This window comes from Myodes glareolus, chromosome 13 (genome assembly GCF_982192425.1).
Source record: "Myodes glareolus chromosome 13, mMyoGla1.1, whole genome shotgun sequence".
Lineage (NCBI taxonomy): Eukaryota > Metazoa > Chordata > Mammalia > Rodentia > Cricetidae > Myodes > Myodes glareolus.
The window spans coordinates 8651731-8770893 of record NC_142038.1 but is presented as its reverse complement, the minus strand read 5'-3'; the positions used below and the strand labels follow the sequence as shown (position 1 = coordinate 8770893).

The window sequence follows — 119163 nt, the reverse complement described above, 5'->3', positions numbered from 1 at the left end:
AGCCCAGGGTGGTCTTGAACTCAGAGATCCATCTGACTCTGTCTGCCAAATCCTGGGATTAAAGGTGTGTGTCACCATTGCCTGAACTCTAGTGGCTTTAGCTTTGCCTCTGGTCTTCAGGCAAGATTTATTTATCAAAATACAAATAATATACAACTACAGCCACCTATTAAATGACCCCGTTATAAAAAACATCAGTAACTAAGACAGTCACAGAGACAGTACCTTAGTGGTTGCTATAGTGTGAGGAGGGGGACGGGGAAGAAGGAAGGGAGGAAGCTGCTTCATAGCAAAGGGTTCCTTCTTGAGGAACCAATTTCCTGACCTTGAACTGCAGTAATGGCTGCACAATTTGTGTAAATACTAAAAACCATTGGATTACTTATTTGAGTGAATTTCACAGTATGTGAATTATATAACAATGGATGAGTTTAAATAATAAATTTTAAAAGTATGGATGGTCTGCCTTTTAGGTCTGGGGTGGTTTGAATAAAAATGGCCCCCATAGGCTCATGTATTTGAATGCTTACTCCACCAAAGAGTGGAACTTTTTAAAAGGATTAGGAGACATGGCCTTTTTGGAGGAAGTGTGTCACTGGAAGGTCAGGCCCACTCTCCCCACCCCCAGTCTCCCTTTGAAGTCTCAGTTATGTTCAAGCCACGTCCACTGAGACAGACCGTTTTCTGTTGCCTTTGGGTCAAGATGTAGAACTCTCAGCTCCTTCTCTAGCACCATGTCCGCCTGCATGCTGCCTTACTTCCTGCCATGACAATAATGGAGTAAACCTCTGAACTGTAAGTCAGCCACTTCAATTAAGTTTTTCCTTTGTAAGAGAGGCCACAGTTATGGTATCTCTTCACAGCAATAGAAACCCTAACTAAGACAAGTAGGAAGGGGTATGAGAGCTGGCCCTGCATGGCCCCCAGTCATCCTATGCAGCCTGAGTTAGCTTGTGCAGCAGCAGCAGCAGCAGCAGTAGCAGCAGCAGCAGCAGCAACTGACTTCCCTTTGCAGACAGGTGTAAGGAAAGCTGGGAACCTAGAGTCTAATTCAGGGTATTCTATCAGAAGTGCACTATAGATTCAAAGCCTGGGACTCACTAAAGCCACTTTAAGGAGCAAAAGGAAATCTTTCTGGAGAGACAGGACCAAGGCTTTGGCAAGGCTGGCTTCACCTGGCTGGCCTGGCTTCAGTCTATGGCAGCCCAGCTCAGAGGGTCTTCCAGTTACTTTAAGGACATGGGACTGTTTTTCAATGGTGTCCTCACTCCCTTGGGCCTTTTCAGTCCATAGAATCACGGTGTTTCTGACATCCCTTGCCAGCATAGCCAGCATCAGGCAGGGCAACAGAGAACTGGTAGACACCATGGAGCCAGATTCAGTTCAGTCTAAGCAGTAAGAGCCTCGGTGTGGCTCTAATGGATGCACACATCCTCCACACATTTCGCTTTTCACATTGCCGACAACGTAAGCATAGCAAGCAGCAAGCAGAGCCTGGACCACAGAAGCTAGGACCAGACAGGGAGACTAGCAGAGGCTATCCTCACTAGCGAGGACTCTCAGGAGGTTCCCATGTTTGGCCAACCCTCATTGGATATTTCAGCTGTGTCCAGACTAGCCAGAGCAGAGCCAAGTGGCGTCTAGATAAAGCATAGTCCTGTAGGCTATTAAGACAAAGACCTCCCTGGCCCCCCAGACCCTACCAGAGACTCAGGAGGTCAGGTAGAAATAAGCCTGGTGGTGGGGGGCCGTCCATGATCCCTCTCTCATCTGAAAGTGGTGCACACAGTAGTCACAAGCAGACAGAACCAACTCTGGGACCATGGAATATTTCAGAGGAACATTCCGGAAGTGGAACCATTTCAGAGAGTCCTTGATGTGTTTGGGATGGGATGGAGACAGTTTTGGGGGGTCAAGATCAAGATGCGGGGTTAAAGCAATGCATCTTAGGAAGCTTTCAACCTCCTTTCCCCCATCACCGTAGAGCCACATGAAGAGCCACACACAGAGCCACACACAGAGAGCCACGCAGAGCCACGCAGAGCCACATGCAGAGCCCTGCTTATGGACACAGAGAGGAGCCTCTTTGTACTGGGCCGGATCAGAAGCTGGAACAATGTGGTGGGACTTACAGGTAGGAGAGGAGACTATCAGCCTGTTCCTCACCTTTGCGTCTCAGGTTCTACCTCTCTCCACAGCTCTCCGTCTGCTTCTCCGTCTCTTCCACGTCTCCACCTCAAGCTTGATCATTACAGCGGCAACCACCTGGCATGGCTCTGGACTGGGGTTCTGACTGTTCTTCCACCCAGTCCCACCTGTCATTCCTCAAAAAATCTTGCTTTCCCACATGCTTGGTTCAGGACAAATGCTGTACCGGTGGAGAAGGGAGGACTCGCAATGGACTCGCCATGGCAAACGAGAGGCACCCAGGACTAACCTGCTCTGTGATACAGAGCTGAGGACACTTCATAAGCTGGCACATCTAGAGGGTCTCACATTCTACTTCTGGACAGTCACTTACCCAGTAATAACAAAAAGAGGCTTCTGTCTGTAGCCTATCAACACCGGGCCCTCACTGAGACTCCCCTCTGCTACCCTGCTATTGCCCCAAGCCAGGGAAATCCTGCGGTTCTCAAGAAAATAGCCCAAGACTGGAGTTCCTATTCATGCTATCAAAGATGCAGACCACTGAGCAGAAGAATAAAGTGGATCTAATTCTAAATTAGAAAACACATTTCATCTGGGTAGGTGAGTGCTTCACAGTACAACCGAGGCTGGGAGGAAGCTGGGGGAGGGGCGGCTGCTGGCCAGTGCAGCTGCTGTCCTGCCCTCTGGACCTCAGCAATGAAAGGTTTTGGTCCTAGGGCCTTGTGGTAAGCTGGCAACTGCCTATGGGCAGTTGGAAGTTCATTTGCGCCCATGCATAGTACCCCTGTTGCTGGCATGTTCAAGGGACTCTCATGCAACCTTAAAATGTTTTTGGTTAACTCTTCAAGAATTTTATACCATATAATCTGATCACTTCGTTTTCCTCCCTAACTCCTACCAGATCCTCTCCCGCCTTCCCACCCACCCAATTTCAGGTTTTCTCTCTCTGTTCTCTCAAATGAAAAGAAAGAAAGGAGGGAGGGAGGGAGGGAGGGAGGGAAGAAGGGAGAGAGGGGAGGAGGCAGGAAAGAAGGAAGGAACTTATGGAGTCCAGTTCATGGGAATGTGATCAGTATACCAGCAACACTCCATCGACAGAAACTGATTTTTCCGCACCCAGCAGCTGCCAAATGGCAAGAACTCCTCAGCAAGGGGTAGGACATTGTGTCCACTTCCCCTTTCTATTCTGGGGTTTGTCTGGCTTGGGTTTACGAAGGTCTTATGTGTGCTGTCATGGTATCTGGGTTCATATGTGCTTTTGACCTCCAGGGTCTGGAAAATACAGTTTCCTTGAAGTCATTCGCCATATCTAGTTCTTATCATCTTTCCAGCCCCTCTTCCACATCCATTCCCGAGCCTGGGGAAGAGGGGTGTGATGTAGACGGCACATTTGGGGCCAAACATGCCAGGTTCCCTTATTCTCTGCATGTTGGCGAGTTGTCGAGGTTCTGTGTTAATTGGCGTCTACTGCGAGAAGTTTCTCTAATGAGTATTGAGGAATGTGTTGACTTGTGGTTATAGCAATATGTCATTAGGAATCATTTTATACTGTGTTCTCTTAGCAGAATGTTCTGTGCTGAAAGTTCTCAACATTCCTAACGCTGTGACCCTTTAATACAGCTCCTCATGTTGGGGTGACCACCAACCGTAAAATTTTCATTGCTACTTCATAACTGCAATCTTGCTACTGTTAGGAATTGTAATGTACATATCTGTGTTTTCCAATGCTTTTAGGTGACCCCTGTGAAAGGGTCATTTGGCCTCTAAAGGGGCTGCGACCACAGGTTGAGAGCCACTGTAAATTTAGCAGAATAATAATAGTAGGTTTTCCCCTAGGGCTCATGACCTATCTAGTCTTAGACTCTTGGCCTCATTAATAGTGCTGGGTATGGAGTGGGCCTTAAATCCAATCAAAAAGTGGTTGGTACCGTGTCAACACATTATTATGAAAATATCGCTGGGCCGTGGTGGCGCACACCTTTAATCCCAGCACTTGGGAGGGAGGCAGAGGCAGGTGGATCTCTGTGAGTTCAAGGCCAGCCTGGTCTACAGAGCTAGTTCTACAACAGCTAGGTAGGGCTGTTACACAGAGAAACCCTGTCTCTAAAACCAAGAAAACCAAAAAAAGGAAAAAAAAATATTATACATTCTCAAAGATTGGAACTTTTGCAGGATCTCACAGACAAGTTAATAATATACCCTAAAGTCTCTTAAAGATTTAAGACTGCTAGTCTCCTTCATACTCAGTTTAATCTGCTATCTTTATTTGTTTGTTTTCAAGACAGGGTTTTGCTGTAGCTTTGGAGCCTGTCCTGGAACTAGCTCTTGTAGACCAGGCTGGCCTAGAACTCACAGAGCTCCACCTGCCTCTGCCTCCTGAATGCTGGGATTAAAGGCATGCACCACCACCTCCCAGCTAATCTGCTGTCTTAATTAGGGTTTCTGTGGCTGTGAAGAGACACCATGACCGCAGCAACTCTTATAAAGGAAAGCATTTAATATGGGCTGTCTTACAGTTCACAGGTTTAGTCCATTATGATCACGGCAGGAAGTATGTTGGTATACAGCAGACATGTGCTGGAGAGGTAGCTGAGAGTTCCACAGCTGGATCTGCAGTTGGAAGGGACTGTGGCATACTGGCCAGGCTTGAGCTTCAGAGATCTCAAAGCCCACCTCCTGGTGACACACTCCCCGCCCCCCAACAAGGCCACACCTATTCCAGCAAAGTCTTATTTCTTAATGGTGCCACTCCCTATGAGCCTCGGGGGAGCATTGTATTCAAATCACCACAGCTGCCTTAAGTGAACACCAAACTCACTTCCTTGGATTTCTCATGTAATCATGTGATCCTTTGTTTTCAAGACAGGGTCTCATTATGTAGCTCAGGTATCCTGGACCTCACTCTCTAGACCAAGAGGGCTTCAAAGTCACAGAGATCCATCTGCCTCTGCCTCCTCAAGTGCTGGGATTAAAGGTATGTGCCACAACACCCAGCTTTAACCTTAAATTATGTCCTTCATGTCCTACCACGTCCTTCACTCAGAATAATGCTTGTGTGTATATATGTGTGCTGTAGTAATAAAGGCTGAAACAGCAATATGTTGAAAGCAACCTAATATGATAAATATCCATAAATGTTGGAAACAGCATACAGAGAGTTTGTTATCTGGGTCAGTTGGAGTCAGTAAACCCTTGTTAAGGATTTCTAATAACTGGGCTAGAGAGTTGGCTCACTGGTTAAGAGCACTGATTGCCCTTCCAGAGGACTCAGGTTAAATTCCAGCGCCTACATGGTGGCTCACAACTGCCTGTAACTCAGGGTGATGCACATACATGGTTCAGAGACATACACACAGGAAAGTTTTTTTTTAATTTTATGCACCCCACACCCATAAAAATAGCAAAACTAAAAAATATTTCTGTGAACTGTCTCTCATTCTTTTCACATGTAATTCTTTCCATGCATTAAATACAGAGCGAAAGCCTTTGTTACAGAGACAGAGACATAGAGAGATTCACAAAACAGCATTCCTTCCAGCCCAGATTCGGATTCATGTAACTGCAGACAGGACAGAGATGGAAGACATGGGAAGAGAAGCAGAGAACTCAGATCTGGGCTTGCTCCTGGTCAAAGGCCTCCAGAGGGAAGTGCCCTAGTGCAACACTGGAGGGACTCTCTTAGGCAAACATTTCAGACTGGTTTTGCGGGGTTACAACCCTTTTCTCTCCTTTGCTAAAAACTGTTACATGCCTAAAGCTAGCCCCCAGGGTCTGTTGCCTTATTTGGCTACCGATTTATTCCTGAGACTGAACATCAAGGTCCAATAATCAAAATCCACTATTTGGCTAATATGTCCAATCAGGATTTACCAACTCACCCAAGCACAGACTCCCCCTTTCCCATTAAGAATTCACTCTTGAAGAAACACCCGCTTTTGCTTCTTTTGCTCTCTTGCTTTTTGTTCAGTTCGGCCTTCAAGGCTGCGTTTTGAGCTCTCTCTCTCTCTCTCTCTCTCTCTCTCTCTCTCTCTCTCTCTCTCTCTCTCCTCCATCTTTGGCCTTCTTGTCCTTAAGTCCCGTCTCTCCTGTGAAGACTCATGTGATTGTACTTAATTGGTCCCTGGATAGTTCCCATTCTGAGTGGGCCCAGTTCAAGATGTTTAACACAATGACACCTGCAAAAGCAAGATCCCCACTCCCCACATACGATAGCTTGCTCAACTGTCAGAAATTAGGGCGAACTATGTCTGGAGGCCATTCTTCAGCCTTGCATAGCTCTGTTGGCTTCTTTGGGATCGCGGGGACTCAGGTGCTAGTGGAGCCCCTGGGAAGAAGGGGATGTCCTTGCATTGTTACTCTAGACCAAGGGCGCCACATCCAAATATGTTAAAAAGCATCGACACCACTCCAGATGGTAGCTTGCCTTACCAGAGACCACCATGGTGTGCAGTACTGGACCAGAATGCAAGATGTGTGCACCTATTTGTGCTCCTGGTGGCGCCTCTGGCATAGGCTGAGCAGTAAAGTCCCCATTTGTGTGCCTACAGGCCCTGGAATATTCAGGACAAGCAAGGTGACCATACGTGACCCCTTAAAGCACCAACATCGTCAAGAGAGTCAGGAGAGGCGAGGGAATTCCTGAGACTTTGGAGCCTGGAGGTGGGGTGTGGGCACGTCCTAAATGGGAACGCCTACTTCCCCTTCACCCAGTCCTGCCAGGGCTTCCTTCTGTTTATTCATCCCCCTCCTGTTCCTTCCTGGTGTTGAGCATTAAGTGTGTTGATTCAGGAAGTGGTTTGGGGGGGCTGTAGGCTCCTCCGGAGGGAAAGCACTTCCTGTGTTTTCTAGGCCCCTGGACAATCAGGTTTCTTTGGAATTGATCTTAGGGGAGTCTTATGATTTCCCACAAAACGAAACAGTCTTATGATTTCCCTGGGAAACAGGGCCAACTCTGGTGAAAAGAGGGGTAATACCTGGTGAGATAGGTGGGGGTCAGTGTGTTCCGGGGGCGGGGCGGGGCCGGGCAGGGTCTGCCCTGCTCATGTTGTCCCTCTCATGCAGAAGGACGCCTGGCAGACTTTGATATGTTTCCTATTGTTTCCTGTCACCTTCTCATCTGCCACCTCATCGCATTGATCCCTACTGACAGGCAGAGCAACGGGTTCTTCTGGTTCAATTTGCCCAGCCTACCAGGATCCGGCTGATGTCAGAGGTGTATTTGGAAATTCTAATGCTCTTTTCCTATAAGTGAGGACCTGCAGCAGGACTGACCTCATACATGGAGGCTCAGCTATTGTAGCGTGCTGACGCCAGCCCTGTAGTCACCTGGGGTAGTCAGTGAGTAGCTCCAAGCTCCGATCTTGGGTAAGGGTTGCCACCCCCGATAGGCTTGTTCAGAAGCTTTCAAAGACCCCTGGAATCCAGGAGAGGATGGCGTTCTAGGCCTGAACTGGCCACTGTGACAGCTCTCTTTTTCAACACCCAGTATCTCATTCTCAGCTGCTAGTGGCTCAGGATTACATCTACACTGTAATGTAGCCCAGAGCGCGGCGTTAGCTGGAGACGGGTTCACGTGGTCATTTGGCCTGAAAGAGCCTCCCTGTAGATTTTTCCTAATCTGGGACACACAGCAGAACAGAGCTGAGTGCCCGCAGCCTCTAGGGGCTCACCCCGCAGTGCGCGCTTTAGGACCCAGTGGGGTAGCCGCGGGATCCTGGAGTGGGCGTGATCTCCATTGTGACGTCACGGGGCGGGGCTTCTTCTGGCTGGGACTGAGGGACAGAAGGACTGTCCGGCGCGGCGTGGCTGGTAAGGGTCGTGGATTTGCTTCACTTTGGTTGCTCTTCGCTGTCGGGCGGAGCCTCCCTGGGGAACCTGAGGACTCGGGGTCCAGGTCGCTACGCTTCCCTCTGGGCCACGCGTCCACCCCTCCCCCCACTAGCTGAACCCATTTTGGGGCGGTGTCACCCCCTCGGCTAATCGCTCTGGGACGGTGTACCTCTTCCTTCCCCTAACCCGGCGGGGTGCACTCCTAGTGTCCGGGAGGCCGGCAGAGGGCCAGGCGCGCTTCTCCATCTCCTCAGCTTTCCTGGGCGCCGGACGGGTCCTGGCTGTGCCGGGAACCCCCGCGGCGCGCCCCTGGGAGCCTGGGCTTCCGAAGCTGTGAGTGCGGAGCGCTGCGCCCCCAGGCTCTGCCTAGACTTCCAGGTCCGGCACAGGTGCGTCTTGCTTGGTCCAGCTCCTGTCAGTGCTTTATCCTTGTTCCCCCTTTCAGGTCGGGATGGTGGCTGACTGCGCAGGATAGTGGCGGCCATGTGGAGGTGACAGTCAGCTTGTGGACTCAGGGAGCGCAAAGGAGCTTGGACCAGGTGGACGTCGCTGACTGACAGCGCGGTCTCGGTGCTGGCGATGGAAGCGGAAGGCTTGGGTTGGCTTCTGGTCCCGCTGCACCAACTGGTTTCCTGGGTGGCCGCTGGGGCCATGGTCTTCGGAGGGGTGGTGCCATACATCCCCCAGTACAGGGACATCCGGAGGACTCAGAACGCTGACGGTTTCTCCACTCACGTATGCCTGGTGTTATTGGTGGCCAATATTTTACGGATACTCTTCTGGTAAGTTCAGGACTTTCCTTCCTGGGAGCGCTGCTGGAGAGATGGCTTTGTTCTTGGGGTTTCAAGTGGCAGCGAGTGGAGCTGTCTTCCCGAAAGACCTCTAAAAGAACAGGCGCTTATTCTTCGATGGTGGTTGAGTAGGTTGAGCGTCATTTCCAGGAAGACTGGCAGGGCTGGAGCAGAGAGTCAAATACAATCTCCAAGTCTGCCCTTTTATTTAATGCGAGCTTTACCTTTGTCTGATACACCCTGGGGACTTTCTCTGCCTGGATCCCCGCCTTTCCTTTCTTAAGTGTGGAGTGGGGTGGCAGGTTGAGAAAAAAAATAAAGGAATGTAAAGCGAGTTGGTAATGGGACTCCTCTCTGGGCTTGTCTTCTTGTCTTCTGCTGTCCTTTCTCCCTAACCTGTTTTTTTCTTTTTCTTTTTTCTTTTTTCTTTCTTTCTCTTCCTTCCTTCCTTCCTTCCTTCCTTCCTTCCTTCCTTCCTTCCTTCCTTTCTTTCTTTCTTTTTGTTTTTCAAGACAGGGTTTCTCTGTAGCTTTGGAGCCTGTCCTGGAACTAGCTCTTGTAGACCAGGCTGGCCTTGAACTCACAAAGATCCTCCTGCCTCTGCCTCCTGAGTGCTGGGATTAAAGGCGTGCACCGCCCGGCTCTTTTTCCGTTTTTTTGAGACAGGGTTTCTTTGTAGCTTTGGAGCCTGTCTGGAACTAGCCTCCAGCTCACAGAGATCTTCCAGCCTCTGCCTCTCAAGTGCTGGGATTAAAGACCTATGTGGCTGCTATGGGGCTCCTGGCCTGTGTTTTTATTGCTGTTTGTTTATTTTTAGTGACAGTGTTTCCTGACTGTCCTGGAACTTGCTCTGTAGTCCAGGCTGACCTCGAACTCACAGAGATCCACCTGCTTTTGCCTCCTGAGTGCTGGCCTCAAAAGCGTGTGCCACCACCACCCAGCTTCTCCTTGTCCTAACTGTTTCACGTAGGAAGTCAGTCCTTCCCCATAATACTAAGGTGGAGTCTGTTTCTTTAGCCCTTCTTGGGCCACCTTCCTCTCTTTTTCATTTTCATTCTGCTGAGGAAGTTGAGATTAATTTTAACAATTGTTGAAACCGTACGTATTTGAGGTTTTTGCTGTTGTTTTAAGACAGGGTTTCACTATGTAGCTCTGGCTGTCCTGGAGTTCACTTTGTAGACTAAGTTGGCGTCAAACACAGATCCTCCTGCCTCTGCCTCCTGAGTTCTGGGATGAAAGGCATAGCCCACCATACATACTTGAAAAGATGAATTTTTAGAGGAAATTAAAAAGAAGGTTCTCTCTCCATGCTAAATATCTGTAGTTTTCTTTCTGGTCTATTCCAAGTCCTCTGTATACATAGGAAGGCTTTGCAGTTCTCATGAAGGCAGTTGCCTACAGAAGCCAGAGAGAAGAGATCCAGGTCGAGAAGGGAGCTAGGGAGAAGGGAGCTAGGGAGAAGGGATCCAGGGAGAAGGGGGACGGAGAGAAGGGGGATAGAGAGAAGGGATCCAGAGAGTTAGTGGCAGAGTTCTTTGCATTTGACCTTTCTGTGTACTGTTGGAAATGGCCTGAGTTTTTACTAACTATAAAATCAGTTAAAACCAGTCACACTAGGTCAGGAGGAAAGCTCCGAGTGAAAGAACTTGCTGCCCATCCTGAGTTCAGTCTCCTCCACACGGTGGAAGGAGGATCAGCTCCTGCTAGTTGCCCTCTGACCTCCACACATGCAGAAATCCATGTAGTAACTCTACATGAAACAAAAGCACGCCCACTGTTTACAGTTTAGTGAGCTTTGTCAAGGGTGTCCACCCTGGATTTTATGAGTAGAGAGTTCGCTCTGCACTTCTGCATTCTGTCCCAGCGCCGGGCTCCCTGTGTCCCAAGAGTGGGTTCTTAGCCTGGGTCTGTGAGTCATAGTGAGCTGATAGAAGTGGAGTGAGTTGGTCACTGGGGTCACCTTGCTGTTTGTTTTTGGGCCAGGTGACTTTCAAGGAAAGGGTCATTGAATTCTCACTTTCGTTTTTTTTTAAAAAGCTGGGCAATTGCATTTCAAGGATTTCTTCTTCTTGCTTTCCCCTGAGAGGAGGGTAGAGGTCCCCAGCTTGGCTGCCTCCGTGACTGCCTGCAGTGAAGGAAGTAGCCCTAATTAAATCTAAGGTTGACTGGAAGCAGATCGTTTGGTGTAACCATGCGCATACTCTTCTTGGTGGTTGTGTGTGCAGGGCGGAGCCTTGTTTTCAGGCAGGCTGCCCAGTGTAGTCTAGCCTCACTGTTTAGCGTATGCAGGGACAGGACATTCACTTTTTGGCTTGAAGGAACAAATTTTCTCCAAGTACTGCCTGAGGTTTGACTACTGATCTGGTTTGGGGCCATCAGAAGTGAGGCTGTTTTCCTTGTGTGCCATAGAGGAGAGGGACACTGGGACTGGTCCCCCTGCCTTTGTGCTGGGGTCTCTGGGAAGACCTCAAATGCTTTCCATCATGAGGGCTCAGTTGCCTTTTTTGGAGGCCAAGCCTTGTTCACACATGACCTCTTTAGTAGAATCTGTATCCCAGGATGTCCTGGGCCACTCAGGGCTCCTGTAGGTCCTGTGCACAGCACCTCAGTTTCCCAGAACATTCTAGAGGACTGTGAAGAAGGGAGGAACTGAGGGTCCTGGCACTCCTGACTGTTTCCACCTGGGAAGTATCTTTCCAGGCTCTCACAGAATGAAATCCAGAAGTCTGGTCAGTGTCTGGGACACTGCTACCCATCTGTAGCTACACTGATGCTTTGAGGTGATGTGGGGGCTCTCCTGTGCTTCTCCAAAGAGCTTTCTGTAGCTCCAGACTTGGGGTCCCTCTCAAGGTTTCGCAGCTCAGCATCCTCTCAGATGCCACACAGCCAAAGGCTGCAGTGTCTATGCTTCAGTGGGAGCAATGCTGGAGCATGCACCCCCTTCTTGATTACACAGTCCCCCACCCTGAGTAGAGAGCAGGTCCGGGATGTCAGCAGACTCCAGATGAGATTGGAGCCCTCCAAACTATGAAAGAGTTAGAACCTTTAGCCGTTTTCCAACACTAACTGGGACCCAGCCCTCAGAACTCACTGGAGGATGGCTGCCTGGTTTTTTGGTTTGTGTTTGTTTGTTTAGGTTGGACAGTCCTTCAGACTTGAGTTAACTGTGTGAACCCAGGATCTCTGGAACTTGTGAAACTCTCAAGCCTTTATTTCTTAGAATCCTCGTCATGTTATGGAACTCACCTTTCGCAGACTGTTCTCTAGGAAACGGGAGTTACAGGATTTTACATTTTTTGATGTTAGATGTTGGGGCCAAGTGATCCCTTTATCTCAAGTCTGCAGACCAAGACAGGGACTAGAAGTAGAGAAGGACCAGAACGGGGCTGCAGGACCGGTGCCCAGGTTCCACTTGAGCAAAGTTCGCCCGCCACTCATCCTGGTCGATCTGAGGATGGTGGTGCTGAGTCTCCACCACTGCTGGCAGCAGGTCCTGGCTGTGAGCCTGAAACCCTTAGGGGCGGTAACATTCTGCTACTAAGGCGATAAGTTTCCTTTGATATGGAGGGAGTAGCTGTAGAGATATCTAATCTCCTTCGCAGGAGTTTTTCTTGTCACTTTGGGGCTTGGAGAAGTTGTCCATAGAACCAGTTACTGGATTTCTCCAACCTCGTGCCCCCGACTCCAGCACATGCCTCCCCATGATGAGTACCAGCTTTCCTCCCTCTGAGAGAGGGTGAACTCACCATCCCGGGCTGTGTGATGGCAGTCACCCCTTGCCCACAGGTGGGTTAGCAGGAGGGGAGCAGTGCTCTTAGATACCCTCAGGAGGAGACGGTTGGCATTAATTTGGTAAGGAATGGCACCTTTCTATATCTTTGAAAATCGATGATGTTAAAATTTTCCTATTTATTTTGCTTCTTATGCCTTTCAGAGTTGTGCTATTTGCGAGTCTGTGCCCTGCTTCAGCTCTCTTCCCATAAATAAGGCCAGTCAGAGCCTCAGCTCTGCTCGCTGGCACCCTGTTAAGTGGTGCCCTCATTTCCTGTGACCACCAAGCTCATTGGAATTGACTTTGATGTGGCACGTGGAAGCCTTAAACCTTGACCTTTTCCTCTGGAGTTTTTCTACTAGCAGGTGTCAATTTGGGAAGCTGTGCCTTCAGCCTCTTGTGGCCCCGAAGTGACACCTTCCCATGTAATATCCCCATATAACCATCTTTGTGGGCAAATTGCCAGCTAGATAGCCAGTGAGGAAGAGTACTTCCTAGAGCAGCTAAGGCTTGGTTCTGTCTCCCAGTAGCTCCGAGGTTATGGTTCACAGTTTTCAAATAAGATACCAAGGCTCTGAGATGGTGGTCATAGATGCCCAGATCTGGGGACAGTGCGGTAACCACAGGACCCTGGATCATACCTAAGAACAGAGCTGGTCTGCCTGGGCCAGCTCCACTTCCATTCTGGACCCAGGTTGTCCCTTTTCTTTGTCTTCCTGCCAGCTCCCTAAGCTCTCCTGACCTCAGGCAGCTGCTTAATCTGTGGGTCTTCTGAACTCCCAGGGGACATTTGGGCCTTGAGGCCTACATAGAGGATTGTTCCGGACTCGGAAGATACAGTCTTGGCTTGCTACCCCACAGGAAACTGAGACATACCCCATTGCCGAGGGAAGCCTCCCTACAGCATGCCCTCCCTCGTGGAAAACTTTACTGCTGACTCTGCTTACCTGGGGCGCAGCACACCCCACAGGGGGATGTTCACAGGATGTCCAGAGCTCTTGGAAGGCCCTCAAATTGGCTAGGATTGTCTCTGACCGAACTGCTTGTAGGCACAACTTTCAGGAACTAAAGGTAGCTGTCGGGTCAGTTAAAGGATTTGTGTGCTGTACATGATGGGACAGCTTTTCCTCATGAAATGCGCATTCCTGGCCACGAAGTTTTTGAGATACAGGCAAGGTTGTCTCCCTGTCTCCAGCTGATCTTTTTACAAATTACTGTCACCGCAGAGTTTTGTGAGATGCTTTTATTTTATAAATTATTAATTTATTGTCAGACTTGGCCTGGAACTTGCTTCATAGTCCAAGCTAGCCATGACCTTATGGTCCTCTGGCTTCAGTCTATCGGAGTGTACCATACACCCGGTTTGGTTTTCGTTTGTGGATTAATTTTTAGCAAGTTCCTGGCATCATGGCAGCTGCACAGATGATGTGATAGGCTGTGTCCCCGAGCAGGCGTGGTGCTGACTATGAATCAGCAGGACCATTTCCCCGTGTCCCTCCTGTATGGGTCAGGAGCTACCTTAACAAGATCTGGAGGTCAGTCCTGTCCCAGGAGACCAGTGTCTTGAGGGGCAGGACGGGGAAGAGAAAGGCTGGCACTGTTGCTAGGTCCCACAGTTTTCAGGAGATGGAGTTTTTGGGCTGCTGTGTAGAATCTCTTAAATTGCATGCACTAACCACCAATTAAGGTCTTGGAAATCACTTTCTAGCTAAGCAAACTCCGAGGCTAATGCTAGCCTGCGTTTGTACTGTACAGTGGTGGGGTTAGGCTGGGGTGGGACCTGCCTGTGGAGATGACCTGTTGGGGCTTGTCTCTGCGTCACAGCCTGGTGGAATTCTGCTCTGCCAAGGGTGTGATCCCCCAGACCTTGATGGTTGCTGAATGGCAGTTCTGCCTTCCCAAGCTGATAGCCCAGTCGATGATAAACTATTCAACCCTAGTGGAAGCCACTGGAGTGGCTGGGGGAGGGTAACTTCCTTCCTGAGGTGGAGGAAGGATCTTTGGCGGGGGGTATCCCTGGCTGCCTTCTCTTAGTGGAGGATGTATGTGGAAATTTGAACCAGGCTACATGTCTTCACAGACGTTTCCTCTCTAGGCAGCAAGCAGAGCTACTGTGGTCTGGAAATAGTCTTGCCTGGTTAAGATTAGATTTTGACAGGAGGGTAGGTATGTAGGGTCCCCTCATACCAATATATGTCCCTATGTGGGTGACTGAGACTAAGTCACAGAGTCCATGAAGGGGAGACGTCGCTTTGGAAAAGCCTCTTTTGGGGATGGTGTTCCAGGTCCCCTGCCGAGTCTGTCCTGGGTCCCTTGGTCCTTCCCCTTTCTAGCCAGTTCCACACAGACCCTGGAAGGGGAGGCAGCTGGTGCTAGGGCTGTGATACGCACAGACTCTCCCCTGCCCTCCTTTCCAGTGTGCAGCTCAGGTTCTGGCGGAGGAAGGGCTGTGGAAGTGCCGGCAGGGCCGGTGCCGGCTCCCCTCCTGATGCGGGCTCTCCCTCCCCAGGTTCGGAAGGCACTTCGAGTCCCCGCTCCTGTGGCAGAGCATAGTGATGATCCTCACCATGCTGCTGATGCTGAAGCTCTGCACCGAGGTCCGGGTGGCCAACGAGTTGAACATTAAACGCCGTTCCTTTGCAGGTGGGTGATAACGTCTCCTAGAAAGTCTTGCTTAGGCAGCAGACAAAACTTAGCTCTTGTGAAACAAAAAGAAAAAGAAAGAAAGAGAGAGAGAGAGAGAGAGAGAGAGAGAGAGAGAGAGAGAGAGAGGAAGAAAGAAAGAAAAAGAAAGAAAGAAAGAAAAAGACACTTCAGTAAGATCTAGGTAGCTTTTATTTCCCTAAATGACGATTGGCTGTAATTGATAGCAGTATTTTTCCATACTGTAAAAGACTAAACATTTCACAGTTTGAAACAATTAAGATAAGATTTTCTTTCTTGGAATCGGGTGAGGTTTTAACTCCTCTTCTGGCACTTGTGTTCACATCCTGACTGCGTGCTGTCACGGAGGAACCGGAGAAGGCAGAGTCATGTCTGTGTGCAGGTGCCCGGTGAAGGAAGCCCCATCAGTATGCCCGTTAGCCTTGCCTCACACGCACAGGCACCCACTGAAGGTAGAATACACCCAGGGTCTGTGTGTTCTGTGGTCTTAGGACCTGGGCAAGAGCCATCCCCTGCTAAGCACATGACACTCCTTGATGTTGGGCAGCTAAGAAAGCACAAAATACTCGCTGTTTTTATCTTTTCCTTCCCAAAAGCTCTGATCTGGCACTGGATAGTCAGTGTAGGCTGGCAGGCATCACAAGAAGACTTAAATCCTGCTTCCTATTCTAATTCTATTTACTTTTATTTGCGTGGGTGTTTTGCCTGCATGCATGCATGACGCTGTCAGAGATCTTGTAGTTATAGACAGGTGTTAACTGTCATGTGGGTGCTGGGAATTGAACCCACGGCCTCTGAAAGAGTAGTCAGTACTCTTAACCACTGAGCCATCTTCCCAGCCCCTTCTTCCTAGTTCTAATTCTCCTCTACCTCCTCCTTTCTTGTTTTCCTTGTTTTGAGCCTAATTATCTCTCCATAACTCAGGCTGGCCTTAAACTCTCAATCCTCCTGCCTCAGTGCTAGGATTATAGGCACATCTCATCATACCCAGCAAAAGCCTTCCTTTATCTTTCCACTAGTGAGCTAGCACAGCTCTCTCTTGTCTGAAAGAGAGTATGTTCATCTTGCTTATAGAAATCTTTGGTTCAGTGTTTAGTTTGGGAGCTGCTGTGGTGTAGGCCCATATTTCTATGTGGTATGGCAGCCAGGCTCTCAAGCCATAGTTCTCACCTGAGGTAGCCTTCCAGACAGGCTGTTGCTACCTCAACAAAGGGTCAGGATGTTGTTATGCTCTCTTTTGTAATTTGGAGGATGCCTGGGATAGAGATGCTAATTCAGGCCTATGTGACTGAGCTAGCATACAGGGCAGGAAGAGAGGAAGACTTGACAAAATGGGCATAGAAAGGTGTGGCCAAAGGTGTAGACTGACTAAAGCCATTCACCTGGTTACCTAGGAAACAGAATGCTAATGAATTTCCTCCTCAGTTTGTGTTTTTGGTATAAAGGCTGTTTGGAGAATAAACGAGAGGAATTTTCAGGATGTGAACTCAGGATTCCATGGGGGACCACTGAGAATCTCCCTCCCGATAAAGCCATGTGAGTTGTGTCTTTATTCCCACGCCTCTGTGTGGTCCAGAGAGAGTTTATGTTGGGGCTAGCGCTGGACCCCGACATGATGGCACTCAACATTGGGCCTCTTTATTTTTATTTCTGGTCATTATTTTCCCCCATTAACAGGATTCTTCTGTGTTTCTGTTCCCACCTGGTTTTAGTAAAACAGGTGATGCCATCTCTGTCTTTGTAGAAAGTGGCCACACTTGGTTTTGGGGGAGAAGCCTATAAGGTTGATAGCTCACGTCCATCTTCTGGTATATTCTCATCTAGTCTTCCCATTGAGAGAATCCTTTATCTCCCCGGAGTATCTATTTCCCATCCTCCTGGTGTGATTTTTGTTAGCACGACACCAGTACTGGTGTTGATAGTATTAAGAATTCTATCTCGAGAGAAAACAGGATATCATGTAAGAGCTGAAGCTTCGCGGCTCGACACCCTGGCTTGCTTCCTAGAAGCTTGACCTGCCTGCCCTACTTCTCTGTGCTCCAAGCTTCCATATAGCTAGATCTGAGCCCCTCTGAGCCTCAGCATCCACTTGAAACAGATGCCATCGTGGCTGCAGGATGGTGGGTCCCTAGTCATGCTTACACATGGGAATGCTAAATGCCTAAGTTGTACGCAGGATGCCAAAGACTTGCTATATGTTTGCACTGCTTCTGGGCTGTAAACACAAGAACAGGTTTGTGGCTTTGATTGCCATGTGGTTTGGCTCTGATTGTGACCCATGTCAGATGCTAGCTACAGAAGGCTCGTGTGGCTTTTGTTTACTCAGAACCACATTCTACTTGTCCCTTCACCTCGGGTGACTGTGGTGAGTGCAGGGAGCTCTAAGAGCATACCAGGGTTGGGAGTGTCAAGCACGATCTAGACGGTGAAGTGTGTGGGCAGTAGAGTCCCAGAAGGCCTCGTGTGTGCTGTTCTGTGTGTGTATAAGGCAATATTTGCATTTTGGTAACTAGGATTGAATTAAAATAGTGGACCACAGTTTTCAGGGCTAGGTCTGAAATATGCATTTTTATCAGGGACCCATTATGGGCATAATATTGACCTCAAGGATGTCTCCCTAACTTAGGAAGGGCCTTTGTGGATGTGATTAATATTGGGGATTATGAGGAGGAACATTATTCTGGGTCTCCTTTGTAGTTAATCTAATTTGAAGGACTAGAACAGGACCCACCTCATGAATTTGTGGGTCACAGGACCTCAGACCTCTCGACCTCTGCAGAGGACAGTGGAGCTTCTGTTGTTATTATTGCTGTTATTTGTAGTGAGGAGCTGCGGGCAGGCCTGCTTTTCATCCCGCCTGGCTCCTGCATGGCTAGCTTAGCCCCGGAAATAACAACACACAAATTGTATTCATTTAAACACTGCCTGGCCCATTATCTGTAGAGAGTTAGTTACTGGCTAACTCTCACATCTTGATTAACCCATTTCTAATAATCTGTGTAGCAGTTATTATTATTATTTTTTGAGATAGGATCTTGGCTATCCTAGGACTTTCCATGTAGACCAGGCTGACCTCAAACTCACAAGAGATTCTCCTGCCTCTGTCTCCCGAGTGCTGGAACTGAAGCCTGCGCCACCACACTCGGCCGGAGAATTCTTGATGTTTATGCCTTTAGCACCTTATGTTTTGAGTCCAATTCATATTTACAGGGCTCCTGTCTGCTTTGCTTAGGTTGCTGGGCTTCGCATGTTCCTGAGTGTAGTTCTCATGAACCGTGGGGGTCCATTTCCTGCCATTTCTAGGAAGAGGAGGAGGAGAGTGGCGCATGATAAAGCGCAGACATGCACTCTGGTGCCAGCCCCTAGCCTCCCAGTCCTGCAGCTGCCGAGGCCCTGCAGGAGGTACCTCTCTTTCCGGCCAGCAGCTGACTTTACACAGAAGGCTGGTGCCTCCTAATGAGCCTGTGAGCACCATCCCAAGTATAAATATGGCTTGGAGCACTGTGAGCCTCATGAGGCACAGTTCAGGCAAACTGTCTGTGAAAATAACTTATGAAGGGCTTGTAAGAAGGCACTTGTCATCAAGTCTGACTGCCCAAGTTTGATCCTTGGGACCTATATGGTAGAAAGAGAGAAATGACATCTGTATGTTTTTCTCTGAATTCCATATGTATGCCATGCCATGCATGTGCACATACATGTTCGCAGATACATAAATGTTAAAAAGTTGAGAAAAACCAATTAGTATAAACTTGTTTGTGTTATGTGTATGTGTACACGTATGCTACAGGTGCACACCATACAAAGGTCAGAGGAGGACTTTGGGTGTTGTCTTAGGGTTGCTATTGCTGTGACGAAACACTAAGACTGTCTGAGTTAGGGTTTTTATTGCTGGGAAGAGACATCGTCACCTTGGCATCTCCAGGAGGCTCTATGGTGGGTCCTTCAGTAGGTATCCATACCCGTTTATGCTTCTCTGCCTTTTTTGCCATAGAAAAGAATTTTAAAGGTAACTGGATTCAGAGGTTACCTTTCTGGGTTTTGAGGACACACTGTTGTCAGGGCTGTTGGCACCTGAGAGGATCCTTTATCCTTGAGGGCTGCACAGTGTTGGTTCTGTGGCTAGAGCACCTCTGGCCAGAGGTTCCACATCCAATCACTGAGCTGCTAGGGTTGACTGTGGAGGAAATGGAGGTCTCCATGAGTTTTTGCAGCTGACTTTGGAGAAGCTGCAGTGATGCCTTTGCCATCATGCTGATATGAATTCAAACCTGGCTGGTGGCATGGTAGGTTCTGTTTGGCTGCTTTTGTTATATTTGCTGGTGCCCAGTGGTTCTGGCCGGTGGGGGTGCCTGGGTCAAGGACTAGGTCTCCGGACCCTTGCTCCCTCTCTGCAGGACGCTCTGCGTCATCTCTGCTCTAGGCTACACTGGGTCACGTCTTCGCAGAGCTCTGGCTCTGGATATCGCTGGCACAGGCCATGGCTGTCATCTGGCTTTTTCAGTGGGTCGAGGTGGGAGGTGTTTTTTGGAGGAGTCCCTCATTATTGCACAAATTCTTCCTGCTGAGCCCTTGTGGCGAAACCAGCTCAGCTTCAGACCGGGCTCCACTCTTCCACCACCTGTGTCCCAACCATGTTTCTTAGGAACCCAACGCATTCTGAGATGTGGGCCATAGCCCATGCTGCTTTCATAAGTGAGAAGAATGATGCCAGCAATGTGGTTGCTGGAACAGTGGGTGGATTGGGGTGTTATACACTCGGGGTTCACTGATGTTCCGGCAGAGATGAGCCTCGGAGTCACCATGAGCGGTGCCTTCAACCAGATGTTCCACCAGCTGGATATGTGTGTCCATTTGAGTGACTTGGTTTCTAACTTACTTCTATTTGTTTTTTAATTTAAAATTTGTTTTTTATAGTGTATTTTTTCATTTTGAATTTCTCTAAGTAGTTATTTGATAAAATTGTGCCTCAAAGTCAGATAGTTAAATGTATCTGTCTCAACTCCAGTGCTCAGAGTTCCTCCAGGTTGGGACTTTATAGGGTAGATGGGCAGGTTCATTTATGGGCTAACCTTTCTTTTATTGTGATGGAATGTTCTAAATTGGTGGTCACGGTGGCTGCCCCTCTGTGAGTGTGGAAGAGCCTTTGAGTTGTAAAGCTTTCTAGGGAGATCTTTATGGAGTGCTGTGTGAGAGGATCGCCTTTGCCAGGGCTTCTCTGCTGCTGCTGGGAGTCACGGGAGGAACTTCCGCCTTGAGCCTGCAGCCCACCCCAGTCTACGCTTGGCTCTTGACTCGCCTTGGTTTTATCACCAGAGCTGCCCTCTCCATCCATCCCACCTGCAGCCATTGTCCACAGCCTGCCACACACATGCCAGTCCAGGTGGTCCTGCTGTGCACACCTGCCTTCCTGAGTCTGGGACGTGGGGTGCACCTACATCAGCTGAGTGCTTGCTTCTTAAGACCTCCCGCGTGAGCCCTAGGCCTCATCTTCAGGTTACCCTAAAACTGAAGCAGCGCAAGAAGAACCTGGGCTGTGTCTTTGTTGCAGACTGGCCTTGGAAGTCACATAGCATCTGAGGACTGGAAGGGATGCATGCGCGTGTGTGTACACACACACAAACATACATACACAGACATACACACATATAAACACACATACACACATATAAACACACATACACATAAACACACACGCACATAAACACACACAGAGACACACACACATAAACACACACACAGACATACACACAAACACACACACTCACTCACTCACTCAAGGGTAAGACACAAGCTACACTTCCTGATGGGCATCCAGCCATTTCTGGGGATCCCGACCCCGAGTGCCAGCAGCAATGGAACAGATCTGTAGAGATGCATGATGGTTGCAAGTGCTTCGTGCTTTCCTCAGCAGTTTTCAAGTCTAAGCTTGCTTGTTTGGCTCTGAAAACAGGAGGCCAGAGGAGCTTCAGGTGCCTAGGGGCATCACATGTCCTGCACGGCTCAGTCTCGGGCCACCATTGGGCCTTTGCTCTGTCCATTGGTGCCCGAATGTTCCAGCATGTTCTCTTTCTCTCATTCTACATTTGTGGGTCTTGAGCTTTAAAAGAGGCACCAGTAAAATTGGCTTGACTCCTAGCTGGGTGCCAGACGGCTACACTTTGTGTGGTGCCTGTGGTCTGAAAACCACATATTTGGTGACAGGTTAGCAGCCACCTCCTCGGGGAGAGGTCATCCACTGTCGGCTTACAGTTGTTTACTTCCACAGTGTGCTGACAGGGCACAGCCTGTGACCTCACCTCTGTTTCAGCCATTTAAACCCCAGAAAGCGAGAGTCTGCCAGCTGCCCGAGGTGCCCTGGCATGGAAGGCTCTGGGCTGTTGACCTGGTGCAGTGCCAGCAGGGAGGTTAAAGCATAACTATTGATTGCCCCTGACGTACTGTGACCTGTTCTAGGTGAGATGTCTGCCCAGGAAGGCTGAGTTTCTTTGTCATGATGTTGCTGAACCATGCCTGCCACATTCCCCGTGAAATTGGCTGCCCTTTGGTGGTGGATCTATTGCTCTGTGTGCTCTAAAATAGCTGTACCACGTGACCTGTAAGAGCATTTCAGCCCCAGATTAACTGTTCTCAATCCCAGGCTGCCTGAGCTTCTAGGGATGTGAGAACTGGGGCCTGTCCCTTGGCTGTAGAAACGAAGTGAGAACTTGCTGGCTTAGATGTTGGTGGGTGTTTCCACCTCTTTCTCCCCCCCCCCCCCACCTCATTCTCCCGTGCACTGCTGGAGGGTCTTATCAAGAGAGGGTAGATTGGAGAACAGTTCAGAAAGTCGACTTTTGAACGCACAGAAATGAAAACCTCTTTTCTGCCTTGGTGTTTTTGTTGTTTTGTTGTTTGTTTGTTTGTAAAGAAATGTGACGTCGCCAGGAAATACCCACTTCCCAGTGTTAAAAACAGTCTGTTTTTGTCTCCTTTCTTTCTGTTTTGTTTCTCTCTCTTTTTAAATGTAGCCACAGACAGTAAGGATGAAGAACTCAAAGTCCCCCCCAGGCGGCCCTACCTGGGTATGTACTACGAGCCTCTCGCTTCATTTCACCTCCGCTGCCTGTCCCTCTGTCAACACTTCTCCCTGCACTTACCTGTGACCTCACAAGCTGCTTCTCCAAGCATGTTCACGCATGATACACTTAAGCCCACAACTCCGCTGCTCTCAGCCTGGAATATTTAGAACCTGCCGGTTTCAAGGGAGGGGTGGACCAAAAGGAAAGAAGAATGGATGCAGAAAATTCAAGATTGGAAGCTTTAAGTTTATTACGAGCTAATTCTTTTCGATGATGTGCAAAGGGAATTGACATCACTGTTCCCTCTTGAATTGTTCATTGCTACTCTGTAGCGATCACAAGGGTTTTTCTAGTGATCCGTGCTGCAGCCTCCCTGGACTGTTGGTTCTGGACCAGTTTCTGGACTTCTTGAGATTGTCCACATAAAAGGGCCACGTCATCTGCAAGAAGGGTCCCGCCTTCCCTGATCACCCCGGCTGGATGGATATGAGAGAAGACATATGTGTTCCACTCTTGGTTCCACTGACGACATCTGTCTTTCCTCATTTAGGGTCACTTTGTCTTTTCACAGTTGCTTTTAATGACTGAAGGGAGCGCTTGTTATTGTAAGCAGAAGGGGTTTGTTCTGCTGCTGTGGATGGCACTGGCTAGGCACTGTGCTGTGTCTGTGGAGTTTTGCCTTTTATTCATTTTTATGGTGACTGACTTCTGTGTGTTGAGCTATGTTGCATTTGATTACAGTGTCTAGTTACCTCTTAACTGCTGGATGCCTTTGTTAATACTATGCTGAGGATTTTTTTTTATATCTATATTCCTGGAAAGTTTTTGGTCTGGAGTCCTTCTCTTGCCATGGCTTTGGTTTTAGTATATCCTAAATATAGGCTAGAATTATTCTGAATACTGGATAACAAAGTAAGTGTTTGTGAAGGATTGGGCTAATTCTTCTTTAAAATTTTGGTACAGTTACCTGTTAAGGCTGGTAAGAGTGTCAGCTCCACCTATTGTTCTAAGTCCTTCTAGATCTTCTGTTGCTTTCGTCACCCATCATGGTTCATTAGTACTATGGCTTGGTTTCAGATTCATCTCAACAGACTTCTCCAGCTGTGGGCATATCGTTTTTCTGTTCTCTTTCTCTCTTTCTCTTTCTTTCTTTCTTTCTTTCTTTCTTTCTTTCTTTCTTTCTTTCTTTCTTTCTTTCAACAAGGTTTCTCTGTGTAGCTTTGGCTGTCCTGTAACTCACTGTGTAGACCAGGCTGGCCCTGAACTCAAAGAGATCCGCCTGCCTCTGCCTCCTAAGTGCTAGGATTAAAGGTATGCACCACCACCGCCCAGCAAGGGCATATTGTTTTTCTTGGTACTCTTTTGTAATTTTTTTTACTCCCCTGAACATTTGGTACTGGTCCTTCTTTTATTCCCAACTCTGGTGACTTGAATCCCATCTCCACCCTTTGTTTTTATTACTCTATTTGCAGGAATGTCAATTTTATTGATTTTTCAAGGAACCAACTTTTGGTTTTTATTGGTTTTTCTTTATCTAGTTTACTTAATTCCACTCTGACTCGCCCACTTTGGTTGTTTGTTTCCCACCTGGTTTTGCCACAGTTTCTTAACATGAAGGATTATTGATTTTAGGTTTTTTCCCCACTGTACTTTGAAACATCTGTGTTCACAGCCATAAAGCCCCTCTGATGGTGGACTGGCCTCCTGTGTGTTTTGGTCGGTTGTACTTTTTCCTCTCTGAAAGTGTTTTCTCATTTTCTTCAGTCCATTTACTATTGAAGAATGCATCCCAACCTTCAGGTTTGTGAACCCCTCATATCTCTGCTGGTTTCTAGGATCACCTGCTGTAACTATAGAGAATGCGTTCAAATATTCTGAGGGGAAGCTTCGTTCCAGGCCCCTCCTCTGGTGTTCCCCCTCTGGAAGATGGTCTTTGTTGGCATAAGAGAGGATTTGCTGTTGAGGGGAGGAGGGTGTCTGTTGAGTCATGGTTCACAGTGATACTGTGGTCTTCTCTTTCCTCCTTATTCAATCTGCCCAATTGTATCCATTTTGAAAGTTGGCACTGGAACTTCCCAATGTCTGTTAGTTGTGTTTCTCCCCTTTCATTTCTGACAGTTGTTGCTTTCTTGATTTTGGGATAGTTGTTAGGGCCATATGTAGTGTGTCATCCTGCTAGGCTGACCTTTCTTGTCCGTGCAAAATGTCTCCTATGATATGGTTTTGTTTTAAAGTCTCCCTTCCTGCTCAGGGTTGAACCCAGGGCCCCATGCAGGGTAGGCACCACCACCGAGGTCCCCACCGCCCCAGCCTTCTTTTTCTCTGGAGACTGGGTTCGCTCAGTTGCCTAGGCCGAACTGACCCTGCAGTCCAAGCAGGCCTTGAAGTCCCAAGTAGCCGAGTCTCTGGCTCACCGTTCTGGTTTAAGCCTTATTCTAATATTAGCATAGCCTCTGTGGGTCACCTGTGGTTGTGCTTTGAACAGTAGGCAGATGGCAGGTTCAAGGGCATCCTGAGCTAGTAGCAAGAGCTTGTCTCAAAACAAAATAAAAAAACAAAACAAAACCAAACAAAAAACTAGGACCAGTGAGACGGTGAGGTCGGCTTTAGGTGACTGCTGTTGAACATGGAGACCTGCGATGTGTCCTTGGACCCCTGCCATGTGGCGGAAGGAAAGCACCAGCTCTCACACGCTGACCTTTGATCCTCGTGTGCACACCATTGCACTCACACACATAGATAAATGCACACTAAAAATCAAACCGATTCCTGTCCTATTGTCTGCTTAGTGTTTAATTAATGTTTTAATTTATGTCTGTCATTCTTTTTGCCTTTTGTGCATCCTTTTTTTAACTCTAAGATATTTTTTTTGTAGATAATTGACTAATAGTGTGGTATTTGATTCCTTTAGTGATTTTTTAAACTATAGATTGATAGCTTTTTTTTTTCCAGTAGTTTCTATGAGGCTTACAATACAGATTTTTGCTTGTCAGAATCCTTTTAATTTGTCCTAACTTCATTTTTGGGGGGAGATAATGGAAAATCCTGCCAAATTCCTCCCTCCGTCTTTTGCTGGTGTGAGGACTGTGTTTGCGATTTGTTTATGGGTGTTACAAATGCAAGCATGTGTCTTCTAATTGTTACTATGTATAGATTTTTCTCCTTTCAAAGATGACGGGGGTAGGGGGGGAGTTAGTTACTCTGTCTCGCTTCCTTACAAGTTTTAGCAAACCTCCCTTCTGTCTGTGGGTTTGAGTTACTACCTCAAACATTGCTTTCCTCCTGTGCTGTTTTGGAAACTATCATAGAAGGCATTTTAAGACATCCCCAATAGTACTATAACATACTGGTTTTCGGCAGTTCCTTTGTAATCCGGTTAAGACAAGAAAGGCGTGCATGTGTGTACTTGTATTCTTGTAGTTTTGTTTAATCTTCTTTTTGTGTGTGGAGGGAATGTTTTTTCTGAAACAAATTTTCCAGTGCCTCCTACCCTTCCCCCAGTGCCAGAATCACACGTGGGACCCGCTCACTTGTGCCTTTCATTTTCTTTATGTACACATTCCAGTTTTGTCCTGTGGGTTTCTTTACGTGACCTCTGATGTCACTTGATTTCCATGCGGAAAGCAACAGTTTCCCCAGTTCTTGTTTGTCTGGGGACTTTGCTTTCTCCTTCAGTAAAGAGCTGTCTTGGAGCTGATTCCTGGCTGATGGTTGTTTTCCTCTTCAGCACTTTGAACACCATTCCTCTGCTTTCAGAATTCCATTGTGTCTGGTGAGAGGAGTGAGTGGCTCATCTTACTAGGGGGTTCCCTGTAAGTGACATCATTTTTCTCCTGCTGCTTTCAAGGTGTTGTCTCTCTCTCTCTGACATTCAGCCATGGTTGGTGAGGAACCTGTGTTTTGTACTAGAAGGTAATGGGGCTCCTTGGGCGGGCAGGTCTGTGTGGAGCCTGTGGTCACACTCTCCGAGTCCTTTTCATGTTCCTTTCCTCTCTTCTTCCCGTCAGGATGCTCACTGTACCTGTGCCGCTGCACTCGGCCTTGTCTGTGTTTCTCATGGGCACCGTTACTTTCCTTCTTCAGGCAGCACGGTGTCCATAGGATTATCTTGAGGTTCACTGGTCCTTCTGTTAGCGCAGGTCTCTTGTTGAGCCCAGATAATGAGTCTTATTTCAGACGCCGCCTGACTCCAGCTGCTCCTGGTTCTCAGTGATTGCTCTCCTTCAGAAAGGCTCTTCCATCGGGTGAGATGATAGCCGGTGCCTCTCTTAGTTCTTTATATCTAGTCTTTGGTTTCCTTTAGTTCTACATATGGTCGCTATTCTACATATACTTGCTATTCTAAAGTTTTTGTTTGTTTTGTTTGTTGTTTTTTGGTTTTTGGGTTTTGTTTTTTTTTACCTGCTTAGTCTAATCTCTCTTCATAAATAATGTTTCTTGTCCTTTTGTTGTTGTTTCCCCTCCATAGGGACGACATCTCCCTGTTTGAATACTGGACATTTAAGGTTACGATTGTGACAGCCATTCTCAGAACGCTGATTCTGGGTTGCTGAGTCGTCCTTGCCAGTCCCTTGTCTGTCGTGGGCGAGGGCAGTGCTGGGGAGGGTCCGGACCACCAGTCTGGTCTGGAAGGCCACGAAGGCCATTTCAGCTGTCCTGGAGCCCTCAGGGCAGGCCAGACCCTTGGTCAGAAAACCATCTGAGTCAGAGCTTCCCAGGTCAGGACCAGAGAGAGGAAGTTCAAACAGGCAGAAACCAGAGCCCAGCACAGGTTTACCAAGGTCAAGAGCAAATCAGGGATCCGCTCTTGCGGGTATACTCCTGGGGGGTACGATAACAGAGTCACAGCAATTTATTTGGGCTCTTTTGTCCGCAGGACACTGAGACCTGTTGATGTCAACATTCTGGGAAGTTGTGGAGAGACAGCCTTGTGTTTGGGAAATAACAATTTCAAATGGCTCAAGGGAAAAATAAGAATTCTAGTCCAAATTTAACTTGACGATGTCCAAATAAATAAATAAAATAAAAACAAAAAGCTCCAAGCCTAACCAGCCTGCTTGAGATTTATGCACAACCTTTTTTCTGTCACTAATGCTCACAGGAACTCTGACTGACAGGCAGAGCCCCTAGTCCCAGGGCCAAGCCTGCACGAGATTCCAGGGCATGGGGCCTCACTTAGAGAGATGACAAGAGCCACGTGGCACAAGCCTGTCACAGGCCAGCCGCACCAGGTTTCACTCCACCCAAATTCAGGTCAAATCCATCAAGAGATTTTAAAGATAACAACAGCAAGACCTCCTACAACATGTGTGTGTGCTTTGTGGGGAGGGGGTTTGTGAGGTGGCTCTGCCCTTGTGCTCCTGAGCCTGATTCTGTCTCTGTCTGATGTGGGGTTAGTGAAGATCTTTTCCCATTCTGTAGGCTGTCATTTTGTCTTGTTGACAAAGCTTTACAGATGCTTTTCAGTTTCAGGAGGTCCCATTTATTAATTGTTTCTCTCAGTGTCTGTGCTGCTGGGGTTCTATTTAGGAAGTGGTTCCTTGTGCCAGTGCATTCAAGTGTACTTCCCACTTTCTCTTCTATAAGGTTCAGTGTGGCTGGCTTTAAGTTGAGGTTTGATCCATTTGGACTTGAGTTTTGTACATGGTGATAGATATGGATCTATTTTCATTCTTCCACGTGTTGATATCCAGTTATGCCAGCACCACTTGTTAAATATGCTTTCTTTTTTTCCATTTGATATTTTTTTGCTTCTTTGTCAAAAAATCAGGTGTTCGAAGATGTGTGGATTGATATCTGGGTCTTCTATTCGGTTTCAGGCTTGAATATTTGGTGGGGGCTCAGAGAACCCAGGCCCTGCCTGCCAGCATCCCAGACACTGCTGCTCCCTGGAGGCCGTGTCTTGTTCTCACTTTGCTCCTATGGGAACGGGAAGGCTTTGCCTGAAGTGGCGCAGATAAGCCACACGAGGGTGCTGGCGGTCTGCCGTAAGAAGGGCCATGGGTTGTAAACAGCAAGTGTCAAAACTGCCTGTGTAACTGTGCTGTTCTTGGTGTGTGTGGCAAGGTGGCATCCACCACTGCCCTAGCGATGGGCCCTTGAGGGCAAACAACAGCAACAACAAAAGCATCCTGGCCTGCTTTTGGTTTCTTTCTGCTCTCTGCACTGTGGTGGACCCAGCGTTTTTCCCTGTCACAGAAGTGTGGGGGCTACCCTGGATTCAGGTTCTGCTAGCTGGGTTCAGGACGACTTGACTTGTCCTTAGACTTGAGGGTGCTGCATTTTCTTCCACGTGCTTCTTGGCCGCTTTCTGTCCATTCCTTTTCCCCATTTTTTATTGGGTTGTCCATCCATTTGCACATCATGGATTCAGGATGACACTGGGGCTTTCAGCAAAGCTTCTTTTAGGTTTTTGAAGTCTAAGTGTCCTGCAGCGCTCTTTACTGTCTGTCTTCACTGGGTGCTGTGTCTCCTCTGTCATCTCCATGTCTTCTCACAGCCTCTCACGAAACAGCTGTCCTGGGATTCATCCCTTGTCCCTTATCCCTTGCTACCTGCTGTTGAAGGGCTACCCCTGGCTTCCAGGTCCCTGATCATCACATGCCGTATGTGATGATGTTGCATTAGGCCAATGACTTCTTTCTGCTACTCTGTTGGGGATCTGTTTACCTCCGACGGCCAGTGAGCTCTCCCTGCAGGTGCTGGAACACACAGGCAGGCAATGCAGCCTGGACACCCTCCCCTCCCCGTAGTTCAGGGCAGCTCTGCTTGCACCTGCTGCTCCAGAGCAGGCTCCTTTCAGGATTGGGCTTCTCATCTGAGGGCCCAGTGTCTGCTGCCCCTGAGGCCATCATCAGGATACATTGGAGCTGTGAGCGAGTCCAGGCCGACTTGGCATCAAGAAGGCTCTAGAATGGAGATAAACTAGAGCCAAGCATAGTCCATGGGTCACCAGCACTTGAGTCTTAACTGTACATGGCGTGTGGTGACATTCCCATTTCCCCTCGCACGGCTGTAGCCCTGTAGTGAGCCCTGAGTCAAGCTTTCATTGATGTGTTGATGGCACTTCTAGCCTGTTGCTGAGGCTGGGGAGGGGGACTCCAGAGACCCCAAACCCAGAAAGGCAGGTCTTTATTGTGGAGTTTCTCCTGGGCTCAGGCTCCAGTGAGACTTGTAACCTTGGACAGGGTGGTTCCTTAACATCTCTGAGCCTGGTAAGTGGGGTGGGTATGGGGCCACATTACCTCCAAGCTAGATAGTATGTGACACATTCAAATGCCATTTGGTGCAGGTAACCTGGTCAGTGTGTGCTTTCTTGGGGTTTCTCTAGATTACTCTTTTTTGGCCTGGTCTACCCCCAAAACCAAAAAAGACCTTCCCGGGTCGTATTAGAAATGGCCTTTTTTCATGTGTTGAGTTTGAGTAATTGGGAGGAAGTTAGCCATCGCGCTGCGGCACACTCACACGAGCGCGCACACACACACACACGTGCACACACACACACTTTAATGTGTGCCACACCAGCACAGGCTGTTTCCCTGTAGCAGAGGGAGATGGTGACCTGCTGATTCACCCACGCAGTTCAGATGCAGACTGCAGAAATGCTGATGCAGGGCAGGCCGGGTCTCTGAAAACCCCGGGGCTGCAACTTTGCTGTGGTCTACAAGATACAATCAGTTCAGCTTTCCCTTGCAAACAGGGACACCAGGTCGGTCATCTGCTAGCTGTTTTCCTTGTATTCAGTGGGCTGGGGTTCAGTGCTAGAGCACTTGCTTAGAATTGTTGAGGTCCCCAGGACTGAAAGCAAAACAATGACAAAAATAGAAAAGAAAAAATAATCCCAACCTCTCCATAAAAACAGCCATATGTAGCAAGAACTTAGTGCCCCAGCATCTCTTGGCCCCACCCACCTACACCTGCTGGATGTACCTGTCTTGGACTTGCCGTCTAAGAAGTAGATCAGATGTAGCCATGCCACACTCCCTCTTCTGGGAGGTTTTCCCTTCTCATCTGAAGCCTCCCTGAAGCCATCACGGTCTCCAGGGCCCCAAATATTCATCTGCTGTACTGTCATTTAGTCCATTTGTGTGACTTCTTGTGACTATTCCACAGAATCTATCACCAAGCAAGAAGGGATATTGCCGTGGCCACCAAGTATGTAGTACTTGTGTGATGTGCATTGACTGGATGCCTCCCGTGGGCTAAAAACACCATAAGACTCGTAGGCTGATGCATTAAGTCTCGGGGGTGGATGCATTAACCCTTAGAACAGTCCTGGGAGGTGGGTGCATTAACCCTTAGAACAATCCTGGGAGGTGGGTGCATTAACCCTTAGAACAGTCTGGGGAGTTGGGTGCATTAACCCTTAGAACAGTCTGGGGAGTTGGGTGCATTAACCCTTAGAACAGTCCCGGAAGGTGGGTGGGTGCATTAACCCTTAGAAGAGTCCCGGGAGGTGGGTGCATTACCCTGAGTGGATGGAGACACGTGGTTAACCAAAGTTATAGAGGGCAAAGCTGTAGTTCTAATCCAGGAATCAGATTCCAGAGGCTGTGGTGCAATGTACAATGCTCCTTCCTAGAACTTTTGGGATTAAGTTAAAGGGCTTTAGTAGCCTCTCTGTTGACTTAACGTTGGTACCAATAGTCTCTGGACTCTTGTTGGAATGCTCTCGTCCCCCCACACTGACCTCAGCCTGCTTGAGTCTCCTCTCCATGCTGACTTTGACTTGCTCTTGTCTCTTCTCACACTGAATTTGAGCTATTAACATCTCGCCCACCGGCTTTGACCCACTCAATTCTCCTCCCACGGTTTGTGTTTTTTTCTCCACACTAACCTTGGATTGCTTCAACCCATTCATGTCTCCTCACTATGACTTGATGTGTCACGAGGTTCAACTCCCCACACTGATTTGACCTGCCCATGCCTTGGTATTTCTCTCCCCATAAGCTTCAGCTGGCTCACCCAACTGAGGCATCTATCTCTCTCTCTCCCACCCCCAGACTTTGACCCTCACCATTTCTGGCACTGGAGCAGCTTTGCAGACTACGTGCAGTGTGTCCTGGCCTTCACAGGCGTGGCAGGCTATGTCACCTACCTGTCCATCGACTCGGCTTTGTTTGTGGAGACACTGGGCTTCCTGGCTGTGCTGACCGAGGCCATGCTGGGTGTGCCACAGCTGTATCGAAACTACCGCCACCGCTCCACGGAGGGCATGAGGTAGGGGTTTTCCTGAGGAGGTTCCGACAGCACTCCCTGGGGCCATTGAGCACTGGCAGCATGATGGAATCACCCTGCTTAAGCACACTGGGCCTTTGACTCTTGTCTGAGGAGATATGCTTAGATGGGCTGGGGGAGGGGAGCAGAGGCCCTCCTCTGTGGAGGCCAGGGCCCATCAGAAGCTGCAGATCAGCCCCAGGACGAGGGATGGAGGAGTATGGTACCTATACAACTAGCTATGGCAGGGCAGGTGACCTTACCAAAGGTGTCCCAGCTATGGCTTTTTCACAGTGGGACTTGCCACTGTCCACCAAAGATACAGTGTCTGGAGAAGCGGGGCGGGGTGGGGGATAAAGTTGTGCTGTCAGGATCATATCTGGAGACATCTGTGTAGCACAGGACAGTCATCATAGAGCACTGGAAAGTCGTGAAGAAAATGGCATCTACTGAGCACAGATCAATGGGTGAGCTGGAGGGAAGAACCCAGCCATGTATTTAATTTGGCACCATCCCTGAGGAACCCATGAACTTCACACTGAGACCCTTTAACTTCTCAGAGATCCCATCCACTTCTGAGACTCCATCCTACTCCTATCTGAGACCTGTCCCCTTCTCACCAAGGTCACCCCACCTCTTGTGGAGGACCCTCAGAGGCCCCCTTTCTCTGAGGGTTCTTTGCGCTCTTGTACATAGTGGTGGCACTTGGATGTCAGAAGAATCATAGCCTCCTGTCTTGTTGAGAAAACCAAATCCTGGAAAGAAGGGACAGTGCCAAGGCTTGGGGTCATGCCAGACGCCAGATATTGGATTTCAGTAGCTCTCTGACGTTCTTTTTATTGGGATGCAGGATTGCAAGTCTGAGGCTTGTGTGCATGCGTGGAGTGTAGGTCCATGCGTGAGGTGTACGTTCAGGTATAGAGGGCAGCGCAGTGCGGTTCAGGGCGAGGGACGTTAGTGCCAGTAAAGCTCCAATATGATACCCACACGAGCAGGCAGAGTTAGGGTGACAGTTGTGACCACAGTGGATCAAGTTTCCCAAGTGAGGATGGATGGAGCCCTGAATGGAGTCTGGATGATTTTTTACATCTGGTGAGGCCGAAGCCACGAGGATTCCAAAGCTCTGGTTTGGGGCTGGTAAATGTACAGGTAGAACTCCAGCTCGGAGTCCTTGGTAATTCAGAGCATGGAGGAAAGACACGGATGACTTCTGGAGACCACTGGCTTGCTGCTGTTTCAAAACATGAGTGCCAGGTGACCCTTACTCAGCTGAGAGCAGAGGTGTTTTAGAGAAGGTGTCCTGGGGCCGAGGAGGAGCCAGTGTTTGGAGATATGGGGCTCGCTGCTAATGTGTCCTCTAGGGCAGGGTGCTAGCTGCCTTGGGGCAGGGTCACAGAGGCATTTTCCAGCCAAGCTTCAATTTCTGCAGGGGTGGATGCTATTATTAGGATTGCCCCAGGAATCCTCCAGATGGAGGGCTGGACTACCCCAAATCAGGTTCCCCATGTCCTCACCTTCTCCAGATGGAGGGCTGGACTGACTACCCAAGATCAGGTCCCTCCCATGTCCTTACCTCTAGATGGAGTGCTGAACTACCCAAGATCTTGAGGTTGTGACTCTTGAAACCACAGGAAGTGCAGTTTCAAATAAATTTGATGGGGTGTGGGTGCTTCTTGATTGAACTGTTGTTTAATACATGTGCACACATGTAAACACTTAAACACACCTGGAAACTAGAGGCTGACGACAGGTGGTTTTATCACTTTCCTCTAAGGAACCGTGTACCCCATTGCACCATCATGTATGTGTACATACACAGCCCCACAGGCACATATACAGAGTTCCCACCTTGGAGCTACTGCTCAAGATAAATTTGAGTAATTTCCCTCTTGAAGAACATTAGCTGGCTGTGGAGCTGGAGCCAGAGATGAATGATGGTACATTTGGAATGACTTTACTAATTAATGCAGCGAACCCCTACAAGGCTGATCCTGGGGGTATTTGCATTCTCCTTCCTCCAGGTTTTTACTAGATTTGAAGACTGTTCCCTAACAAGTAATTACTGGAGAACAGGGGTGGGTGTGAAAGATAAGAGGGAGCCAAGCATTCGGCAGCCTTCAGTGGCTGTTCCTGTTCCAAGGAAGGAGTAGCTGGGGAAGGCACCGGGAGTGCGGAATGGGGAGGGAGAGGCATTGCAGACTCTGAAGAATCCAGCAGGGAGGTGCTCAGAGGCAGGGCTCACATGAGTGAGGCTGGGAGGCCATGTGAGAACGGGATGAGAAGGAGGCGGGCAGATTTAGATCATGGGCAGTTAAAAAGGAGGCTGAGGGACAGGTCCCTGGACTGTGCCACCAGTCCACTCTGCAGGATCCAGCTGGGACTCTGGGCTCTCTTGCTATAGTGAGATGCTCCCAGAAACTGGGTTTTGCTTAACCATTCCCACAGATCTAGCCTTGGTCCCCTGAGCAGGCCCCTTGAGTTTATATAGCCTTTTGGGAAAGTCAGCTTGCTTCTTCTGGGCCATGTCCTTGTCACTACCAGACCTCTGTGATCAGCCTGAGCTGCCTGCTCATTCTGACAGACTGTAAGAAGTACTGCTCCCTATTGCCCACAGCAGGAAGACCAGGTACACACACTGGAGCATGCCATGCATATATCACAAATCACTTGCTTGCAGAGTACCTTCTGGTGCATGTCAGTGCAGGCATGGGCTCTGGTAGCCAGCACCGTGTTCTAATTTTGGAACAGTCTCACCATAAAGGCTGAGCAACTCGAACTCATTAGCAGCCATGCCCACCCGACCCAGACTCCTCCACACCACTTACCCGTGTCCTGTCTTTCCTGATTGGCCTGTTCTGGTCATAACACCTGTAGAAGCACATGGCGTGTGGCCGCTGTGTCTAGCCTGAGCTTCATTCCTGTCCATGACTTCATTTTGTGGATGGACTAGATGTCTGTCTTCAGTTGGCGGACACTATGACTCATGCTCTCCTGACTTACAGGTTTTCCTGCGTACATACTATGTTTCCCTTCATCGAGAAAGCGTGGAGGCATAGAATGGGTCCCGTGATGGCTTGGTGTGTGATCATCTGTGGAACCGCCGGCCTGTTTTCCAGAGAGGCACATTTTCATAGTCTGCCAGCTGTGTGGGGAGAGTGGCGGACTGATCCCTCATAGGCCTTCTGGTTTGTTCTTTATTCCCAGCATCCTTGTGGGTGTAAAGGGCTTGGCTTGCGATTGTAAAGGGTTTGGTTTGCCTTTCATTGACAAATGATGGTGAACATCTTGTAGCCCTGGCTATGTCTCTGAAGAAGTCTCTCTGGCATCCCTACCCATTTTAAAATGTGTATTTGTAGTATTTTATTACTGAACTGTAAGAGTTAAAACATTCGATGGTATTAGAATCATATCACATATATAATTTATAAATATTTCTCTTATATCCCACTCAGGCTTATGTGCCTACTTTCTCAGTGTGGTCTATTGTGATGCCTAAGTTTCAACTCTAGGGGATGAGAGTGGCTTAGTTGGTAGAGTGCTTTGCCAAGCATGCTCCGGAGGTTTGATCCTCAGTGCCACACAAGCTAGGCATGGGGTACACACCTATAAACCCAGCATTAGGAGGCAGAGGAAAGAGGATTATTATGAATTCAAGGTCATCCCCAGCTATGTTAGGATTGTAAGGCCAGTCTGGGAGACTTAAGACCCTGTCAGCTTTGATCGAGTGTGTTTGCGTTTTCTTTTATTGCTCTTGCTTTTGGTGTCTCATCTAAGAGAACTTTGTCTGACCCAGGGTTACAAATACCTCCAAGGGGACATGAGTTGGGTAGGTGTCAGTCCTGGGGGAGCTTTTGTAGGCGGTGGCGGTGGTGGTGGTGGCGGCTTAGTCCTGGACAGAGGTCAGCATGGTCAGCATGTCAGTGGGCTGACTCTGGGAGGCAAGGCGAGCAGGTGCAACAGTTGGTTTTACTGTCCTGGGTGCCAAAGAGAGGCACCCCTGTCGGCTGCCCAGGGCAAAGATGAGGTGAGGAGGTATTTTAAGAGCAGTGATCTGGCAGCCTGGTTCGGAAGAAAAATGCTGGAGCCAGGAATGAGGTAATGGGAGCCTAGATTAAAACAGTGCGGGAGGACAGACGGGTCGGGCCAAGAGGCCCATTGGAGAGAGAGCAGTCAGCACTGGGCAGAGAGGGAGCGAAGAGGGAGCGGGAGCCATGTCTAGGCCTCATGATCTTGATCTCCCTCCCTCCACTCCCTGATCTTGAAGTAGAAAATCCAGGCCTCTGGGATGACTGCTCCACACCCACGCTGGCTCTTCTGCAAGGCTCTCTGCCTGGGAAAGCAGATATCCTGTACCCTGGGTAGCTTTTGGCTAGACCCCCAGTCAGCTGTTTCTTCCATCCAAGGATGAGAGATGGACTTCTTGGGATGTGCTATATCTTTATCCCCATCCCCTCCCCACCCCACCGCCATTTTCCCAGACTGCCTTGGGCTTTTTCTCTCTTCCTTTCCCACCTTCCCCGCTTTGAGACAGGATCTCTCTATGCAGTCCTAGAACTTGTTATGTGGACTAGTCTGGCCTTGAACTCACAGAGACCCTCTTGCCTCGGCCTCCTAAGTACTGGAATTAAAGGCATACACACCCCATCATGCCTGGCCTGTTCAATACTGGATCCCCCTGCCTTGGTCTCTTGAGTGCTGGGATTTCAGGGGCAGGGCTCACTCTTTGCACAAAAAGATTACCACTGAAGTAAAGGATTGGGGAACTCCTGTGTGGAGAAAAGCTAGTGTCCATTGCCCTAGAGCAAACAAAGAACTAACAGTCCTAGGAAATTGACTGTGAATCTGCCCTGTGTACAGTGGCCCCGTAGCTTCTCCTGTGTAGACCGTGGTCTCCTTTCTCCCTGCTACTCTCTGAGCCATTCAGAGCATGTCAAAACCTCAACATGATTAGATTCCTGTCTCAGGACCAGAATGCTGCTGGCGTCAGCAGCCAGCTATCTTTCCTGGAGGGTAGAGAACATCCGAAGGAAGGATCCAGGGGGCTAAGAATATCCCTGTCCCCGGGCAGTGCCATGCTCCAGCAATTACCTCATGTCTCCACTTGGTGTTACAGACACAGCTATGCACTTGGGGCTGATGGGCTCTTAACAGTGAGGGCAGCTGGGCAGGTGGCCTGGGCAGGGACAGGTGGTCTGGGGCTAAGGGCTACAGCTGTGTATCCTGTGCTGAGACCTGTCTTGGCTGAACTTTGGAGTCGAGCCCAAGGGATCCCAACCTACTTAGTATGTAACATTGGGCAAAATTATTTGAGCACCATCTTTCTTTCTTTTTTTAAAAATATTTATTTATTTATTTATTATGTAGACAATATTCTGTCTGTGTGTATGCCTGCACGCCAGGAGAGGAGACCCCATTACAGATGGTTGTGAGCCACCATGTGGTTGCTGGGAATTGAACTCAGGACCTTTGGAAGAGTAGGCAATGCTCTTAACCTCTGAGCCATCTCTCCAGCCCCTGAGCACCATCTTTCTGTGTCTAACTGGGTCATACAGGTCACCTTTGCATGTTTGGTCCCAGCTCATGCTCACCATGCATCTGTGACTCTGAGGAGCAGGTTGGCCACCTTTGCTGCAGGCTCTTCTTAATCGATGTTGGTTTGCACAAGACTGCATGCGCCACAGCTGGTTCCGATTTCTTTCTAGGCCATGACTTGTCCCTTGTACAGCCCAGTCTACTGTCTGACCAGGGCTTTGTGCCATTGACTATAAGACTGGACCCTGAGAGTTTAGCACCTGCTTTCTTCTTGGGATACATGGCTGTCCAGGCGTTTCCTGCGGGCCTGGACAGGAGTGACCATCCCAGAAGCCTCTGGAAGTTTGGCATGTCTGTCTGTTGTAGGGGGTCCTGGCCTCTGTTTGATGCTGCCTGCCTAAGCAGGGAAGTGACCCCAAGCTCCCCATGTTCTGTTCCTCTCTTGAGGGACTGCAGCTGAGGTGTGAGAGTCTTGTTGCATGGCCCAGATTTCATTCCCACCACTTGCTTCTATTACCCTGGGTATTCTGAACCCAACAGTTTGGCTTCACCCAGTTTTTAAAAGTAACTTATCTATTTTGATTTTATGAGCATTGGGTGATGTTCTTGCTTACATGTATGTCTGTGTGAGAGTATCAAATCGCCTAGAATTGCAGTTAAAATAAGCTGCCATGTGGGTGCTGGGCATTGAACCTAGAAGAGAAGCCATTGTTCTTAACTGCTGAGCCATTGCTCCAGCCCCTGGCTTTACCTGTTGTTAAAATGAGAACTGGAAACCTTGACTACCATAGAAGATCCTATGGAAGTTGTCTCCTATTCATTTGGAGTTGGAGGATTATGAGGGACCTTGCCACTTGTCTGAGAGGTGAAATCTGGGGTTCCTGACCATGTCATACAGACTGACTTCATCCACCTGCAACCTCAGACTTGTCCAACCACATGCGAAATATTAGCCAATAGTAACCTTCATATAGCCCTACGTTACCATACCTACTCATCAGGGGTCCTTTGTCTGGATTCTGTATGTCTGTGGTGTCTTCTCATAATTTGGTTTTCCAGTAATACTGTGCGTTTATTTGCTTTGAGACAAAGTCTTGTAGCTGAGGCTTATCTTGAACTCCTAATCCATCTGCCCCCACCATTCAAGTGCCACCACACCTGGGTATGCTGCTCCCTTTGTTTTGGGGCAGCTGAGCTACAGCACTGGGATTGGCGTAAAGAGATAGCCATTTCAGGAAGGAGTAAGCTGGTGTCCCCGAGAGGACAGGAAGCTGGCATATTACAGAGCGGTGGCCAATGAAAGTGGTTGTGTCTAGCTTGTGGGATGTCTTCTCTGCATAGTGTATTAGGGGACTTGCAGCTGTAAGCGCCAACCAGCTGTTTGCCTGGGGGCATCAGCTGCAGCCTGCACACTTGGACTGCCTGTGGTTTAAGTTAGTGCCACAGGTCCAGCTGCCAGGGAGGTTGGACCTGTTTGCACCTATTCCACAGCAAAACAGTTATATCTGTGTTACCTAATGCCACGGGAAGACAAAGGATGCGTGGGGCAATAGTCAGTGGTCGTTTCTGTTTCTCTAATGGAAGAGTCTCTTGAGAGGACAGCCACCTTATACTTTGTGTCCTGCCTCTGCCTTCACCATCCCCCTCCCACATCCGTAGCACCCTGTGTGGAAACCTACTGGGCCAGGCTAAAGACCCCTGAGGTCCTGGCCTCCCTGGGTACCAGCCTTTATTGCTCTCTGTGATTAGGCCATTCTGAAGGCCTGGCCAGAGCCATGGTCTGATCCACGGGTCGGAACACCCATGTCCTCGTGTGAGGTAGAGTGTCCTCTCTCTCTCTGGGACCAGGGAAGGGTGCAAGGTGGTAGGGTGGACAGGCTTGGGTCAGGGGATCCCACCTCCTTCTGTGGTTCCCATTTCTTAACGTGCCCTAATCCTTTGGGTCACACAGCTGACCTCTGTATATGTCCCTGTTCTTGGGTCAACGCTGACTGCCCCTTTGTACTCTTCCAGCCTGAAGATGGTGCTCATGTGGACGAGCGGTGACACCTTCAAGACAGCCTACTTCTTGCTCAACGGCGCACCTCTGCAGTTCTCAGTCTGTGGTCTACTACAGGTCATGGTGGACCTGGCTATCCTGGGGCAGGCCTATGCCTTTGCTCACCATCCCCAGAAGCCCGCCCCCCATGCAGTACACCCTGCCAGTGCCAAGGCTCTCTGAGGCATCTAAGGAAGGACAAGGACACGCGACCTATCAGCCGTGGGTGCTGACTGCCAACCTATGCTTCCGCATTAGGGAGGCTGGCCCTGTGCACTCCACAGATGAACAGGCCAGGTGTGGGCAGAGATGTGAAGTTGAGTGCTTGTCCCCATAGTCTTCAGGTGGGGGGCTCAGGGACAGTGGAGCTCTGTGATGTTTTCAAGGTGATGGAAAAGTCTTTCCCTACCTCCTTCAGACAAACACTGGCCTGACGCTGAAAGAGGTTCATGCAGCTGAGCAAGATGGCAGGCACAGCAACCCGCCAAGTCCCTTCCCCTCAGCGAGCCTCGTCTCCTAGCAGAGCTTGTGGCGCGCTAGACAGTGTGCGGTCATAGCTGCTGGTGGCTTGTCTGTCCTCAAGCCCTGTTCTGCCCTTGTGTACCACGGGTGTGTCTGCTGCACCCTGTAGAGATGGAAGCCACTGGCCTGACACTGGTCACTGTATTTTGCCCCTCTCTCTGCTCACCATGAGATCATGTATGCTTGGCAGCCCCGTGCTGACCTGGCTGGCTCCTGGGTCCAGAATGTTCTAGATGCTTCTGCGTAACAGTTTCTTCTCTTCTGCTGGGCAGAAAGAAGGGCTTTTTGTGCACACAGTGATGCCATCCACAGTCAGCACAATAGCTCTGATGGTCGTGGTGGCTCACCAGATGGCTGAAGAGGCCACACTGTGCCACCTTCAAGCTTCCCTCAGATAGTCTAAGTGTGTGAGCAAGATTCTTGCTTACTCTCTGGTTTGTAAGATGTTTATTTTTAAAAAAAAAAATGAAGGGAGATGTCTGTAGTGGTAATTGCCTCCAAAGTAAATGCCTTCGGTTGCAGGCCCAGCTGCCGAATGAATATGCTCCATGTGGTGTCTCGTCTAAGTCAATAAATTGCATGTGGGTCTGGTAGGGAGGATGGAATCGCAGCAGGTGCACAAGGCGGGGAGGGGGTTGTGAGATGTAGGGTGCTGGATGGTGGTACCAATTTGTGTAGAAGGGTGACAGGCACTAATTTGGGGTTTGGGTGCTGGTACAGGGTTACATTGGATTGAAGGGCTCATGTGGCCCTTAGGAACCTTGGTCCATGCCTGAGTGGATGAGGGCATCTGTCTGGCATTTAAGGATGTGGACTTGAAATGGACTCACATTGCCCTCCATGAAGTGACAGAGGGTTCCAGGTAACCCAGAGATGTACAGTCATGACTGGGATTATGCTTTTCCAAGCTGTGGAAGTAGAGACCACTCTGGACCAACTGTTTAACAGTGAGGAAAGAGAAGCTCGGGAGTGAGGCACTGCCCGGGCTTGCTTCTGTTCTCTTGCCTGGCGGGGTGCTGGTAGACTTTGGGGTCATTGCCTGCATGACTGAGGCTGCACCTCACCACATTTCAGAGCACACAAACCCAGCTGGCTCTTGGGGTGTGAGAAAGACCTGCTTTCTGCAGCCCCATCATTGCTATGGTTGTGGTCACTGTAAGGATCACAGGCACCAAGGATGCAGCCAGTGCACCGTGGTGCCTTACTAAATATTTCCATATGGACTGCACCTATGTCCCAAGAGCACTGGTTGGAATCTGGGGAATACGTGTTCCCTGAAACCAAACAGGAAGCTGAGGCCACAGCATGCCCAGCCCTCTATCCTTCTGGGAAGTTTTTCAGGAGGTGGAGGAATCTGCCTGGGTCTCTAGGCAGAGAATCCCAGAGCAGGTGGTTTGCTAGCTCAGAAGGAATGTGTCCTTCCCTTCCCACCATTCTCAACAGAGCTGGCTGTTACCCCACACCATATGGTAATTCAAGGTGGCTTCTAATGCCCCTGGTTGAGAGTACTGTTGGATACTGGCCAGAACGACAATGGATCCCATGCTCATTCCTCATGACTTCCCTAACTTCCAGGGGACTGCAACCTGAAGTTTACTTTTGGGGGGTCTTCATGGAGGAATTCAGTGTACCTGTGTAGCAGAAGTCCATACTGCCCCTGGAGAAGAGAGCCACCTTGAATGCCAGCCTGGTACAGAAGGTTTCCTTCTGGCTAGATCTCTGTCTGCTGGTACCAAAATCCCTGTTGGGACCTAAGCAAGCCCAAAGCCATTGCTACAGGAAGGGCAGTTCACCTTGGAAGCCCCAGACCCGCCTCCAGTGTGTGTTCAAGGTCTACCCACATTGCTACACGTGCTAGGGAGGCAGGCCTGAGCCCAGGGTCCACTGGGTAGCTTCTAGCTCTACCCCCTCTTTGAGGAAGCTCTGGCCCTTCCACTCCCTGCATTTCCCAAGTTGCTTCAAAGGTATCTTTAAAAACCCTGTTGGCTTTGGCCTTGGTAGATGTGGGGTCCATTAGCAAGAAGAGGGCTCTGTTCTGTAGAGGGCTGCAACCACAGACTCAGCAAACCCCATGCTAGGCTCCAGGTTTCAGCCAGGCTTGGCCAGCCCCATCCTGAGCAGCTGTTTTCTCCATCTGAAAGCTGAGCATCCCTTTTGTCTCAAGGAGATTGTCCAAAGATTCCAGAGAAGCAGGAGAAGGTTGCCTTGGGTGGGTCACGGGCCTCCATCTCTTGCTTGGCCCTGGAGTGTTGCTGCTGGCAAGACCAAGTTACCAGTTTGCTTCCCAGGCCTCTTATCTCTCATACCCAGTGCCTTGACAGGTGAAGCCCATTTGTGTGCAGGTCTGCCACCCCATGCCACCCCTACCACACATCATAGGAAACCAACCTGCCCCCCCCTTTCTAGCTCTAGGAACCCCAGGCTCAGTGTGGACCCCACAGAACATAAATGATACCCAACTGAGAGGAACTCAGCTTACTGCTGTGGGGGGGGGGGGCTGACAACTTTTTATTTGGTTGCAGTAGATTCTTGCAAAGCCAGTGGTACAAGGACCCCAAAGGGGCCTGTACTGAGCTCATATAGGGGCCTTGCTGAAAGTTACTTACTATGCAGTAGGCAGTGAATGACCTGAAGACAGAGGATCTTCCCTCCTGATGGAGGAGGTCTATCTCAGGTATGGTGTGTGTGGGGGTAGGGGGTGTCAGTGAACATCTGATCCGCCTGCCTCCACTTCCCAAGTGTTGTGATTACAGGCATGTGCCACCACCTGCAGGCTTGTTGGAAAGAGCGAAGCAAGATCCATTTTCCTCGCCTCCACGGAGCAGAGAAAGGCCATGCTTCCCTGGCCTATCAGTGTCCCAGCAAGAGCCTCCTAGGGGTGTCCTCACCATCTCCTCGAACTGCCCCTGTACCCCACTAGACCTGTCACCCGGGTTTTTGCTCTCACTTGAGGGAAACATCCCAATAGAAGAGAACATCCCCTGGAGACAGATAGCCTTCCCACAGGCTAGCTGGGATGGCAGGGAAGGGGTTAAAAGGCCACTCTGCAAACCTTGAGCAACTTGATCACCTGATTGAGATGGTGTGGAGGAACAGAGCATGGTCAATGCTGAGGTTTCTCCTCTCTCTGCCAAAGAGCAGTTAGGCAGAACTGGGGGCTAAGTACCTCGTCAAACCTCTGCCCCATCGCTTGGCAGGTGATGTGGACATGGGCTGTGTCAGGTGTCCTTTACATGGGATAGTGCCCACTGAGGGTCCCAAGGTAGATGTCACCCTCTATTCCCTGGGGGCTGCCCTAGATTAGGAGCCAGTGGGTAGGGGGCAAAAGTTAGAGTGGCTGGCATTTGCTTCAGGCTTGGAATTTCTGGGACTCAATTATTTTTAATTAGCCATAGAAAATTTAAAACTGGAGGGAAAATAAAAAGCAGAGAAAGACCAGGCTGCTATATCCTCCAGGCTACGCGAAGCTCGGGGTTGCTTGGGGTGCCAGGCTGGCTGCAACGACATGCCAGACCAAGTTTGAGACTCCTGGATCATCAGGCCCTTGGTGTCTCCGAGGCTTTGGATTCCCTTCCCCGCCCAAGCTCTCAAGCAGAGCACTCGGTTCAGGGTCCCCTCCGGCTTGGGGAGCTCCCTGCTGTGCCTGCGCTCTCGGGGTCCTGCGAGTTGTCCTCGGTGGCGCTGGCCGAACGCGTGCTGTCGTCGCGTGTGCTGTCCTCATGCAGGACCGGCTCAGGGCTGGCCGCGCGCTGTTGCTGCTCCTTGAGCTCCGAGTAGGAGCGCGAGAAGGTGTGGAAGATGGAGGTGACCGGGAAGGCCATGAGTAGAATGCCGCTGAGGATGCTGCTCAGCGCCACCACCTGGCCGGGAAGGCTGCGCGGCACCATGTCTCCATAGCCCACGGTGGTCATGGAGATGACGGCCCACCAGTAGCTGGCGGGGACGCTGGAGAAGTCGCGGCGAGCGCCCAGCTCGCGCTCGGCCAGGTGCACGAGCGGCGCGAAGAGCGCCATGGCCACGCAGAGGAAGAGCAGCAGCAGTCCGAACTCGCGCGCGCACCGGCGCACGGTGAGGCCCAGCGAGCGCAGTCCCAGCGAGTGGCGCGCCAGGCGCATCACGTAGAGCACGCGCAGCGCCCGCAGCAGCCGCAGCACCAGCCCCGCGCGCTCCAGCATCTTGCTGCCCGTGGGCCCTGCCGCCAGCCCCGCGAGCAGCGACACGTAGAAGGGCAGGATGGCCAGGATGTCGATGATAGCAAGCGGAGTCCGCAGGAAGGCGCACTTGCTCTCAGCCTGCAGGGAGCGCAGCAGAAACTCGAAGGAGAACCAGGCCACGCACACCGTCTCCAGCACGAACAGGTTGCGGCACTTCGCGGAGCACTCGCCCTATGGAGGAGAGGGACACCCGGTTGGTGGACAGGTGGTGGCTACAAGGAAGTCAGTCAGGGACGCGGGATGTCACATAGATGCCGTGCCAGTGACATGTGGGAGTGGGAGATACAGAATTTGGCTGAAAAGGCCCAATCCCTCCTCCTCTTTTGAAGATTTATTTGACATCATTTCCGTACGTGGGTAATGAGCAGGGTGAGTCCGGGAAACTGGAAAGGCAGTTAAAACCTGGAACCGCTGACCTCTGAGCACTTCTGATTTGATCGATGAGATTCTACAAAAAGCGCTTTGGCATGAATAACCTAACGTTCCACTTTTGGACAACTGGGCAAAGGAGAGGAAAAGGAATCCCAGTGCACCGAAAGAGGTAATAGAAATTAGAACGGGAACGCCAAAACAGGGCAGCGCTGAGAAGTCGGTTCTTGGAAAGATCGAAATCGATACATTTCATACAACAAGAACAGGAAATGCAGGGCGGGACACTGCTACTACCACCAAGGAGGAAAAAGACAGAGGAATAAAGTGTCTGCGAGGTGGGCAATTTAGATGCAATGGGCGAATTCTAAAATGGCGAAACAAAAACGAGCATGGGAAGAAAAGAGGATCTGGATACACCTAGAGCAAGCCTGGAGACAGATTAATTCAGCAGTCTGCCCACACAGAAATCAGGGGTTCAGACGGCCCATACACAGCGTTCTCTAGCGTTCCAAGTGTTAAACATCAAGTCTTTACCATCCACCACAAGAGTGGAGGAAGCACTTCCGAGTTCATTCTGTTGACCTCGCCACAAAACCCAGACAGCGTGAGCTTAAGACACCTACAGAAACTTAATGGTAAACAAGACCAGGAATGTTGGTACACAGCTCTAACCTCAACACTTGGGAGACAAGAGGCAGGAGGATCGGGAGTTCAAGGCCATCCTCAACTATACATCGACCTTGAGGCCCGAGTAGGCCACATGAGACCATCTCAGAAACAAAAATGAGAACAACAATAAATGCTTGAAGTGATAACAAACAGAACCCAGCAGCGGACAGAGGACTTAGAAACCATGTCGGAAGGAGGGCCTTTGAGATGGCTCAGCAGGTAAACGCATTCGTCACCAAGACTGATGACATGAATTTGATTCCTAAGACCCACATGGTGGAAGGAGAGAACCAGTTTCTGAAAGTGAACCTTCACCTGTGGGTCATGGCACACACATGCCACCCCTCCAATAAATAGATACATTTACTAAGAAAAAGGTACAATGGAGAAAGATTTTTGCTAAGGAAGCAAGGTTGACTTAGCACCTGAAACTGATTAATATAATTCGTAATAATAACATCATTAAAAAGAAAGATTAGACCCAGGTGATAGTGGCACACACCTCTAATCCCAGCACTCGGGAGGCAGAGGCAGGCAGATCTCTGTGTTCGAAGTCAGCCAGGGCAACACAGAGAAACCCTATTTCACCCCCCTCACCCCTTCCAAGTAAGACCAGATAATCAGGTCTGCCCTTGGTTCTCTGAGCAAAGGAGTTCTGAAGATTCAAGCTAGGATAGTCAGACATAAATAAGTTAAAAATAAAAATAAATCCAGTTTGGAAAGGAAGAAATGACATAACTTTGTGTACAGAAAAGCCCAGAGAATCCACTAAAATAAATGAACACATTAAAGCTGAAACAGTAATTCAGTAATATTGAAGGATATGAGATAAATATACAAAAGTCAATTTTATCTATACAAACTTTCAACAAATAACCTGAAAATGAAAAATTTTAAATTTTATTCACAATACCATGAAAGAAAGTATACCTGTAGCGCGCGCACACACACCCACACACACACCCACACACACACCCACACACACACACACACACACTTGGTGCCATTAGTTCTGAAGGACAGTCCACACAGAAAGAGTTTGACGGTAACAGGTCAGTGAGAATATGGAGGAACTGGAACTCTCATACACTGCCGATGGAGTACAGACTGGTCCAGTCACTCTGGAGAACATTCTGGCAGCTCCTCCGATGAGCAGTTACCATCAGACTCCACAGTTCCATGTGTGGGTCTCTGCTGGTAAAGAATGTCTCCAGAGAACTCATACAGGACTTCACACCAGGAGGCAAAATAACCAAAATGTGATTCTATGGGCTGTGGAATAATCCTTTTGTACACTGTGAAGATTTGTCACTGTGGTTGGTTTAATAAAGACACTGACTGACCAATAGCTGAACAGGATAAAGTTAGGCAGGAGCCAAACTGAGAGTGATGGGAAGAAGAAAGGCAGAGTGGGTCAGACGCCAGGAGATGAAGAGAAGGCAGGACGTGTAGAAAATGAGGTAACAAGCCATGGCCCACGTGGCAAAGCACAAATAGAAATATGGGTTAATTTAAATATAAGAGTTAGCTGGTAACAAGCCTGAACTATGGGTCGAGCATTTGCAATTAAGTCTCTGCATCAGTTACTTGGGAGTGGCTTTTGGGACAGAAACTTCTGCCTACATCTATGAATGAAGAAAAAAGAAAATGTCAGTTCATATGATGAACTATTCTGAATCACCAATGGACACCAGTGTAAGTGAACCCTGGAAATGTGACGTGAGAAAAGCCAGGAACAAAAGACATACTTGATGGTTCAATTCGTATTAAAAGTTCAATTAATGAAGTCTACAGAAAAGTGGACTAGTGGCCGCCAGGGGTTGGGGTTGAGGAGCCATGGTTTGGGGGACATGGGGTTTGGGTGATACGAGGTTTGGGGGACACAGGGCTTCATTTATGGTGATGGACTACTTCTGAAAACCATGGAATAGAAGATACTTCAAATGTGTTAAATATACAGTAGGTGAATTGTACCTCAATATTCTTACTAGAAATAATCTCTAGGCAAACCTCAGTGTATGTGGCTAGCTGGGCTACAGAAAAGAAGCAAATGGCTACAGGCAGAGGTAGAACTGCATTTGTCAAACAGCCCAGAAGATGGTTATCTTCTGGGAAATGGGGAAGACCTAGTTGGCCACACAGCCTCAAGGCTGCCATATTTTACCTGATCGTTTCTCACCCTACCACAGCCACCTTCGGCCCACAGGCTGTCCCGGCTCAGAGCATTAGATTCTGTGCAATAGAATCTGTCACCAGGTCACCTCCGCTGTGGGGGAAATATCCACAGAGATGTTCGCCCCACGTAGGCTCTTGGTTTCAATTCCTACAAGCAGCCTCTGGGTCTGTGTGAGCATCTGGTGTCTGAGGTCCAGTGGACAGAGTGGTAAGGCCTGCCGCCTTCTGTCTCGAGTGAAACCTCCACTCAGAAGGGGTCTGAGGCTTCAGTGGTCACCAGCAATGACTTGTAGGTGTACAGACAATGATGACACCTGTACACAGTGGGACATGGGTGGGCGAGACACTCAGGGATGTGCAGGCCATCTTGTGTATGCAGGGTGGGACTCTGAACGATCACTACTCTGAGAGGAATGCAGAGTGCTGGCATTCAAATTTCTCTGCTTAACTCTGCAAATCCTAGCTAGCCACACGTACCTGGCGATCTGTGTCTAAGGGTACTGTGTGCAGAGTCCTTTGCCTTGTCTGCTCCTGCATTCGTGGGCTGCTGGGACCCTCACCTTGACCTACAGATTAACCTGTATTGACCTGCATCCTGCTGTGTGACTGGAGAGGCCTTCCCTGGGCTCTCATTTCTGCTAATGCGGAGAGCAGTGGAGGCTGCACTCAGGCTGGGGAAAGAGTGCTGGCCCCGGGCCACAGTCTTACCCACTGCTGCCTGCTGCTGCCAAAGTCCCTACTCCCAGACATAGAACAAGAGAGTCTAGCCTCAGCCTTGGTCAAGGAAACTCTGATGCACACTTCAGAAAGGACACTGGATGTTTACAGAGGTGGTCTGTTCATCTTTGTCTCAGTGTCCCCATCCCTGTGTTGCTTGGGTAGTTTTGACCAGGTCCCACACATGGAATCTGAATTTGGCAGTTTGACCTCAAGGACATTACCCTAAAGGCATGGCTGCTGTCACAAAGTGGGAACAAAGAAACCCTGTGTCCCCTGGTGGGTTGAGAACCACAAAACAGGGAGCACCAGGGCCCAGAACATATCCACTATTGGCCTGTATGGGAGGGTATGGGAGAAAGACCCAGATGCTGCCCCCCAGGGACCCAGCGCAACCTCCCTGGCTAGAAATTACTGGGTAGAGCCAAGGATGGTGGTATCTTCAAGCCCGAGGTTAGTGTAATGGAGCAGTTTCTGGAACTTTCAACCTAGAAGGCAGAGCCTGATTCATCATGGCAAGACGTATCTGCCCTACTTGGCCAAAACCAGGGCAGGAATAAGGATGCACTCATCCTCGATTGCCCCTGGAGAGCTTCTCCGTGAAATTTTATTTGACATCTGCAAGTACTTTTCCTCATTGGAGCTCTGATTATTCTGCAAGCTGTACGGTCCCTGTGCAGTGTTAAGATGGGAAGGCCTGAGGGTTGGAAGGAGTCCCCACACAGTCAAGAGTCCCTGGAGCAGCACACAGGCACAGTGTCCAGGCGGAGGCAGTGTTAAGATGGGAAGGCCTGAGGGTTGGAAGGAGTCCCCACACAGTCAAGAGTCCCTGGAGCAGCACACAGGCACAGTGTCCAGGCGGAGGCAGCATGGGTAGCTCTGTGACCAGGACTTGCAACACTCCAGACTGCCCAGGAGCTGCAGCCGTGTCCAGCTTTCGTGAAGCAAATATAGCAATACAGGAAGTTCCAGATTTTAGATTCCTCTTTCTCTGGACCAACAGTGGCCAATAGGCTACAGTCCTACCCTTGCTCTATCTCCGGAACCCTCTTCTTCCCTTCAGAGGCTAGCTCCTTTCCAGGGAGACCAGGACAGAGGTCTGCATAAAGAAGCCAGGTCCTAGGCTAAGGAGCCTAGAAGTTTCTCGCTAACGATGAATCTGAAAATGACGGAAAGCTGTTTGCTCTGGTAAGCATAGGTGGCCACATCTGGAAGGGTGAGCATAGATGTGTCTATTTTTAGGGCCTATTCATTTGCACACCAGGAAGAGACTCTTAGGGGACCAGGAAAGGGGTCTTAGAAGACCTGTGAGGATCCTGAGGGACTAGAGAGGCCTTGGAGCATGTGGTTATGTTGGGGAACCAGAAAGTAGGTCCTGCGGTACAGGAGATAATCGGGGGGATCAGGAAAAGGATCCTGGGAAACAGGAGGGAGTCTTGGGGTGAGGGGTTCTGAAAGACTAGGAATAGCGTCCTGGGGAACAGGAGGGTGTTCCTGGGGGACTGGGAGGAGTTTCTTGTCCCCTGAAGAGGAGCAGGAAGAAGCAATAGTCGGACTCGGGGGCTTGTGTAGAGGAGACGGGGTTGGGGTGATAAGACCGGTGGCCATCTGGGTGCAGCTCCAGCCCCACAGGTCACACCTGCTCCTCACTCAGCCACTCAGCTGGGGGTGGGGCTTCCCCCAGTTGCAACCTGGCACAGCAGAACTCTCACAACACCTTACCCTCCGGGGCAAACCAGGGGCCACTGGCTAGCCAGTGCAATCAATGTGTGGGCCATATAGTAATAACTATGTGGTGTCTCCTCTCCTTTTCTCTGCCTGGCTTGTCTGCTCAGACTCTGGAAGCACTAACTGTGTTTGACTATTTGGTCCCATGACTAAACTCCCTCTCCCGGAAAATGCGCTGTGGGCTTTTCCCTACGACAACTTCTTAGTTACTTGTGACTCAGGAAACCAAGGTCAGCTGCCTCCCAGGGAAGCGGCTCAGTGAACTGGAAAGTCAGAGACTGGACACCCATGAGAACATGGGAGGCAAAAGCCTACTCAGGTCTCATTTCCCTCTGCAGGTAAGAAACCTGGAGCTGAATTCAGGTTTGGTGCATTTCACTAAGCCTCACATGTGGAATCATTCACAAACACCAAAAACAACAGAAACAACTCCCTCCCAAAACCTCAACCACTTAAAAAACTAAACCTGCTGGGAAAGGCCCGGGTTCATACACTAGGGCTTCTCTAGGGTTGCTGGATGTGAGATGTAGCCTCACAGGACAGACACATTCCTTGTTCGTTAGACATTTCTGAGCTGTTCCTTTAGTCTACCCATTCTCTATTATGCAAGGGTCAGCTGGGCCTGAGGTTAAGGTTTTAGAGTCTGGGTGGTCCTGCTGAGGTCTAGAATGCCAGACAAAATATACAGCGGCAAAAACTCTGCTCAGGTAAATTTCACATGTGGTCAAACACTGTCCACTTTGATCTGGACATTCCCTTTGGGGATTAGACTCTTAGGGAACATTAGAAATGGGTCCAGTGTGCATAAGGAGAATCCCACACGTCAGAGTGCAATTCTGTGAACTGAGACAGTACACCAAGGCGCCTTCCAGGAGGACGTTTGTAAGGTCCCACCCAACGCAGACTTCTCAGGGCCGGTCATTCCTCCCAGGCATGCTGACGCTGCCTGCTCCAGGTAAACTGACTGATCCCTTTATATGATGGTGCCAGTGGATAACCACTGCCCATATGTGAATGTGCATCTGCAAACAAAGCTGGCGTGATTAGTAATGAGTCAGTCTCTGTGGGCATTTGCTTTCTTTTGGGTGAGTCCCTCGGATAGATGGCTGGATCAGATCATGTCAGGGTCAGAGCACACTACTACAGTCATGCCCCTGCCTCTACGTGGAGGGCCGGGGACTCCAGCGCTCTGCAGCCGCGTGAGCACTTGCTCCTGATTGCTGTTTCCAATCGCAGTCCACCTACACACCTCATTCTCTCTCCCTCTCTTTGCCCTTACACACTGTGTGAGCTCACGAACCGTTTAGTTTGTTTAGCCCTGGTAGCTGGCGGAGCCCAGCCTCTTCTCGGGTGTTGTCGTCTGTATGTCTTCTCTGCTGAAATCTTTTGTTCCCTTTAAGATGGGTTTTCTTACAGCCGAGTTTGCACAGGCTCGTTATGTAGTCTAATTGCAAGTCTTTTGTCAGGTCTGTGATTTACAAACATTTCCCCCAGCCCAAGCGCTGCCTTTTCATTCCCTTAGCAGTCTTTCACAGGCAGAGTGTTTAACTTGAATGAAATGCAATTTACCAATTTTCCTTCTGTAGAAAGGCTTTTGATACAGGATCTGAAGGCTCCAATCCAGACGAGCAAAGACTGCCTGTGGTTCTCCTGTAGAAGTTCCACATTTTACATTTTATGTTTATAGCTATGGTCCATTTTGAGCTGAATTAAAAAAAAAATAAGGCAAGAGTCTGGAGAGATGGTCCAGTGGTTAAATGGCTCAGGGCTCTTCCAGAGGACCCAGGTTCAGTTCCTAGAGTACATATACCGGCTCACAACCATTTGTAACTCCAATCCCAGGGCTCTGATGCCCTCTTCTGATCTTGGGCACTGCAAGCACATGATTCACAGACACAGGCAAAACACCCACACGCATACAAATAAAAACCAAAAATCCGGTTGACCTTTTGCTTGCCTGTCTGCAGGTCTTACCGCTCACAGTGTCACAGAGTCTAACTGCGGCTTCGTAGTAAATCTTGAAGTTAAGAGGTATGACTCCTCTGCCCTTAAAACGGCTCCTCTCGGGTTGGAGATGGCTCCGCCATTAAAGGCTAAGCTCAAAACAAACAAACAAAAAATGGTTCCTCTATTTTCCCACAAATATTTCATGGATCAGCTTGCTGATATTTACAAAAAACAGGCTTGAATGTGAGTTTACAGACCCTAGCACTCAGCTGGGGTGAATCCCATAGTGCCTGATCTCCCAGTTTACGGCAAGCATGTACCTCTGTCCACTTTGGTAATGGATGTCTCTCATCAGTGGTGTGCTTTTATCTATCTATCTGTCTGTCTGTCTGTCTGTCTGTCTGTCTGTCTGTCTATCTATCTATCTATCTATCTATCATCTATCTATCATCTATCTATCTCTATCTATCTATCTATCTATCTATCTATCTATCTATCTATCTATCTATCATCTATCTCTTGATAGAATCTCACAAATCCCAGGTTGGCCTAGAACTCTTAACTTTCCTGCCATTACCTTTCAAGTGTTAGAACTATCAGTATGTGCATAAACCCGGCTGTCTTGTAACTTTGGGCACACGCACCTCAACAGGCTCCTAGTTCCCTGCCAGGTCTGTTGATGTTTAGTGCAGCGCTGAATAGTACTTCAAAAAACAGTTTCTATTTGTTCATTGCTGGGTTGTGGTCGTACAGCTGGGTTTTATCTATGGAGTCCGGTGCTGGTCCTGACCCAGTCACTTGTTCTACAGACTTTCTGTGGATTTCTCGGCTCTCAGATCACAAGTTCTCCATTTTCTTGCTTCAATGCTCAAAGGAGAGTATCTAGCAGATCATAGCCTGGGAAGGAGAGAGAAGGTGAGCACCCCATCCTTCATGTTTACTTGTCCCTGTAAGGATTGGAAATTACCCAGAAGACTGAACTGGCTAAGCCAGGCAATGGTCTACTTTTTTTTCCTCGTAAGATGGGATGTTTCATGACTTTGTTCTAAAACTATTCGGCTTACTTTAAGTCCTGGTGCATTCTTTGTAAATGTGCTAGCACATCAGTCGGCAGGTGCTCTGTTTTATTCTTTCCTTCCTCATTCCTTCTCTCTCCCTCCTCTCCTCTCCTTCCTCCTCCTCCTGCATGGTACTGGGGATTGAACCTTTGCACTGGACACTGAGATACATTCCTAGTCCTTTATTTTTGTGATAGGGTCTCAATTAAGTGACTAAGGCTAGACTTGAATTTTCCCTCCTCCTGTTGCAGTACCCTAAATAGTGGGGTTACAGGAATGTGGCATTGTGACTGGTCTTTTTTTTTTTTTTTTTTTTTTTTTTTTTTTTTCAGGAGATAGCATCTGCCTGGACCTCTGGGCCTCTCCTTCCAGCTCTGGATTCTTGTTTCCTACACAAGATGTTTCCCCCACTGGCCATTTTGTTGAAGCACACCCTCCAGCAGTTTAAAGAACAATGTGTGTGTTGGGGGGGTAGATTTCTTTTAGATTTTGCACATCTAGAAATGTCTTTCTTCTGTCTTGACACGGTTACTCATTTTGCTTGTGGAATGCAGAGTGGAAAACAATTCTCTCTCAGAATGCTGATGACGCCCACCAGGCCCCAGCTTTTGCCTCTGCTGTTGAGTTGCAGTATTTGCATTAATAAACAAAATTCAAGTGCATGGCCCACACATGCCACACTATGTGCCCAGCGTAGCAATCAGAAAAGAACATGACTAATGTACCCATCCTGGTAGCAGAGGAAAGAAATAAGAAGTCCAGTCTGGCTCACATCTAGTAAACAGGACAGGCACACTTTGGAAAACCAAATGCTCCAGAGAGCAAGGCCTATGGACCCAGGGCTCATTGGCGCTGGTCTTGCTCACCATCCAGTGAAAGGAAAAGATGGGGTCAATTCGTTGGCGGTGGAACGTCACTCAGCCGTGGGGCAGGTGTGCCACTGAGCCACACTAACGTGCTGGCCCACGCAGGCTCACTTTTGCTCCTGCTTTTGTCTCGTGTGACTAAGAATGAGTGGCAGTAGCTTGCCAAGGAGCTAACTTCTAACTGTGCATCTCACTCTCTGCAAATTAAACAGCCAGTGGACGAGGAGGCAGGAGGAAGCAAAGGAAGACAGATGTCTGTAAGTCCGTGTCTTCCTTGGCGCGTGGTACATTCTTCCATGTACCTCTGACTCCAGCTTGTACACCGCCTGGACTTCCTCCCAGCTCTTCATCAGTCCCACTATCTGCTTTAGGTGACGAGGGAGAATAGTCTGCAGGGCTACCCAGCCTCCTGCAGTCAGCAGTCTTAACTTGGTGCTGTCCACGGGCAGACACGATGAAGGCTGAGACCACAGCCGAACACATTCTTGTTAATGACCATGCTGATTACACCTTCTGTCTCAGAAGGGCTGGAACAAGGCGCTTGTTAGCTCATTTCACCGACTCCAGATTTGACTTTGAACTCATTTGAGGTTTATTCTTCTTAATTATCTCTGGAACAGAGCTCTCGTAGTCAGATTTGGTGAAGCAAGCAGGAAAGTAGCAGAGGAAAATCTACTCAGGAGAAGCTCTTGTTTCAAAACATCACCGCAGCCATTTAAGCAGAAATGAGTGGCTCATTTCGAATAGTCTGTGCCGCACGAGGCGGGCTTGTCAATCCTCCCTCCTGACCACGCTCTGTTAACTAGTTTGTGTTCTTCTACATAAACAAATCCTTCAAGAGTCCTCGCCCCAAATGTTGCTGGTTTCTTCTGAGAGATTAGGCAAGCACCCGAGGTTGGGGACTGCCAGCATCGTGAATGGGCACACTAAGTCTGCCCATGTGCTTTCTGCAGCTGGGGGCTCTGCTGTACCCCTGGGAGTGGCAAGCCTGCTGTTCCCCAGCTTTGAGCTGTGCACCGAGGTTCCAGCTAGATGGACAGACAGAATCAGCAGGCTACAGACAGACAGGGAGCAGAGTCCCAGATCGCGGATTAGATTACCGTCTGCACAACATGCACAGCCACTGTTCCTCACTGAGCTGTTAATTTTAGCGGTTTCCCGAAGGCCACGCCCCACAACTGCAGCTCTGTCTGAGGACTAGGCTGGACTTGCTGCTCTGTGCCTGGCTCAGCCCAGCGAGCACTTTGAAGCAGGTGGGTTGGTTTCAATTAACTCAACTACAATTACTAGGAATCTCTCTCTCTCTCTCTCTCTCTCTCTCTCTCTCTCTCTCTCTCTCATTAAATTTTTTATCAACTACAAACAATGCACCAGGGACATCCTAAGCATACAAAGCCCATGGCTTCTTAGGCAGAGCTCCCAGAAATAGGTTTTCTGTTTTTATTATTTATTGATTTTTATTAAATCCAGGGCTTCCCACATGCTAGGCCAACACTCTCACACTGAACCAGGCAGATCCCCCGGTCCCAGAAGTGGTCTTCCTACCTCTGGATAGGCTCAGCTGGGAAATCCCCCTCTTTTGCCTTTATTCACTGTTTGCAAAAGACCCGTTTCTAAAGACCTCACACACACTAGTGTGCACAAGTATTGGCGTCTCTGACAATCCTAAAGGAAGACACTCTCCCTCACTGAATGGGATGTGCTAGCCTGTTTACTGTTGAAAAGATCTGCTACATTTTCTGGGCATTGCCAGCCTTCATAGCTGGCTCACAGGCATTGGATCCTCTTCCCTGAGGTATCATTTTTCTTATGAATGTACTTGACTTTTTTCTATAAGAACATTATTAGCCTATAGTCACATACATTGTATTTTTATTACCTTTATGGTTTCTGGCTTTCCCATGGAGGCTAAAATGATTTCCCCCACGCCCACGAGACTGAGTATATTAACTTACATTTTCTTTTACTAGTTACATAGATTTTGTTTTTTTTCCCCACGGTCTCCCACATATTTGGAATTTATTTAAATATCTTTCAGGCTAGTGGTAGTGGTACTTTATCCCAGCACTCAGGAGGCAGAGGCAGGTGGATCTCTGAGTTCAAGGCCAGCCTGATCTACAAAACCCAGGACAGCCATGACTGTTATACAGAGAAACTCTGTCTTGAAACAAACAAACAACAAACAAATACCCAAACACCACCACCACCACCTTTCAGGAAGCAACTGTTCAGACAACCACTCACAGAAGTGGGAAGGCTTTACCTCGGACACTAAGTTGCCACACAGATTTGCCTCTTTCTGTGTTGTGTGATCTTCTCCGAATTGCCAGGGTGAGCGTGCTGTTGTTACTAAGCATATGTTTGCCTAATTTTACTTATTGCACTTTTCAATGTGTTTCTTACCGAGAACATATTTAATTTTGTATCTAGTATTTCTAAGAGCTGTTACTAAGTATGTAACTGTTTGATTTTATTTATACAATGTTTCTGTATCTGGTAAATATAGGAACTGTGAAATATTAGGATGATGCCCCCAAAGATTCCTGTCTTCCTTCCCATATCAATGCTGGTATTAGGTATGCGTGTCCCCAACAAGACTGTGGGAAAGATTGTGCTCTGCATAGCCAGGAACCCCTTTTTCTGACTAGAAAGTGAGATCAAACATGTGCCAGGTTCCTATGAGTGAGAGACACCACAGGGACAGAGCTGACTTCCGCTGAATCTCAGCCTCAGCCACAAGTGAGCGTGTGACCACCGTTCACAAACTCCAAGTCTAGGAAGCTGTTAGACACCAAGATCACCAGGCCTCCTGCTCATCCGTTTTCCTTATTCATTACAGCTCATAGCTAGTCGAGCACATGCATTTCTCTAGGTCCTTAAGGACGTCCTAGAAGGTTCCGAGAACACTCACTGGGCTTGTGACAGCCAGCATCATGCATATGTATCAATTTGGAGAGCCACGTCTCCCATCTAAGAGCACAAGATCCTACACTCACTCGCTCATTCTACGCCTCACCCAGCCTCATGTTGGCTTCTCTTTTAAACACACAGTCTTTCTTGTAAGTCTGCTCCTAGGCACTTCACATTTTTATTCTAATATTGACCAGAACAGTTTTCCCACTATTTTTAAATACTCTGATATGCAGAGAAGTGACTGATTTTTTTCTGTTTATTTTTAAACAGTCATCTTGACGAATTTGCTTATTTTGGATACATTTTTAGTTACTTGGATTTGCAGCAAAATCCATACAAAAGGTAACCATAGCCTGTGAGGAGGAAGCCCCTGTCCATTGTCAACAGGTGAATCTTTGGAATGCAATCACAGACCGAGGAAACAGAAACCAGAAAGGAACTGGGAAAACACTTCCTGCTCAGGGTATGTCCCGAGAACAGAAGGACCGGTCCCAAACTGGTGGAATCAGAGGCAGTAACTTTGCTAATGTATGGTCAGTGCTTATGCTGGGTCATGTATACATACAACCAAAGTCTCAAGAGTACAAAGTAACATTTCCACTTATTTAGTCATCCATATGTAACATTTAACATTCCATGTTAAAATGAAGAACTTATTTATGGCTGCCTCTTAGGAGTAATCAGAAGCAGTGCTAAATGTTAGGACTTCTAAGGCTAATGGAGTTGCTTCTAGTTTTCCTTGTTCAGCCCACTGAGCAGCAGTTACAGGTAGAATACTTTTCAGCCTCTGGTGGGAGGCAGAAGCACACACCACTTCTCTCTTGACTTTCTCTAAGTCACCAGGTACAAATTCAGCAGATGTCCATCGAGGGTCAGGTTCATGAATCATGCAGATCCAATACAAGCAAGGTTGGGAGCTTGTTGCTCATGATTGTAAGCGGGAGGGCACCAGTGGCCAGGGTCAAGTAGGCCCTCACCTGGTTTTAAAAGGCCCAAGCAAAGCTCTTTTCATGGGTGTGCACTGAACTCAGTCAGTCTGGGACTGTCAAGGAGGTGCCCAGTAGGAGGCGGACACTGAGCCGGTTGAGCTTCATGCTGAGGTAGGGGTCTAAGTGACAGGAGAAGCAAGGTGGGGAGGGTGTGCCCATTAGAAGCGAGACCCAGGCAGAGGTACACATGTGGTCTATGGGAAAGCCCTGAAATGTGCACAGGGGTCAAGGACCGACAACCACCTAAGGACAGTTGGCAAAGAAGAGCTGGCAATTTTCAGAGGAGCAATTAGCAGATAGATACGTAAAAACATGCCTATCGCCTAGTGATCAAGAGACTTAAACAGTTAGGAGATAGTGACTGAGGCAGGTGAATATGGAGAAGGACCCGCTTCACTGGTTTGGCCCAGCAACCTGAATGGACATATGGGTGAATGGACCTCAGATCATCGATCTGACCTCTGAGGAGCAGCCTGTGGAGCTGCCACATGGCCCAGTCACAGCAACAACATGCCACACGATCAAATCCCTCAAAGTCATCTGTGGACAAGAACGATCACCCCGGAGTCAGTTACAGCCGTGAAGAGCCGGGGAAGGGCAGCCACGAGGGAACACTTAATGCCGTATCCTCCGATGCTGTGCAGACAGATGCAGGGTGTGTAGAGGGGGCTCTGGCCATGGTGCTGCGAGGCCAGTTGGCTGCCAGGCTGGGGGTGGGCTACCATTCTGGCAGGAAAGGGAAGTTAAGAGGAGGGTGGCTAACAGAAACCCATCAGCCTGGTTGGCCCTCTCAGTTAAATCTCTTTCTGTTCCGGGAAGGCTCTGCATTTTGCAACTGTCCATAAAAACAAATGCTCATCTACAATAATGATAATGATGATGATGATGATGATGATGATGATGATGATGATAATAACAATAATAATAATAATAATAATAATAATAATAATAATAATATCCACTCTGCATGTTCTCTAGGCTACAGGGAGACTAGTGAACAGAGACAGGTTAGGTGCCAGGACCTGAGGTTGAGCTGCTTCCTCCAAACTCTGTACATACTGAGTTTGTAACAGATGCTCCCATGGAGGTGGCAGGCTTATTTTTCAAGATGTCCAAGCCATGTTCAAGTGAGAAAACTCTGACCCCCAGGCTAAATACTTTCTCAAGTGTGCTTCTGGGAAGGACAGGCTTCCCCTAGCAGACAAGGAACCCAGAGGACACAGGTTGACCTGAGTCTTTGCCGCAGAGTTCCACTCCAAATGATAGCAGGGTTTCCCACAGTGCCTCATGGGGAATGGTTTTGGTTAAATGACCTAAGCTGGCCATGGCTAACTTGGTGAATTTTGACAGCTTCCTCTTTATGCAACACCCCAACATTTCAGGCTTAGCTGCTGTCAAAATCTTAATTCCAACTTCTCAAATATGTTCTCTAAATTAGGTGGCGCCTGATGAATTTATACTTGGGTGCACTGAGCTCCCTTAAAAATACAGCTTATCTGTCAAAATGATCCAGTCCTATTTCGGGGAATGCTGGGAGGCAATCAAATCACACATACTAGGAAAAAAAAAATCTTCCATTTCCCCTCAGTTCCAATGAGTCTTTAGCATGGCGGCTGCACTCACTGGCCAATGTAGAGGACAGTGGGGCCAAAATACCCTCTGCATTCTGAGATGGGTAATGAAAAATGGGGCGTTGGGGCAGAACCGCTGCTCTTTGTGACTTGAGCGGAGCGCATCACCAGTGGAGGCAGAGGTTGTCCTGAACTGCCATCCTCATCTAGATTTGCCGTGTCTGCAGACTGACAACTTTCACCGTGTCTGCAGACCGACAACCTTTGCCGTGTCTGCAGACCAAAATCTTCACCGTGTCTGCAGACCAACAACCTTCACCGTGTCTGCAGACCAACAACCTTCGCCGTGTCTGCAGACCAACAACCTTCACCATCTCTGCAGACCAACAACTTTCACCATCTCTACAGACCAACAACCTTTGATGTGTCTGCAGACCCACAACATTTGCTTGTTATCAGAACCTTTTGGAGCCAGATGGGGTGCAACAAGGCTGCCCACTATAAAGGGCTGAGGCTCCATACCACACAAAGTCCCGCTGACAGGACTACCACTACCTTTTGAGGTATGTTTGCATTCTTGTGGGCAGAAGGATAACAAGTCCCCTAGTTCTCTCACTGAATCTCATCTCTTTGGAGAATCTGCATTTAATTGAAGGAGGATTGGAGGTCCTAGAGGAGAAATAAATATTTAAAGTCCCACAACAGTCAGAATCGGGATTTAGGGGCTGCTGAAGAGGAGGCTTGGTGGTTAAGAGCATTTGCTGCTCTTCTAGAAGACCCCAGTTCAGTTCTTAGCATCCACACCAGGCAGGTCATAACTGTCTGCAACTCCAGCTCCTGGGGATCCAACACCTCTGGCTTCCACATGCAGTCTCAGTCTCTCTCAGTCTCTCTCTCTCTCTCTCTCTCTCACACACACACACACACACACACACACACACACACACATACACACTTGAAATTAATAACAATAATAAAAAAGAATAGGCGTTTAGTGTAAGGAGTGAACCAGTATCCAGTTTGACTCTTATGATGACAGATGAAAGACTTTAGGCAGATGAAGGAGGAAGGAGTTTGCTCTTGCAGCTTCTCTCCTAGGCTCTTAGATACATCTTTAACATATTTTTTTTTCAAACTAAGGCAAAAATCCAAAACATAAACCTAAATTTTCTCTGCTAAATTTATGTAGAAAGCCTAGAAAAACAAATGCCCTAACTTTATCTTTAGCCAGTGTCCAGCAAACTGACCAGGTCCCGCTATTCCCGCACCTCTGGAAGGGCCCACAGGGCCTCCCATGGAAATGAGAGGCAATCTTGGCCATGGGCTCCCACCCCGACTCTGAGCAGTGGGGTTGACCATGACAGGGAAGGAGGCTGCCCTGACAGGGCACAAAGCCACACACCATGCTCACTTCATAGTGCCAGTAACTTAAAGAACAATCCACAGTTTATCCAGAAGAGAAGTGCAAACAGACCTGCTCAGATCCCTGACTGGGGCTCTACATTTTGCTGACTTACTTTTTAGCATCCCTGCTGGTTTACTGACAGGTAAATTTGCAAACAGGCAGAAAAGCCAATCAAACACACTACTGGCTGGACAGGGGACCTGAAGTCTAGAGCTAATTGACTTGACCGCCCAGTGGTTCTGTAGTACCTGGGCCTCAGGCAAGGCCAAGTCCCTACCCTCTAACCTCCCAGGCTCCCGTGGTTCTGAATGTGACAGGACCTGGTGACATTCCCTAGGGCAGGTGCCCAAGCAGAGGTGCAGGGCTGCAGTCTGTCACTGTCGGTAATGGTAAGGCTCCTGGGGGGGGGGGGGGTTATGTCTTTTCTCTCAGCAAAGAGTAATTAGGCTTCCTTTTCTTAGGTTCACAGCTACCTGCTTAAGACAATCCCCACCTGGCGCCCTGCACACTAACGAGTGCAGACATCTTGCCGTCCCACTCGAGACATCCAGCTGCCTGACCCTAGCCGCACTCAAAGCCATCTGTCCGACATTCTTTTGCCCTTGTTGGCTGGGAAGGATGGCCTTAGCGCCTCTTGGGGAATGTAGAAAAAAAAAATGCTGCTGGTCATGCTGGGACAATGGAAGGAGCCTTGATGTTGAGACTCCAGAGTATAGCTTCGTGTCACACGTACAGGACCACTTTCATGCCAATGTGGACGGGAAAGCCAGCACTGAAGCTTCCCTGACCACTCCCTGGAGATGAGCCTCCTCCAGCCTCCAACCTCGTATCCCTTGAAACCAGTTGGAGGTTCCCCAGACATGATCCAGCGGCAGGGACAACAAAGGCACAGTATGTCTGAGCTGCTGCTAGGAGTGCAGTTTGTCACCCGGCAAGGCTCTCGTGGTGTCCCTGTGAATGGAGACCCTCCAGCGAGAGACACCAGGGTGGGCACGGGCCGGAAGCCAGAGCTCAGGTGATGGGGAAATTTGTGTGCACCGGACGGGCTCTGCGTGGCTGGAGGTTGGTCAGACGTAGCTCCAGATGTGCCTGTGAGGGTGTCTAGATAAAAACAGATGTTCCTCCCCTGTAACTGCCCTTGTTCAGTCATATGGAATCATCCCAGGGGGATAGAGAGTCCCTCCCAGGGGGATAGAGAGTCCCTCCCAGGAGGATAGAGAGTCCTAAGCGACTGTGGAGCCAGGACTTCATCTGCTCTAAGCCTTGCCAAGGCCCTCTGGGTCTCCTGCAGAAGTTGCAGATCTAGGATAACTCAGCCAGAGACTGTCTGCACTGAGTCCTCACATGGAACCCTATGTACAGGGACATCCTTTCTCTGGGGATCTCTAACTGGCCCGAAGACCGCTAAGCCCTCAGCCTGCCAGAAGGTGGCAGGGCTTTGTGTTTGCTGGAGCATGTCTGTGCGGCAGACACTTTTGTCACCTGCTTTCCAGGCTGTGGAGAAACAACCCCAGTGAATTCGAAGCTGAGATCCCAGGCATGAAATCCATAGCTCATTACACTAGCTTTAATTTAATCACGTGACCAAAAGGAAATACTGGCTGGCACAGTCACACAGCTCAACGCCAAAGGAAATGATGGATTTTTTGAAAAGCACCCGGCACCCCATGGGCCTTCTACAGTGACAGGCTGTTCTCAGGCAGGCTGGCAAGGACAGCCCGTCCCCGCTGTGCGCCAAGGCCCAGGCAGGCGCTCAGCTCTGTCTCCAGGCAACACAGCAGCCACCGCCACATAGAAGGAACTTTGCAGCTCTCCGTTGGCATAAAATTGTCTCTGCACCATCTCTCCACACATTTGAATCGCTCAAAAGAGAAACTGCAACGTACCATCCTGGCCCAAAGCCTGCCCCTGTGTGTTTCCTACCAACAAGAGCACCTTCAAACCCAGAGAAGAGCACACTTCCACAGTTAGCTCTGGACCCTGTGCGTACAATTCTCAGATGCCATCTACTTCCAAACGATTCCATAGTAATGGGGGGCAGTCACGGTCAGGACCTGGGTTGGCTATAAGTTCTTTTAGCACTACCGTCCTGGAGATCCCTAAGGACTCCGATATTATGTAGCTATTTCCTCCCAATTGAAACATTCTCTCCTAGAGTGGGGAGGCAGACTTAGAAGATTCATAAAGTAGCTTACTTACAAGGCTCAAGAAGCTCCTGAAATTTACAGGACTCACTAAATCCCTTCCCAAAGTTATATAAGATTAGCAATTGCTTGAGAGAATAGATTCTCTGATTGGTCAAGCTACCTATAAATTTTCCCTTTTATTTTTATTTTATGCATATGGGTGTTTTGCTTGCACCATACATGTGTGCAGCACATGCATATAGTGTCTTCAGAGGCCAGAAGAAGGTATCTGATCCTCTGGGATGGGCAGGATAGGCATTACAGATGGTTGTGATGTGTCATGTGCGTGCTGGGAATTGGAGCTCAGATCCTCTGGAAGAGCAGCTGATGATGCTCTTACCTGCTGTCCATAATCGAGGCAGGGAGCCCCAAGGGATGCAGCTTTCCTGAGTCCTCACCCATGCTGGGTGAGGTTTTTAGTGATATAGCTGCCTAAGTGGTCCTTCATGTTCCTGTAAGTAAACATTACACACTCACTGGTACACTAAGCTAGACCTAGAAACAACTGCCCATTTCATTGGTGTCTAGCTGAACATGTCTCCCCAGGAAAAGGCACACATGTTCCCCAGGTATATTAACACAATACCTGATCACGCACATCCACACCGGCCTGCAGCAAGCAGAAGGGAGAGGAGCTGTCTCCTCCAGCCCAACATAGTGAAGGCTGCAGACTCATTGGAGACTTTGTGAAGATATCAGCTGTGGTGGAGGCTCCTGTCTCCTCTGCAGGTCTCCCACAGAAGGCAAAGGGCAGGAGCTTGAAGAGACACAGTATTGAGCTGAATCTCCACCTGCCAGACCTATTCCAGGCCCTGGCCTTTGAGTCCCTCCAACCACCTTCAGCACTTAGTGCTAATACACTGATGACTCACCCCAGGGCCACGATTTAGCATCCAAAGCGTGCACATTATCACAGGGTATCCACCTGGGGATCTCAGAAAAGTGTGTGATGGCATATGTGGTAGTATGAATGTAACTGGCCTCCATATACTCATAGGGAGTGGCACTATTAGGAGGCATGGCTTGTTGGAGGAAGTGTGGTCTTGTTGGAGGAGGCTGGATGACACACACCTTCAGTGCAGAGCTTGAGGCTGGAGGCCACACCTTTTTCTGTTGGAAGTGTGTCACTGTGGGGTGGGCTTTGAGGTGTTTTCCCAAGCTTCACTCAGTGTGATAGTCAGTAGATTTCCTGTGGCCTGCAAGATGTAGGACGCTGGGCTGTTTCTCCAGCGCCACCCTGTTGGCATGCTGCTATACTCCCCGCCACGATGGACTGAACCTCTGAACTGTAAGCGAGCCCCCTCAACTAAACATTTTTTTACAAGAGTTTCTGTGGTCATGGTGTCTCTTCACAGCAATAGAAACTTAACTAAGACAGCATATTTTCCGGAATATACTTTTTTGAGAGTCAAAGAATTCAGGGCTGTTACAATGGCAATACATTTTTAGGCCATTGGTTGCTAACTCTATTCCCAGGGTATGAGAATACTGTAGGTGTAGAAGTCAATGAACTTTTTCTTCTTTAAAGACAGAGCTACTGAGTGAATGATCACCCATGGACTACCTTGAGGATACAGCCTACTGGGACCGGAAGGCTGGGCCCCAGGTGCTGCAGCAGAGGCACGGGGTCACAGCACAATCCCCTAGGGAAAGACTGCTGGGATTGCCACTTAATGTGGGGTTATGCACGCAGCACAAGAAGTATGGAAAAGAACTGTACCCCGCGAGAACAGCACTTTACAATCAACAGATTTGAGGAGCTGGAAGCTTGTAGGCAAGTGAATGACGTGATTCTAACAGAAAGGCTATACACAAATGCATGTACCCTTCCGGTCCCTGCAGCAAGCACGGCTTTTCCTGGCCATCAGTGCAAAGCCATGTCATGCAGCCCTTTTCTGGGTGCCAGAACTGGGTCAACAGGTGTTTGTTTAACTCTGGGACCAGCAGGCATGTGTGGTTCCCAAACTAGACAGGGTGCGTGGCAGAACCCGAAATGCTGGAGGACAAAGCAGCCGGCTTAGCTCTAATGTGCCACAATTTTGCTTGACTACCATGGAACCGTCTGAGAATATGTCACCTCCTGTGGCAAAAGGAACTTGCGGTATGACAAGGTTATAGGCTCAGAGAAGGGACGCTGATCCAGTTACCCAGGTGGGCTTGACAAGGTTCAAGGATTTGTGCACTCAGGAGGCTGGGGTCAATTAGCCTTGGTGCCAAAGGAACAAGAAGGCCGGGCTGAAGCTAAAGGCAAGATCAGGAAGGGGCCAACACTGCTCCACATTGGCTTCACTCATTATGAATGTCTACTCGCCAGAGCTGTGTCCCACAGTAAGGCAGGCAATTTATGGTTTCTGTATCTGCGACTTAGGGAACAAGCATCCCGGTCCCTGATGGGGCTCCCAGCCAGTGTTATCCATGGTGCCCAGTTAATCTTACTTAACCCTCTCTCCCTACTAACCAGGCTTGGTACTATTAACCTTATTAACACTTTAGACTTGTGGGTTCTGAGCCCTTGCTAAGGTCTCATCTGCAGCTCCATGCCCCGACGGTGAGTTCTGCCAGCTGACCCTTCAGACCCCTGCACCTAGGTAGGATGGAGCAGAGAGTATGGGACCAAGGGCCAGCTATGGCCCTCACAAACTTCCTAGGGTATCCCCAACCAACCAGACCTGCTTCTTTCATGGGAGAGGATAGGAAAGCTAAGTTTTAGGGAAGGTCTGGCAACCATGCATATTGTTGACCCACATCCCAGGTGGCAGAGAGAAGGAATTTGCCAAGCTGGCTCCAACCGGACCACTGGAAGCTGTCTGGTGTCCATTTTGTCACTAACAGGCCAGAGAGCAGATGTCAAAACATCCTAGGGTCTCGAAGACAGATTCAGTAGAACCATCTTTTCATCTTTTTACAGTCATCTATTGGCAACAGCTTTCCAAAGAGACTGTATGAGTCCGCACTCTAGCAACGTGGACATGCCTTGGCAAGCTGCCTCTCTCCAAAGGTCACCACTTCTTAATTGTAACTTGTCGAAGACTATTATTTTCACAACATAAAGATGTGTGACATTTGTTTATGCTGTGGACGATTACTTTAACTGTGTAAAGGCGTCTTATTCTTGTTTACGCTGCACTTGTTTAACGATGTAAGGTTGTCTGCTTAATTATGTAAAACTGTGTTGCATTTCCTTCACCTGGCCTGCCTAAGGCATCTGATTGGGCTAATAAAAAGTCAAATGGCCAACAGTGAGGCAGGAGAAAGGATACGGAGCTGCAAGGGGGAGAGATTTTTCCTGCAGGAGGAGAAATCTAGGCTCAAAAGAGAAGGAAGAAAACAAGGAGGAGGAGGAGAGAATGAGGGATATGCCCAGGGCAAGAAGTCAGGCAGCCTCCAGTCAGTAGACGTGAGAAGCAGTGAAGCTAAGATACACAGAAGGAAAGAAAAGTAAAAAGCCCTGAGGCGAAATGTAGGTAAAGAGAACCATGTTAATTTAAGTGAAAAGAGCTAGCCAGAAACATGCCTAAACCAGGCTGAACATTCAAAACTAAGTCTCTGTGTCATGACTGGGAGCTGGTCAGTGCCCCCCAAAAGCCTGGCAGAGAAACTGCATTAGGAAGATGGTGTTTGGAAGTGTAGAATGGTGGAGGACAGGGAGGTGAGCACTGTTTCTAGAGGGCCCGGGGCTTGGCTCCCCAGATCTGTCGTCACTCGCTGAGGCACTTAGCTTCTGTTCCCCAATCTTTCACAAACGACTTTCAGCCTGAGTAAGATATGGAATTACTACCACGTAAAAATCCAACCCTTTGAATGGCCCCCACCCCCGCCTCCACTGTGCAAGCAGGAGAACGCGTCACCCCTGAGCCAAACTTCATGCCTCAAGTATCATCTTAGAAGCGGAACCAGAAACTCGTGACTGCTTAACACGACCCGAGATGGCTCAGGCTTGGAACAACCAATAACGAGGGAAGCCAAACCAGTTTTCTTAAGTTTACCTTTAAGTTTAATTTGTAGTCGGGACTGCCTTGCTCTTGGTCAATTTGGTTTCTTAGAATGAGTTATCCCATTAGGTGGACACTGAGCATGGCTAGGGACACTACAGGACTCCAAGGGGTAACCCGAGAGCCCTGTCCGACAGAGGGCCTGTCTGCCCAGGGGACAGAAAGGTGTCTACGGAAGGGCTGGAAGGGCTTGGAGTAGCACTCAGCTAAGGTCAAACACAGCACAGACCCTAGTCGGCTACATAATGTCTTTCGCCTTTCTTTCCAGAACTTTTTCCACCATGATCAATGAGTATAAAGGCTGTTAAGTTGGTTTGTTTTGTATCTCCTCTGGCCTGTCATGAGAACTGGCTGACCACAGACAACAGACCAGTCCACATTTCACGTGCTGGGACTCTAGGACTGGTGGACAAGACAGAGAGCAGAGGGCAAGAAACAGATCACTCGAAAGTCTCAGAATCTCATTTCTCCATAAAGGCCCTCTAACCCTGGGATATCCAAATTTGACCCGTACAAGCCTCTAGATCTGTGGTTCTCAACATGTGGGTTGCGATCTGTTTGGGGGGAATCGAACGACCCTTTCACAGGGGTCACATATCGGATTCATAACAGTAGCAAAAGTACAGTTATGAAATAAAAATAAAATAAGGTTGGGGGTCACCCCAACGTGAGGAACTGTATTAAAGGGTTGCAGCACTAGGAAGGTTGAGAATCACTGTTCTAGATCCTTAAGATACGGGCATTTTTTAGTTCTACTTTGTCTAGACTTTGAGGGACTGCCTGCTGAGTTATTGGAGATGCAGAGAGGGCCCCAGGATAAAAACTGTGGGTCTTTGTCTTGAAACTTACTGTAGTTTGGAATTTCATGTATCAGCTCATTGGACCCTCACTCCTGACCTGGAACGAGGGGAGGAAGGCTGTGGAGTCAGCCAGGGCAGGGGACATAGTGGGCAACCATGACTAGAAATCGGCATGCACTCTCTGAATCGCTACATCCCACCAGATGTGGCCTTTGTCCACTCCTCCATGATCCTGGTTTCCCCTCCTCCCGCCCTTGCTCTGAAACCCATGCCCACACTTACCCGTTCCTCTTCTGCTCGGATGTCAGGCATGGTGCTCAGACACAGGCCGACGGCTGTGACCGCCACGAAGGCCACGGAGACGTAGGCGAAGAGCTTGCCAGCCAGCCCAGAGTGCGGGTTCTCCACCACATCGCGCAGGCGCCGTCGGCCTCGTTCTAGTCGCCCGGTCCCCAGGGCACGCACCGGGCTCCCCGGGGGCCCGCGGCTGGGTGGCCCAGAGCACGCCTCGGCGGCCTCTTCCTCGCGGCGGCGCAGGCGACGCAGGCAGCAGCGCTCCAGCCGCGCCTCGTCGATGCCCCAGTAGGCCAGCTCGTCGCGGAAGGCCAGGGCGCACGGGCCCCGCAGCAGCCGCAGCTTGCCGGCGCGCAGGAGCGCCACGATGGCGCGGAAAGCGCACGGGCTACGGTCGAAGAAGAACTCGTCGCGGCTCACGTCGTAGTCGTCACACACGCGCAGCAGCTCATCGTGGCCGCGGCAGGCTCGCAGGCGCTCGAGGCGTGCCAGGGGACAGCGGGCCAGCGCGGCCCAGGCCAGCCGCACCCGGCAGCCCCCGACGTTGATAATGACATGTCGCGCTCGGGCCGCTCGACTGCCTCGGCCTCCCCGACTTGTGCTGCCAGGCTCTGGGCCGGGGACCTCCGGGTGCCCCGGGAGCCGGGCCATGGTCCCATATGCCGACTGCGATCAGGAGACTGGGCCTGTAAGAGGGATCCGAGTGTTAGAACTGCGGGCAGAGAAACCGGCCTCACCAAGGATCCAGGTTTCTGGGACCATGAGCTCCCTTCCCCAGGTCCACCTCTGGCACACTTGCAAGCTCCACCTTGACCAGACTTGGGATTCCCTCAAACTCTCCACAGGACTCTTTACCTTACTTCATCTCCTAGAGGGCAGGAACATATAAAACTTTCCTAAGCAAGGAAGGGTCGTAGGTGGGAACCCTAGATTCTTAAGAGTTTTTGCTATGTATCTGGTAGCATACGTCTCTCAAAACCCACGTCTGGTCTGCCCTGGGCTGGTCAGTATTTAAAAAGCGAGCCCTTCCACAAAGGAGGAAAATAGAGGTGGGGTGGGGCTTGCCATAAATTAGAAACAGGCTTCTGAAATTCCAGCAAATGCGCCGCGTGTACACTGCTCTGGACCGGATTTAAAGGAACCAATTATAAAAAAGAAAAAAGACATTTAAAGCCAAATGAGAAACACTGAGCACAATGAAGGAACGAAAAGAAAATGTAAAGATATGATAATTGTGTAGGAGAAACCGGGGCAGTTTTTCTTAGAGGTCCTGCCTGCGTATTCACAGGGGCGGGGCGGGGGAGGGGGGGGAGGTCCTGGGACACTGGTGGTCACAGAGAAAGCGGCCTACATCTCAGCCATTTGCATCGAAACAGGCCTTGCTAGGCTTTATGAAGCTTTGACACCTCCGTGATGGCAGTGGTCCGCTCTGCTTGGAACAAAGCTTCCAGGTAATTTCGCAGCACAGCTGGGGTTGAGAAACACCAATCAATCAAGAAGGACGGAAACCCACGGCGCTTGATTTTTCTGCCAGCCTTGATTTCTAAGTCAAAGGAACTGTTTGATACTCAGAGAAATTTCTTCAGATGGTCTTTGAGCCTTCTAGGTTTCTATGCCAACTGTTTGGCATACACATTTTTTTTTTCCTGCACTGGGCTCACTTTTCCTAGAGGATGCTATATAAAAAGGTGGTGGTGGTGGGTAACATTACTAACATTCAAGATTTGGACTGCACGGAGGAGTCTGCTCTTCGTCCTGAGGACTCCCCACCCCCTCCAATGTACTGTTTACAGCGCTCTCTTCTTTGCTCCCTGGAAAGGAGAAGTCAGAGGTTCAGCAGAGGCACGTAGAGCTGTGGCAACAGCAGCAAGAGTAGGGACGGCAGGCAAGTCGGTTCAGGTCGGAGCAACCTGCCATTGAGGGCACTCTGGATATCTGTTGGGGGACCGCCCCTCCCCCAGTGTTCTCATGGTGGCAGCCAGACAAATGATAATTGTCAGCACCGCACATACGAGGAAAGAATTTTCTTAGCCCCAACCTTAGTACAGTATGTGACAAGTACATTGTACAATAAAGCACTCCAAAATCCAGCCTTCGGGTAATGAAAAACAGGTAAAAGTTTCTGGAGCCAACTTTTGTGGAGCTTTGGAACTAACCGAAATTATCAGTGACCATGAGGACCTTCAGAGAAAGCAACTGAATCTTGGTAACAATGACCTTTTGCAGCAACTGGACTTAGCCTGTGTCTACACTACTCCAGTTCAGGGGACTCATCCCACAACCACCCCTGATCTCAGTGTGGTGTTCTCACCCCACAACCACCCCTGATCTCAGTGTGGGGGATTCACCCCACATCCACCCCTGATCTCAACACAGGGTACTCACCCCAAATCTACCCTCTGATCTCAGGTGCAGGGTCTCACCCCACATCCACCCCTGATCTCAGAGTGGGGGTCTCACCCCACATCTGCCCTCTGATCTCAAAGTGGGGAACTCACCCCACATTCACCCTCTGATCTCAGCACGGAGGACTCATCTTGTCAATGTCGTGTCTAGTTCAGAGAACTCACTTTGTCCATCCCATGCTCCCAGCTCAACGGTGTCCTTGAAAAAAACACAGTCTGTACCACTGACACCAGCGCTGGTACTGGAAGAACACACTGGGATCACCAGGGGTCCCCATTCCGCGAAGCTCCTTCCAAGTTCCAGGAAGACGGACCCAAAGGCTTTGTCGTTATCTCCCACACCAGAAACCTGCCTGGTGCCAACACAGCTAGCTTAAGACTGTCTGTCAAAGCCATTCATTGGTGGACATTTCCGCTGTTACTGCCCGAGGCAATGGATTGCAATTGAAACAAGCAAGAGCTTTTGAGGACAGGCTGGACAGGAGGTGCTTGGGGAACAAGGAATTGGAAAATGCTTTGGGATTCAGGATGCCACACACATGCTTGCGTGTTTACTCAGTAAATATCAAAGAAGCGTCCGGTGCTTTCCAGGGCCAACGTTTAGGCATGGAAGCAGGTGAACAGGGGAGTTCTACAGGCTGCCTGACTGCTGGCAAGGTCCCAGCTCCCACACCCATCTGCCCAGACTGGGTTTGCTTTTCTGTCTGTGAATTTAATGGAACAGAGACATTATGGCCAGGTAAGACAAGGCAAGGCATACAGACGGTACAAAATCGATGCTTTAAATAAACTATGGACTGTGCAAACAAACACCAGTGACTGTGACAAATCACTGAGTGGGGACCTGATTTCCAGAGCTGCCACTTACACGGTTCAACATGTCCAGTTTTCAAGAGCAACAATTACAAAGAAAATGAAGAATAAAGAAGAATGGTCGCCACACAGGGAAAGGACAGCTAAAAGGAGCTGTCCCTAAGGAAACTGGTACAGCAGCAGCTTCACCAGATAAGATTAAATAAACTAAATATGTTCAAGAGATAGCCTAGGGTAATGATGCATGCCTGTAATTCCAGCACCTGGGAAACTGATTGTGAGCCACGAGTTTGAGGGTAGCCTGGGCTACAAAGTAAGTTTCAGGTCCCCTGGGGTTACAGTGTGAGATCCTGTCTCAAAACCAAAAATCAACAAACAAAAAAAGTTAAAGAAAGCCATGCCCCCAAACCTAAAGGAATTATGAGAATGACCGTCCAAGCAGTACCAATAAGGAGACAGAAATTATAAAAAAAGAAGCAAGAGAATTCTGGAGCTGATGAGTATAATAAATAAGATCACAAGTAGAACTGAGCAGCTTCAGATAGCGTCAAAGGGTTGTGAGATATTTGTGCACTGCTGAAGACATATTGCTATGATTGGTTTAATAAAGAGCTGAGGGGTCAACAGCTAGTATAGGGTGGGACTTCCAGGCAGAGAGAGAGGAAGTAGGAGATGAATGAAGGTGAGCAGGACACCATCTAGACACAGAATTAGTAGAACTCACAAAAGGGGAGAGAGGTAAAAGCCATGGTAGAATGTAGATTAATAAAAATATGGGTTAATTTAAGCTACAAGAGCTAGTGGGACAAGTCTAGCTAAGACTGAACTTTCATAGTCAATAATAAGTCTCTGTGCTATTTGTGAGCTGGTGGTCCAAAGAAAGTCCGATTACATCATAGGATGAAAACCAGTCCACGAGAGCGCCCACTTAAGGCAAAGAGGGGGAACTGAAGAATGGGAAACAAGGTTTCATGTAGGAAGCCAAGACATCCCAAAAGGGGAGGAAAGAGGGAAAAGGCGAAGAGAATGCTTGGAAAAACAATGCTTAAAAAAAGAAAACCAAATCTGAGAGTCAGCATTCTTATAGGATGCAGCCTTTGAGAGGCTAGCCATGACCGGTAAAAGGCCCAGGACCCCTGTGCATACAGGCAGCACTGAGTGGACAGGCTGTTTTTTTATTTTTTTAAAGAAAAAATAAGCACACGAAATTGGGAGGGGGGATAGTGGTTGTTGGGATAGAGGAGGAGTTGGAGGGGAGGGAATGGGGGATGGACTTGAACAAGACACATTATATGTTTACGAAATTCTCATAACTATAAAAATATCCCCACATTTGAAAAAAACCATTTTTTCTGGGCCTCAGGAAACTCCAAGCTGGATAAATCCAGAGACCCATAGTGGCATAGCTCACATTAGCGATCTAAAGACAGTGCACAAGAGTGTTTGGAAAGCAGTGAGAGAGGCCACTTGCTATTCATCCACAGGATCTTCGTTAGGGCAAACTGTCAGCAGTCCAGCAGATGCCCTGAGGGCAGCAGATGGAGGAGTGGCCTGCATCACACAGAGAGATGCTACTTTGTTTAGTTATAGCCAAATAAGGCGAGCTGTGGAAAGCTACACTGTGGAAGTCACAAAGCACTGTTCACGCATTGTAAAAACACTGACCCACATACTTTCCAGCGATTAAAACAGTGAGAGTGATTCTATGCGATTTTATTTCCACTGGGAAGCGCTCAAAGTGAGGAGGTCCGGATGAAATGCAGTACCATGCACGTGCACTTGCACATAAGGTTGAGGACCTGAGTTCAGTCTCCAGCACGCATGTAAAAAGCCAGAGGTACAGTGACGAGTGCTTCCAACCCCAGGTCTGAGAAGGCAGAGGCAGGTTGGTCTTGGGGGTTCCCTGGAGCCAGCCTAGATGAACTGGTGAGCCCCAGGTCCCAGTAAGAGACCCCATCTCAAAAACCAAGGTGGGCAGCTCCTGAAGAATGACACCTGAGGTTGACCTCCGGCCTCCACACGCATGTACACATATGTGCACATGCACGAAAACACGAAACACGAAACACGAAAACACATACAGTTACACACCAAAAAGACGGTAAAAACAAATGTTGGGGAAGATGTGGAAACACTAGAATCTCCCACGTGGTGGGGAAACCACACAGCACGGCCCACACAAACAGTTGGCGGTGTCCCCAAGATCAGGCAGCACCACCTCACCACATGACTCAGCGACTGCCTCCTACATCACTACCTGAGAGAAATGAATACATATATCCAGATGAAAAGGTGTATATACATACATGCTTATAGAAGCTGGCACCTCCATACTCTGAAATGGTATTGAACAAAAGCCATGAAGTACTCCTATCACATGACAAAACTTGAACATGTTGTGCCACATGTGAAAGGTTGCATAGCATGAACCCACTGATATGAAATGGGTAAGGTCATTCACAGACGTGGGAAGTTAACAGCTGCCCAGTGGGGGAGGGGTAACGGAGCACAAGCATTCTGTGGGCCTGGATTCCTGCTGGTGCCATAACAGTGGTTCAAAAGCGTGATGATTCGGCGACATTTTTAATGTGGTTTTGAAAACCCACCAAGTTGCATACTTTAAAATGGTTGAAACAGTAAGGACAATGCTATGAGATTTCATCTTAGTCGGAAAATTGCTGAGCGAGCTGGTCCAGGTGGAATCCAGCACCGTCCCCTGGAAAGACAGTATTTAGGCTTGGAAAATGCTATCCTCGGTTGTCTGGACATCCATCATGGTAGCGGTTTGTTTACTCGGCACTGCCCAGGGAAGCACAAACCTCTCACCCAGACAGCACAGGATCTAAACATGCACACGTCCAAGTGGGTCTGCCATATGCGGTTCTGTGACTCCACTGGGCCCAGGTGCGAGTCACCTGACCTGTTACAGAAAACGTGACAGGTGGAGGGGAGGGGGCAGAGAGGAGGCTGACCAGGTGTGACTCCTGCACTGTGACGTTTCACCTTGATTGTCAGCATGACAGGACTTAGAATTATACAGGCGTCACCCATTCCACGGCTGGCCCGGCCAGCAAAGGAGAAAGCCAAACACAGACCCAGCATTCATCTCTCTGCTTCCTGACTCGGGGTGTCACAGCGGAGGTTTGGATGAGAATGACCTCCACAGGCTCATCCATTTGAATACTTGGTCACCAGTGGGTAGCGCTACTTCAAAGGATTAGGAGGTGTGGTGTTGCGGGGATATTTGATCACACTGTGAACCCCGGGTTTTGTATTTGCATTAATTAAATAAAATCAACCTGGGGCAGGGGGCTGAGTTAGCAGCTAGCTGACAGAAGGTAATCCTAGAACATCAGAGAGAATCTGGAAGCCGGTAGGGAGATCAACAGGAAGTAGTAGGGAGGAGCTTTGAGTGGTGAGGTTTTGTTCTTTTGACTGAGCAGAAGGAAGGTCTTTTTTGGAGACCTGGGCAAAGAAAGAGAGGTCAGCTAGTTGCTACTCCACCTCTCTGAGCTAGCAGGTTTCACCCTAGCCTTTGACTCCCAAGTCTTACTGATAAGCAGAATGATAGAGATTTAATTAAAAGCTATATTTGTCGACAGAGACACAGCAGTGCCTATGGGAACACAATTCCTGCCAGGTCGCAGTGTAAGCAGCCCGGCCTCTGCCAGAGAAGCAGGTCAGTAACTGTGGAGCTGAAACTGCTGGCGAAAACAGCAGTAGATTAAAGTGCAGCCTTTGTGCCCACGGAAAAACAACAATGTGGCCTTGTTGGAGGAAGTGTGTGTGTCACTGGGGGTGGGTTTTGAGGTCTCAAAAGAACCCATTCCAAGCCCAGAGTCTCTCTCTTCTTGCTGCCTGCAGATCTACTGTTAAATGCTTCCTTTTCTAAGGGTGGTTGTGGTGATGGTGTCTCTTCACAGCCATAGAGCACTGACTAAGACATCATGTCACCAAGATTCTAACGTTCCTACCATGACACCTTCCTGGCCACAAGCTGTGCCCTCAAGGTGTGAGCCAAACTAAAGCTTCCTCTTTTAGGTTACATTTTGTCACAGCAAAACAAATAGATAAATAAGTAAGCAACGCGCCCATGCTTGCAGTAAGTTCTGTGTGCCAGTGAGGACTGGAGACGCTGCTTCTGCGCATAAGAAGTGATTTTAGTGTGACTACTGCATGGCGAGGGGAGGAGAGGGGAGGGGCTTCTAACAGTCAGTCCTTGGGACACTCAAGACCAACACCAATGGGTTCCTGCCCCCGGGACATAGTCATTTTTATCTCCCTGTGCCAGTTATGAGATGTCAAAGATCTCATAGTGGCTTGTCTTACACAGCAAGGATGGTGTGCCAGAGGAGTAGGGCATAGTCAGGGGTCAGGGGCTTCCCGGAGCAGTGGCCCACAACACTGAGGAAGCTGGAAGTGTTAGCGTTGGGTGGCACTGGTTTACTTAGCAGCCACGTGCTGTGGAGACTTGAAGCAGAGTTCAGTCTGGAGACAAAGCTAATTAATGAACAGGAAGATGGGCATGGGGGATAGATGGCAACTGTCCCAATTTGTCCAGGAAGGGTAGCTTCTGAACCCAGCATTCTGGCTTGTATGTTGTCCTGCCCCCTGCTGTGTCCTTGCAGACATAATTTGTACTCATTTGCAGATAGGGCTCCCTGAAGATACCACACCCATGTTCCTATGCCTGTCCATATGCCTCTGGCAAATGTGCCCCAGTGTCTCACCCTCCCCACCAAGTCAAAGACACTAGCTTTTCTGGAATTCAAATTCCTGGAATTAAAGAACAGCCATGGAGGTACTGCTGAGCTTTTCTGCCACATCCTGTGGGTTTGCAAGGTTTATTCTCTCCACCTGCCAAAGTCAGAACTCTGCCTGAGACAGAGGGGAGATGCCTGTCTGTTCCATGGGGGCATCACATCTAGAGAGAGGCCCTGCCACTGCCTGCCTTCTGCCCCCTTGCTCCCACCCCCTCTTCTTCTGCTGTGACAGGATGGCCTGGATCCTTCTGGCACCATAGGAAGTCCAAGTGTTCGCACAGAAGGATGAGTAACAGTGAGTATAACCGTGTAATCGCTGAGCAGCTTCTGCTGGCTGAGCCTTCCTCCCATAGAACATGCATCTGAGAACATGAGCAGGAGTTATACGTGACAAGTGTTTTTAAAGTCGACTTCCTTTTGAATTAAGGTGGCAAAGTTGAAGGCCTTGAAGTTCTTCCCCACCCTTTGTAGGGAACAGGTTCCTCCACCACAGTAGAAACCTGAGAGTGCTGTAGGGAAAAAAAAAATAGGCAACTCCATCCACGGCCCAGGCAAGGCAAAGGGGGAAAAAACGCTGCAAAGCCAAACAGTAACCGAAAGTCTCTACGTTGAGGCAAAGTCAAACTCCATCAGGGATGTGGTTGGAATCTAAAAGACAGGTTGCTGGCTGGCCACTCACTGCATGAAGTGAAGAGTTAGTTAGTTTTGCCACAGCGCTGGCAAAAGGGACATCTAAAAGAAAATCTATCCAGAAAGGAGGTTATGTGATCTCTCTCTCTCGTTCTAAGTTTTTTGTTTGTTTGTTTGTTTTTTATTTTATGAAGTTGTAAGTCTCAGAGCCCAAGCTGACTGTGTGGAGCTGGAATTCTATCTGTGGGATGCAAAAAGCTGTTAGGTGACAGAGTGTAGAAGGTTGCAGTGATTGGTGGCTTCCCTGAAACAGACGGGGAACCAAAGCATCAGTAGAGATTTCTCCATGACACTGCCTCAGAATGCTTGGATAGATCTGGAGTTAAATGTGCCCATCACGGTGGGCACAGTAGCATTTAGAAGCCAGGAACCAGAGTGGTCAATAGCTGGCTTGCCACATTCAGCCCCGTGGCTGCTCGAGATGTATGCAGAGAGGGGAATAAACAGTCAGAATAAAACAATATGCATCCTACAAAAAAAACATGGCGTCTCTCTCTGCCCTGCTGGAAGCAGGAAAGAGCCTATGCGAAGGCAGTGAAGCCTGCCAGCTCTCTCTGTTTCTGGTGGGACAGCCACGGGCCTCTGCTGGCTTTAATTTCCCTGTCAACATGTTAAGAGCCCAGCTCTGGCTTTCTTTAGTGTCACCCTTGGCTTGAGAACACTAGCTGTGACGTGCTGTCCCTGGATATCAGCAATTGTGTGTGAGGAACGCAGCCAGCACTTATAAGGTAAAAACAAGGAGGTACAGGGGACAACCAAGGACACCAAGTCCTGAAAGGAATGGGTCCCCGACCCTCCCAAGGACAAAAGATGGGACCCAAACTTCTTCTGTCTTGAGCAGTCAGATCCCTGGGTGTGGGCCTGTTATGGGCAGTTCTTCCTTTGTTTTTACTGGGGTCTAAATCTGTCACGAATACATTCTGACAGCCCCAGGCACTTTAGATGGATTTGATAAAACAGATGTAAAGCAAAGATCAAGCGGGATACAGAATGTTCTGGAGACACTCAGCTCCAGAATCTTTGGCACTGCTGGAGATTAATGGCACATTATCTGAAGCATCAATGCTGACATTATCTTCTCCCTGGGGGCACAGTGAGCTTTCCTGAAAGGAGGCCGCTGGGAGGGAGCAGAGTTTGTGGGTGGTAATTAAACCTTACTCATGTAGACCGTGGTGACTTTGAGTCCCCACAATGCTAGCTCCAGCCCAAGGTATCTCAGGACGTTTGAAAATCTATTTAAAGGTAAGCAGAGCCTGGCCTCCCAGCCTCATGGCCTTGTAATAGTGACTTCTCCTTGCCACGTTCACAGAGCAGGATGAAGGATGGTCAGGTGCTCCTCTCCTCTCAGGGGCTACAGATGAGCTCACCATAAACGGAGAGTTGAAAGTGCATTTAGTGCAGCAAACAGGGCAGACGGCTTAGCCCCACCCCCCTTAGAGTACTCGCTCTGAGATCTGCACCAGTCATGGTGGAGCCTAGGCATCCAACACAAAGGCTGTTTTAGTATAAAACGGCGAGTACCCCAGCTGACTCAGCGAGTGCTTTGCTGAAAATGAAGAACAGTAGGTGTGAGGGTCCCTCTGAACATTGGCCCACATTCCGTGAAGCCTCCAGCGAGAGCTTGTGGTGTTCATGCCACTGCAGATTTGACATGTCAAAAGTCAAACCAGCGAAGCTTGGGGGGCTCCCTTGTATAATCATGCCTGCCTTACAATGAATGTGTGGTGGCTGGTTTTGACTGTTAACGCGTCAGCTTAAGAAGCACACCTGTGTGTGTCTGGTTTTTCTGGAGACAATTAGATCACGGAGGTGCCGAGCTAATCAGCAGATTAATTCCTGATGGATTTATAATAGAATGGCATTATTGGAAGGCGGGGCTGTGCTGGGAGAAGCATGGTACTGGGGGACTGCACTTGGGAGCTGTATCTTACCCTGGTCCCTTCCTGAATTTTCTGTTTCCTGGCCACCATGATGTGAGCTGTTCCGCTCCTTCAGGAGGGACTGAAAGCCGTGAAATCACAAGTACAAATAAACGTTCCCTCTCTTACGCTGCTTCTGCCAGGTATTTTGTCACACTGGGAAAAAAGCTAGTTCATGCTTTAAGGTAACTGTGAAGATGAAAGACACTGAAATCATTAAAGGCTCTTCCTATCTGTCATTGTGTGTACACGCACGTGCACACATACACACATGCACACTCACACATTCACAAACACATTCACACACATACCTATTCACATACACACACACAGACACACACACACATGCACATACACATTCACACACACAAACACTTCACATACATACCTATTCACATACACACTCACACACACATACACATTCACACACTGTCTTAGGGTTTCTATGGCTGTGAAGACACACCATGACCACAGCAACTCTTATAAAGGAAAACATTTAATTGTAGTGACTCACAGTTCAGAGGTTTAGTCCATTAGCATCATGATGGGAAGCAAGGCAGCAGGCAGGCAGACACGGTGCTAGAGAAAGAGCTGAGGGTTCTTACATCTTGACTCACAGCCAACAGGAACTGGTCTGGGACACACTGTGACTTGAGCATATATGAGATCTTAAAGCCGGCCTCCACAGTGACACACTTTCTTCAGTAAGGCTGTATCTCTTCATCTTTCCCAAACAGTTCCACTAACTGGAGACCAAGCATCCAAACATATGGCCTATGGGGGTCATTCTTTTTCAAACTATCACACACACACACATCACACACACACATATGTAGAGAGCTGCGTAGTGCCATGCCTTAAAGATGGCGCTGGTTTCCGCCTTCTACCTCCCTGATGGTGAGTGCTCTCGGTCACAAACAACTCCATATATGGCTAAGGCTAAGGATCTGGCTTGCTTCCGCGTTTCTGGACCTATCTGCATTTCCCACGTGGCATGCTGGGGTTGGCTACCCAGAAGCTATTTAAGCTGTGGGCTGGCTTTCCCCAGGGTCAGAAGATTGTTCAAGGTTCCTGAATAAATCACAGAAAGAAGAGTCAAGTGTTGCGTCTTCCTTGCGAGGTGGGCGTGACACACATACATATAGGCACCTCTCTCTCTCTCTCTCTCTCTCTCTCTCTCTCTCATACACACACACACACCACCACCACCACCACCACCAGCAGCAGCCATTAAACGCCAAGGGAAAAGTAATGTACATGATGAAGGTTTTAAACATAACAACACTGAGGAGATAGTTAAAAGATTCTCCCATTATAAAGCCCAGAGAAAAAAGCATGAAAACAAAGCTAAGCTCTAATTCTTATCCAGAGAGAAAACCTCAAAACTGGAGGTTAACGAAGAAGAGAAATGAGAAGAAGCTGGATCTGAAGAGATATGGCCACAGGTCCAGCAGGGACCAACACACTGTGAAGAAACCACAATGATGATTCTATGCTCCTAGAGGGAAAAAAGAAAAGAAATATCCCAAAACAAAAATACACAACACTAAAACTGATTGCAGAAACAGAAACCCCAGCTGGGAGTAATGGGGCCCATCAGCTGCAGTAGGACGGTCGATCAAGCCCAGTAGTTCAAGGCTAGCCTGGGCGGCAGGGTCACGGTACACTCCAGAGAAGAACAAAGAAATAGAAACCCCAAATGCATCTACAATCACTGAAAAAATGGAAACAGTAATTAAATATCTACTTTTCCTCTAAAACCATCAAACAATTTTATTGAGAGCTCTACCAAACAGCAACGGATTAGAACAAATCAACCTTCTACAAACCCAAATTGCCTTCAGGCAGGGCTAGACGATAGTGGGTTTGCCGAGATGGGGGAGGGGCACGGGTTAGGTGGCGAATATCTTTTACTTCCATGTGCCTATGGGTGCACGCATGTGTGTGTGCACAGATGTGTACATGAGGTTATGAAGGGAGGTAGAGAGTCAGGGGAGCTGGGACTGCCACAAGGGTGAATTCTGCAGTGTGTAGATGAGGTATGCCTGGGCACTCACCCTCCCCCACGCCATAAACTAACACCCCACCCAAAACACCCCAACATAGATGGTGGCTTGTGAAGTATCTGAACATAGACTCCAGAGCTCAGGAAGCGTCCTGGGGAGGGAGGTGCCCCGGAACATGAGGGGTCCAGGTAGAGGCACCAGCTTCTTTGTAACGCTGGAATGACATTTGTGAGAACTACCAGAGGCAGGAGGGATGGGGAAATGAGGCAAGTGGGCAATTGAAGCATTTACCTGAATAGTCTTGTTATTGAGGAAAACTCAGGAGTGAGATATTGGGGTTCAAACATGAGAGATCAAGAAAGCAGCGGAGGAACAACTATCTGACCCTCTCTCTCCGCCTTCTCAGATTGAAAAGACCACAAATCTCTCCAGTTCCCCCCTATCTCTTCCTGTGCCTCTCTATCTAGGCCCTCCAAATCTCTATGGCTAATTCCGGCCAGCTAGTCATGGACTCCACCCCTGATTGAAGGTTTAAGTGTATTAACTGTCTTGGAGAGTCACAGTACAATCAAATACCCCGCAACACGCAATGTCAGAGCTGGAGAAGCAAAGGCAAGCGTTCCCTTTGTACTAATGAGTCCTTGTTAGGTAGACAGCCCAGGTGCCTTCCAGACCAGCTTCTTCTGGGACCCACTGCTAGCCCTGCTTCCCAGGGGACACATAGAGATCTCCACAGACATTTGTATTGGTCACGAGAGAAGTGCCCCTCATGCCCAGTGATAGTTCAGAAGGCTGGTCCACATTTATCACTCCCAGAGAGGGTATAAACAGCATCCAACACAAGGTGTTATGGTGCCAAGGGCCAGAACTCACTCAGTATCAGAGAGTGAACAACTTTGAAAATAGTCTCGCCTGGGGTAGGTCAGATGTCAGAGGACCTGTCACACCAAGAAAGAGCACTCCAAAGAGGAGGCTCCGAGGACAACTCTGGTCTAAGCTTAGGCTTCGACAACTTAAGTGTGTGTGCACATGTGTGAGTGTGTGTGCACAGGTGTGAGGGTGTGTGCACAGGTGTGAGGGTGTGTGCACAGGTGTGAGGGTGTGTGGCGGCAAGGTCTCTCACTTGGCCTGGAGAGAACGGGTAGGCTGGCCTAGCTGGCCAGTGAGCCCCAGAGAACTGCTTGTCTCTCCTGTCTTCCCAGCTCTGGGATTGCAAGAATGTGTCATGCCTGATTTTTTAACATGGTTGTTAAACATGGATGGGGATTAAATCCATGTCCTCATGCATGTATAGCAAGCCCTCTACTGATCAGACTATCTTCCCAGCTTCCTATAACACTTTTAGTGGGTGTTTCCCCATCCATGTGGCTGTGGTATGTTCATAAATCTGGTTCAAGGAGAACGAGTCCCATCTGTAGGTTCTCACAGAGCTGTTCTCGTCTCTTCCACTGGACTTGTTCTTTGTCCAGGCAGAGACAAGCGTTGAGAGGACAGGGTCTCACAATACACAGGTCACGGGGGACCTAAACGAGGTTAATTTTCTCTTAACCGACTCCTGAATGACTGTAGCTGAGAATCCTTTAAAATTAAAACGCATCTGACCATGACCAGGAGGAGGCCACGCTTGACATTTGCTGAGATATTGCCTTGCTAATTTTTAAAAAAAAATTTATTTTCATTGTATGTACATTGGTGTATTGCCTTCAGGTATGTCTGTGTGAGGGGGCCGGATCCCCTGGAACTGGAATTTACAGACAGTTGTGAGCTGCCATGCAGGTGCTGGGAATTGAACCTGGGTCCTCTGGAAGAGCAGCCAGCGCTCTTAACCACTGAGCCATCTCCTCAGCCCTGCCTTGTTTTCAATCTTACCTGTTCTACCAAGAAAAACATCGTATGATTGGGGTAATAATTACTTATGGATTGAGAAAGCGGCTGAAATAATTTCATTCGCTTGTCTATTGTTATTGTTTGAGATAGGGCCTCACTATATTGTGGTCCAGGGTGCTCTTGAACTTGCAGCAAGCTTCTTGCTTCAGCTTCCCCAGTGCCTATAATGTCAGCTTTCTAATTGTTTTTTTATTCCTTTCCTTTTCCTTTTTCTTTTTTTCTTCTGAGACAGGGTTTCTCTGTAGTTTTGGAGCCTGTCCTAGAACTAGATCTGCCTGCCTCTGTCTCCTGAGTGCTGGAATTACTGCCTCCTGGGTGCTGGGATTAAAGGCGTACACCACCGCCACCTGACCCATCTTTCTGATTGTTAAACCCATATATGAGTTTGGTCATTTTATTTTTGAAATGGGTTTGTTTTCTCTGTCAAAGGAACACAATTACTAAGTGTTAATTTTCACATATACACAAGAGTGTGTAATGAACCGGACTGAAAACTTGCTAATTAGATCCATTTTTTAGCCATAATGTTGACAGAGAAATTGACAAGTGTTTTTCAGTTATGATTTATGGGACATAACTCTCCAAATCCATAGGCACGAGGGAACCTGGTGACTAATGGCTCCCATGCACAAGGCGAGGCTGCTGTCACTGCCCTGGAGACCCTGCAGACTCACAGAAAGCCATCAGTATAACACGGAGAGATCCTGCTGCCTCGTTCCCCAGGACATAAGACAGACACCTCCTGAAAACCTATAGGCTGCTCCCCACAGCAGGGCGCAGCAGGGCACAGTCTGACTGAGCATCTAGCTTACCAGCATTTGCCGGCTCCCCACTGCTGTACTCTGGCCACATCCACTCTTTACCCGTGATATCACCAGCCCCCCCTCTAGTCCCAGTCAAGCCATTCTGGGAGGCTGAGAAAACAGAATCATGGAGCCCGATTATTCTGAGATCAGCTCACACAGTTCCCCGGAGATGGCCCGGTCCTTTGTGCACACGGCACCCTTTCACAACTAACTGGCAGGGTGAACTACAGTTTGACCAACCGTCCGGAAGCCGAAGAGCATTTTGATTATTTCCAGGACTTTGCTATTATGAACAAAGCTGCTGCAACCATTCCTGTATGCCCCCACCCTCCCTGCCCCACTCTGGGGAAGAGAAAAAGTTTTAAATTTGACCAAGGTCTGAGTTATCTTTTTTTTTTTTTTTTTTAAGATTGGCTGACTGTTGCAAGTTTATTTCCAATGGAAATTGCCAAGGAGCCTTCCAGAATAGCTGGACCATTTTGCATCCCATCAGTACTGTAGGCAAAATGAGTCCTTGGCACTGCCAAAACTGATTACCACCACCAAATTTTGTTGTTACAGCTGAAGACCAAGCACAATAGGTTGTTCTGTCTCTGGTTCACTCCCATCTGTCTACTCCAAGCTCGGCTGAGCCCATCCCTGGAGAATTCCACTGAATTTCTTGTATTTCTCAGTTCTAAATTTCTCAGTCAGTTTTTATTTGCGTGTTCTGATCCATGGCGGTGGCTCCACTCGCTCATATCTGGTTGTTCACTGGGGCATCTTCACAGTAGGGGACTATGTTGCGGTCCGGAAATTCTAGTGTCTGGCCATCTTGACCTCAGATCTGCTGTTTGTCCTTTCTTACTCACTCTGAGATCGTTCTGATTCTTTGTGTGGTGGCAGACTTCTTTGCTGGAATCTGATGTCACATGTTGCCGGACTCTCTACTCTGGCTGAGCCCTGCTGACTCCAGGCTGCAAGGCACTGAACAGCAGCTAGTGACTGGCAGGTGGGAGGAGCCCAGGCTTTCCCTTTGACCTCTGCCTACATCCAAGGATGGCGCCTCAAGACTCTGGGCGGAAGCTTTCCATAGGCATCCCGTGACTGGGAGGGTAAGGTGCTGTGGAGCCTTTCATGAGAAACCCGATCCAGCTCCAGTCCCTGAAATGTACAGGGCAGGGGAGAGCATATTCTTGCTCTTCTGAAGGGTAGACACCAGGCTTTCATTGACTCTAGCCCAGCACAAGGTTGGGATGCCCCATGACAGAGGTGCAGGCCTCTGGTCCTCTTATGCACTTGTTCACACAACCCGCTGACTTCCTCAACTGTGTCTGTCAGTGAGACCAACATCTGAAGAAAAGGTTGCTTCTTTTAGACTATTGTGGCCAAACAAATTTGGGTTTTGTTCTGCAACTCATAGTCTCTGCTTTCTCACTTCCCAAACATAGTACTAACAGTGTGGGTGTCGAAAGAAAAACAACAATTAGACTCTCAATGAAAATTCCCAGCAACGGTAACACAGTCAACAAACGGCACTGAGGGGACTCAGGTTAGACATCAAGACGTTTTTAATGGCTGACTCGAGGAATGCTGGGATACAGAGCAGAGGAAATTACAAAACATCCTTCCTTCATTGCCAGAGCTTAGGGCAATTATGGTCCCCTACCACCTCTAGTCTGGGGGCAATGTTAATCGAGATAGTAAAGAAGGCAGCTCTGGTGGTCCACCAAGGCACCTTTGGGGCAGCCTGAAGAGGTGGCGACTTGCGGAGACAGAGCTATGGGTGGCACAAGGCAAGACTGCAGGAAAGAGGGCCTCCTTCATCTACCCAGGCATGGCTCAGGAACACCCATGTTGTGTGCAGAAGAGGACTCTCCACTCCATGGGTGGAAGACCAGGAACTGAGTGGGAAGAGCAGGGTCAAGCTTGGCCACACCGTGCCTGTCTTCACCTGTCAGTCATGCCTGAGAACATATGCAGTAGCTGAAAACACCCAAGAAGAGCACACGAAACAAAATCCAGAGAGGGACCGGGAAGAAAGGAAAAGATGCTGAAGGAGAGGAGCAAGGGGGGGCGAGGAAGGGTGGGTGAGGAGGAGGGGTTATGAGGGGAAAGGGAGAGCAAAGAAGGAAGAAGGAAGGAGGGTGGGCAGGGAAGGCTAGGAAGAGAGAATGAGTAGGTGAGAGTAAAGGGGAAAGGTAAGGAGGAAGAGCCAGGACATGCAGGAGGGGGAGGGGAGGAAAGGAGGCAGGTGAGGAGAGCCTGGCCCTGGACAGAGTGTGGGGTGCAGGGAGAGCTCCAGAAACCAGACTGAAGTGGGCACACTTGAGAGGAGGCAGGTGGACATCCACTGTGCTCTGTGAGCAGTGGGCAAGGCCGCTGTGGCACAGAGGTCACCTGCCTTCCTAACGGTTCTCCCTGCTGTGAAGCTGCTGTTCTTACAGCAGAGGCTGGGGGTGACAGAAGGGCACGTGTCCCTGTAGGAGGAAGACGGAAACTCCAAGTTCCATCCTCCAAGAAACATCTGGCTTTCACTAGTTAATCACCTGCCCCCACAAGGCAGGCAGGTAAGAGAGAGGCAGGTTGAGGAGGCTTCGAGCTCTCTGAAGGACGTTGGTACCCTCCCACACGCACCCCTCATGCAGGTTTTTAATACACGAAACTCAGTGTTAGCTCCAAAAACAGCTCCCCCGTGCCAGCTTCCCCAACCCGTAAGCAGGGACGGCATTCCCAGAACACCACGGGCATCCACGGTTGAATGTTCATACTTTGCTTCTTCCACATCCAGTCTTCTGCCCGATTGTAACGCTATCTGCCATTTAATGTTGCCTTGGGGCTGCACATGGCAGACCCTTGCTTCTTCCCAGGCAATAGGCCCTTGCTCAACAGCCCCGGTCCTTACCCGTGAGGACGGTTTCCAGGCGGGGCCTCATCCTACGTGCCTATCGTCATCTGGTGCCATCTCGCGAGATCTCTGCCAGTGCCTCTCAAACCCCTGTAATGATAGGACAAATCCCGTGTTTAGACAGGGACACGCCGCCCTTGGAGAAGTCAGGAAAGACTCCGTTCCTTACAGCATGCACATAGCCACTCACTGCCTTGATTTTCACGTGGCTTTGGGACCCCATGGAATTACTCCCCGCCACCCTGACCCCTGGTTAAGAGCCATTTCAGGGACCTTTTTACGTCTATTCCAAGAGCATTTAACTGAATCCCCGTGGTTTGTGCTTTCTCTCCCAACAGCGTCCTCACTGTGCAAATGAGCCTCTCAATGCAAGGTTCTGACAAGACGAATGAAAACATAATAGCTCCTCTTCCTTAGCGTTTTGTCCTCCATTAACAAATGAGGCAGATGTTTGGGAACATCGCACCAGAAGGCAAGAACCAACTCCCGAAGCTCAGACCCAACGCCCAGTCTTTTCCCATCCGTCTAAGGGTCCTCACCAGAAGGACAGAACCTCTTCTGCCTCACTCTCTGTTCATGCCATGTGTCCTGCTCCGTCAGGAAAAGGGGTTTGCTCTGTGCTCTGGATCCCACCCGCCCACAGTGGGAAGGATGGCTCTTCTCATTTCATTTTTCCCAAGCTCCTCTGCCAGGTTCTCCCTTCTCTACACAGAAACAGAGAGACAGAAACTCCCTCAGGCCTGTATGCCTGCTTCTCACTCCCTGACCCACATCTCTGAAACCCACCCTACCACTGCCAAAGAGACGTCTAACCCCAGGCTCACAGACCTCGTGGGTCATCCATCTAAGGGTCCTAACTAGACAGAACCCCTTCCAAAGCCCCCTCTGCTTCGCTCTCGTTATGCCCATGCCCTGTTCTTCCCTGCCCTCCCTGCTGAAGGTTGCCCTTCAATCGCTGGCACTGTCTACCCTGCTCCACTTCCTGAACCTTTAGCTGCTCCTCTGTTTAGCTTGGTTGACTCCCTGACTTAGAAAAGTGGCTGTTCAGCTAGGCTGCTGTGGTCACAACAGGATAAGAAAGAAACAGGATGCTCATTCTCGGGTGTTTCCAGGACTTTATACTTCCCTGGAAGGATGCAGTTTGTTCCTTCAGTCCAATCTGGCTTTCTAGCGAACTCCATCGCAAAGCAGTCCCCGAGGCTGTCCCCTGACAGCAGGAGTCTTTACTAAGGTGTTGCTGCTGTGACACCCTGCGTGTGAGGGGACTGGAGTTCATCAGGAACACCAGCTGCTCTCTCTTCTGCCTTCCAAAGGGCAGTCACAATATGCAGAAACAGATCGTGTGGCGGTGGGGTGAAGTGGGTGTCAACAGAAGGCAAGGCCTTCAGAGACAGGCCCAGGAACTTCATGGTTCTGTTTCAGAAATAGTCTACAGCTAGCTGCCACTCGGAACATGCCTGATCTCGTCTGTTTCGGAAATATAAAGATCTCCTGCCCCAGCACACAGGCACTAATAACCACAAACCGACCAGCCACAAAGATGCTCAGCATTGGCATGGTTTTGACATGAGATGTCCCCCTAGACTCATATGTTGAAGGCTTTGTCATCAGTGCTCAGGTACATACGAATAGCTACACAGACACACACATATGTATGTACATGGACACAAAGACACAACCACACACAGAGACACACGAATGTGCAGACACAAGGACACACATATAGATAACACATAGATATACCTGCACACAGACATGCATGTTCTCACAGACACACATGTACACATGTTCACACAGGCACACCCAAACAGATACACACACAGAGACAGACACATATATGCTCATATGGTTATAAAGGCACACACACAGGTATTTATACAGACACATGAACGCAAAGTGTGCATATATATGCATGTACAAACACATTTCCATGTGTACTTAGGCATCTCTGCAGGCCTATATGCCTACAGGTTTTAAGAATATTGTGTTCCAGAATAGCTGTAACTGCTAATTCCATTCCAGCACATAGGAAGAGGAGTATAATTAGTGTATTTGTATGCAAATGTATGGTTAAGACCATTTTTCCCCTCTGAAGTGGTTATTTACATCAGCATTTTTGCTGTGGAGCCCGGAGAAGAGGGACTTAGGTCCAGCCCACGGAGCTCTAGCTGGGGAACTGCAGGCAGTAGGGGTAACAGGGCATCACTGCTCTAAGAACACAGCCTTGTACCACCCCGGCACACTTGAGAGTCCCTCTTCTCTGGACCTTGGATGATGTTCTCTCTTTCATGAATATAAGTCCTGAGAATCCTGAGCCCTCTTAAGACTTCACATCTGAGAGTCGTGGTAACCAACTACCAAATCCTGGCCTCCTGCTCCATCAGGGGTTGGAGTGAATTCTTCCCGAGGCCAGGGAGACCGTCTGCCTGTGAGATATTCACCCTGGATGGGGACCAGTGAGCAGGTTGTTCAGAGGCAGAGATGATGATAGCGATGGGGGAAACTAAGGATCTGATTTGGAATTCTCATGGTTGCCTGAGAAAAGGGTCCACTCCTGCCTGTCCGTGGGATAGGAGCGTGCCACTATAGATGGCATGTCCTACACCAGAAAGGTACTCAGATGTGTGGGCAAGGTGTCCAGAGGGGGCACTGGGGGCAAGTGTGACTGCACACTGTAATACAAGGTGGATGCGTACCAAGGGCCAAGGATCAAAGAGATCCACTGAGGACGGGGGTAGACACAGACCTGACTAAGAGCCACGAATGAACATAGACCCACTGGGTACCAGATATAGACACAGGTCAACTGAGGATCAGGGGTGAGCACAGATCCATTGACGTTCAGGGATAAATGTAGATATACTGAAGGCCAGGGATAAACCTAGGTTCACTGAAGGTGAGGGGTGGATGTGGATTAACAGAGGAACAGGGATGAATACAGATACACGGAGGATCAAGGCTGGACACAGATCCACAGAGAATCAAGGCTGGACACAGATCCACAGAGAATCAAGGCTGGACACAGATCCACGGAGGATCAAGGCTGGACACAGATCCACGGAGGATCAAGGCTGGACACAGATCCACGGAGGATCAAGGCTGGACACAGATCCACGGAGGGTCAAGGTTGGACACAGATCCACGGAGGGTCAAGGTTGGACACAGATCCACGGAGGATCAAGGTTGGACACAGATCCACGGAGGATCAAGGTTGGACACAGATCCACGGAGGATCAAGGCTGGACACAGATCCACGGAGGATCAAGGTTGGACACAGATCCATGGAGGGTCAGAGTGGACGTAGATGCACTGAGGGTCAATCATCAAGAGTCAAGGTAGACATAGAGACACTAATGACCACTGAGTGCCAGGCTAGAACAGAACCATAAGGGTCAAGGGTGGGCACACCAAAGATCAGAATGGTCTGAACTGGCTGTAGATGCTTCCAAGCTCCAGCTCTGTTCATAAGAGTCTCTGCTGTCACTGGCAGCCTGCCTCTGGGGAGAGTCTGTGTCTCGGCTAGTGGAGGTCAATGTCCAGCACCCACAGGTTAAGCCAGCTTCCTCAGAAGCAAACTCAGCAATTCACAGAAAATGACCGAAAACAATTAAATTTTACTTTTTAAATTTTATGTATTATGTTTATGGGTGTGGGAGCGTGAGGTGCTTATGTGAATGTTTGGACAAACACATGGCAGATGCACATCTTTGGAAGCCAGAGGTCAGCATCAGGTGATTTCTTTGATTCCTCCCCGGTGTATTTATTAAAATTTTAAAAATATTTATTTATCCTATTTACATGGGCGTTTTGCCTACATGTGTGTGTGTGAACCACATTTGTGTCTTGTACAGGGGGCGGTCAAAAGAAGGCACTGGGTCACCTGGAACTAGAGTTACAGATGTTTGTGAGCCACCGCGTTAAAGCTGGGAACTGAACCCAGGTCCTCTGCAAGAGCAACAAGTGCTCTTAACTGCTGAGCCATCTCCAGCTCCCCTGACCTCCACTCTACTTTTTGGGTCTCATACTGAACATGGCGCTCATTGATTGGCTAGGCTGGGTAACGGTGAGCTCCGGAGAGACACTTTCCTCTGTGGAGCTGGGATTGCAGATGTGGGCTGCTGGGACCAGTTTTACATGGGTTCTGGGCATCGCCTGAGTTCAGGTCCTCATGCTTGCATGACAGACTCTACCAACCGAGACATCTTTCCTCCCGAGAGTTTACGTCACAATTATTAAGGTTCTCAACTGATGATGATTTTTCCAACTCTATTGAATAAATGAATACTCATTTCAGGCCCCTCATCACATGCAATGCACACAGTTAAACTGGGATGTCTGCTGCTCCATTGTGAATATCATACTTTGCTATGTGGTAGCTATGTATTAGGGCCAATGCTGGCCTCTCAATGCCCTGTTAGCCTGGTTTCCAGGGGACACTCTTTGGGGGTTATGCATGGCCCCCAGACCTGGAACTGCTAACCTTCCTTTAGCATCAGCCTCCTTCACCTTGGCTTATGCTCAGAAAAACTCTTCTCAGTTTGGTACCAATGTTTTTGTATTTGTCACTCTCGGCAAATACAAAATCCTTCCCTTATGTCCCTGTACCCCAAAACCATAGGCATCACATCAGCTGGACCCTCCTCCTGACAATATTTGAGGCAATCCAGGGGGCAGGCCCATGGAGTTGAAATGGACTCAGAAATCCAAGCCTTCCCTTAAGACTACATATTTTCTTTAGTCTTTCCATTGGTTCTAGCGGGAACCGCGTCCTGAGACAGCGCTTGGGCGGTAGAACAGGTCAGGGAGCCACTGACAGCAGAGTGGACACCTGAAGAAGCTTCGTAGTACACAGATTGGGTATGGAATTTCAGGCAATTTTCACTTCTTCCTTGGTTTTTCCCTGTTGTGTTTTTTCCCTTTAAGATTCTTTTGAACAAAAGATACAGGTAATTTTAGTAACTGGAGAAAGGAATGAAACCATTCCAATTTTAGGAGAGAAAATATCATCTTACAGTTTTTTTTTTATAAGAGAGTGTAGTCCCTGTGAAATGATAATGTGTCATTTTATGCACCCAAACCCTCATGGACATCCTGGTGTGAAGTCTGTGGATATCCTGGGGTCAGGTGTGAAGCCTGTGGACATCCTGGGGTCAGGTGTGAAGCCTGTGGATATCCTGGGGTCAGGTGTGAAGCCTGTGGACATCCTGGGGTCGGGTGTGAAGCCTGTGGACAGCCTGGGGTCAGGTGTGAAGCCTGTGGACATCCTGGGGTCGGGTGTGAAGCCTGTGGACAGCCTGGGGTCAGGTGTGAAGCCTGTGGACATCCTGGGGTCGGGTGTGAAGCCTGTGGACATCCTGGGGTCGGGTGTGAAGCCTGTGGACAGCCTGGGGTCAGGTGTGAAGCCTGTGAACATCCTGGGGTTGGGTGTGAAACCTGTGGACATCCTGGGGTCGGGTGTGAAACCTGTGGACAGCCTGGGGTCAGCTAAGAGTCAGAGCGCATCAGGAGCTTCGTGGTCCTGGGCTTGGTCCCTTCTTCTGCAGTTCCCAGCAACAAAGATGTTATTCATGTTGCAAGTCTTGAATCCACAGGACAGAAGAACCAAAACATACTGCTGTACATGCCCATCAGTGTGTGCCAGCTGAGTGTGAGCAATATTCTGTCACTTGTCACATATGACTATTTCCACGAATGCCCAGGGAGTTGAGGGTCAAGGTGGATGAACTGTCAGGGTCTAAAGCCACTCTTGTGTCTAATGGGGAGGAATGAAAACAAAGAGCAAGTGAACGGACGGGACAGGGTTGGCCCCATTTGTCACTGCTTGAGAGGCAGCAGCCAAGCCTCTGCCTCAGAAGAGCCGCCGGTGGCGCAGGCTGGGCTAGGGGAGCATGAGCACCTGTGTTTGCAGACAGGACTGGAAGAGGGTGCAGACCTCAAGGATCTAAGGGACATGCCTTGAATGAATAAGAGTTTATTAAAATAGCTGGCGATAAAATCAACAAACAGAGGGCATGGCAACTAAAAAGAAGTCTTCTTAAAATAACAACAACAACAACAACAACAAAAGCAGAAGAATAAGTTTCCCAAGGCGTGTGCATAGTTTCCAACAAGGAAAGCTGAAAACATTCTGGAAACACAGAGGTGGCCCAGGGGTATGCTCAGTGGTCAGGTGCTGGCTTGGTATATGGAAGTAAGGCTTGGGTTCCATCCACAGTGTTGGAACAGTCAACTTGAACACATGGAGCACAATCCTCTGTTCTTGAACAAGACAGCTCGACGTTGTGACGTCCCCTCCCGAGAGAGGACAGCATCTTCCAAGAGATCCATGTTTGTGTACACATGCAGAGGAGGATGCTGGGTATCCTGTTCTGTCAGTTTTCCACCTTCTTCACCTGACGTGGGATCTCACTGAACGTGGAACTCACCACGCTCACCTAGACCAGCAGGCCAGCAGGCCCCAGCAATCCTTGTGTCTCTACATCCCCAGGTCTGGGGTTTCAGACATGCGTGACCACCCTAGCTTTTGCCCGGGTGCTGTCAATCCTAACTCAGAGTCACCCACTGAGCCAGCTTCCCCAGACCAGGATGCTCTCCTTTGGGCATTAATTATAAATTAAATCCTACCCCCTCCCCCTAAAACAGAATAAGTTAATTCTGAATGACGACACCTGAGTAATGAAGTACAGGCGTGAAAGGACACTGAGGAAGTGTGAGAAGAGAAATGGACACAGAATTCCTGATAACGGGGTGACTAAGGACCAAAACCCACAGAGAATGAGGGACAATCAGAGGATAAAAATGGCCCTCAAGTGTCTGGGTGGAAATGTCTGTGCTCACCCCTAGTTAGACACATGCCAACTGGCACATGACTGGAGAGCCCCTTGTCACCGTGGGATGGTGTCGCTCAGCTGTGAGGTCACTCTGTGCCCAGTTCCCGGCAGGAAGTCTAGGAGAGCTCAACCCATCCCACTCTAGGATGGAACCCCAGAGCAACTTCAAATGCACACACGGGGCTCTTCGCTGCGCAGCAGCTCTAGCTGGCAAGCAAAAGGAAGATCCCAACTCCTGGCAACAGGAAAGAGTCTGGATAAACACGGGCACCCAGAGGAACACACTGCACCCATAGGGAGAGGTCTGGCCGTCCCAGAGCAAGGCGCTGGGACTATTGCAGAGGGAGAAACCTTGGTGCAAAAGAACACTGGGTGGGCATACGGGCAGTGGTCAGGGCTGTGGCACTGTCCACACTGGTCCTGAGCTGCAGGTGGGAGGGAGCTGAGGACAGGACCCCACAGGCCACGGTCTCTACACCCCACAGACAGAGCCACAGTCACACGAACATACAGACACAAACAGAACAGAGCCTATCCCAGGCAAGTGCAAAGCCACCAGGAACCGTGGGCAGAACAGCATTCCAGTTACCAGAAGGTGATCATTTGGAACTGTGAGCATGAAGTCAAAATCTATGACCGAAGGTCCTCGTCAAGCCAAAAAGTCCTCCCAGGCTGAGAAGAGCTCCCTTTTAAAATGTCAAGATCGTAAAGACCCAGACAAACCTGCAGAGTCATTAGAAAAGCAGACCAAGAATTACAAACAAGATGTGTCCCAGGTCTGGACAGTCCTTACAGTGAGCCATTAGAGGGACAGGTTGTGTTGTTCATTCCACAAAGAGACACCGGCACTGGAGGACACTGGCTTAGAAAACAGTACAAATTCTCCAATTCTTCTGCAAGCTAAAAATAGCTGAGATAAATCTGTTTGAAGCCCTCACTTTTCCAGCTTAAACCCTGGGGTCCTGGAAAGAAAAGCACCCTGAGTCAGAATTCGATGTGTTAACCTAAGTCTTCACACCCCAAACGCTCGTGCTGGGGCTTCCTCACAAGCAAGGCCTTTCTGGAACAGCTTGTCAACATCTCAGAGGGTTTCAGAGAAATGGAAAAGGCTAATCTTAATGCATATGGAGTCACAATGGCCTGTGGGAAGCCCACATATTCTGGCATGGAAAGACCACACTAGAATCCTGCTCAGTTGCCAAAGGATCTAAAAAACTATAGCAATTTTGACAGTGTGGGACCATATATATTAACAAAATAGTACAAAGAGCCCAGACATAGATCCTGGTGCCTATGGGCAGCACACTTGGGAAGGAGAGTATAGAATTGTCAGCAAGAAGTTGCCTCCACAAACGGTGCGCAAAAGGGGACATCCACATGCAGAAGGTCCAGCCTCACGCCATATACGGCTTCATGATATGGACTATGCCACACAACTCTGGGGACAGGAAAACCGAGAGCACAGCTTCTTTAACTGAGGGCCACCATTTCTCACGTAACAATGTGTGGGGGAGTGCCATGAAACATTTGACAACAGGAAAAGATTTCTAAATTCACAAACTATGGCAAATGTTAACAAAATCAAATAAGACAGGAATCCAAGTCATTCCCGGGATGGCTCCTTTCTGTAGCATTGCACAACCTTAGCGCAGCCTAAGCGTTCAACACGTGCACTTTGCACCGTGTGTGCTGATATGCCACGCAATACCAATAAGTGCCACCTAAAACACATTGGCACAGATTCAAGACCATTCTGTGCTATGAATTGCAGGGTTTTAACTGTACATGCAATGCTTTCCACTCTCAGAGAGATATAATGGTCTAATCACAGAAAGAGACTTTTAATATATTCCTACCACCATTCCCGAGAATGTTAGCATACCCTGACACTCTACTCTGTTAGAATATTTAATTTAAAAAGTCAGTATTTGAGCTGCTGACTTAAATTTTATTTAAAGGAAAAAAACCATTAAATGAACTTTGGCTTGAGATTAGCACAAAATTTCCAACAACTTTTGAATGGTTCCGAAACATACGCTGTCATTTTGTACTATATAATACTTACACTAAGAAGCATTCTCAACATGGTTAACTATAAGACTGAAACATTGGTCAACTGTGAAAAACACCGAAGATGCCCTGCTACCCACACAGTCATATCTTCAGGCAAGGCTCAACCTTTCTCTAAAAATAAACAAGGTCTCCATCACGGTAATATGCAAATTTGCTTTCGTCTTCAGTTCATGGTGAACATTAGATATTGTCTTAGGGTTTCTAGTACTGCGACGAAACACCATGATCAAAGAGCCACTTGGGAGGAAAGGGTTTGTTCAGCTTACACTTCCACATTGCTGCTTGTCGCTGAAGGAAGTCAGGACAGGAACTCAAACAGGGAAGAAACATGGAGGGGTGCTGCTTACTGGTTTGCTTTGCATGGCTTGCACAGCCTGCTTTCTTATAGAACCCAGAACCACCAGCCCAGGGATGGCTCCACCCACCGTGGGCTGGGCCCTCCCGCACTGGTCACTAATTGAGAAAATGCCTTACAGCTGGATCTCATGGAGGCATTTCCTCAGCTGAGGCTCCTTCTCTCTGATGACTCTGACTTGTGTCAAGTTGACACAAAACCAGCCAGTACAGATACACACACACACACACACACACACACACACACACACACACACACACACCAAAGAATCTTTTTTAAAAAATTCAACATGATTATCAGTAAATGCTTTCTATCTATACTTACTGTGTGTGTGTATATACATATCCAGGGTCACATAAAAATTTCCCAGGTGAAAAGGGATTGCAAATGGCAAAAGCTTAAGAAGCCTTGAATTAGACCAGGCCAAGTTATAAAGATGGGAAGATTAGAACATAAGGTGCGTGTGGGGGGGTGGGGGTGGGGCTGGGGTTGTTTCTGTTTAGAGTAATGAAAATTTGGAGCGGAGGCAATGGTTGCATGACATGATGAATGCAGTTGGTGCTACTAAATCATACACTAAGATGGCTAAGACGTCCCATTCTGTCACACACTTCTACACACATTTTAGGAAGAAGCACAGGGCAAGCAGGCTCTACAGCGGCAGTCTCTGCTGGTTGGGCTTTGAGGCCCCATTCTGGCAGCATGGGGAGCGGCATCGGGCACTCTGGGGGTGGAGGCGGGTTGCCTGACAGAGGCTCAAGCCCAGGACCATTGCCAGAGCTGAGCTCTGCCTGATGGGCCCTGCAGCGCTCATCACAGAAGTACCTGACACTCCCCCATGCTGTACGGTATAATTAGGGCCCCAGTGGAACTCCTGCCCACGCCTTTGGGTAATTTGTGTGTGGGTTGCTTAGATGTTCAGGACTAGAAAACACATTTTTCTGGAAGAAATACTGTTTCCTGTGGGGATGGGAGTTGTAGCTCGTGTGTCCGGACCGTGTTCCTGTCTCGGTAGTTGAGGCTTTCACAGCCGAATGTGGTCTGGAGCGAGTCAGGTCAGATCATCAGGACCAGAGCAGAGGCTCTCCTGGCCACCGTACCAGAGATGCCATAGACTGCCTGCCTTCCAGCAGGAAGCCAGATGCTTCCCCAGAGGGGCCTCTTCCTGGAACATGCCTTAACTATGCCTTCTCTGGGAAGCTGACCCTATGGTGGCCCAGGGGAAGAGTTGGGGTCCAGCAGAAGGAGCCTGAGCAGCAACTTTGGCTTCATTATATTCCCAAATGAGGAGGGGACAATCTGTCCTGGTGGAAGGGAGCAGAGACCTAAGGAAGGAGTTGGTAAACTCGGGGTGGGGGGGTTCAGGAGGCTATGGGTCCAGGGAAGGCTCAGACTCCCTCCCCCGCTTCAGCTGCTCCATGACTTCCAGGAAAGAACTGGAAATGGTTACCTGGTGATGACCTGAAGCTACCTTGCACGGCTTCTAACCGGCTCATAAGTGGGAACGAGACACACAGTCTTGGGTTAAGCATGGTGGGGTAAGCAAAGGAGTCTCTGGATGGGGGAGTTGTTGACTCGGGGATCAGAAGGTCAAGAGGGAAGTTGTCAAAAGTAGGGCAAGGAGTATGGGGACTGCAGAGCAACTGGAACGGTCCCCAGTGACTCCTCCATAGGCTGTGAGTCTGGGGCCAGCACGGGAACAGTGTGCCTCTGTGTGACAACGTACAAGAGTGACAGCCTGTGACAAGTCACGCCAGTCTGTTGAGAGCATGTAACATAGGGTGTCATCACTATGTGACAACAGGGTGTGATTGGACAACAGGAGGGGGTGACAACTGTGCCGCAGTGGGTGTCACATGCCTTTTAGCTACCTCTCTGGAAGCCTTCAGGCAATGCTCTCCTGGGGATACTCCATCTAACTTGAATGCTAGACCTGGTGAGGCTGGGTCCTCATCACCTTCCTAGGGGCCCAGATGCCACCAGGGCTGCTGTGTCCCTTCCAGCTCATGTGCTCCCCAAGGTCCCATGGTGTATGTATGTATAAAAGGTTCAGGGACCATCTCTTTATATCTCATTGGTAAGGCCCACAGCCAAGCCTTTATAGGAACAATTTAACATGAGAGAGAGAGAGAGAGAAAGAGAGAGAGAAAGAGAGACATTATTCTCCTGTCTGTGCCTGCACGTGTGTTAATTATCTCTTAATTCAATTTGAAACGAGCCCATTATCCACTTCTGGAAGAAAAACCATGAGAGAGAATTACATAAACGCCTCATTCACACACCAACTTTGCTCAGAAAACTGAAAGAATCTTAATTAATAATCTCCAGGCGACAGGAGAGGAGAACCAGGGATGAAGGGAGGTGGCTGCTTCAGGAGGCTCCTTGGAGCAAGGGAAAGGATAGGCAGGAAGGAGGGTGGAAGGAGTCCTCACAGCACCCTGGCTAACCATCGCCTCTTGAAGGACAACTGGGTCGTTTCCCATTTGGGCTTCTAGGAACATGTTTGGCACTGTGGAAACCTATGGCTAGGATTTGTGCGGGTGTTCCCTCCTTTGAAAGTTTAAAAATTTTATGTGTATGCGTGTGTGTGTATGGGGGGGCATACACACACACACACACACACACACACACACACACACACACGCCACAGCATGCATGAGGAAGCCAAAGAACAGTCTGAGAGTACACTCGTTCCTTCCGCGTGGGGGTCCTGGGGAGCCCCCTCAGACTACCATGCTTAGCAGGAAGTGTCTTCACTCACTAAGACCTCTGGTCTTAGTTGGTCCTGTTTCTACTTCAAGACAGTGATTACAATGCTAAATCATATTGTCATTATATGCTCTTTTAGTTTTTTCGGGTTTTTTGCTTGGTTTTATTTTAACAGAAAACACTAAGAGGTTTTCCACAGGCGCTGTACCAGCCTGTGTGAGCAATGGCTCGCCTGCCTCTCTGTCAGCGTTTGGTGTTGCCAGTAATGTTTACTGTAGCCATTTTGATAGATGCACCATGATATATCTCACTGTGGTTTAATTTGCACATCCCTGAAGATTAATGACGTGGAATATGTTGTCATGACTATTTATCATCTGGATTTCCTCTTCTGGTCTCATATTTTGCCTAGTTTTAATTGGAGAGCCTTGACAGATTATTGATTCTTCATGCTCTTGTTTTCTTTCCCAAATGTACGGCTTGCAAATATATCCTCCTTCTCTGTAGATTTCCGTCCACGCTGTTAAAAAGGTCATTGTAGGGTAGTTTTTGATTCTGATAAGGTCTCATGTCTCCAGGTTGTCTTTTATGGGCCATAGTCTTGGTTTCAAATCTAAGATTTTTTTTTTTTGCCTACTTTAGATCAGAAGGATGTTTCCCTCATCATACATTTTGCATTTACACAGAGGTCTGTGCACCAAACTTCAGAGTGGGGCTTGCTGCAAGGCTTAGGGCGAAGGTCAGCCCAGTGCTTTACAGATGACCAACTGCTCAGCATCTTGTATTGAGAAAGCCACCATTGAACTGACTTTGAATCAGCCCAAAACTCAGCTGGGCATAATGTACAGGTTGTGTGTCCTGTCATTGATCTGTATGTCCCTCCAGGACACAATCAATACCACTGTCTGGAAAATGGCAGCTAGAGAGGAAGTACGAATGTGGCCAGTACGTATATGACTCCAGCCACTATTAGCCTTTGTGGGGTTCTTTGGGCTGTTATGGAGCCCCTACTTTCCAAGTGAGCTTCAGAAAGAGGTTAATATGCATATGTGCAGTTCCTCTAGAAGACCTGTGGGGATGTTCCCACAGGTTGTGCTAAACCTATCATCAGGTTGGGAACCAACACCAGCACCACAGTCTTCTAATCCATGAACATGGTATGACTTTCAACGCAGGTGCCTCTTGGATATCTTCTCCCCTTTTCCTGAGGTACTAGGATTGGACCCAGGGCCTTAAGCATGTTCTAGATTCCTGCCTTACATCTCCAGATCTTCTTTGATATCTGTCATTAACATTTCTAATTTGACACATGCCGGCTGTGGGTTTACTGTGTACCGCACACCTCCTACACAGTATGTTGTAGGATTGTAAATGGTCTTCTATCAATCCCCCATTCCCTGGGGCTGAAGACTGAACTGCATGCTAGGTAGGTGCATATCCTAGTCCAGACTTGTTTTAAAGACTAACATCCATACAGAAGTGTGAGTTCTCTTTACATGCTGAGATCTTGCTGAACTCACTTACTGGTTCTGGGAATTTTTTTTTTTGGGGGGGGATACATTTGCTGGAGCGTACATATCTGGGACAATCATGTCATCTGCAAACAGCAAGGTTAACACTTCTCCTATAATCTGCATCTATATTATTTCTTCCACTGCCCCTCTAACTTCCAGGACTTTACTGAGTGCTGCTGCTGCTGGTGGACATCCTTGCCTTTTTGATCCTAAAGAAAGCCTTCAGTCTTCTCGGTCAGCCTGTCGTGTACATGCTCTCTCTCAAGCAAAGGGCCTAGGAATAGATTTGTGGGAACTTTCATTCTGATTAGGTGTTGGATTATGTTAAGTGTTCTTCTGCATCAGTCATCAGCTTCTTGCTTGTGTGGTAGAGTATATTAATTGATCTTTAAATGAAGGCTGGCCAGCCTTGCACACCTGGATTAAATTTTACCTGGCTCAGCTACTCTATACATTGTTGAAATCAATTTTTCTAGTATATTTTAAAATCTGACTTTTTAATTTTGAAAATATTCTGTTTTCCCCCAACACCTAAAAAGATAGTATTTATACTTCTGTTATTGAAATGGCATTCTCATGCACATATGCAATATACTTCGATCATATTTGCTCAATATTCAAAAACAGTTCTCTATTATTTCCTTGAAGATTTCAAATCTGTACTTATGGTGGTTTGAAAGAAAATGCCCCCTCAAAGGGAGTGACACTATTAGGAGGTGTCATCTTAATTGGAAGAAGTGTGTCACTGTGGGGACAGGCTTTGAGATCTCATAGATGCTCAAGATGCTGCCCAGTGAAACACTCCACTTCCTGTTGCTTGCAAAATGTAGGACTCTCAGCTACTTCTCCAGCATCATGTCTGCCTGAGTGCCGTGTGTCCCACCGTGATGATAATGGACTGAATCTCTGAAACTGTCAATATGTCACTCCAAGTAAATGTATTCCTGCGTAAGAGTTGCTGTGGTCATGGAGTCTCTTCACCCAGTAGGAAACCTAGGGAGGACAGAAGTTGGTACCTGGAGCGGAGTACCGCTGTGATAGGTCTGACTACCTGCTTGTTTGGAGGAATTTGGTCTTTGGTACTTTGGGTTATGGAAGCAGTGGATGCTTTAAGTACTGCTTAATGGGCCATCCTAGTAGGAGAATGGAAGACATGGGTGCTAAGAGTCATTTGAACCGTCGGGGGTTCACTGAAGAGGCTTCAGAGGAGAAGAATTTTACTATGCTGCCTAGAGATTGTGCTTGCGATATTTTGGTGAGGAAAGTGACAGCCTTTTGCCCTTGTCCAAAGAGTCTCCCTGGGGCTAAAGTGAAGAGTTTTGGATTAATTCCATTGGCAGAAGAAATCTCTAAACAGTCTAGTATAGACTCTGTTGTGTGGATATTAGTGGTAACTCTAACGAAGATTTATAATGAAAAGGAGCAAGTTGAGAAGGGTAAATTACAAAAAGTAAATTTTGAGGAGAAAAAGAACACCAGAAAGTGGAATGGACCTTAGTCCTGCGTTCAAGGAGATAAGTGGAGTAAGAAGTGGACTAAAGGGAGTGGTGACCTCAGGACAAGATCCCACCCAGTTACATTTCCAACTGATGGAAAGAGACTAAAGAAAAGCTTAGAGTGAGGTGTGGTGGGGCACTCCTTTAATCTCAGCACTGGGAAGACAGGCTGGTGGATCTTTGAGTCTGAGTCCAGCTTAGTCTACAAAGGAAGTTTCAGGACAGCCAAGCCCAGGCAGTGAAGGACAGAAAGCTGGTAAAGACAAACTGAACGAGGGGACTATGTCCCAGTTCCTGTAAACAGCAAACTTGGCAGCTTCAGTCATGTGGTCCTGGCTTTAGAGTTAAGCATAGAAGAGATGGGTTATGGAATTTGCCTATGTGCCTAAATAAAGCCAGTGAGGCCAGACATGTGTCAGGGGTATCCCTGAATGGAAACCGAGTCGAGAAGTCGCTGCTTGAAGCTGTGAAGTTGAAAGCCTGGATTGCCTTGAAGACCCCAAGATGTTAGAGATGCCAGGGCTGTGGGATACCTGCCAAAGAGAGCTGCTAACAGGGAGTGGAACCAGCCCAAGAGAAAGAAGTGTGTTGCAGTCAACAAAACTAAAGGAGTTGGAAATGTGGAGAGTGTTTCGACACAAGACATGGAGATGCAGAGTTTGGAGTTTGCTCAGGTGGTTTTTGGTATTGTTTTGGTCCAGAATTTCCTCACTATGCTCCCTTCTCTATGTTTTGGAATGATAACATATATCCTGTACCATTATATGTTGGAAACGTGATCTTTTTTTTATTTTGATTTTTTAGGGGATTACAGTTAAAAGATTGCATGAATCTCAGCAGAGACTTTGAACTTTGGAATTTAAAGCATTGTTAAGACTGTGATAGACTGTGGGAACTTTTGAAGTTGGACTAAATGAATGTTGCATTATGATATGACTGTCAGCTTTTGGGGCCAGGAAGTGAAATGCGGTGGTTTGTGAGAAAATGGCCTAAAAAGGGAACTACTAGGAAGTGCGGCCTTGTGGGAGGAAGTGGTGGGTAGGCTTTGAGGTCTCTTTTGCTCAAGCTTCCCTCAGTGACTTCCTGTTGCCTGTAAGATGTAGGACTCCCAGCTCCAGCTCCATGTCTGCCTGCACACTGCCATGCTCCCCATCATGATGATAATGGACCGAACCCCTGAAACTGTTAACAAGTCACCCTAATTAAATGTTTTCTCTGTAAGAGTTGCCATGGTCATGGTGTCTCTTCACAACCATAAAACCCAAACTAAGACAGCACTCACGGAGGGTTTTATCTGCAGTTTGCTGTTTCTATTCTGTCTGTTCATGTGGCCACCAGGTAACTGTAACTTCACCAAGTGAGTTAGGGAAAGTTCCCTCTTCTTCTGACCTTTGCCCCAGGGTCGGGGGCAGCTCTTCTTTTTCAGGAATTCTAAAAGACCTGACTCAAATCTGGATGTCAATCACCAACTGTAACTCTGTTCTGTTTCTGCTGGAAGCCTCTGGTGATGTTAAGCTTCCCAAGTGCTCCAGTTCTGTCGTAAACATTTTGATTTGTTGTATTTTAATTTTCATTTAGTTATATGTATTTTTAGAAATTTCCTCTGAAACCAGGGATTGTAGGTCATGCTTGTAAACTCAGGAGGATGAGGCAAAGAAGATAGTTAGTTAGAGGATATCCTGGGTTACCTCGTGAGACCTCTGCAAAACAATAATCCCTTTGACTTTTTTCTCTGGCTCACAATTATTTAAAATTAATCTATTTCATAGGCGTCATTTATCATCCTGTGCCTGCGTTACCTCACTTAGTCTGCTTTGCGGGTCTGTACATTTACCTGAAATTTCATTTTTTTAACAGCTGAATAAGATTCCATTGCATAGAGGTCGCATGATATCATCATCCATTCATCAGTTGCTGGATGATGAGTAGGGCTGGGTTATGAATAGAGCATCTGTGAACATGGATGAGCACGTGTCTCTGTAGTAGGAAGGGAGAGCCCTTTGACTGGATACCCTGTATGTTTCAGTGGGGTCGTATGGTAGACCTGTTTATCGTTCTCTGAGAAACTCTGGACTGCTTTCCAGTGTCCGCACCAATTCACATTCCCAGCAATGCACAATGCAAGAGTGTTCTCTGTCTCCTACATCCTCACCAGCATTTGCTGTCTTTAGCTTTCTTAATCTTAGACATTCTAACTACAGTAATACAAAATCTCACAGTAATTTGCATTTGCATTCTCACAAACACTTTTTAAAACAATTTTTTTTCCAGTTTTTTGAGACAGGATCTCTCTGTGTTGCCCTAGCTGTCCTTGAACTCTGTAGACCAGGCTGACTTTGAAATCAAAGAGATTCACCTGCCTCTGCCTCCCAAGTGCTGGGATTAAAGGTGTACGCCACCACCAACCAATTTTAAAACAATTTTTAACCATTTGTATTTCATCTGAGAATTTACTGCTTATTTCAGTACTCTCCTTTTTAACTGAGTTGTTTTCTTGGTGTTTAATTTTTGAGTTTCTTGTGTATTGTAGTCACTAATCCTCACGCAGGGGTTTAGCTATCACTCTACAGTCTGCCTCCGCAGCTGACTAACAGTGTTGTTTAGAGTACAGAAACTTTGTGACTTAATGCAATTACACTTATTGATCAGAGTCTTATTTCCTGAGCAACCAGAGTCCTGTCCAGGAATCCTTACTAGGCCTATCTGCTGACAAGCACTCCTTGCTCTTCCTTCTAGAAGTTTCAGAGTTCTGGGTCTAACTCTGAAATCTCTGGTCCATTTGGAATTGGTTGTGTGCAAGATGACAAAGACTCCATTCCTCTACATAGAGTCACCCAGGCTTCCTAACAGCATCGGGTCAAGACGCCATCTTTTGCTCAGTGTATGTTTTTATCATCTTTGTCAAAACTAAGGTAGGCTGCATGAACTCATAACTGAGCACTCAATGGCATTCCATTGTTCAATGAGTCTATTTTGTGCTGGTGCCATGATGTTTGTAGTACTATGGTTTTGTAGCATAACTTAAAACTGGGCATGGTGATGATACCTTCTGCTGTATTTATATTGTTCAGGATTGTTTTTGTTTTGTTTTGCTTGCTACCTGGGCTCATTTGTGCTTCCATATAAACTTTAAGAATAGAAAGAAAGTTCTGTGAAGAATTGCACTGAAATGTTGATGGGAATTGCATTTAATCTATGGATTGCTTTTAGAAGGACAGCCATTTTCACAATAATGCTGAAGATAACGACCCAAATAGTCATAAGGTGGAGAAATCCAGTTGGTACTGACCTAGAAACATGTTCCCTGCCGACTAGCTTGCATAACACTGGAAGGTGCTATATGTAGGCGACAGTGGTGGAGAAGTCACCAACGAGCAGTCTTACTCACCTGAACCATGTGAACTGCGGTGAGTACTACTGTGAGATATGCCCATGGGGAGCCACAGTGGTATAGATGTCTGGAGGGTAACCACTGTCTTCTGATTGGCCCTAAGGCCTCCACCAGAGGAAACATATGCCTGGCATTAGAAATCTGGTCAAGAACCCACAGCTGAGGATCTCACAGATGCCAGGGGGTGGAACAACTACTATTATTCTGCTGAACCGGCATCGTAAAGAAATGCCCTGCAAACTCCTATATCTCTACTCACATATTCGTGCAGATCTCAGACCTCAGCAGAGAAGTTTCTTTGTGCAGCCGAGGGGGGTTAACATGGAAAGACACTGATGACTGGTCACGGTTCAGAGAAGTGTCTGTGGAGAGCTCAGTGACAAATGGGACGTGTTTCTATCACACTTCCTCTGCAAGGCTCAGGGAACACGGAAGAAGGGGCTGAAAGATGGTAAGAGCCAAAGGTCAGGGGTGATGGGAATGATGGGAATGAAACGGCGTCTTCTGAATCTGTCAGGACCACTGAACCCATGAACGCAGTAGCTCTGTTGCCTGCGCAAGGCTGAGGCGGGCGACATTGCAGCATGGAGCGAGAAGTGGCTGGTGAGCCTCCACTCCTAGCTTAGGGACCGGGGACAGCGGCCGGTTCCGGGAAGAGAGAGGTAGCTTACTTTAATGTGTAGCTCTTGGCAAACTGAGCACATGTCAGCAGGTGGTCCAACACCCATGGGTATAAGGACAACAAATTGGAGTCAATAGGTGATTAAACTCACTCCTTAGCCAACGGTGGCCTTGAACTCCTGATCCTCCTGCCCTGTCCTATGCCAGCCCTCCCTCTTTTTCAAGTATTCCTTTAAAAAATTCCCTTTGTCCCCTTGGTGCTGCCTTTTATCTCTTAGGCTATTTCTAAGTTCCTATTTTTTAAAAAAACTCGGATTGTGATAGATTTACATAAAGAAGACATGAAAGTCGAAAGAGGACTAGAGGAAAGGGACTGGATGGGGAGGTACAGAAGGGGGCAACGATTAAAGTGCATTATATAATAAAGCACATTTTGTACACTAATTACACGCTAACGGAACTAAACACAGACTCTGCCTCCCCCTCAGATAGAAAGAAAATCTTCCCATATGAGATCAGGGCTCTAACAAAACTTGTGGAAGTTCCTTCCCCTGGTCAGGAAGAAAGCTGTCTCTGTCTTCCTTCAGTCCCACAGAGAGTAAGGGGCTTCTCTGCTCTGAGCCCAGGCTTAATTGAATTGAGCAATGAAGTACGCACACACCGCCCGTCACCCTCCTCAAACTAAATAAACGAAACTTATACATAATTGCATCAAACTTTTACGAGAGGAGATAAGTCGTAACAAGGTAAGCATACTGGAAAGTGTGCTTGGAATAACCATGATGTAGCTTAAATCAATAAAGCATCTGGCCTACACCCAGAAGATTTCACAACAAATGGACATCATGAACCAAATCTAGCCCTAACACATACACAACTTAACTACAACACACTCACTAAAACAAAACATTTGACAAAAGAAAGTATTGGAGAAAGAAATCTACCTTAGGAGCTATAGAGAAAGTACCGCAAGGGAAAGATGAAAGATTAATTCAAAGTAAAAACAAGCAAAGATTAAACCTTGTACCTTTTGCATAATGAGTTAACTAGAAAACACCTAACTAAGAGATCTTTAGCTAGGCACCCCGAAACCAAACGAGCTACCTAAGAGCAGTACAAAGAACTAACCCGTCTATGTAGCAAAATAGTGGGACGACTGTTAGGTAGAGGTGAAAAGCCTACCGAGCTTGGTGATAGCTGGTTACCCAACAAAGAATTTCAGTTCAACTTTAAGAATTACCATAAGAAACAGAAATCAAAATGTAATCTTAAAACTTAGCCTAAAGAGGGACAGCTCTTCAGGAATGGGAACAACCTTTAATAGTGAATAAACCCTAATACCCCAAGACCATAGTTGGCCTAAAGGCAGCCATCAATAAAGAAAGCGTTAAAGCTCAACACTAAATAAACCTAAATTCCATAAACTAGAATGAATTCCTATTAACACAATTGGGTTAATCTATTACTATATAGATGAAATACTGTTAACATGAGTAACAAGAACATCGTTCTCCAAGCACAAGCCTATAGCAACCCGGATAACCATTGCTAGTTAACAGCTTCAGGTGAATATATACTAATTAAGCCCACCAACAATCAAACTGTTAACCCGACACAGGTGTGCTACAAGGAAAGATTAAAAGGAGTAAAAGGAACTCGGCAAACAAGAATCCCGCCTGTTTACCAAAAACATCACCTGAAAGAAAAATGATCATTCTGGCATGCAGGAGGCAAGGACCTCTGGAAGAGCCCAAGGGCCCCATTGAACCCAGAATCATGTGGATGGGAGAAGTTTAAAACTTTGCTGAAGGAAGCTTCTAGAAACATACGGCAATCGTGCAGCTGGTTAAATTCTGGACTAGGTGAGCACAGTTGCTCTTCCACTATTTGAAGTGGTATTTTAAGTAGCCACGAGGACCTGAATTAAGAAAGGGCTGGCAATTACTTGGGTCTGGATGCCCCTCAGTAACTCCGGTTTCTCGTCTATAGGTAAACATCCCAACCTCAGGATTTGATGGCATCTCATTACGATGTCTAGAGACACAAGTGATGTCCAAGTGTTGAGTGTGCAAATGTTCCACAGCTAACCTTGAGGTCAACCTGGATAGGAGACCTGTGTACCTGGCTGGGCACCTAACCCTCAAGACCTCTCCAGTTCTGAGGGTCTGAGTCTGAGGGCAGAGGTTTCAGATTTACTCAACACAACCGCAGAGGAGGGGCTCCATTGTTGCTGGAACTGCAAGACCCTGAGCAGTCTCTGGATACTTGAGGACGAGTGAGAAGAAAATGGCAGAAACATTTCACTTATTAATTTTGTTGCTCTAGCTCTGAGCTGAGGCACACTGCTAAACACCGACTGCCCTGAGCTGACAAGGAAGAAAGGGACGTGTTTTCCTTCTTATTAATTTGCCAGGGGAGATGCGCATACCTGGCCTCTGTGTCAGCCTGAAGAAAGTCATTACACAGTCTAAACGCTGTTCCCGGGAGACAGCAAGAGAGGACTAGCGCTTCGAGGGAGAAGCAGCCAGTGTTCTCCAGCTTCTGCCTAGCAAGGGTGAATCCTACCTGCACTTATCTTAAAAGCATCAGAGGACTGAAGATATGGTTCAGTGGATAAAGGGTTTGCTGTGTAAGTATGAAGACCCGAGTTTGGATCCCCAGCTCCCACGGAAAATGAGGCAGTATGTCATAGCCCTAATACTGGTTGGACGGAGGGGACAGACAGACAGATCCTAAGGGTTTGCTGTCAAGTCTGTCTAGCCCCCCAAAAAAGTTACAGTAGAGGAAGACAATTGATGTCACCCTCTGGCCTTCACCACCCCCCAACAATTAACCTGCTCATACCACCCCAACCCATGTGGCTACATATATACACATACAAGTGATCTCTCTCTCACACACACACTCACACACACACATTCACACATGCATCACTTTGAGAAAAGTGAGGGTCTCTCACCAGTATACATTTCCCTCAAGACCTGGCTAGAATCAAATGAGTGTCTGAGAGTTCCAAAATTATTCCATTACAGGGATGCAGAAGAAAGCAAGGTCATGGCCAGGCCTCAGAAAAGACTCACAAGAGCATCCCTGCTATGACTCAGTGAGCACCACAGGTCTCCCCACCTCCTGATCCCCACTGCCCAGAGACACGATAGCGCTGCCCAGGAACACACAGTGTGAGCTTCATGGGTAGAACGGCTCTGTCTTAGTTAGGGTTTGCATTGCTGTGAAGCCACATCAGGACCATGGCAACCCTTATAAAGGAAAACATTAATTGGGGTGGCTGGCTATATTTTCAGAGATTCAGTCCATTACCATCATGGTGTGACATGATGGTGTGTAGACAGACATTGTGCTAGAGAAGGAACTAACATTCCTACATCCTAATGCACAGGCAACGGGAAGTGGTCTGAGACACTGCGTGTGGCTTGAGCATATATGAGAGCTCAAAGTTCACCTCCACAGTGACACACTTCCTCCATTAAGACCACACCCACTCCACAAAGTCATACCTCCTGATAGTGCCACTCCCTGTCAGCATATGGGGGCCAATTACATTCAAACTACCACAGGCTCTTACAAGCTTTGAACAAGAGACAACTGATACCCCCACACAGGAGGGAAAGTAATTTGAGGGTCACCTTTCACCTGACCTGAAGCTACTGTGAAGACGTGGGATGCAGGCACCTGCCAGAGACAGGCTGTGGCAAGAGGGATGGTTCACCACCTCATCTCTGTTCTTTGTTTTTTTTTGTTTTTTGTTTTTTGTTTTTGTCTTGTTTTTTCGAGACAGGTTCTCTCTGTATAACAGCCCTGGCTCTCCTGGAACTTGCTTTGTAAACCAGGCTGGTCTTAAACACACAGAGATCTGCCTGCCTCTGCCACCCTGTGCTGGGATTAAAGGCGTGCACCACCATGCTCATCACCCTCTGCTGTTTTGAATATGGTTTAACTCATTCAGGAGTTCAGGCCCCCAAAGGCTATTAAGGAGGTGAATGTTACTCCTTACTCTAGGGGCAGAGTCTTTGAGAGGTAATTGATTAGACAGAGTCGGCAGGGTGGAACTGTAGTTGGATGCTGATGGGTTCACAGGAGAGGAAATAAGGAGGTTTGAACGCAGGATCGGGTAATGTCCCCCAGAGGCTCACTTGGTTCCCAGCTGTTGGTGCTTTGGGAAAAGAAAAGAGTGGGACCTTGGAGGATGGAGCCTTGCTGGAGTGAGTCGTCGGGGGCAGGCTTTCGGACTCCATATCCTGACCCCACTACCTAATCGTACTCTGCTCCCATAGTACGGCTATAACATGACCAACCAGCACCCTGACCTTGCCACCTCTCCTTCCCTGTTGGCTGCCATGTCTTCCCTCAGCATCATGGACCATATCCCTCCAGGACAGCGAGCCAGAAAGCAAAAACAAAAAGCTCATCTAGTGTGTATAAAGTGGCCGAGCTCAGATATCTTGTTATAGCATTGCTATAAAAGATGACTAACACCTATCCTATGCTCTGTTCTGGAACTATAACCTGGAGAGACACCGGCAAACACAGAACACGCAGCTCAGACTCTCTGCACCCCCTTCCGAGGCCTTCACATCAGCCCATCCACCACCTGTCAGTTTGCTTCACCCATTAGGCATGTGTTCGCGAGTGTGTGCATGCGTACACGTGTGCGAGTACACACCCATGCGCATTTCTTTGTTTATACAATGAAAGTCTAGGTTTTAGAGGTTGAGGCATTTCCCCAGTTGGAGTACACGGATCCCACAGGTTTCAGCTCACAGCAAATGCCTGGGCACATCCGCCCACTGAGCTCACTTTGGTCACCTGGCACACACATGGCGGAGCTGTCATGAAGCCACCAAGCACCAACGTGTCTGGTATGGCTCTGAAAGAGGGGAAGCACGTGGCCAGCCACGGTGGGTGCGGAAAGTGATCTGGGGAGAAGCTTATGGTGGAGCTGTGACAAAACAAAAACAAAAACAAACAGATGGCAGAGAGACATCAGGATCATCTCCAAGTTCAGTGACATCAAATCGGTGACCGAAGCCTGTCTCTGTTAACACAGGTGGAGATCACAACCAGCTCCATCTACAGGGAGCTCTCAGAGGCAACCCCTCCCCTGAGGAACATTGCAGAGGGACCTGGATGACTTATGACTAAGTCACATAGTGAAGATGTAAAGAGATTAAAGATGCTGACATACCACATGGTAAGGGAGTCCATCCCACACAGGCTTCCTGTGTAAAATGCCAGGGTCATATATGAGGAGCCTTGCCTTCTGATACAGGAAGCTGAAGAAGCCCTGGAGACTCAAGTGCCAGTGAGGTACAGTAGACCCTGTCTCCAACAAGGTGGAAAGTAAGGACTGATAGCCGAGGTTATTCTCTGACCTTCATACACATGCTCTGGAAGACTTAGATCTATACACACAGACACACACACACACACACAGACACAAACACACACAGACACACACACACGGAGACTGACTTAGGATCCATATTCATCTACATTCCCAGGTTCCACCTTCACCACCAAACTAGAACACTCCCCTCCCCCACAACGCAGGGCAGGGACGGCCAAGTGGTATGCTTGCCAGGCTGTCTGAAAGACCCTGGGATCCCCTGCTTGAGAGCTGGAATGAGATGTGACAATACAGTGGGCACAGAAACCCAAGAAGCCCACCAGAGGAAGATTTCACAGCTAGGAAGCCACTGGGAGAGTGGGGCCAAGAGTCAGGCACAAGTGGATCCCACAGTCCTTCCCACCACAGCAAGCCTTGACAAAAATAAATCTGCCTCTTAGGGATGGAATTCAGCCGAAACTGCCCCCGTATTCACATCAGCCAGAGGATTTGGAGGCTGAGCGGAGCCTCTGAATTCTAGCCTTTGAATTCAAGGCACCATTCGGGTCTAGTCTAACATTCTAAACGCGGCTATTCAAATGTCTAAGGACGTTGAGAGTATCCAGAAGTCACTGAGTTCTTGGGCTGCAGCCTGCACCTTGCCTTCCTCACTAGAGCCCAGATCTTGGGGAGCTGCATTAGTGGAGGAAACTGGCATGGAGAGAGAGAGAGAGAGAGAGAGAGAGAGAGAGAGAGAGAGAGAGAGAGAGAGGCGGGAAGCGCTATCAGGGAGAGTAACAGAGAGGCTGCTGTACCCAAGACCTCTGGAGCCACTGGAGCCAGGCCTCTGCCTTGCTGAAGCGTCTGCCACTCTACAGGGAAGGAAGCAACACAAAATTGTCTGCACCACACTCGCATTTTAATCCGACTTTCTCTAAACTCACAATCAAATCAAAATGTTGGTTACTTCTAACGGGCTGCGGTTTGTGTTTTACTACATGGGCAAACCTCCCTGAAGCTAGAGTACAGCGCAGTCACGTGGTACAGCCTCCAGTTCAGGGACTGAGTTCGACATGAACCTTGCAGACTGCCCCACACCTGTGGACAAGGAGCCCCGTATCTGCTGTACCCGTGTCCTCAGGGGAAGGTGACCACTGATTGGCTGGATGGCTGCTTTCCAAGTGTCTTCTTCCGAGCTGTTTAGGAAGGGGGGGGGAGAGGATCCTCCCTCACGTCTCATCATATCTCCCCCATCTCAGTGGAGATGCTAGTGTCTGTGGATGGTAAAGGACCAGCTCACTTCCTGGCCTGGCTGGGAAAAGGAACCTCTGGAATTCTGCTTAAGGAAACTGGGGGGCTTGAGAGACTGGTGGGGTTCTTTGTCACAGAAAGGGATCCCAAGTGCCCTCAAGTTCTGGAAGGTGAAGATGAGACCCCTGTTAAAGGTATTTCTGACTTGGCCTCTGGGGAGCTGCGAGCCAGCTGTGGCTAGGTAACTGTCAGCCACTGTGGGGGCTTCAGCCAACCAACCCCTAGCAACATGGTTGCCTCTCCTCATGGAAGGTGCTGGGGGCCATCTGAGGGCAGTCTCTGTTCAGTCAGATACTCCCACTCTAGCAGTGGAGAGCTCCCTGATACCCCACCCTTTCGGATGTCCCTGGATAGTGTTAGCTCTGAATGTTTCTGTTCCTCACCAAATGACCATCAGTGGGCAGGCACTCAGATCTTCAGCCCCCAAGCGCCATTTTGGACCAGAGGCCAGCTTCATCACTCAGATCCGCCCACCTTCAGTACCTCCACGCTCAGTGCCACACATCTGCTCCCCTCCAGTCTGCCCCCACATAATCTGCACAGGGTTTCCGAGCTGACAACACTCTCCTCTCTGGGCATCCCATGGCTTGCCCTGCCCATTGGGTGCCTGATGAGACACACTTTGTCCAGAAGACCAGCCCAGTACAAGGGGAAGGGAGGACCCCAAGCTTCATCATATCTGCCTCAACCCATCCTCCTCCAACTCACAGAAGCTTAGGACCTGCACTTGCCAGGGCAAACCCCAACATTTTATCATTTCCTATCAACCTATGTGTTTTACGGGACCTACTAATTACGGCAAACACACCTGTAATTATGATAATGCCTCTCCCAGTCGTACACTAGGTAGAACCTCTTAATTATAACTCAAACAATTAATCAACCAGCACACATTTTCTGAGCATCTGGCCCACGCATGGCTCTGCCAGGCACTGGGAAAGGAAAACCACACAGCTCTGTTCTGTGTCAACCAGGAACTCGCTCTCCTCTCCTCCCTTGCCTCCCAAACACCCAACTTGGTTTTGTTATTTTGTTTTGGTTTGTTTAAATAATGGTAACTTCAAGGTGGGGGTGTGTGAAAACTCAAAATGGAGTATACAAATTGGCACTGCCCTTGGAAAGCTGTCATTGGTCTCCCCTCAAAAGACCCAGAAACGAGAGCCATCTCTGGACAGCACTGAATGTGCCTCTTTGTCTGCATAGACCATACAGAGCAGGGTCTTCCAGGAAGTGGGTTTCACCCCTGGATGTGCAACAACACCCCGCCCCCATTCCCGGGATTCATAGCATAAGGGGACACAGCAATCCCATTGACAACCTACCCAAGCCTGCGAGAGGCCAGCAACAACCTACCCAAGCCTGCAAGAGGCCAGCGACAACCTACCCAAGCCATCAAAGGGTCAGTGACAGTCCTGCATGGCCCTAGAGGGAAGCGAGGAGAGTCCTCTTGCCTTGGGGCTTGTGAATCCCACCCCCCCCCCATCAGTGGAAATGAAAACCACTTGCTGAAGACAAATTCCTGTTGGGGTGGACGGAGTGGGGGTCCTTAACTGACCCAAGGGCAGGGCTACAGTGTGAGCCACGACTCAATCACTCCCAGAGTTCCAGACTGGATCAAAATCCATTATTCACAGCATGCCATTGCTCCGAATGCTGCCCAGGCCTTTTTTAGCCAAGGGCAAAGGAGAGACAAAAGAGGACAGAGGCTGCGAGGGAGGATTTCTAGGACCTCCAGAGGCCAAGGACAAGGCTGCCTCTGAGCGTCTAAACTCCAGGGTCCAAGAGCAGGAGAATTTGAACGTGACCAAAAAGGTTCCGAGGACAGCACATGACCTCAGTGCTTCCTCGCGGGGCAGTGCTTCAAGAGTGAGAACTCGACTGAGACCTAGGGGCTTTCAAACTCTGAAATCCTTCTATGGCAAACATGCGTAGGGCGCCCTCAAAATCGCGAAGTTGGACAATCTTGCAGGGCTCATAGGAACCAGCTCACCTTCCGCATACAATTGCCCAGGCTCAGAGTCCCTCAGCGGCCAAAACTCCTCACTATCGGGGCCACTGTCCCGACCAGAAGCAGCTGTCCCAGCCGGAGAGGACAGAGACTTCGCAGAATTCGGAGTGTGGGAGTCGATACCCGCACCCGCCCCGCATCCTATTCAAGCCGGCGCCCTGGTAGGTTAGAGAGGGAAGGGTAGCAGGACAGCCAAGCGTGCAAGGCGCGTGTGCGCGCGACTGCGCGTGTAAGCGGTGGGTGGGTGGGCGTTCACTTCACCGTCTCGGACCAGAAAAGGGAACCAGCACCGCGGACTCGCCCCAGTCACCTCTCCCCTGAAGCCGATGCGCACAGCCTTCGAGCCCGGGACTGTCCGGGAGAGCCCTGGCCCCTTCCCGGATGCAGACCTCCTGCGCCCTCCTCTCTCCTTCTTACCCAGGATCCGGTAGAACCGACGCGGGCAGACGGGGCGGCAGCAGGACCCAGTCTCCGGCAGCCGCCCGAACCTCCATGAAAGCGCACCACGCGGCCAAACCCGATCCTCCGGCTTCCTGCGTGTGGAGCGCTGTCGACCCCGCTCCGCTTGCCCCAGCCCGGCCCGACCCCTCGAGCGCCCCTCCGTGGGCTACGGCTCCCTCAGCGCAGCCAGCTACCCTAACTGAACTGCGTTCCCTCCGGTGGCCGCCCGCGGACAGGTACCCACGCTCCGCTCGGACCCGGGTCGGGCCGCACGGACCCCTTTCGCAGCTACTCCCCTATTCCCGACCGGTCCCAGGGACGATCGGTGCAGACACTGGAAATTCAACTTTACCTCCGGCGCGGGCTTCTGGCTGCTTGCTCCGCGTGCCCGGCCGTGGCTCCTCGGGGCGGAGCGCAGCGTCCCCAGAGCCCACAGCTCAGAGTCCGGCACCGCCCCGTGAGCCGCCCCCGGGCCGCCCAGGCCAACGCGTCCCGGTTACGGTAGCGAGGCGCCCCCTCGTGCCCAAAGGGTCCCAGGGCGAGGACCCCCGTCATGGCCGGGGGGGAGCTCGAGGTTGGCTTCTTTGGGCATCATAGGGGACCATGGGACCATAGAAGGACAAAGACGTGCGCTTCCGCACCCACACACCCAAACACATGGGCTTCTTCACTCACATTCAACCACACTCAGAAAGGAACACATAGCTACACAGGTGCACACATATGAACCCCCATGCTCACTAGTGCTCCCATTCACCACCCGTCTACAACCTAGGGCACTCATACAAGCACAAGGCACACTCATGGTTTATACAAAGGCACTTGCTCACACACATTCGGGAGCTAACAGGGTGCTCTCTACTGCACACAATCAGACACACTGGCATGGACACACTCATTCTTATACACACCTGCGCAACCACTCATACCAAGTAAGGGGCTCACTCACACCGTGTGCCATTCAAGATGCACGGAACAGACTCCTACATATCCATGCCCCAAGAGAAGGAAGCAAAGCTCTTCCAAACAAACTCCAGAGACATTGGGAGGATGAGGTTTGAGTTTCCAGTCTAAGGACAAGTTCTAACTGTGGATCCTGGAGGCACACGTCAAGCAGGAGGTGTGGGCTTCGCGCTCTGATAGGGACCTTATAAGGATCTGGTGGCAGGAGGCCTCTTGTGGCCGCTGTGTCATTGTTTGCGTGGAGATGGCAATGTTCTTTTCCAGCTTCTGTCCTGCACCAGGCCTGGAAGAGAGGGATTTTCTCCCTGGAAACCGTTCCCTGGGTGTAGAGCTCAGGAGCCCAGGCACTGCTATCCCAGGAAGGCCACCATGTTCCGCAGGAAATGACTGCTTTTGGGACCTGTGCTCTTTGACGCAGTCCCACTTGTCAACACACTCTGTCTCTGGGGACAGGTGCTCCCGGCCAGCCCTCTGGATACTTGTGGACAGAGGCAGGGCGGGCTGGGAATGCCTTTGATGTAATGATAAGCATATCGATATGCAGGGCAGGTCTCCGGAAGCTGGCAGTGCCCAGCCGGTCCAGTTCTCACAGGTGTACAGGGTTCCAGGTGATTTCTGGGCTTCTTATTCTCCAGCTTTCCAACCCTCTCCTTGTACGGAGTCTCTGGGTCACAGTGACCATGCACTGGAACTAACCTGCCTCCCTCACTTTTGCACACCCTGTTCCTCTGTGTACTCAGCCAAAGCACTCATTATCCTTCTCTGGCACCCAGCACACTTGTAGATGATCCCATCTTGGTTCAACCCAGGTCCCTGCATTTAATCCGTGCGGTTGTTGGTATTCATTTCCCTGATCCATTGCAATCTTCAGGTTTTAAAAAATTCTTTGAAATGTAGATTACAATTTGTTCCTATTAAATTTCATCTCATTCATTGTTATTTCCCTTGTTAGTGAGCCTGTCAGATGCTTTAGAATCTTAGCCTTACTCTGTCCCCTAATCTCCCTGGACATCTACAAAACTGATTGGTTAGGGTGGTTTGTTCTCAGTGTGGGTCTGGTTCTAGGGAGAACATGGGACATTCTGTTGGCTGCTGATACCACCATGAGCTTCTCCCACCAATAGGGAAGTCCTGGGAAGTTGGTGGGAAGTAGTAGTGACCCTGCCAACATGGGCTTACACTGTTTTATTTTATTTTTTTTTTCTAAATGACATTAAGCTCACATCTGGGTGAGGCATTTACACTTAGGGTAGCCACTGTTTCAGGAAGGAGGGATGTTTTAGAATGGTTTCTGTCTACGGTACGTTATTATTATAGGGGAAAAAGAATCAGCTTGCAAAGAATCAACACAAAAGGGGAAATAGCAAGCTTCGCATAGCTCCATTATGTAAACTTAACCACTGTTAATATTTTGGTCCCATTTTGACACCAAAACACTTGGGTCATTTTTATATAAAAATGCTTCGGGTTCATTTATATACAATAACAGCATTATAACATAAGCTGGCCTTTCACCACCGAACAGGTAACGAATGTTCCCCATGTTTCCATCGTCCCACATAAAAGTTAGGAGTTGCTGAAACAGAATTCCAGTCTCTGAGACTTGTACCATGCCTTATTAATCGACGTGGTATTCCTTCCAACTTTCCACTCTCAAAGAACTTTACCTTCATAGACGTATTTGGGTTTCCTCTCTTGGCTATGTTAACGTATTACCTAATCCCAGTTGGCACACTGTTAGCCAAAAGTCTCAGATATAAATGTTGCTTTGACCTGAAGTTGAAAATTGGTTTCTTTGAAGAACCAGGAAACCCTGAGCACGTTGGCCTCTTTGTCTTAGCAAACACTGACCTGCAAGGACGGGGCGTGTTTTATTTCTGCGTCATTGATCCTCAGCACAGGGCTTATCATGTGAACTTGTGTGTTAATAGATCCTTACTGTTTGTATCAGTAAGGAGGTGAGTGGATTCTGTTGTAAATTGTGTGTTATAAAGTAAACAGAGGCACAATAAACCTGTAGAGACATTGAATCCATAAAGATTAGCATACTGGGCAGCTGCAGCCCGGAAGTGAGGATGTCACAGGACCCTTGCCACATTGTAGCAAACGGCAGAAGTCGGCCTGGGTATGCTGGTGGGGCCACATAGACAGCGTCTTTGCTGGAGAGCACTCCTTACGTAACACGACTGCCTGAGCTTAGGTTCTGTTTCTCTTTAACACAGGCATTTACAAGGCACAGCCAAGTGTTCCTGATGTTTGCAAACCAAGTGCGCTGGGTCGCTTCAGAGTCCTGCCCGGCTCCATCTGCTCAGGATTCTTCAGGCTTGGGACTCCATTTTTATCTAACTTGAGCAGATATCAAGTTACTTTTCTTGCTGGCATTTTCTAAATTGGTGGCTTTCTCCTAGACTTTTAACTACAATTTCCATTTCTTGGCTGCTTTTCAAAGGAAGTTGATATATTCCATTCTGTTGCCATTAACAGCTTCAATGAGCTCCAATTAGACACTGTGCACTTCATGGTGGTCAGTTCTGTGGCTTTTACCATGTGCATAGCCATCTCTGCAGCCAGTTTTACATGCCTGTTGTAAACCTGGACACGTTTCCCCACACTCGGTGCCTCTGGTCCTGTCTGTCCATCCTTCCTCTACCTGGACCAGAATTTAGGGAACCTGGAGGAGACTTGTGTTATATATGCCACCTGTTCTTGGACCTCTGTCCACTTTGAAAACATGTGTTCTTTGGTGAGTCTGACTTGCTCTGGAATCCCCATAGCTTCTTCTCTTCTAGAAGACATGGCTCTGCTTTCAAAGCCTGACCCCTCTTGAACGCTGAGCAAAGAGCCTTTGGGCCTCGCCACACCCACAGGCAGCCCTTTCCTGAGCAGTCCACATCTCCACTGTCATTCTGTTCCTGTGCACTCCAAACCTGTGTGCAATTCTTGCTGTTCTGGTCTCTGGCTTTTCTTCCGTCAACTGCGTGCCGCACTGCACGTCTTTGCTCCATTACACAACCGCCCCAAACGCCCCCAGATCTGCTCCTCCACTGTCCCACCAGAGCTCGTGTCTGCCAGTCACACCTCTTTCTTGTTTTCCCTACCACCCAGCTTTTGATAGATCAAACATCCTTCATCCTAGGGAATCTGTACTCTCTTTGAGCTTCCTCAACGTCCCCCCTTTGTTCATGACTTTGAATCCCGGCTCCTAGATTCCCCACCTCCACAGTTATCATCGTTCTGTGTCCTCCCCTTGTCTGGGCTCCAAAGGGAGGCAGCCAGAATGTAGACCTCATCACTCCAGCTTTTCTTCCCATCTCTGCACACGGACTTTGCAAGGTAAAGCTCTCTCTGTCCTCTGGGCGTGTGCCTGCATGCAGAAGTAGCAGCCAGTCTCACGTGTGAAAGCAATGTGCTCCTGAAATCTGTGTAAACCGAAATGTTTGCATGTGAATCCTCTGTGCAACAGTTCCCTGCAGGGTGTTCCTCTCTATGACTTCTTGGGGATGAGCAGTCAGTTTCTCACTATTTAACAAGGGAGGAGTTTAGCCCCTTGAATTTTCTTATCTAAGGGACAACGGAAGAGTAGCCTGCTTTGTCTGTGACAGGGTTCCTGGCCCCCTGTAACGTGCAGTCACGTGTGACTGAAGCCGGCCAGCGTGGCTGTGTGGTGTTATGCTTGTGTACGTTCACGGTCAAGGTCCATGGGGGAGTCATATAACATCCACAATACAGATTTTAAAAAAAAATGTTTTTTAAATTTTATGTAGGTGACTGTGTTCCTGCTTGTAAGGATGTGCCTGGTACCCACAGGGATCAGAAGAGGGGGCCAGATTCCCTGGAACTGGAGTTATGGATGATTGTGAGCCATCTGGTAGGTGTTGGGAACCGAACCCAGGTCTTTTGCAAGAGAGAAAAATGCTCTTAACCACTGAGCCATCTCTCCAGCTTCACAAGACAGGTTTTTGTTATTGTCGTTGTTTTATTTGTTTTTGTTGTTTTGTTTGTTGTTTGTTTGTTTTTTAATATTCAGAATTGTATCCAGAAAGCCCCCAGTTTCTTCTGCAGCATCCTGTTGATCACAGGTCTATGGGACACAGGACCCTTCCCCTGCCACTGTGATACTGACCAGTTGGCTTCAGTTTTTCTGGGGCGTGGAAGCAGTCTCAGTCTGGACAGAGTCACGGCTGAAGTATCTACACTGCTGAGCACTAACTAGTGAGGGGATGAGGTGCTGGGGGCTGGGTGCCTTCTTTCCCCACATTCCATGGTAATGGAGACATTCTGAGGAGATTTGTCTCATGCCTTGTGCATAACAGAACCCCATTCTTCATTTTAAGGTAGGTCGTTGTCTGTAATCAGTCTAGTATATTTGTTTGGTCACCTGTCACACCAAGAGACACGCTCCAGGTCAGACATGGGGACATAGAAGCTTCAAACAGCTACTGCTCTTAAGAGGGTGGAGGCT

At 48.7% G+C, this 119163-nt stretch overlaps 2 protein-coding genes across 12 annotated transcripts; one reads left to right on the top strand and one right to left on the bottom strand.

Moving 5' to 3' along the window:
• The first annotated feature begins 7800 nt into the window (after positions 1–7800).
• Slc66a2 (solute carrier family 66 member 2) lies at positions 7801–40122 on the top strand. Of its 7 annotated transcripts, none has more exons than XM_085676372.2 (7): positions 7801–7956; positions 8423–8759; positions 15050–15183; positions 16630–16740; positions 22215–22268; positions 31268–31484; positions 39027–40122. In XM_085676372.2, exons 2-7 carry the CDS (start codon positions 8557–8559, stop codon positions 39232–39234), a joined length of 927 nt encoding a protein of 308 aa, XP_085532498.1. In that variant the 5' UTR covers positions 7801–7956; positions 8423–8556; the 3' UTR covers positions 39235–40122. The 7 variants fall into 7 exon arrangements, with proteins under 7 accessions (XP_085532498.1, XP_048275294.2, XP_048275297.2 ...); XM_085676373.2 differs by having other exon boundaries at positions 7950–8041; XM_085676374.2 differs by lacking the exon at positions 7801–7956 and adding an exon at positions 8077–8310.
• Positions 40123–42934: 2812 nt separating this feature from the next.
• Kcng2 (potassium voltage-gated channel modifier subfamily G member 2) lies at positions 42935–114185 on the bottom strand. Of its 5 annotated transcripts, XM_087895907.1 has the most exons (5): positions 114091–114136; positions 86185–86349; positions 85643–85735; positions 67458–68155; positions 42935–43958 (listed from the first exon to the last, which is right to left on the bottom strand). In XM_087895907.1, exons 4-5 carry the CDS (start codon positions 68118–68120, stop codon positions 43179–43181), a joined length of 1443 nt encoding a protein of 480 aa, XP_087752033.1. In that variant the 5' UTR covers positions 68121–68155; positions 85643–85735; positions 86185–86349; positions 114091–114136; the 3' UTR covers positions 42935–43178. The 5 variants fall into 5 exon arrangements, with proteins under 5 accessions (XP_087752033.1, XP_087752031.1, XP_087752032.1 ...); XM_087895905.1 differs by lacking the exon at positions 86185–86349 and having other exon boundaries at positions 114091–114185; XM_087895906.1 differs by lacking the exons at positions 86185–86349; positions 114091–114136 and adding an exon at positions 113715–113853.
• Positions 114186–119163: the final 4978 nt, after the last annotated feature.

What these genes read in the sequence shown, in the direction of transcription:
- Slc66a2 (XM_085676372.2), top strand. Translation starts at nt 8,557, where the DNA reads ATGGAAGCGGAAGGCTTGGGTTGGCTTCTGGTCCCGCTGCACCAACTG. An exon ending in ATTTTACGGATACTCTTCTG is followed by an intron (nt 8,760 to 15,049) that starts GTAAGTTCAGGA and finishes CTCCCTCCCCAG; the next exon opens with GTTCGGAAGGCACTTCGAGT. An exon ending in CTCCCTCCCGATAAAGCCAT is followed by an intron (nt 16,741 to 22,214) that starts GTGAGTTGTGTC and finishes TTTTAAATGTAG; the next exon opens with CCACAGACAGTAAGGATGAA.
- Kcng2 (XM_087895905.1), bottom strand. Translation starts at nt 68,120, where the DNA reads ATGGCCCGGCTCCCGGGGCACCCGGAGGTCCCCGGCCCAGAGCCTGGC. An exon ending in TCCGAGCAGAAGAGGAACGG is followed by an intron (nt 43,959 to 67,457) that starts GTAAGTGTGGGC and finishes TCTCCTCCATAG; the next exon opens with GGCGAGTGCTCCGCGAAGTG.